Below are 134,708 nucleotides of genomic sequence, written 5' to 3' on the forward strand. Positions count from 1 at the left end.
ATTATATTTTATTTATAATCCTCTAAATTTGAAACTTTAATTGAGTAAAGAAAAATAAAAATCTTAGATCTTGTATTCAAATAATTTCTTATGTAATTTATACATTTTAAATAATTTTTTACACTATTTGTTTGTTGATTACGGGATTTTATTAATCATTTTAGCATATAGATAGAACATTTTAAAAATTTAGATTGAACTTAAATCATTTATTAGAACTATTCTAGCGTTTAGCATTCTTTCTTTATGTCTAGGAGCCGAAATAAAGTCTATCAATATTTAAGGAAAAATCATGATGAAATCTCAAATTTCAAATCGAATCTCAAATTTCAAAACGAATCATATTTAACGTAAGTTGATTCTAATGATTTTATTTTCGTGAACTTGAATTGAAAAAAAAAATACTTTTATAACTATTTTTTAATTAATTATATTTTATTTATAATCCTCTAAATTTGAAACTTTAATTGAGTAAAGAAAAATAAAAATCTTAGATATTGTATTCAAATAATTTCTTATGTAATTTATACATTTTAAATAATTTTTTACACTATTTGTTTGTTGATTACGGGATTTTATTAATCATTTTAGCATATAGATAGAACATTTTAAAAATTTAGATTGAACTTAAATCATTTATTAGAACTATTCTAGCGTTTAGCATTCTTTCTTTACATTTAGGAGCCGAAATAAAGTCTATCAATATTTAAGGAAAAATCATGATGAAATCTCAAATTTCAAATCGAATCTCAAATTTCAAATCGAATCATATTTAACGTAAGTTGATTCTAATGATTTTATTTTCGTGAACTTGAATTGAAAAAAAAAATACTTTTATAACTATTTTTTAATTAATTATATTTTATTTATAATCCTCTAAATTTGAAACTTTAATTGAGTAAAGAAAAATAAAAATCTTAGATCTTGTATTCAAATAATTTCTTATGTAATTTATACATTTTAAATAATTTTTTACACTATTTGTTTGTTGATTACGGGATTTTATTAATCATTTTAGCATATAGATAGAACATTTTAAAAATTTAGATTGAACTTAAATCATTTATTAGAACTATTCTAGCGTTTAGCATTCTTTCTTTACATTTAGGAGCCGAAATAAAGTCTATCAATATTTAAGGAAAAATCATGATGAAATCTCAAATTTAAGGAAAAATCATGATGAAATCTCAAATTTCAAATCGAATCTCAAATTTCAAATCGAATCATATTTAACGTAAGTTGATTCTAATGATTTTATTTTCGTGAACTTGAATTGAAAAAAAAAATACTTTTATAACTATTTTTTAATTAATTATATTTTATTTTTAATCCTCTAAATTTGAAACTTTAATTGAGTAAAGAAAAATAAAAATCTTAGATCTTGTATTCAAATAATTTCTTATGTAATTTATACATTTTAAATAATTTTTTACACTATTTGTTTGTTGATTACGGGATTTTATTAATCATTTTAGCATATAGATAGAACATTTTAAAAATTTAGATTGAACTTAAATCATTTATTAGAACTATTCTAGCGTTTAGCATTCTTTCTTTACATTTAGGAGCCGAAATAAAGTCTATCAATATTTAAGGAAAAATCATGATGAAATCTCAAATTTAAGGAAAAATCATGATGAAATCTCAAATTTCAAATCGAATCTCAAATTTCAAATCGAATCATATTTAACGTAAGTTGATTCTAATGATTTTATTTTCGTGAACTTGAATTGAAAAAAAAAATACTTTTATAACTATTTTTTAATTAATTATATTTTATTTATAATCCTCTAAATTTGAAACTTTAATTGAGTAAAGAAAAATAAAAATCTTAGATCTTGTATTCAAATAATTTCTTATGTAATTTATACATTTTAAATAATTTTTTACACTATTTGTTTGTTGATTACGGGATTTTATTAATCATTTTAGCATGAACATTTTAAAAATTTAGATTGAACTTAAATCATTTATTAGAACTATTCTAGCGTTTAGCATTCTTTCTTTATATCTAGGAGCCGAAATAAAGTCTATCAATATTTAAGGAAAAATCATGATGAAATCTCAAATTTCAAATCGAATCTCAAATTTCAAAACGAATCATATTTAACGTAAGTTGATTCTAATGATTTTATTTTCGTGAACTTGAATTGAAAAAAAAATACTTTTATAACTATTTTTTAATTAATTATATTTTATTTATAATCCTCTAAATTTGAAACTTTAATTGAGTAAAGAAAAATAAAAATCTTAGATATTGTATTCAAATAATTTCTTATGTAATTTATACATTTTAAATAATTTTTTACACTATTTGTTTGTTGATTACGGGATTTTATTAATCATTTTAGCATATAGATAGAACATTTTAAAAATTTAGATTGAACTTAAATCATTTATTAGAACTATTCTAGCGTTTAGCATTCTTTCTTTACATTTAGGAGCCGAAATAAAGTCTATCAATATTTAAGGAAAAATCATGATGAAATCTTAAATTTCAAATCGAATCTCAAATTTCAAATCGAATCATATTTAACGTAAGTTGATTCTAATGATTTTATTTTCGTGAACTTGAATTGAAAAAAAAAAAAACTTTTATAACTATTTTTTAATTAATTATATTTTATTTATAATCCTCTAAATTTGAAACTTTAATTGAGTAAAGAAAAATAAAAATCTTAGATATTGTATTCAAATAATTTCTTATGTAATTTATACATTTTAAATAATTTTTTTAACTATTTTTTTGTTGATTACGGGATTTTATTAATCATTTTGGCATGAACATTTTAAAAATTTAGATTGAACTTAAATCATTTATTAGAACTATTCTAGCGTTTAGCATTCTTTCTTTACATTTAGGAGTCGAAATAAAGTCTATCAATATTTAAGGAAAAATCATGATGAAATCTCAAATTCAAGGAAAAATCATGATGAAATCTCAAATTTCAAATCGAATCATATTTAACGTATGTTGATTCTAATGATTTTATTTTCGTGAACTTGAATTGAAAAAAAAAATACTTTTATAACTATTTTTTAATTAATTATATTTTATTTATAATCCTCTAAATTTGAAACTTTAATTGAGTAAAGAAAAATAAAAATCTTAGATCTTGTATTCAAATAATTTCTTATGTAATTTATACATTTTAAATAATTTTTTACACTATTTGTTTGTTGATTACGGGATTTTATTAATCTTTTTAGCATATAGATAGAACATTTTATGCTCAGGACTATTTTCTATAGGGTGAAGTATAAATTACAAACTTAATTTTTTTACCTATTCTACTACCGGGTGGCCGAAAAGCCAGCTAGATGACAAGAGGAACAACTAAATGCGTAATTAGACATAAATAAACCAACTTAGATGATAAACACTGCACAATTGGGCTTTCGCTTGGACCCTATAGCAAACCCATAACAGCCAGAGCCTATCTAGAACAGTATAAATAGCAGAAGAGGCACATCATCCAAGGTAATTATTCACTCCCTACTCCTCTGATATCTAACTCTCGAACTGACTTTTCCCTCATCGTGTTCAGATCAGAGGAGATCCAACCGGAAAAAAACTAACCGAGAGACCGAAAAGACGAGGAAATTGCAACTAAAAGAAGTGTTCTGCAGGGTTCTAGCTTTGTAGGAACACCTATAAAATGAGAGTTTTAGAGCTTATTTGAAAATTAAATTCTAAGGGTGATTGTTTTACTTATCACTAAAATAAATTTCTTAAACTTTCTTATTCAAAATTTATGTGTAACATTTCAAACAATTATACAACAAATAATTAAGATGTATTTAGAAATTAAATAATATATTATAATCATTAAAATACATCTTTAATTTTAAAATTTATTTTTCAAACATATTTAAATCAAATTTTTACGCATAGTTACCTTAATATGACCTTGATTATTTCACATAACTTTATAATATATTTCAAAATGCATATCAACTATCTTTATCATATTTTACAACATATACCAAAACACACTGACTAATTCACATTGGTTTTCTTTTATAATTATATCTTGTATTTTTTATTTGAAATTAACATGATTACATCATTAATAATAATAAAAATAAATACTAATTTTTTTTATAGATTAAATTTTTATGTTGTTGAGTTTAAATTTTATTTTCTTTATTCTTAAAAAAAATAAAGTAAATTTTTTTAACTTATTACATTTTTTTTTTATTTTGTAAAATGTTATTTCTTTATTCATTAATTATATTTTTAACAATTTTAAACATTAAAAATATTTATTTTTTTAATTTATTTAAAATTAAAATTATCAATTTTTTTAACTTTTGAAATGGTGCTAGATAAGAAATAAAAACAAAAGAGTGTTAGATAGGAAAAAAAATGATAAATAGAAAAATAAAAGTGTGAATAATAATCTTATCATTTTTCTACCATATGCATCTCTTATACATATTATTACTTTCGAATGATAGAAATAGTCAATGGTGTCCAAAACATATAATCATGTTCTAATATGAACAAACTCAATTTTTATAAAGTCTAAATATAACTTTATTCTATAAAACAAGACCATTTTATCATATAAGTTTATTCACTATGATCCTTGTTTTACTATAATCGACATGTTTTTTTTATAGACATGTCCCTTTAATTATAGATATTTTATTTTGTACTAAAAATAAAAATATTCTACTATTATTTTTTATAAATAATTAAAGAAAAAAATTACACCAATAACACGTGTTTATATATAAATATATAAGATATGTTATTAATCACAATAAAAGTAAATAATATATATATTCTAAGTAAAAAATAATATATTCATATTTTTATTACAATAAAATAATTTCATTTCAAATATATAATTTAGTAATAAATAAATTAAAATATATTCAAATAATAGAATTTATATATATATATATATATATAACTTTGTAAAAATAATTTTAAGAAAATTATGTAATGACTATTTTTGAAAGAGTAGTTATTTAAATACTTAAAATGAAAAAAAAAATATTTAACTATTTATTTATAAAATGGATAATTGTATTAATAATTGGTAAAAAATATTTTTTTTTTACTAAAAATAAAAATATTATATTATTAACTTTTCTAAATTATTAAAGAAAAAAATTACACCAATTAATGTATACATATATATATATATATATATTCTAACAAAAATAGTATATATTAATATTTTTATTAGAATTAAATAATTTCATTTCAAATATATAATTTAGTAAAAAATATATTAAATTAGTAGTATTTATATATGTATAATTTTCTAAAAACAATGTTAAGAAAATTATGTATTGATGATTTTTACAAGAGTAGTTATTTAATACTTAAAATGAAAAAAATATTTAATTATTTATTTATAAAAAAGTTAATTGCATTGATAATTGCTATAAGTAAGTAAGAAAAAGTTTCATAAATCTATTAATTACATTAAATAAAATGATTTGATTGCAAAAATTATATATTAAAATTGTTTACATCTTATATTAAAATTTAATAAAAAATAGAATTCATGCCATTAATTTTTGGTAATAATATACATCTAGATTATTAAGTTTTACAGTGTCAAGAAATTGTGTTGTCTTATGTCTTATGCGTATGTATATATATAGAGTTTTTGTCATAGATTGATTACAATGTATTCAGTATTGCATTCAAGAAAGAAATAGTGTTTCAGAATTGAATTGCAATGAAGATCACATTCCCAATTTTGTTCATTTTGGTTCTTACCATTGGAATTGGTATGCATTGTTTTTCAATTGTTCATGGTAGTCCACTATTTTCTTTAAAAGATTGTTGTGTTTTTTACACAAGTTTTTGTTTGTTGCAGAAACTGAAGGGCCAATGAAACTTGTAGAAGGAAAGATTTGTGACCTAAAGTTGTATAATTACTGTGATGAGGACTGTTCCACTGATTGCCCAAAAATGTTTGGACCAAATGCAATTGGTTTTTGTAATTTTAATCCTCAAGTATGCATATGTCGTAGACAATGTTAAGTGCTCACAAAATTCTTAAACTCATCAAACTTTCTTCATGTAAGGTCATAATGGACTAAAATAACTATTTTGTTATTATATCTTTTTTTTTAATTATCATCTTTTAATTTCTTCTTCACAAAAACAATTATTCAAAAATACATAAAATAAATTTGTATCTTTATTAAAATGGAGTTTTTAACAAATTAATTAGAAATCGATGTCACATGAAATTTAGATATATTTGTTTCTTATCTTTTTGAGACATTAGAAATAAAACTGTAATTAAGTTCGAAACTTGACTAATGCCGACATGTTATAATATATATATATATATATATATATATATATATATATCCTTACTCTTATTAATTATTTTTTCATAATAATATTTTATTTATAGTATGTAAAAATGTGAATGTAATGTATACATTTCAAATAAATTTTTCCACTATTGTATTTTTCCACTATTGTTTCATAATTATGGATTTTAAAATAAATTAGATTTGACATATCTACCCATTATTTACATAAATATCATTAAATTAAATTTTGAATCTTTTGAACATATAGATAGAAAGTTCTATATACTAAGTAGATTTATATTCTTCAAAACAAGTATGAAACATTCTACAAACGTAATGTTTCATTTTTTAATTTTTCTGGCTATCGTGTAAGAGTTTACTTCAAAAACAAAATGTAAGGGTAATTGTTAATCCAACTGAAATAAATTTCCTAAACTTTCGTATTCATTATTTATGTATAACCCTTTTAAATAGAAATTAAATAATATTGTAATCACTAAATGATATATCTTCTTAATAGGGGGAATAAATGCTTTGACTATTGTGGTAAAATCAATTTAGAGTTTCTCACATTTTTTTGTAGAGGTGATGTTTGTGTTGACAAGCTTGATAATTTAGGATTCATTCATAAGGGAAACTTTTCAATAGCATAAGAGGCTACCATTTAGTTTATTCTTAGAGGTTTTTCATAATAGGTATAGATTACTAATGACTACTTTTACGACAAGTGCAACATGTTGTCAGGAGTAATAATTATCTCTAAAGACGAATATAAAACTCACAAGGAACAATTGAATAATCAAATAAAAGTTACACTAGATAAAAAACAGAATAATAAAGTTTGTTGGGAGTTTGTCATGATTCCAATGATTATAAAGAAAACAAGTCAAATAGTTTGTTGATTCAATTGGGAAAATTGGGATTGGGGTTCATCCTTCTTACTGTTTTGTAATTTGATTAGTATGGTAATATTCTATCCTTTGATTGATGTTGATGCCCGTATAAAAGTCATTATATCGATTCCTCGCATATAAAATTATTAAGAGAGTCTCCTAAATATCAATTTCTCGCATATTTATAAAAACTTCTTATAATTACAATTAGATGTTGATACTAGTTAACATTTTAAATCTATTCCTAACATTAAAATATTAAGCATTATCAATTGGGTCAGAAACTTAGAAATACTCTTTACTGTCAAATCTAAGGATCTATATCATAAAAACAAGCATTACAAATTACAAATAAAATGACAATACCAATCAACAATCAATAACAGAATATTATATTTAAATATCACCTCAATACATAAGACTTTGAACAAATTACTCTCAATCCCAAATGGTAGAATTAGCCACTCATGTTGGCTATTACAAGCATGGAGAGCAAGAAAAGAAGATCCGGGATGTTTATCCTTGATGACTACCTTCTCTAGGGTTTTTAACATCTTTTATTCTCCCAATTGGATTCCAATCCAATCAATAGTCCTAGGGTTATGCCGCAAGCCCCATAGTTAATCTAGTTGGTCTTGGGCTAAGTGACTTCTCGCCTGGGCGTTATTGGGCTCGCTTAGGCAAGTTGCACGAAAAAAAACCCAACGTTACTGGAGTGATCTCGCCTGGGTGAGATTTGGCTCGCTTGAGCGAGATCCTCTAGAAACATCTAGCTTGGACAAGTTTGGGCGAGCTTGGCTGAGTGTTTGTGCGTTCTAACTTTTCCTTTTTAGTTTTGTATATTCTCCTTTGCCCTTTCATTTCCAATCTTTCCTAAAATCCTGAAATTAACACACATTTGGGAATAAATCATCCTTATTCAAATTAAAATAAAAAAAAATATGTAAATATGTAAATAGGTATAAATTCATAAGTTAGAGGTTATTTTTGTTGGGTTTAATAGTGCTAAAGTTCAAGAGGGGGGGTGAATTGACCTTTTAAAACTTCTTCGCAGAAACAGTGTTTAACCCAGTTTTACAGAAAATAAATCGATTTATGTAAAAATGAACAGATTTATTTCAGCACTGTTTTTGTTTGAAAAGCTTTTAATTCAGCAAGATTAATCACAAGATTATGCAGTGAAAATTTTCAGCAGCACACACACAAATATCAGATTTGAAAAACAGTGAAACAGAAAACTGCAAGCTTCAATTTCAAGCAAGTGATTAAGGTTCAATTGATAGCATGCTAATTAATTGAGTGATCTTTGCACACAAGCTGTTCCAGTGGCTTTTAACAGACTATGAATGTTCTTCTTGATGTTAAGCAATTTTCCAGAAATTAAGAACACTTAATCACAGAACAGCAAGCTTCAATTTTAAGCAATTGTTTAAGGTTCAATTAATGACGTTGACAGTTTTCTTGAGCAACCTATCACAGTCAATCTGTTCCAGTCGCTTTTAGCAGATTTTATATGTTCTTATCAGATTACAACAGCTATTTCAGAAATCAAGAACAGTATGCACTGTGCCCAGAAAGAACAGATTTATTTTCAATTGAACAGATTTATTTCTTTGCTGTTTTATCAATTATGCAGAAACGAAATTGCAGAGTGAGGGAGAGAATGAACACAAACAATTATACTGGTTCACTCAACCTGAGCTACATCCAGTCTTCACCAACAACAGGTGGAATTCACTAACACACAGTACAATCAAGTACACTTCCCACTGTTCTTGAAACCTACAAGAACTTAGGTACTCTTGCTGAAAAAACCTATTTCAGCACTCATACACACACATCCACTCTCCAAGAACACCTATCAAGAAGAGGATTCAACCAAACTTTTACAAGTAATAAGAAGTGAAACGACTACACCTGATTGAGGTAACAAAGATCAGCCTTAAACCAGTAGGCAAGATTGCTAGAACAGTAGCTGCACCTCACACCAAGCTTTTGGAACCAAACCAAGAACAAGCACTTTGTGATTTTTGAAATCTTTGAAGAACAAATGCTAATCCTTGAAAACACTTAACTCTCTGCTGTCAAAACTTGTTTTTGCAAATGTATAAACTGTTTGAATCGTTGTTAAACTCAGAAAACAAGTTTGCATTTTATAGAAAGCCAGCTTATAACAGAATTTTGAAAAACAGTTAAAGCTGTTATAAAATGAACAGATTGAAAATAAAATGAACAGATTTATTTTCAAAAGCAGTTAGAGAATCTGTTAAGTGAGGAGACTTAGTCAACCATTCTGGTGCTGAGATAAAACTGAAAAACGTTTAAGTATGATATGGCACCAGAGGCAAAAAAGAATCTATTCATTTATAGATGAACAGATTTATTTTTCAAAACGAAAACAGAGGAAGTTTAACTATTTGAAACTCAGTCGTTTTGAAAAGAAGAGGACTTAGTCAAAATACCTGATGCACAAAATCCAATTTTTACAAGACTTTAGCCAAGGCATCAGTGAATAAAATGAATCTGTTTATTTAGAAAAGAACAGATTTATTTTTATGCAGTAAAACGTGTTTTTGTGTAAAACATGTGCAAAACAGTTTTAGAAAACTTATGCTTGTTCTTAACACATGGCTAGTGGTTATGAAGTGAGATACTCAGCAAAAAGCTACTCTTAGACAACCTCTAAGCACTAACTAAGACACACTTAAAGCAAAGCACAAAATACATGGAAAGTACATAAATGTCTTCATCAAACACTACATACAAGTCTTCATCAAACACAATCTTGAAGGGGCAGCAACCATCTTCAACAATTTTATGGTTATTTTATCAATTAATATACATAAGTGTCTGTATTTTAATATGAAATATTACTGAAATCTGACACTTATCAATTACCTAAGTATAATTTTTTCTTAGGTTGCTTTTTCTGGATTTTGGCCTAGTCCTCCATATTTTCTTGTATTTCTTTTGTCTTTATTTTTTAATAATTTTTTTCATGTGGTAATAGATGATTGTTGAAACCTGGAGTGTCAAGCTAAATGAGATGTCAATTTCCATAGTGATATATAACATGATGGTTTTTATTTAAAAAAAACCCATCTTTTCTTTAAAATTTATTTATATATCAACCATTTTTAAATCAAACTTTTACACATTTATTAGTATGACATCCATCATTTCACATAATTTTATGCACATAAACTATTTTTATCATATTTAACATGTACCAATCATAAACATATTTCACAACACATACCAATCATTTTTGTAACAAACTTATTTCAAAACACTTACTTTTACCTCAAACTTATTTCATACAAAAAATTTCAAGTAAAAATAAAATATACAAAATTACATATTTGTGTGTCATATTCATATTGTTATCATAATAATTTCACAGTGGCTTAGAGGTTAATATTTACAATTTTTTACATATACAAACTTTTCTAAGTGTAGCTGAGAAATTGATATTCTTTGTTTACAATGATAATTGTGTTTTTTACTAGATGCATTCTTTTTGTAAGCATACATTTCCATTAGACTCACAAGAGTCATTCCATAAGTGCATAAGTGTTTTATAGTCTATACTCTTTTTACTATGATTATCTTACTCTAAGTATACATGTTTACAATGCGTTAATTTGTTTTGTTCTAATATTGTTGATATTTAGGCTATATGATATTGTTTATATTTATGTTATATGCTCTAGTCTTATCATTTTTCTTGTATCTCTTATGCATATTATTACTTTCAAATGATTAGAGTAGTCAAATGTATCCAAAACATATAATCATGTTTTAACAAATTCGATTTTTATAAGCTCTAAACAAACTCATTGTTATGAATAAATATAACTTTATTCTATAAAACAAGAAAATTTTATCATATAAGATTTTCATTATAATCCTTGTTTTTCTATAATCTCCATGTTTTTTATATATATGTTCCTTTAATTATTGATATTCCATTTTGTACTAAAAATAAAAATATTCTATTATTATTTTTTATAAATAATTAAAAAAATTACATCAATAACATATATATATATATATGTGTGTAAGGTATGTAATTAATCATAATAAAAGTAGATAATATATATAATATAAGTAAAATAGAATAAGAGATCATTGTACTTGTAATTGGTGTGTAACAGGATAGAATGAAAACCTAATAGTTGCTTGTGTGGATGTAGGTTGCAGTTGGCAACCAAACCACGTTAAATCTTGTGTTGTGTGTTGCTTTCGCATGCGTTTTTCCCATCATAAGCACACTATCAGACTTAAGGAATTTGAATTTCAAATAGAAACATGCATCTATAAACAACAATAACTCCAAAATATGTTGTCATTCAATATCAACAAAATAGATTTAGCAACTCATGATAAGATCTTACAGTGCGAGTTCAAGTCTGAGAAGCTAAAGTACAACAAACATAGATCCCTTAGTTTTGTGGCCAACTTAGGCTTTCAGATTTCCTTCTTTAGAGATTAGTCTTCACTTCTTCTAAGGTTTAGCCTAATAGCCTGATTTATTATGATGTTCAAACTCTCTTAGGTTAAACAAACAGAACCTCTATATCTAAACCTCTTTGTTTATCTCTCTTGATCCTTTTTCTCTAAATTTTCCTTGGTATCACTTAATACCTTGAGTCCTCTTGATGCTTTGAACGTTTTCCCAAGGTCTCTATTTGTTCCATGCAGGCCAATCTGCTTAACGAATTGAATTTCTTCATCCTTAAGTAATTTTTGAACTTTTTGAAATTTCCATAATTATGGATTTGTTAGGAATTCGCTCCAAATCCAACCCAACACTTACATTTCTTAACCTTGAAGCAAAATTGGTTTGACTTAGGCTTTAAGCAAAATGGGACATGTTGGTTTGAGTCCTTTCTATGCGAAATTGGACTTTCTTCATGATTAAGAATGCTAATTCGCTCAGCCCATTGGAATTTGCTCAACCTTCTGATCCTTGGATTCCTTTAAATGTTCTGACCTCAATCCACTCAGTGTATATAGATGCGCTCATCATTTTGAATGTTTTCCATGGAACTTGCTCTTTGGACTCAATCCACTGAATCATTCTTCATGTGCTGGACAGAGTGACTCGTTTGCTCCATTCTTGTTTACTTGTTTTTCTGCAAGAATTATACAAATTCATTTTTTTTTTCTCTTTGTCTTCATGTGCCGCTGAAATTAAAGGTTTCTTTGACATATTTTTTACTATTTACACATATTATTCATAATTTCCATGTGAAGTATAAAAATTACTATAATTTAACACTTATAAAAAGAAAGAAAATAAAAGTGTGCGTCACAATAGTATGTATAGGTATATATTAAAATTTTAGACTTAGTAGATATTTTCTTTATCGTGGTTAGGATATAACGTGGACTTATTTCCCCTTCTACATGCTTTATTGAGTTATTTTGTGAAGGAGTTTTAACTTAATAAACTTATTGTATACCTTATTTTGAAAAACAAAATCTTGATTACGAATTTGTGAAATTTTTTACTTATTTTCATTGAAATTTAAATTATTTAATTGTTAAAATAAGTACACATTATAATTATTTAATTTTTGGAAGATAACATATTTCAATTTTTAACATCACGACTGCGGAAATTTTGTTTAAACTTGTCAAATAAACTTCAAAAATTACTTATAATAAATAAATAGTTCAGACTTAGACTTAGTGATAAAACTCAATCTCCCACACTAAAATAAAGGAAATATAAACTAAAAGAAACAATGACATGTTTCCTAGTGAAGTTAAACATATAATTGTACGATTTCAATAGAAATGTCAAAATTAATATAATTATAGATATTTCATTTTTTAATAAAAATAAAAATATTTTATTACTAATTTTTAACACACACATATATATATATATAATTTGGTAAGAATAACGTTAATAAAATTATGTAATAGTTATTTTTAAAAAGATTAATCATTTAATATTTGAAATAAAAAATTTATTTAATTATTTAAATTATAAAATTGATAATCTTACTTTAAATTGATTGAGTTATTTTAAAGCAATTTTGAAAAATCTTGAAACCAAAGTTTAAAAAGTATTAAATTTATATGAAAAATATATCTTAGAACCAAAATTTAATTAAATACATTTACTAAATGAAATTAATCTGATTACATATATATATCATTATTTATTATAAAAATAATGAATGTATTGTATTAATAATTGTTTTGAATAAGTAAGAAAAAGTTTCATAAATTTATCAATTACATTATATAAATGATTTGATTGTAAAATTAATTAATTCATTAAAATTTATTTTACATCTTAGCATTAACATTTAATAAACATTAGCAATCACAAAATCCACTTTTGGTAACAATATATACCTAAATTATTTAGTTGTACATATTGTATGGATATATATAATTTTTTTACCAGAGCTTCATATTAATGTATTCAAGATTACATTCAAGGAAGAAATATTGTTCCAAAATTGAATTATTACTAAGACCATAATCTCACTTCTCCTCATTCTGCTTCTTTTTATTGGGATTGGTAAGTTACAAATTCAATTTTTTTGTTCATTGTGCTTCTTTTCATTGAGATTGGTATGATATGAATTCAATTTTAGAATAATATTTCTTCCTTGAATGTACTTTAATGTAATCCTACGTAGATTGATATGAAGCTCTAATAAAACTATATATACACATACAAATGAGACAACACAATTCCTTAAAATCATATGTAAAACTTTTTAGGATAGTTGATTTAAATAATAAGTTAATTTGGAAATTTTATTATGTATGTTTAAGTATATAGTTATTTAAACTAAATTTGAACAGTTTTGAGTGTATGGAATCAATTGAAAAAAAGATGATGTTTGAGCAAATAATAGTTTGCATTTGTCATTTAAAGTTATTTAGAAGTGATAGTATTGAAATATTTGTGAAAACATCTTTTTGAAATGTAATTTGAGTATGTTGTTAAAGTTGGTTTGCTGATAATTTTGTTTAAATAAAAAAAATATCGCTCAAGCGAAATATGACAGAAGATTTACCTTGCACTCTGGTTCAATTTTTCTCAAGCGGAATAATTTCCGCTTAGACGAAAATTTCACTACAACTTAGCTTGGTCTCAGTCTCATTTTTTCTTAAGTGAGCCTATTCTCGCTTAAGCTAAAAATTCTTGCTAAAGCTAAAATTCCATTTTCACTCAAGCTAGAAATTCTCACTTGAGCTAGTGTAGAAAAAACTTCTTTCATTCTTTATTTTTTTTTCTTGTCTTTTTAATTATTTGAATTATGTATGAATATTTAATTTGTATGTTAAATTGGATTGTGAAATTTCTGAATGATATGTATTGTATGAGGATGATGGAATTGGGATCATACATTTGGATTAATGTATGAGTTGTTGATTGGTTTGTGTATTAAGTATTGATGCATATGTTGTAACAAATATCCTCTAGTTTTAGTAATGGTCTAAGTCATATAAGATATGAGGTGGTGAGAGGTTGATGGGGGAGTTCATGCACACCGTGACATATGTGATGCACGACTTGGATTGTGTTGAACTTATCCTGATCATTTCTCTTATATTCACTTGTAAATCTAAGTCTTGTGTATTGGATTAAATGTTAATCTTTGATCGGACTTACTAAATACGGTTCTTCTTTAAGACGTTTGTTGGATATTGTTGGTGTATGGATCCAAGTGTGATCCATATGATTGTTAATGATAGTATTGAAATGAAGTTGGATTGTGATGATTGGTATTGAGTATTATATGACTATGATTGATGGAAAAAAAAAATAATTGGAATTATATATATATAAAAGATTAATCTAATTAATTCTTTTTACTTATATTTATGTATTTTAGAAATTTTATTTCAATAGCTTACCCTTGTATGTATTATTCGTCTATCAATTGTGACGTTATTATGTACACAAACATATATATATATGTAGGTATAGAAAAGACTTTGAGAGAAATAGTGAAGAATATTATTTTATTTTATTCTCTTTTGTAAAAAAATTGTATATTTTGAGGTGTTACCTTTTAATTAGTAATTTTACTTTTAAATAAATAAAATAAAATTATCTATTTCAAATATTAAATAACCATTCTTCTAAAAATAATCATAACATAATTTTCCTAATATTATTCTTACAAAATCATATAAATATATATACTTTTATTATGATTAATAACATACCTTTTATATATAACTCTTTTGTTTAATTATAAAATTAATAATAGAATACTTTTATTTTTAGTAAAAAATGAAATATTTATAATTATTGTAATTTTGATACTTCTATTGAAATCGTATAAGTAAATGTTTAACTTAACTAAGAAACATGTCATTGTTTCTTTTAGTTATGATTTCATTTATTTTGGTTTGGGAGTTTGAGTATTATCACTAAGTCTAAGTCTGAATTATTTGTTTATTATACATAATTTTTTAAGTTTTTGTTTGACAAGTTTAAAAAAAAAAATCGCAGTAGTGATGTTAGAAATTGAGATAGGTTATCCTCCCAAAAATAAATAACTAAAATTTACTTATTTAACAATTTAGTAATTTAAATTTCAATGCAAAAATAGCATAAACTAGGTAAAAAAAATTCACAAATCGTAAATAAACATTTTCCCAAAGTAAAGTATAAAATAAGTTTATTAAGTTAAAAATCCTCCCATATAACTCAACAAAGCATATAGAAGGTATACAAGTCTATGTCATACCCTAAAGAGCATAAATATAATATCTAATAGGCCTAAATTTTATTATATATATAATATGGACTATTGTAACTCTCCTTATATATTTTTCCCTCTCTCTTTATACCTTCTTTCTCATTTTACTCCTCAAAATCTCATCTTTTTTTAAAAAAAAATTACACAGCACGTTCCTTCGAAAGCTAAGAGTCATTTCTATTACATGATATTTATAAACATAGTAAGTTTTTTTATTACTTTAAATATTTCTTCTTCTTTTTTATGATTTTATCATCAATTTTATAGGTTTTTTTTATGATTTTATCATCAATCTTATAGGGTTGGTGGAGAAAAATGACTTTCATTAGTTAAGTTTATATTAAAAAAAATTATGTTTGCATATTACCTTATTTTTTTAGTCCCTAGTTTTTTTTAGTAGAGTTGTGTGTTGTTTGAAGATGTCGGAGCGTGGAATGAGTTTTGAATAGTTTAAATGAATAAAATTTGTTATGGATTATCAATTTTGTGTTAGATTATATGAGACAATTAGTTCAAGTGTGATAATTTGAAGTAAAATATTAAATCTTAGTTTATAAGTTTAATGACATAAGATTGATTTTTTCATATTTTTGTTCAAGCGAGTCAACTCCCACTCAAGAAAAAATAGTATTGCAACTCAACGTACAAGAGTTGAGCCGACTTCAAGTTTAGAAGATTCAAGTTAATATTATTATTACTATTATTTTTATTATTATTATTATTAATATTAACATTATTATTAATATTATTATTTTTATTATTAATATTATTTCTAATATTATTATTATTATTGACATTAATATTAGTATCAACATTAGTTTTATTTTAATTATTATGGTTTTTGTTTTAATATTATTATAATTATTATTAATTTTATTAATATTAATCTTATTATTATTATTATTAAATTTATTGGCGGATATTGATTCTTGCTTTATTTTTTTATTTTTTTTTTATTTTCATATACGCTGATAAATTTCATCAGTAATTACCAATGTACACACATCCATAGGTAAGTTTCCTTTGATAAGTCAAAAATTTATAGTAGTGATATAAAATAAGACAGTGATATTAAAGGGCAGACATTATCTTTGTTAACTTTACTAGACAGAACCACAAATATCTTTATCATCGGACCATTAACTATTATTTTTATTGTTCGAACAACCACGATCCAAGTTAATCCATTCTACATTATACATGTTGATCAAATTTCATAAATATGATGTAATCAAAGATGTTAATATTTTTTAGATACATATATGTGTATATAATTATAAATAAGTATTTTTTGAAAATATATAAATACAAATATTTATTATCAAAATATGTGGTGATTGGTATTGAATATTATATGAGTATGATCGGTGGAAAATGAAATTGAAGTATCTAAATGAATGATTAATCTAATTGGTTCTATTTATCCTTACATGTGTTGTTTGTGTATAAACGATGTACTACGTACACAAGTAAATATATTTGTAGGTGCAGAAAGGACTTTGGGAAAAGAGTGGAGAGCATAACTTCATTTTATTCTCTTTTAAAAATGTGTTACATTTATGGTATCAAAGCGGTTTATCCTTAAGATGACCTGAGGGTAGTGGGTTTATTGTGTGTCTTCTACATGTAGATTTTTGTTTAAGTTTAGTTTAAAGACATAGGCAAAATATTTCTAGTTGAATGTTTGAAAAAAGATTTTTAAAATTTTGTTTATGCTTGAGTTAAAAGATTGTTAGGAGTGAAAATGAAAATATTAAGAAAAGAATCTTGATAAAGGGGTGAGGGTACACTTTCATGACTAAATCAAGACGATTTTCTATCTTAATTCTAAACATTTTTAGTGCTTTTCAGATTTATTTTACGAATAAGTATTTCTATTTTTTTGTGTATAATTCAATGTTAGACATATGTTGATTTGTGTGTGTGTAATATGTCTCATTGTATTAAGTGTTGTGTGTAGATTTTGTTGTTGTCTTTTTTGGTTAATAACTTAAAGAGGAATATTGTTGAGTATGTTCTTTTTTGTCTACCTTGTTAGAGACCAAAGCGAAGTACCAAAGACTTGGGAGAATGTTATAACAATTGGACGTCACTAAGTAGAAAAGTCCATTCTCGCTTAAGCTAGAAATTATAGCTTGAGCTAGCCTAAAAAAGAAACTTCTTTTATTCTTTATTTTGTTTTCTTCTTCTCTTTTCAATTATTTGAATTATGTATGAATCTATTTTTTTATGCGAGGAAGATGGAAATGTATGAAGTTGAGATCATACATTTGGGATAATGTATGAGTTGTTGATTAATTTGTGTATTAAGTATTGATGCTTATGTTGTAAAAGAGATCCCTTAACTTCACTGATGGTCTAAGTCAAATAGACTAAGATATTAGGTGGTGAGAAACTTATGGAGGAGTTCATGCACACGGTGAGATATAGGATACACGACTTAGGTTGTATTAAGATTACCCTGATTCTTTCTCATAGATTAGCTTGTAGATATAAGTCTTGGGTATTTGATCATATGTTAATCTCTAATGTAGGACTTACTTAATACGAATCTTCCATAAGACGTTTATTGAAGAACTTTGGTGTATGGATCCATGTAGGGTCCATATGATTGTTGATTATGATTTTGGAATAAAGTTGGATTGTGGTGATTGATATTTAGTATTATAAGAGTATACTTGACGAGAAACTAAAATAAAATTATATAAATGAATGATTAATGTAATTGATACTAAAATAAAATTATATAAATGAATGATTAATGTAATTGATTCTATTTACTTATTTTTTTTCATGTTAGAAATTTATTTTTAATAACTTATCCTATCTATCTATCTATCTATCTATATATATATATGAAATACTGCGAAAAAAAAAGTGAAGAGCATGCCTTTATTTTATTTCCCTTTAAAATTTTTGTTTATGTATATTTTAAGGTGCTACACGTAATATTATTAATAGTAATAGTATTATCAGTAGTATTATTATTAATATTAATAACAATAATAATTTTAATATTAAATATTAATATTATTATAAATATTTTTATTAATATTATTAATAATATCTACAAATATTATAAATATTATTACTATATATATATATATTAATATTATTCTTGTTGTTTTATTAATATAATTATTATTATATTTATTAATTTTATTAATGTTATTATTATAATTAATATTAATATTAATTTTATTGATATTAACATTATTATTATAATTAATATTAGCATTATTATTATTCGTATTATTAATATTATTATTAATGCTATTATCAATATTTTTAATATTATTAAAAATAATAATATTACTAATAATAGTATTATTATAACTAATAACAGCTTTATTAATATTAATATTAATATTATTATTATTATTATTATTATATAATAATAATAATAATGATAATGATAATGATGATAATAATTTTAATAATAAAAATTCTAAATATAAATTGTAACAAATAAAATAATAAATAATAGCAAATAACCATAAATATACTATTAATTTTTATAAATATTATACAATATACATTCAGCATAACTTCACATGAATCTACTCAAAATACATCTTATAATAAAAATTTAATTAAATATATTTATTAATGGAAATTAATGTCATTACATATTTTTCATTATTTACTATAAAAACTAAAAGTATTGTATTAATAATTGTTATAAATAAGTAAGAAAAAAATTCATAGGTTTATCCATTAAATTAAATCAAATAATTTGACTGCAGAAATTATATATTACAAGTTATTTTAGATCGTAGCATTAACATTTAATAATAGAAATTATAGCATTCGTTTTTGGTAATAATATAGATCTAGATAATTAATTATACATGTTGTATTTTCTCATATCTATGTATATATATAGAGTGTTCATAAACCCTAAACCCTAAAGACATATCAATCTACTGATAATTGCATTCAAAGAAGAAATATTGTTCTAAAATTTGAATTTACTATGAAGATCATATTCTCACTTCTGATCATTATGCTTCTCTCCATTGGAATGAGTATGTTTTATTTTTTATTATTATTTAAATTTTTCTCATTTTCTTAAAAATTATTGTATTTTTAAATAAGTCGTGTTTGTTGCAGAAAATGAAGGGCCAATGAAAGTGGTAGAGGGAAAAATGTGTGAAATGTTTTTGTATAACTACTGTGACGAAAACTGTTACAGTGACTGCCCAAAGTGGTATGGTCCAAAAACAATTGGTGTGTGCATTGAGAAAGTGTGCAAATGTCGTTATCAGTGTACCTAATTCTCCAAATAATCAAACTTTCTTTATGTAAGGAGATGGTGGATTTGAAGAAATAAAATTGTTATTATGTGTCTTTCTTTATCAACTTTTAATTTCTTCTTTAGTATCAAGCTGAATAATAGTACGACTATCAAATTCATGCACATTTCTTATATAATTATTTCATTAAAAATAATAGAATTTTCAAATTTTAGACCAAAGTAAAGATAACTTTTTAATTATTAAACAAAAATAAGGATTTAATATGGTAGGTTTTAAAATAAAAGAATAGAGAATTTTCAAAAGGATTTAAATAAGAAAATAGAGATGGAAATGTATTATTTAGATGTCAAATGATGATTTTACTAAATTTTTACATGTAATTTACAATTTCTTAATTCAATACATTTAATTATATGCAGTTAATTCAATAATATCTAAATTAATTTAAATTTGATTCTTTGATGGTAGAATACATATACTTTTAGAGAGAAGATTTCAGTTTATTTTTTAATTTGTAATATTGTAATATTTCGACTTCAAGTTTGTTGAGATAACATCGCTAATGTCAATCATGACATTTTAGGTACTGTTTGTTTTGGGTCTTGGTGTTTCATTACGCTTTTGTTCTTAAAAGGCGTATCAAAGAATTAAAGAGGGAAGAATTATTTAAATTGTTCTTAGCCTCCACCCTTAAGTGGTGTGAGACTATTGTGTATACCTAAACAAGCCTCACAATTGAGGGCTAAAGGGAATAATGATTTGTCTTTTGAACCACTTCTCCTTCAATATAGATGGTGTCAATGTTTCAACCTCCAGTCCGTTGAGAGAAAATCACGAGGGTCAAATTTTTACAAACAACTGACATTAAGATCAAGGACTTACAAATAATTTGATAATTCATATCCCTGGTACTTGTTTAGGTTGTACAACGATTTTTACATAGTTCCTAATTTATAAAATGATTTTCCAACTACTACTAAAATTTTAGAATTGTGATTTAGTTAATCAAACCAAACAAACATTAAGAATAAAGTAAAAACAATAAACTAAATAACCAAATAATGTTGGAAAAGAGAATCTAAATTACATGACTCATTACATCATCCTCTAAATAACAAGGTGATTGGCGTCTAATTGCTTAAATAACAAGGCCACCTATATGTCAACTAGTAGCAATAGAGAAGACAATTGAGTTTCTACATAGTCTTAATGATTATTACATTAATGGTTATTACATTAAAGTGTGTTGTCACATGGTTCTCTCGAGAACGATTAGGGATAGTTTATTTTCTTAGGTTACATGAACGAGAAACACTTTAATGGAAGTCGTTCTTCCATTTCTTTAGATCTTTTTCATTGAGGTTAAACAATGGCAGAAACGATTTGATAAACGGAGTTGAGTCACATTTTGTGAGATGAAAATGAAGGTTTGAGTTCCTAAAGTGAGGTTGGGTCAATGCTTAGGAGGAGTCTAGAAAGTGTCTTGAAGAAGACTACTCTAGAGAGAACCAAGACAAGTAAAAAGTCTGTAAGAAAATAAGCAGAGTTTCATTACTCAAGTCAAAGTTGAAAACACAAGAGGTGGTGGGTTCTATTTATAGGGAAGGGAAACTTGTATGGCAAGTTTCACAAACCCTCGCCCTAACCCTAATAAGTGGCGCCTAGGGTAAGGTTATGAACTTATTGTACTATTGGAGTGGAGTATCAATGATCTTGGAAAATATTACAACGGTTGGACGTGTGTAAGTAGAAATGGAGTAGTATTGTTATACGTGTGGTTCCTTTTCCACAAGCAATGAGAGCACATAATATAATCTGGATTGTGGTAGACAAAGTAAGGGAGGATGCATAATTTTTATCATAGAAGATAGATGAAGTTTTGAAATATTTGGGGAAAGAAAATGTTGTTGTAGATGCTTAAAGTCACGAGGAGATATAGGTATTAACACATAAGATTGATGGTTGGAGTTAAGTGGAAGTTTCAACAATTTGAAATTCATGTTCAATCATATACATACAAAATATGTATATCAATCATAAGAATTCAATTTCTTTACAGTATACAACAATCATATAGACCACACATGGATCTATACATCAAAGATATTCAACAAACGAAATAACAACTAGCATCTTTTGAAAGACTCATATTAAGTAGGCTCTATCAAAGACTAACATTTGATCCAATACCCAAGACTTAGATTTATAAGTGAATCTAAGAGAAATGATGAGGGTAAGTTTAATACATCCAGTACAGTGCATTTACATATGGCCACAATTCGTAATGAACTCCCTTATTAGCTTCTCACCACCTAATGTCTTAGACTATGCGACCTAGACCATTAGTGAAGCTATAAGATCTCTATTAAAATATAGGTGTCAATACTAAATACAAAATAAAACAACAGTTCATATGTTATCCCAAATGTATGACCTTAATTTCATATAAGTCCATCATCTCATGCAATACATACCATGCAAACATTTCACAAATCAATTGAACATACAAACTAGTATTTACTTGGTTTAAGTACATAAATTGTATGAATTTAATCAATTATTGGGCCTAGGAAGTTATAATCATTTTCAATTTACGATGAATTTAATTAAATTTCAAGAACTATAGAAGATAAAGAATAGCCAACTAAATGAAAATGACAAATGTTTGAGCTTAGAAAGATGTGTTTGGACTCATGGTGTTGGCATTGAGTGCATAAGGCAGGTGCCTAAACACAAAAACCAAGTGTGAACGAATTTGAGGCAAAGAGCACACTAAAACAATTACACATCAATGCACTGAGCGCAAGGGGGCTTCCACCGAGCACACGAGGCTATCGCATGAGCACAAAGAGCTAACACTAAGCACATGAAGCAAACACTTGAGCACAAAGGCCAAATGTTGAGCGAATTCAAGGTAGGGGCACCCAAAAATTGCACCTCAATCCGTTAAGCGCATGGGGTTGACACTAAGCGCATGAGGTTGGTGCTTCAGCGCATGTGGGGAAAAAAGCACACCAAAAGTGTAAACTTGCCTAACTCTATGAAGTCTTGGTTTATGTACCTTTGTAGGCAAAGAAGGCCTAAATAGTACCTGGAACTGGTTGTACAATTGTTGACGTGTCGATGATCTCCTCGCTCCTTCCTTCAAGTCTCCTTCCTCAGTTGCTGGTGCTCGGTCGAGGTTGACCGGGTACTCCGACACTCAAGTAAGTACTATGTGTAAAGAGTGTATATTTGTAAACTAATTAAAACCTTACACCTCTACAAAGGGCTTATTTATAGTGTTGGTCATGGGCCCTTGTTGTGATGGGCAACATATCAGTTGTCAATTGATATGTATCATGATCCCTTATTTATAGGGAGATATATTGGTATATAGGTATGTTGATATATCTAAATATTTGTATCATCTTTCAGTTAATCAGTATTTAGCTGATTTGTCTAAGATATTTCCCGCATAATTTGGGACATGAATGTGACTCATAAAGGACTCTTGTAACTGTCGTTGTTGTCATTTATTAAGTGCCTTAAAATGTTCTTTGATGTGGTCGATCGGCCACCAAGGTCGAGACTAGTTCGTATGGTACTGACCGCTACACTTATCCCCATGCATGAAGAAATTATTAGTTTCTGAAGAGTCGTGAAGTGACTGTTGGAGTCCCCGAGGTTAGATGTGACTGTTGGGCGCATTTAATGTTGTCAGAGATGTGACACGTGCTTTTTCGAAAGTCTGTTTGGTGGGTACTATTTGATCGAGGAGATATAACAATTGGTAATTCAATACATTTCAGATGTTGAGTGTCGTGAACCCTTGGATGAAAGGTGATCTAACGGTGCCGAGCAGTGTATGCCTTATTCTCTCACCCCTTGGTCTTTCTATAAATAGAGACGCTTATGAACATAACAAGGTTTACTGCTTACTCCCTGTGCTATAGATTTCACACTGCATGCTCCGAGTGCCGAGTCTCAAACAACTTGTTTTCTTTCACATTTCTTCTTGAAAAGGTTAGTAATGTCTTCCTCTGTCGAGCCTTCTGATATTATTTTGAATATAAAGTCTTTTGAGCCAATTCACACGGCATTTGGTGGTGTGTGAGACATGAGTGGTTCGGACCTGTCGACTTCGCACCTAACTGTTCGAACTACGAGTGGGTTGATCCACGCATCTTGAACTTCCCTACTTGTTTTAGGGGTCTGAATGCTTTAGATGGTTTTAATCTAAAGTATCCATTTTAAAACATGATTCTCCCTCGGACGCGGTAGCAGATGATAGTTGTAGCCACACCAACCGGGTATGTCATGGCCGAGAGGAAGCTCAAGAAGATTTATTTTTTGTATATAACACACTTTTTAATTATTTGCATGACACCCTTCTTTTTTATGAATTTACGATGGGGTCCTTCGATCCTTAACGTTGCGCCAACACATTTACATTCTAACTCGTGGGTGACTGTCCAAGCATTTATGATATTTTGTGATATATTTAGATTAAAACCAACTCCACAATCCTTCTTGTTCTATTATAATTCTTGATCAAGTACACTAGTGAGTTGGTTGTCCTTGACAAATCGACCTAGAAATATTTATTTTACTCCTTATACGTCGTCCTACAAACATTTTAAGGAAAGATCCTTTAAAGTTTTTTTTGTGCAACGGACTTTTTTTATGATTCAGAAGGGAAAATTTATTCTTCATAAACCATGAACTTAACTTTTCATTGTTTCATTTTATCTTTTGGTATTAAATAAATTTATTGTTTTATTTCATCATTGTTATCAAATAAAGTAATTTTTCATTGACTCTCTTTTTCTTTAACTTTTTATTTCATCCCACGTGCCCTAAACTGAAATAGACGCAACTAATTGCTATTGGTTTCTATTTATGCCTAATTTTCTTCTTCTGAAAGATTATATTAAAAGAAAAATAATTATATAATCAAATCAGCTTATAGTTTATTTTATGAAATGTCCACCAAGTATTATTTTATCTTATAATTTTTTAATGATGCTAATTGAAACCATCGTTAGAATGAAAAGGACTTGAAAGAAATTAGAAAATTAACTATTGAAAGAGAAATTTTATTTTATTTTATTCTAACCCATCATCATCCTTTAATTACTTAAACTTTTGCATTCATAAAGACAATGTTGGAGAATAGGATCAAACAATGCAATCTTCTTTTTCATTGCAATTTCCAAAATAAACATTTGAAATGAAGTGGGGGAGTGATTGAAAATGAAGGTTATTTTATTTGATATATGAGATTTGGTGTGGGAATGGAATGAGGGTGAAAGTATGTTCTCTCTTTTTTTATGTTGTTGTCTTAAAATAAGGAATTAAGGAAAGAGTAAGAGTTAGTTTGCATATAAAAATTGTCCCTTAACATTAATTTAAAAAAATTTAAAAATATATTTTTTAAGTAATTCATATAAAATGACAAAATACTCCTTTGAAAAAATAAAATGAGATATATTAAATAAGGGTAGAATCAGAAAAAATTTGTGTATACCAAAAAATGATTATGAAAAGGAATCTATAAAAATTATCTCTTAACATTAATTTAAAAAATTTAAAAAAAATATTTTTTAAGTAATTCATATAAATGACAAAATACACCATTGTACTAATAAAATGAGATATATTAAATAAAAGTAGAATCAGGAAAAAAAATTGTGTACACCAAAAAACAGTTATAAAAAAAATCTTCTTTTAAATATATAGGTATAGATTATTATTTATATTATTATTATTATTATTATTTATATTATTAATAATTTTAATATTATTCATGCATATAGATACATGAGTAAATTTACCTATGGATAATACTAATTAAATGATTTTAATTAATAATATTTATATTAATAAATATTGATATTATTATTAATATTAATATTTTTATTTCTATTAATATTACTAATATTATAATTAATAATAGTAATAATAACATTTATAATATTTTTATGAGTATTATCAATATTATTATCGTTATTATACTCACGCGTTATTAATACGATATTTATGTAAATATTATAAAAACATTTTTTTAATGCATTTCTGAATTGTAAGGTGCAATAAATGTTATGCAATTAATATTTATATACAGGTATTCATTTAAGATATATATATTTAAAACACATCAATATTATTTATTATATTCATTTAATATAATGTGTTTAAATAACGTTATTATATTATTTACTATAAACGATGGTTAGAGAAGGTGAAAAGAGTATTGAAGTGTGTATATATATATGGTTATGCATAGTTTGAGATGAAGAAGCCATTGGAGAGATTGAAGTGAAGGAAACCAAAGATGAAGAGCATAAGTTTGATTGTGATGATTGTGCTTGTTGCTTCCATTGAGATTGGTACGTTGTTATTGTAAAGTTTTTGAATTTGTTTTGGTTTTGAGAATGATGAATGAATAATAAGATGAATTTGTGTGACAGAAAAAGAAGGGGCAATGAAAGTGGTGGAAGGAAAAACATGCCGTGAAGTGCTGTATCCGAAGGGCTGTGTAGTGAGCAAGTGTATGAGCGATTGCAGCAGTAAACATGAGGGAAAGCATGGAGTGGGAAAATGTGATTTTACAGGAGCATGCTTTTGTTCCTACCTTTGTACTTAACTCTTTCTCCTTCTTCCAATCACTCTAGGAATTTCATGTGTAACATCAATCATTCAAAATAAAATTATAATTTCCCAATTATCTATTACCAGTGAGGTGCAATTGCACATATATCCGCATTTTTTTTTTTTACTCAATTTTCATAATAATAGAAATTTAATATTATTAGCGAAAACACTGTCTGTGTATTTGTATTTTTCTCTTTTACTCAACTTTCACGATAATAGAAATTTAACATACACATAAAAATAATTTTGGATGAATCCAGAGGGATTGAAAATGGAGGTTATTATTTTATTTGATATGTGAGATTTGGTGTGGAAATATGTGAGAGTATATTTTCTCTTTCTTCTTGTTGTTGTCTTAAAATAAGGAATTAAGAGAAGAGTGAGAGAGTTATATAAAAACTGTACATTAATATTAATTTAAGAAATTTAAAAATAATTTATTTTTTAAGTAATTCATATAAAATGACAAAATATTTCATTATATTAATAAAATGAGATACATTAAGAAGGGTAGAATAAAAAAAAATTGTGGATACCAAAAAACAGTTATAATGAGAAATATCCCCTTTACATATAGGTATATATTCATTCTTCTCTTACTTCCCTCTTCTCTTAGATCCCCTCTACATTTAGATATTTTATTTTCTCATACTAGATAAGTTTTTCCATATATATTCAATTAACGATTATTAATTTGAATGTACATGATCGTAATTAGATGTATGTACAGCTTCCTATTTATCAATTTCACATTTTTTATTTTTTTAAGATTAATATATATATTAGGAATTATTTTCTGATTTTTTTTATTTTAAAATTCGATTAATGAAAGGAAAAGACCAATACAATACATAGAAAAATATAGTAACAGTCATATTTATTAAATATTAATTGAATCTTATTTATTTTTATTCTGAAAAAAAAATGCAGAAAAAGATAACTAGTAATTGTACTTTAATAATCTTTATTCAGTCAACAAACCAACGAGACAACAAGAAGAATATTAATAATAATAAATTATATTAAATATTAATAATTTTTAAGTTTTAAAATAATATTTAATTTAATTAATATATGATTAATTATTATTTTTATGTTAAATTTATATTCCTAAAATTATATATATATTATATAACATTTACAAAATTTAAATACGTGTTCTTTTTTACAAAAATATTATTTTTCTACATTTTTCAATTCATTCTAAACTTTTTAAGATAGTTTTTTTAAATAATTTTAAAATCAAACACTTAATCAATTTAATTTAACTAACTTATAGAAAAAAAAATCAAAATTAAAATATTTAATTTAATATTAAAATAAATTAAAATAAATCAACCTATAATAAAATTAAACATACAATAAAAAAATTCAAAAATTAAAATATTTATTACAATATTATAAATTAAATAATTTTAAAAGAGTAAAATATTTTATATAACATTTACAAAATTTAAATACGTATTTTTTTTACTCAATTTTTATTTTTCAATTCTTTCTAAATTTTTTAAGATAATTTATTTAAATAATTTTAAAACTTTTAATCAATTTAATAAATTTAATTTACCTTACTTATATCAAAAAATTAAAATTAAAATTAAAACATTTATTACAATATTAAAAAAAATTCAAAAATAAATCAATCTGTAATAAAATTAAACATACAATAAACAATTTAAAATTAAAAATATTAATTACAATATTATAAACTAAATAAATTTAAAATAAATAATATTTAAAATATTAAAATATTTTATATAACATTTACAAAATTTAAATACGTATTTCTTTTTAGTCAATTATTATTTTTCTATATTTTTCAATTCTTTCTAAACTTTTTAAGATAACTTCTTTAAATAATTTTAGAATCAAACACTTCATCAATTTAATAAATTTAATTTAACTAATTTATATAAAAAAAAATTAAAATATTTATTAAATTGATTTAAATGTTTGACAGCTAAACGCGAGTTTTCTTATAGTGGTAACTTATTATCGATCTATATTCTGATTTAGATATCTTAAATATAATATTAAACGTATAATTATTGTCTAATTTATATAATTTAATTATGATATTAAATCATCGGTTATTAGTTTTAATGTACATTATCATAATTAGAAGTATTTACAGCTTTCTATTTACCAATTTCACATTTTAATTTTTTATTAAAATAAATAGTAGGAATTATTTTCTGTTTTTTTTAATTTCATTAATAAAAGGAAACAGCCAATAAAATATGTAGAAAAGAATAGTAACAGTCATATTTATTAAATATTAATTATATCTTAATTATCCTTATTTAAAAAAAATATACAGAAAAAGGTAATAACACTCACATTTATTAAATTGTAATTGTATTTTAATAATCTTTATTCAGTCAACAAACGAAAACCCACCATTTTCCATGTATAACAAAGCTCAGATATAAAATAAAATAATTAGATGGTGTAAAAAGATAAAGTCTATTTAACTTTAGTAATTAAATAAATATAAATTTAAAGACAATTTATTAATAATAAAAACTACTTTAAATAAGTTTATTTTTAAAAATAATATTTAATTTAGTTAATATATAATTAATTATTTTTTAAAAATTAAATTTTATTAAATAATTTTTTTAGAAATATTTTTTATAGTCTTGTACTTTTTTATATTAGTTTATTCATATCATAGTACATAATTAATGAATTATACTGTGTTAACAAATGTCAATATTTACAATTATGTCTAACATGTAACAGTATATTTTACGTTTTTTTTAGCGAGTATCTATGATTTGCATTAATGAATAATAAGAAAAAAATTAATAATTAAGACAAATAGAGTGCACCAGTTATTTTTAAAAAATTAACTAAATTGATTGCATTTATGAATATGTGATAATGTTAGTATATATATATCCATATCAAATTTCATTCCAATCCATCAAAAAAAATATTTTGGAGAATTGAACATAGTCACCAACTTAACATTACTCAAAACATTTAACATGAAGTTCATCACTTCAGTTTTGATCTTGCTACTTGTTCTTACTATTGAGATTGGTATGTTTTGTATTCCTCGTTTTCCTCATTCAATCTACTCATTAATTCGTGTTTACTAATCCTTTAAATTCACTTTTGTCATGAATAAATTTATGAAGTTGAGATTGGTGGTTTAGTATTTAATATTTTGTGCGTGATGTAGAAAATGAAGGAGCAATGAAAGTAGTAGAAGCAGGAAGATGTGATGAGAAGTTGAATGAGGATTGTCAAGAAAGCAAGTGTGACAGTGATTGTGTGAGAAAGCATGGAAACTTAGCCAGTGGAAGGTGTAATGCCATAGAAGATTGCATTTGTCGTTTTCCTTGTTAAGTTTTTCATCAACCAACATTTTCTTATATAATATGACTTGACACTGATAGATTCAAAGAAAATAAAATTACTCTTTTAATGTTTCATTTCGATTTCCTTTACTACAAGTTGCTTTATGATTACAATTTAGCTTCTTGAAACAATTAAGGTAAAATACTTAATGAAGGTTTAATCAATTAAAATATTATGAACATGAGATAACCATGTAGATTCATTAGGCCTATTTTAAATTAGGTTACAATAAGACAAATTCACTGGAAAAAAAAGTCTCCACCTACTTCAATGAAGATTGCATTTGTCATTTTCCTTGTTAAGCTTTTCATCGTCCAACATTGTCTCATATAAATAAATATCACGGATTCAAAGAAAACAAATACGTATTTTTTTTACTTAATTATTATTTTTCTACATTTTTCAATTTTTTGTAAAAATTTTAAGATAATTTCCTTAAATAACTTTAAAATCAAACACTTAATCAATTATTTTAACTAACTTATATCAAAATGTATAAATTAAAATATTTATTACAATATTAAAAAAATAAAAAAAACAAACCAATCTTTAATAAAATTAAACATACAATAAAAAATTTAAAATTAAAATATTTATTACAATACTATAAACTAAAAAAAATTCAAAAAAATAATCTTTAAAAAATTAAAATATTTTATATAAAATTTAAAAAATTTAAATACTTTTTTTTCTTTTTACTCAATTATTATTTTTCCACATTTACCAATTCTTTCTAAACTTTTTAAGATAATTTCTTTAAATAATTTTAAAATCAAACACTTACTCAATTTAATAAAGTTAATTTTTATTTTTCTTTCCTTAATTAATTTTTATTTTTCTTTCCTTATTCTCTTTGTGCGTCTGGCATCTGTCAGAGGCGTCCACATTATGTTAACGCAAATGTTTGGCGAGTTTTCTTGTAGTGGCTAGTAACTTAGTCCCAATTTAAGGTCTGATTTATTTGTCTTAAATATAATATTAAACATATAGTTATTATCTTATTTATGTGTTTTAAATATTATATTAAATGAGCGGTTATTAGTTTGAATGTACTTTATCGTAATTGGAAGTATGTACAACTTCCAATTTATCAATTTCACATTTTTAATTTGTTTTCTAATTAAAATTATAGTAGGAATTATTTTCAGATTTTTTTTATTTTTTAAATTCCATTAATAAAAGGAAACTGCCAATAAAATCTGTATAAAAAGATAGTAGAAGACACATTTATTAAATTTTAATTTTACTTTAATAATCTTTATTCAGTCAACAAACGACAAGATTGAAAGCTGACAACCAGGAGAGTATCAAAATTTAAATCACCATTTTTCATGCATAACAAATCTCAACTATAAAATAAAATAATAAGAGAATCAGATTCTTAAAAAAGATAAAGTCTATTTAATTTTAGTATTTACTAAATATAAATTTAAAGACTATTTATTAATAACTAGCGAGAACACATGTTTTGTATCCATATTTTTTATTTTTATCATTTATATATTTATATTTAATATTTAATATTTAAATTCATATTTTTTTCAAAGAAAAAGTAAAAATTCAAATGATAAGGAGGGATAACAATTAAACCAAATTATAAGAAGAGATGAACATATTAAAAAAAAGAAAATAACTACTTCACATGTAAAAATTGTTCCACCTTTAATAAATTGTGTTTCACATTTGAAAAACTACTCCACATTTAAAATTTAAAATTGATAACTACCTTTTATGAAATGTCAACAGATTAGTTTAAAAAAAACAGTTTTCAATTAATTATAAAAATAATTAATTATTTTATAAATACTTAAAAAATAAGAAATAACTCAAATATCCAAAATAAAACAATAAATTAAAATATTAATAAGGATAAAATAGGAAGATAATTTTGTATATAAAAAATAATTATAATGGAGAATTCTCTTTATATATAGGTATAGATGAAAACTATTTTAATTATTAATAATTTTTTAATTTTTAAAATAATATTTAATTTATACAATATATGACTAATTAATATTTTTTTAAATATTTTTTATTAATTTAATAGTAATACTTTTATGGTCTTGTACTCTTTTTAACAGATGTCAAGATTTACAATTATGTCTAACATTTAACAGTATATTTTACGTTTTTTTTTCAGTGAATAACTATTATTTGCATTAATGAATAAAAATAATAATAATAATTAATAATTAAGACTAATAGAGTGCATTAGTTAATTTTAAAAAATCAATTTGATTGCGTTTATGAATATGTGTGAGAATATTCCAATAAAACTTCATTCCAACCCATTAAAACAATACTTTGGAGAATTGAATAGAGTCATCAACTTAACATTACTCAAAGATCATTTAACATGAAGCTCATCACTTCAGTTTTGATCCTGCTACTTGTTCTTACCATTGAGATTAGTATGTTTTGTGTTCCTCATTCAATCTACTCATTAATTTGTGCTTACTAATCCTTAAAGTTACTTTTGTTATGAATAAATTTATGAAGCTGAGATTGGTGGTTTAGTATTAAATATTGTGTTTGTGATGTAGAAAATGAAGGAGCAATGAAAGTAGTAGAAGCAGGAAGGTGTGATGAGAAGTTGAATGAGGATTGTCAAGAAAGCAAGTGTGACAGTGATTGTGTGAGAAAGCATGGAAACTTAGCCAGTGGAAGGTGTAATGCCATAGAAGATTGCATTTGTCGTTTTCCTTGTTAAGTTTTCAACATTGTATTGTATAAATAAATATGGTAGATTCAAAGAAAATAAATACATATAATTGTTTTACTCAATTATTATTTTTCTACATTTTTCAATTCTTTATAAACATTTTAAGATAATTTCTTTAAATAATTTTAAAATCAAACACTTAATCAATTTAATTTAAATAATAATATATATATAAAATTTTAAAATTAAAATATTTATTACAATATTAAAAAAATCAAAAATAAACCAATCTTTAATAAAACTAACATACAATAAACAATTTAAAATTAAAATATTTGTTACAATATTATAAAATAAATAAATTTAAAATAAATAATCTTTAAAAAATTAAAATATTTTATATAACATTCAAAAAATTTAAATACGTTTTTTCTTTTCACTCAATTATTATTTTTCCACATTTTGTTAATTCTTTCTAAACTTTTTAAGATAATTTTTTTAAATAATTTTAAAATCAAACGCTTGATCAATTTAATAAATTTAATTTAACTAACTTATATCAAAGTTTTAAAAATTAAAATATTTATTACAATATTAAAATATATTAAATGTAATATGTAATAAAATAAAAAATTCAAAACTAAAATATTTATTACAATATTATAAATTAAATAATTTTAAAATAAATCATCTTTAAAATATTAATTATTTAAATATAATATATAATATTTCTTGTAGTGGCTAATAACATACTTTTGATTTATGGTATTAAATTAGCTTTTATTAATCTGAATGTACCGAATCTTAATTAGAAGTATGTACAGCTTTCTATATATTAATTTCAAATTTTTATTTTTTTATTAAAATATATAGTAGGAATTATTTTCTGGTTTTTTTTTTGGAAATTCTATTAATGAAAGGAAACGATCAAAAAAAATATGTAGAAAAAGATTGAATCTGTCACTTAGGTTAAAAAAAAAACACCACGTAATTTCTCTTATTTATATAGAATTATTATTATACTCGTTAGCACCTCATAGTTCAATGCAAGCAGTTTTTTTAAACCTATCAGTATTGTGGTTTGACCCCATTTTTTTTCCCTCACAGAAAAAAAAGTTTTAAAGGAAGTTATTTATATAATTTTAAGAATTAATTTAATTAACACGATTTTTTTAACCTTAATTAAATTTTAAAGGTTTATTTTAAAACTTCAGTAAGATAACAGATTTTTTTTAACCTTTGTTAAATTCCAAAGGTTTATTCTAAATTCTCAGCAACAAAATGATGGAGGTTTTTTTAACCTTCGTTAAATGCCAAAGATTTTTTTCTAATATCTCAGCAAAATAACAGAGTTTTCTTAACCTTCGTTGAATTCTAAAAGTTTATTTTAGAACCTCAATAAAACACTCCAGATTTTTCACACTTTAATAAATAAATATAACTAAATCTATTTATAAATAAATAATTAAAAACTACATACTTTGAATATATTTTATAACTAAATTCTCATAATTTTGCAATATTTTAAATTAAGGCATTTAATTGTGAAAGTGAGAAGTGCTAAAATTAATTTCTCCTTACAATATGTTATAACAATCTTTAGCCAAGAACACACATGACTTTGAAGCTCACATATGATAAATAATGCAATTATTTAGGATATATAAAGCAGTGATAAACATTAGTTGTTGCTGAGTTAGGTAATAGTGCCTTGTGACCCAAGTTGAGGCAATAAGGTGATGGAAGAAGCAATATTGGAGTAAGAAGAAGATAATGTTTTATTTAGTGTTTCTTCTCCTTAGATATAATAGACATAAGTATGACTGAATTGTGATTTCTTGTTAGGATTGTTGTTGGCGGCTATTGAGCATGTGCCAGAAAGCAATGTGTCTATGGTGGAAGAGAAAAGTCAGAAGGATCATTAAAGATGGTGGAAGATGGGGTTGAAGATTATTTCAAACGACAAGTCATGGTATTTTACGGATTTTACGGAGGTTTTTAAGCTCATGGTATTTAATTGAGGTTTTGAAACCCATGATATTTTACGGAGGTTCTTAAACCCATGATATTTAGTAGGGTTTCAGAAAGGCTTGTCCCGAGATTTAAAAAAAACGAAAAACACACGTTCCTCATGGATGGTTTAATTAGCGGGAAAGATTGCAGTATTAGATAAATGATTTAATAGAGAGTTTAACCATAAATAATATAAAAATAAATTCTCGTTAAAACTATTTTTTTCCTGTAGTGCCTCTAACCGCTAATTCCTCTTTTCCTTTTCTTTTTTCCTGTAGTGGTATTAAATGGTATAATAAAAGTAAAAATCATAATTACTTTAATTATATAAAAGATAATATTTAAACTATTAATTAATAATAAATCATCATAGTCATTTTAATCTAGGAGTGATAGTTTAGGAACTAATTTTTTAAAATGTAATTGAAGAATTAAAAAAAATAAAATAAAATATATATATATATATATATATATATAATTTTTGTTTACTTATTTTTAAATATTCTTTTTAGTAAATTTAAAATAAAATGTAAATAAAATAGAAAAGACAAGCTTATCTCTTACTTCCGGGAAAAACTAATAAATGAACTATCTTTTAAAATTGTTTTGAAAATATTCATTCTTATTTTTACTTTTATTTATCATTTTCACTTTTTTTTTAACAATCAGGACTAAAATGTGTTTCAGATGTAACTCTTAGTAAGAATTTGATTTTTTTTTTCCATTAATAAAAGGAAATTACCAATAAAATATGCAGAAGAAGGGTGATGACAGTTACATTTATTAAATAAAGAATGTATAGTAACTGTTCTGTGCATGAATCATCTTTATTCAGTCAACAGTCAACAAAACTGACAATAAGGAGAGTAACAGACTTTAAGCTACAATTTCCCATGCATAAAAAAACTCAAACTAATTAAGAAAATAAAATAATAAAATAAGATTGTGGAAGAAGTTAAAGCAAGTGCACTTTTGAATAATCTCAACTTTTTTCATATATATTATCTGACTCAATTAATAAACGTATTATAAAGTCCTTATTATAAGATACATATCTTTTATGTTTATATAAGGTATTTTATAATTTTTGCATCGCTTTATTTCTATTCTCCTTTCTTACTTCTACTAAATGTCATGAATATTTGTAATTTGACTTAATAAATAATAAGAAAAAAATTAAGACTAATAGAGTATACTAGTAATATTAAAAAAGTTCAACTCAATTGAATATTTTTATGAATATGTGTGATAATGCTAGTGTGTATATATATATATATATATATTCATAAACTTCATTCCAATCCATCAAAAAGATATTTGGAGAATTGAACAGAGTTACCAACTTAACATTTCTCATAGATCATTTAACATGAAGTTAATTACTTCCGTTTTGATCCTGCTACTTGTTCTTGTCGTAGATATTGGTATGTTTTTGTTTTCCTCATTCAATCTACTATTAATTTGTGCATATTAATCCTTTAATTTCATTTTTGTTGTGAATAAATTTATGAAGTTGAGAATGATTATTTAGTATTGAATATTGTGTTTATGATTTAGAGAATAAAGGAGCAATGAAAGTGGTAGATGCAAGAAGGTGTGATGAGAAGTTGAATGAAGATTGTCAAGAAAGCAAGTGTGACAGTGATTGTCGAAAAAAGCATGGAAACTTAGCGAGTGGAAGGTGTAATGCAATAGAAGATTGCATTTGTCATTTTCCTTGTTAAGTTTTTCATCGTCCAACATTGTCTTATATAAATATTACTTTATGTAATCGACAATGACGGAATCAAAGAAAATAAAATTACTCTTTTAATGTTTCTTTATTGTTTCCTTTACAAATTGCTTTGTGGTTTCAATTTAGCATCTTCAAACAAATAAGGTAAAACATCAAATGAAAGTTTTATCAATTAAAATGTTAAGAACATGATCCAACCATGTAGAATTAATTATTCATATATCAACTTAAGTTACAATAGGATGAATTAACAAGAATTTTTTTTTCCACCAACTTAAGTTATAAGTATTTGATAACACCATGTGATTTCTTTTATCTACATTCACACTACAAGAAAATATTTCGTTAGAGACCAAACATAAGTGTTAGACACATGTAAGACGCTATTAGAGTGGGTTCAAGCATTCGTAAGTGAACTAAAAAATGACATGCAACACAATGTCAGCCAAGAAGATGCAACACAGACACAAAATGCTGGCAAACAATCTTGTGTGGGCTAAACCAATGCAAAAAAAGTTGAAATACAAAAAACTTTGTTAGGGTTGGGCCGACTCTATCCTAGGTTAGGTGTAGCTAAGGTTGGATTGTATGTGGGTTGGATGAGCATGTTAGGATCAGGTCAATGCTACCTCGATTATGCTTATGCTAGGGTCATACCGAATTTGTTTAGCGAGAGTTAAGGCCTGGTCTACACTTATTAAGTGATTTAAAGGTAGGTGACCACATTTCTCCATGCCAGCTCTCGAATGCCCTCTTTTTGTCTTTCAAATCCCTAACTTTCTTTATTTGAAATCCCTTTCTGTATTCGTCCTTTGCTTCTTCAAAACTTCAAATTTGTGGCTTTCTTCTTCCTCTCTTTGTTTTCTTAAAAAAAATTCTATTGGCTTGTTGTGCGCAGATAAGGAGCTTGGGTTGTGCCTGTTTGGGTTTCTATGCGTGGAGGAAAAGTTTGGGTTGTGCTCGTTTGAGTTTGTCTGCATGGAGGAGAAACTTGGCCTTGCAAGTTGGAGTTTTTTGTTGTTGGGTGAGGTAGTGAGAAGTGTTTGAAGTTGAGGTTAATATTTGTTGAAACTAAGCTGAAGTTGGATGTTTGTAGCAAGTTATGTATTGTTGTTATTCAGATAATTTTTTTTGTTGTGTGTTCAAGAATTATTTTGAAGTTGGTTGTTTTTTCATTCAACAAATCTCTCCATGGTCACAACTTTAAGTTCAAAACTTCAAATTTAAAAAAAAAAATCAAATTAAAAAAAAAATATAAATTTTGTAGCTAGTTAATATAGGCTTATATTCTCCTTATTCTTAAAAGAAGTGTTAGAAATATTTGAAGATTTGTGTAACAATTGTGAAGAAGGATTAGGTAGTTACATACCCATCATGCTCACTCACCATCTTTTTAATTTCTCACTCCTTCTTCAACCGATTGCCATATTAAGTCCATCATTGCTCTAACGTTGGGTTCTAAATAATTTGCTATATACATTAAATATATAAAAAAATATATATGGTAAGTCGCATATTTACAAAGTTTGACACATTATAAATTATAATTAATTACTTTTTTTATCAGCAATAATTAATTACTTTTCTTAAGACCTGGACTTGGATGAAGAGCATGCTTAATCTATCCATTTTTTTTAGTGTATCTGTCTTGTTATGAATGTAAATTTTGTATATTTTAGATTTTAGGGTTTGGAATTTTACTTTTCGGATTGTAGAATTTAGAATGGATGACTAAAATATTTTTTAAAATATATCTCAAAAGAAACTATGGAGGTGCAGGAAGAAATTTTCTTACCCACTTTTTGTATGTAAAATATCCTTTTGTAGTTTTTTTTAAAAGTCTGACCCATTCTACTGACCCAATACTTTTGTTGTTTGTCACTCCCGATATCTATATATACACCATGACTTTTAAAAGCCTGGGCCCATTCTTCTGGCCCACCATACTTGCTATTCAACACTCACTTTTTATATGTACACTGTTATCGAAAAGATTGGACCCATTTGGCTGGCCCAACAAATTTGCTATTTTCGGAATTAGCAAAGTTTGGGCCAGTTAGTTTGGCCCCACATTTCTGCTATTTGCCACCTATTTTTTACATATACTATTACCAATGACTTTTATGAAAATTAAAATAAAAGATAAATAAAAATATAATTTTGGAACTATGCCTAAATAAATTTTAGATATTTGTATGATTATACGCATCATCTGATATTTAATAAAAATAATCACTTGCGTATTTAAAAAATACATTTTTTAATAAAAATGATGCAAATAGTCAACAGTGTTGGTGTATAGTTTAAACTATTTGCGCTTGCTGTATGATTCATAAAAGGGTATTAAGCATTGTAGTTCACGATGTCTTATAATCTAAATAACATGAGTTATCAAAAACGAAAATCTTAAAAAAATATGAAAAATTTTAAAAATTAACAAATCTCTTTGACTCTTAGAAATATGTATGCCCTGATTTTCTGATGTGAATGGAAATATGTAGGACTAAGGTTAATCTTTGTCATGTCAAAATAAAAAATTGAAAAATATTTTCTTTATGTTTTCATATGCATTTGTGTTTCTTTTTTGGAAAAATAAAATAAATATTCTAAAAAATCTTTGTGTTTCTTTTTTGGAAAAATAAAATAAATATTCTAAAAAATCACATTATTTTTTCATATTTAAGTAAAGATATCTTCTTAAGACGAACGTTGTATGATGTTATCACTTTTCCTACACGTAACCGACACTCCCCTTTATATTTTTCAAAGTCATATCGTCATAACCCCTGTTGCAACAATTACTGCTAGATTTTAGCTTAAAATCAATTAAAAGTTTCCTAATAGACAATGTGAGACTTCGCAACAACCCCCTTCCATAGATGCTTGTTGAACTATCGAGTTTGTTATATAAGTGAGGCATGCGATGTGGGATTTCCCATCATCCCTCTTCCACAAATACTTGTCGAACCAAGCGATCATACTAATATTGTGATTATTAAACGAGCTATAAGCATGTTAGATTTCCGCTTAAAACTAATTAGCATTAAGTGAATTTTCCCAATGCATATGTAAATTGAGGCTGCACTCAAAGTCTTGACGTAAGCAATGTAGGACTTCCCAATAGTTGTTGTAAGAATGTATGGCTTTAAACTAGAGGGGGGTGAATGGTTTAAAGAGGGTTTTCACAAACTTTTAAGCCAAGAATGAAATTACTTCGAGAAACAAATGATAAGGAAATCAGTTTGCCAAAACACAAAGCAAAAAGCACAGCACCAGAAAAACAATCGGTTGTTTCGCAGAAACAATCGGTTGTTTATACAAGTTCACAAATATTAAAACTGAATTTAAAGAGATTAAGGATAGAGAGAATGCACACAGAGGTTTATACTGGTTCACTCTAAACCCAGAGCTACATCCAGTCTTCTCATAAACCACTGAGGAAATCCACTAAGCAATCAACCGTAAATCACTTACAACACAACCAAAGAAGTGACCTTGATCCCCTCAAGAACACACATCACTTCTCAGCAACACACAGAAAGTTTATTTCAATAGTACAAAGGATTACACTTGTTATAGAACAAATCTGAAATCAATAGAAGATGAAAATCCTATCTCACACTCTTTGATCAAACTCAATCTCTAAGCAATCTCAACTTTTCAAAATCTCAAATCAGTTGTTCTTAACACAAATATGTTTTTTTGTATTTAAACAAAGTTGTTTGTTGCATAATCTCAACAAACTATTAATTGCATTTAAAAGATTGGTCAAAGCATTAAAAACTGGAGCGTAAACAGTTAGAAAATCATTTAATGCTCAGTCAAAGCACAAAACAGTTTTCTGTTATGGTACCAAAACAAACAATCGGTTGTTTCCACGAATCAATCGGTTGTTTTGGTTTTTACAGCAAGTCAACCATAAAAACAATTTTCAATCTTTCTAAAAACATCTAAGTATAAAACAATCAGTTGTTTTGACAAAACAACAGGTTGTTTTTCACTTAGTTTGAAAAACACTTTTCTTTTAAAAGGATTGAGAATGCCTATGCTTTGGATTCAATCAAGAGTGGATTATACATTAAATCTACCCCAGATCCTATCTAAAAGACAACTCAGCAACAACAAGCACAACCAGCCTTTCATCATCCTTCAAAGGGTTTGGATTCTTCAAAGCTTGAACACACTTGGTTCAACAGTTGTTACCTTAGGTTTTTTGTGGGCAAGTATTTTAACAATGCTAAAAATAGGTTCAACTTGATGTAAATGAAATTGGTCATGATTATATATTATGTTGTACTCATATTGTTTTACTAGAAGTTTTAACATTGTTTTAAGTTGGCAAGACCTCTATAAGATTAATTCATGAAGTTTTTGTATGTGTAAGTGGTTGTTATGTTTAGGTAGATCTGTGGCTAGAGACTTTCTTTAGCAAGGTAGTTATCTGACAATTGTTGGATTTTTATAAGTGTTGTAGGCTTCATATATTTTTATCTAAATTGTTTAAATTTGAACATATTTAAACAAACCTTTTGTAAATATTGAAGTATATATATTTTGTTTTCCGACAAAGAAAGGAATTTGAACCTCTTGAGTTGTTAGACTTTTTTATTATCGATAACTTGATTATCGATAAATGAGAGAGTAGAAATAACTTTATGACATGTAAGAGTTAAGTAAATCTTGGTTGTTTGTGTTTGGTGATAAACTAACTATACAAAAGAATATGATATTAATTTCAATAAAAAATATCAAGACATTAGGTTTGTGAGTTTTTTTTCTCCTTGTATAGTGTCTTATCCATTTTTACTAAGACTCCAATATAGTGTGTATTTTTATGCATTTCTAATTAATGTTTTTGTTTTATTGAAGAAAAGATAATGAGCTCAGGGTATGTTCCCCCCCCCCCCCCCCACGCCGAGACTGCCAACTCGTGCGTGGGACTATATATATTATGGGTGGCCCGACAGCGGGTGGCACGCCCAACACAAACACTTGCTAGGATATGCTCGAAATGACTCTGATACCTTATTACGAAGTGGACTTTAAGCCTAACTCAATCCCATAAAACCGGCTCATGAGGTTGAGGTTTGCACCCACTTATATACAATGAAAGGCTCTAATCTCTAACCGATGTGGGATCTCCAACAGCATATGAAAGTATGTTATTTTTCTTTCTACAAATAGTTATCGTACGTTTGATGTTGGTAGCACGTGCCTCTATTTTTTTTCTATCTTCCTTGTATGGGAGAAATATGGAAATCTCTTTTTTAAAATCCATTTTTTCCAACTCTCTCTATCTCTTGGAATTTCTCTTTTCTTCCTAATTTTATTCCTCTAAACCCTATCTCTTTCATAATCTGATCACACTTTGTAGTTGTTGGGGAGCTAAGAATCATTTTTAACCGATCATTATTTCAAATAGAGTATGTTCTTATTTACTCTATAGATTCTTTATTTTTGACATTGTTACCAATCTTTGTGGGACTAGTTAAGAAAAAAGATACCCTCAACTTGATCAACTTTATACTTATTTTTTTTTATTATGTTTGGATACTTTGCTCAGATCTCTAGGTTTTGAGTGATTCTCTTGCCTAATCGTAAACTTTCTTTAAAGCATGAAATTACAAGAAAGAGAAGTTATTTATGTTTCCAATAATATAACCTTAAGATAGATGATTTGGATGTGAAGGTGATAAGGTCACAATATCTTAATATTTTATGCAAGGAATATGTTTTGGTTTGAAAAAAATTTAAATGCTATTGTGTTTTTGGTTAATAGAGAATTACTTTAAATGCTTTGACTTTGATACTCTTATTGAGATGTTGATCTACTGGTTATATTACACATGTGAAAATATATTTTTGAAAAAAATGTAAGTATAAATAATTATTTTGCATAATAAGACTATTAAGGTAATCATGTGAAAAAGAAACTTCTAAAAGACTAAACTCTATTGTTTGGAAAATAAAATTGAAATAAAACCATTCATTAGACGATTAAGCTTACAACCATTTTACAAAGTTCTAACAAAGATTGAACCTCACGTTTGACACGAATAAATCTGATGAAAAATTAACATGATTTTATTTTTATATAATATATCTTAATCTCATTTTACAAGAAAAATATTTTATGAGTTTTATATTTTTGGACGTGACAAATAACTTTATTACATCGATGATTAACAACTATCGATGATTAACAATTCTTGAAAGTATTGAGTGGAATTTTTTTTTCTGCTTATAAGGATATTTAGGTAAAATTGTTGGAACTTTCTCATTAAAGTATCGATGATTAATGTATTTTTCTTGATGTTTAGAGCTTTCTCATTAAAGTTTTTTTTTCATACTTTATATATTTTCAATTATTTATGTAAAAAATGTGGCTAATACTCTACTTGTGTATAGAATATAAAAACACTTATTGATACATGGACTCGTACTCTTTTTTATTTATCATAATTATCCTCTAAAATTGGTTGATCAACTTATGTTGTACATTAATGGTTCATATGCATAAAATTTCTAGAACATGTTAAGTTAAAACAAATAGTTGAATACATCAATCATAATCTTATATCCAATTCCCTAAATTTCCGAGTCATCTAAGTTTTGTTATATGACTCATTCTAAAACTTTTAAAATGAATTAATAAGTTATGTTATTTTATTTAAAAAATTAATCAAGTGACTAATAAACCATGTGAATTAAACAAGTTATTTTACTAACAAATCATATACGTACTCAATTTTTTTTTATTTGAATGCCATCGGACTAAATTCCTTTTTCCTTATAAATATAATTTAATTAAAATTATTGTGATTGATTAGATGTACTTCTTATATAGGTTCATGAAATATACAACTAATTCATATTAAAATAAGATATAATTTACTTAAAATTATTATAATTGCTGACATGCACATACTCATGTAGCTTTAATACTGTTATTTATATACACAATATGCAAAATCCTTCAAAAGTGTCAGGATGGCCGAGTGGTCTAAGGCGCCAGACTCAAGTTCTGGTCTTCGAGAGAGGGCGTGGGTTCAAATCCCACTTCTGACATTTCATATTTTTAATGCTTATAATTTTATTTTATTTTTATATTTTTTGGGGTAGATTGTACACGAAGTTTCAATAAAATAATAAAACAAAGACAAATAGGTTCAAGGTTGAAAAACTTCCCATTAATAACTTGACTTTTACATAAACAACAAGGAAAATGATGAACAAAAGCTTTTAAAAAATACAAGTGATTAAGATGAGTATGACCAATGCTTAAGATGAGTATGATCAGAGCTTAAGATTAATAGATGGCTTACACTACAAGAAAATCATTAAATAAAAATTAATTTTATAGGCAAAAAATAATTAATTGTTATATTTACTAAAATAGTACTAATTTGATAAGTATAACTATTTTTTGTCTCTAAAATTTGTTCCTATTTAAATATTTTTCAGTACTAATGGTCTTCAATAGCTACACAAATAACTCTTTTGAGCAAAGAAAGACCAACATTTAGGCTTCCATCTAATCTGTTCTTAGAATTATTTATTAATAGGTGGTATAGTTTACCTATGTATCGCTTTTTGTTAACATATGAGTTTTAGTCTAGTCCCCCACCTTTTTGTATTTCTTTTTTTTCCGTTTTTTTACTAATACTTTTTTCATGTGATGGCAAATGATTGTTGTTATATGAGGTGTAAGTCTATCTGAGATGTCAAGTAGCATAGTGATGCCTAACATGAAAGCTTTTTATAAATAAATAAAAAATAAAAAAAGACCAACATTCTCCTCCCTCTTCCACTCTAAACTCACATCCAAGTAATTCGGAGAAGTCTTCCATTCGCTATTTATATTACTTGGAAATTTTAGGAAGAAAAGCATTGACCATTGTATGTTGGTTCCCTCCATCATCCAACCTTTCTTCACACTTTCAGTTTCTATTTGACTACTAAACCACATGGCCAAGTAATGTCATAAATTATCAAAAGTGTTTCAAATATCTTTGCTTATAAAGGCAAGGTCAAAATTTGTCAATAATAGAAATTTTGCCTTTTCTTAACCTTGTTCTAGGAATAAATAAATTTCAAAAGTATATGTTTTCTCTATGGTGTGAGGTGTTTTTAGGGAAAATTATTTCCTAGATTTTCTCTTATTATATATAGACACATTATTACTCAATACATATAACCCACGTATCCCAATTTCGTGCGAATGAATTTTGAATTCTATTGATATATATATATATATATATTCTTTATTTTTTTTAATAAAACTAATCCTAGTATACTCAACTTAATTGATTTCATAAAAATATAAAGTTACACATACACACAAAGTAGCACATCCCACTTCTGACACTAAAATACTTTTTCGTCAAAATTTATAATGCTTATAACATTTTTTCCCTTTATACTTTTTTTAATTTATAAAATAATATTTTCTTGAGATTCTTCTGTTAGATACCTTCATTATTTATTTTTAATTTTTGAAAAAATAATAGATCCTCCAATAAAAAGACAATATCGCGTTTGTCCATTCATATTACTACTCCATGAGTAATAAAATACATAGAGTTTTAGTATCACCTTTAATATTTAACAACGTTTCAATTATCAATACAAAAAGCTTGCAGAATTTGATAAATGAATAACATAATTTTATTCACACGGACACAATTGAATAACATATGGTAATTTAGTGTCACCTTTATCTTCTTAAAATACACCTTATTACTAGACCTTTTTAATATTGAAATTTATCTTGTTAGAAATGGAAATGGTCATTTAGAGTAACACGTTAAACTCTTTTCTCTAATAGGGATGTGATTAAAAAGGAGCATGCAATGGTTGTGTATGTAAAAAAGGGGAAGGTCCAAGCAACTGCGACTGACCAGGTCATCATGGAGTGTGGTTGCAGCAACTTGTTATCCCTCTGTTGTTGGGAGGTAGAGGTAATCGCTGCTCTGTGAAACCAGCCTCACGCCGTGCCCTCTTGTCTAAGAGTGATGACACCTAAGCCTTCGCACAAGTCCCTCCAACACTCAACTCTCGACTCGGAATGGGCAAGCCAACTTCTAGCAGCCACAACTCCAACCAGGGAGTCAAAGAACTGTCCCATCACCTTCATGACCCCACTTGGGTTACAAGCTCAAGTTACTTAGCTCGGCGAACTCACAACCTTGTCGGTCACTTTATAAAGTTTCTTTTCTTTCACATGCTTTACCATGTGGGACTTTTACATTACATTACCTAAATCGTAACGTGTACCAACCATTGTACAAAAATGTGCTTCCATTACACCAACATCATTCATACACTATATTTTCTTTTTCAATTTTTAAAATATAATATCTCCTCCAATAAAAAGACAATATTTTGTAATAAAATGTTTTTCGATTCCGTATCCTTCCCAATGGGCAATAAAATACCTAAAGTTTAATTGCCACCTTTATCCTCATAAAACACACCTTATTACTAGGCCTTTTTAATATTAAAATTTATCTTGTTAGAAATGGATATGGTCATTTAGTGTAACACGTTAAGCTCTTTTCTCTAATAGGGATGTGATTAAAAAGGAGCGTGCAATGGTTGTGTATGTTAAAAAGGTGAAGGTCCAAGCAACTCCGACTGACCAGGTCATCGTGGAGCGTGGTTACAGCAGCTTGTTATCCCTCCGCTGTTGGGAGGTAGAGGTAATCGCTGCTCTGTGAAACCAGCCTCACGCAGTGCCCTCTTGTCTAAGAGTGATGACACCTATGCCTTCGCACAAGTCCCTCCAACACTCAACTCTCGACTCGGAATGGGCAAGCCAACTTTTAGCAGCCACAACTCCAACCAGGGAGTCAAAGAACTGTCCCATCACCTTCATGCCCCCACTTGGGTTACAAGCTCAAGTTACTTAGCTCGGCGAATTCACAACCTTGTCGGTCACTTTATAAAGTTTCTTTTCTTTCACATGCTTTACCATGTGGGACTTTTACATTACATTACCTAAACGGTAACGTGTACCAACCATTGTACAAAAATGTGCTTCCATTACACCAACATCATTCATACACTATATTTTCTTTTTCAATTTTTAAAATATAATATCTCCAACAATAAAAAGACAATATTTTGTAATAAAATGTTTTTCGATTCCGTATCCTTCCCAATGGGCAATAAAATACCCAAAGTTTTATTGCCACCTTTATCCTCATAAAATACACCTTATGACTAGGCCTTTTTAATATTAAAATTTATCTTGTTAGAAATGGATATGGTCATTTAGTGTAACACGTTAAGCTCTTTTCTCTAATAGGGATGTGATTAAAAAGGAACGTGCAATGGTTGTGTATGTTAAAAAGGTGCAGGTCCAAGCAACTCCGACTGACCAGGTCATCGTGGAGCGTGGTTGCAGCAGCTTGTTATCCCTCCGCTGTTGGGAGGTAGAGGTAATCGCTGCTCTGTGAAACCAGCCTCACGCAGTGCCCTCTTGTCTAAGAGTGATGACACCTATGCCTTCGCACAAGTCCCTCCAACACTCAACTCTCGACTCGGAATGGGCAAGCCAACTTTTAGCAGCCACAACTCCAACCAGGGAGTCAAAGAACTGTCCCATCACCTTCATGCCCCCACTTGGGTTACAAGCTCAAGTTACTTAGCTCGGCGAACTCACAACCTTGTCGGTCACTTTATAAAGTTTCTTTTCTTTCACATGCTTTACCATGTGGGACTTTTACATTACATTACCTAAACGGTAACGTGTACCAACCATTGTACAAAAATGTGCTTCCATTACACCAACATCATTCATACACTATATTTTCTTTTTCAATTTTTAAAATATAATATCTCCTCCAATAAAAAGACAATATTTTGTAATAAAATGTTTTTCGATTCCGTATCCTACCCAATGGCAATAAAATACCCAAAGTTTTATTGCCACCTTTATCCTCATAAAATACACCTTATTACTAGGCCTTTTTAATATTAAAATTTATCTTGTTAGAAATGGATATAGTCATTTAGTGTAACACGTTAAACTCTTTTCTCTAATAGGGATGTGATTAAAAAGGAGCGTGCAATGGTTATGTATGTAAAAAAGGTGAAGGTCCAAGCAACTCCGACTGACCAGGTCATCGTGGAGCGTGGTTGCAGTAGCTTGTTATCCCTCCGCTGTTGGGAGGTAGAGGTAATCGCTGCTCTGTGAAACCAGCCTCACGCAGTGCCCTCCTATCTAAGAGTGATGACACCTATGCCTTCGCACAAGTCCCTCCAACACTCAACTCTCGACTCGGAATGGGCAAGCCAACTTCTAGCACCCACAACTCCAACCAGGGAGTCAAAGAACTGTCCCATCACCTTCATGCCCACACTTGGGTTACAAGCTCAAGTTACTTAGCTCGGCGAACTCACAACCTTGTCGGTCACTTTATAAAGTTTCTTTTCTTTCACATGTTTTACCATGTGGGACTTTTACATTACATTACCTAAACGGTAACGTGTACCAACCATTGTACAAAAATGTGCTTCCATTACACCAACATCATTCATACACTATATTTTCTTTTTCAATTTTTAAAATATAATATCTACTCCAATAAAAAGACAATATTTTGTAATAAAATGTTTTTCGATTCCGTATCCTTCCCAATGGACAATAAAATACCCAAAGTTTTATTGCCACCTTTATCCTCATAAAATACACCTTATTACTAGGCCTTTTTAATATTAAAATTTATCTTGTTACAAATGGATATGGTCATTTAGTGTAACACGTTAAGCTCTTTTCTCTAATAGGGATGTGATTAAAAAGGAGCGTGCAATGGTTGTGTATGTTAAAAAGGTGAAGGTCAAAGCAACTCCGACTGACCAGGTCATCGTGGAGTGTGGTTGCAGCAACTTGTTATCCCTCCGCTGTTGGGAGGTAGTGGTAATCGTTGCTCTGTGAAACCAGCCTCACGCAGTGCCCCATTGTCTTTAAGTGATGACACCAATGCCTTCGCAAAAAGTCCCTCAAACACTCAATTGTCAACTTGGATTGGGCAAACAACCTTACAGCAGCCATAACTCCAACCAGGGAGTCAAAGAACTGTCCGATCACCTTCATGCCCCCACTTGGGTTACAAGCTCAAGTTACTTAGCTCGGCGAACTCACAACCTTGTCGGTCACTTTATAAAGTTTCTTTTCTCTCACATGCTTTACCATGTGGGACTTTTACATTACATTACCTAAACGGTAACGTGTACCAACCATTGTACAAAAATGTGCTTCCATTACACCAACATCATTCATACACTATATTTTCTTTTTCAATTTTTAAAATATAATATCTCCTCCAATAAAAAGACAATATTTTGTAATAAAATGTTTTTCGATTCCGTATCCTACCCAATGAGCAATAAAATACCCAAAGTTTTATTGCCACCTTTATCCTCATAAAATACACCTTATTACTAGGCCTTTTTAATATTAAAATTTATCTTGTTAGAAATGGATATGGTCATTTAGTGTAACACGTTAAACTCTTTTCTCTAATAGGGATGTGATTAAAAAGGAGCGTGCAATGGTTGTGTATGTAAAAAAGGTGAAGGTCCAAGCAACTCCGACTGACCAGGTCATCGTGGAGCGTTGTTGCAGCAGCTTGTTATCCCTCCGCTGTTGGGAGGTAGAGGTAATCGCTGCTCTGTGAAACCAGCCTCACGCAGTGCCCTCCTGTCTAAGAGCGATGACACCTATGCCTTCGCACAAGTCCCTCCAACACTCAACTCTCGACTCGGAATGGGCAAGCCAACATCTAGCAGCCACAACTCCAACCAGGGAGTCAAAGAACTGTCCCATCACCTTCATGCCCCCACTTGGGTTACAAGCTCAAGTTACTTAGCTCGGCGAACTCACAACCTTGTCGGTCACTTTATAAAGTTTCTTTTCTCTCACATGCTTTACCATGTGGGACTTTTACATTACATTACCTAAACGGTAACGTGTACCAACCATTGTACAAAAATGTGCTTCCATTACACCAACATCATTCATACACTATATTTTCTTTTTCAATTTTTAAAATATAATATCTCCTCCAATAAAAAGACAATATTTTGTAATAAAATGTTTTTCGATTCCGTATCCTACCCAATGGGCAATAAAATACCCAAAGTTTTATTGCCACCTTTATCCTCATAAAATACACTTTATTACTAGGCCTTTTTAATATTAAAATTTATCTTGTTAGAAATGGATATGGTCATTTAGTGTAACACGTTAAGCTCTTTTCTCTAATAGGGATGTGATTAAAAAGGAGCGTGCAATGGTTGTGTATGTAAAAAAGGTGAAGGTCCAAGCAACTCCGACTGACCAGGTCATCGTGGAGCGTGGTTGCAGCAGCTTGTTATCCCTCCGCTGTTGGGAGGTAGAGGTAATCGCTGCTCTGTGAAACCAGCCTCACGCAGTGCCCTCCTGTCTAAGAGTGATGACACCTATGCCTTCGCACAAGTCCCTCCAACACTCAACTCTCGACTCGGAATGGGCAAGCCAACTTCTAGCAGCCACAACTCCAACCAGGGAGTCAAAGAACTGTCCCATCACCTTCATGCCCCTACTTGGGTTACAAGCTCAAGTTACTTAGCTCGGCGAACTCACAACCTTGTCGGTCACTTTATAAAGTTTCTTTTCTTTCACATGCTTTACCATGTGGGACTTTTACATTACATTACCTAAACGGTAACGTGTACCAACCATTGTACAAAAATGTGCTTCCATTACACCAACATCATTCATACACTATATTTTCTTTTTCAATTTTTAAAATATAATATCTCCTCCAATAAAAAGACAATATTTTGTAATAAAATGTTTTTCGATTCCGTATCCTACCCAATGGGCAATAAAATACCCAAAGTTTTTTTGCCACCTTTATCCTCATAAAATACACCTTATTACTAGGCCTTTTTAATATTAAAATTTATCTTGTTACAAATGGATATGGTCATTTAGTGTAACACGTTAAACTCTTTTCTCTAATAGGGATGTGATTAAAAAGGAGCGTGCAATGGTTGTGTATGTAAAAAAGGTGAAGGTCCAAGCAACTCCGACTGACCAGGTCATCGTGGAGCGTGGTTGCAGCAGCTTGTTATCCCTCCGCTGTTGGGAGGTAGAGGTAATCGCTGCTCTGTGAAACCAGCCTCACGCAGTGCCCTCTTGTCTAAGAGTGATGACACCTATGCCTTCGCACAAGTCCCTCCAACACTCAACTCTCGACTCGGAATGGGCAAGCCAACTTCTAGCAGCCACAACTCCAACCAGGGAGTCAAAGAACTGTCCCATCACCTTCATGCCCCCACTTGGGTTACAAGCTCAAGTTACTTAGCTCGGCGAACTCACAACCTTGTCGGTCACTTTATAAAGTTTCTTTTCTTTCACATGCTTTACCATGTGGGACTTTTACATTACATTACCTAAACGGTAACGTGTACCAACCATTGTACAAAAATGTGCTTCCATTACACCAACATCATTCATACACTATATTTTCTTTTTCAATTTTTAAAATATAATATCTCCTCCAATAAAAAGACAATATTTTGTAAGAAAATGTTTTTCGATTCCGTATCCTACCCAATGGGCAATAAAATACCCAAAGTTTTAGTGTCACCTTTATCCTCATAAAATACACCTTATTACTAGGCCTTTTTAATATTAAAATTTATCTTGTTAGAAATAGATATGGTCATTTAGTGTAACACGTTAAGCTCTTTTCTCTAATAGGGATGTGATTAAAAAGGAGCGTGCAATGGTTGTGTATGTTAAAAAGGTGAAGGTCCAAGCAAGTGAGGCTGACCAGGTCATCGTAGAGTGTGGTTGCAGCAACTTGTTATCCCTCCACTGTTGGGAGGTAGTGGTTATCGTTGCTCTGTGAAACCAGCCTCACGCAGTGCCCCATTGTCTTTAAGTGATGACACCTATGCCTTCGCAAAAAGTCCCTCCAACACTCAATTGTCAACTTGGAATGGGCAAGCAACCTTACAGCAGCCATAACTCCAACCAGGGAGTCAAAGAATTGTCCGATCACCTTCATGCCCCCACTTGGGTTACAAGCTCTAGTTACTTAGCTCGGCGGACTCACATCCTTGTCAGTCACTTTATAAAGTTTCTTTTCTTTCACATTCTTTACCATGCGGAAATTTTACATTACATTACCTAAATGGTAACGTGTGCCTACCATTTTATAAAAATGTGCTTCCAATACATCAACATCATTCATGCACTATATTTTCTTTTTCAATTTTTAAAATATAACATGTCCTCCAATAGAAAGACAATATGTTGTAATAAAACGGTTTTCTATTCCATATCCTATCCAATGGGCAATAAAATACCCAGAGTTTTAGTGTAACCATTATCTTCATATAATACACCTTATTACTAGACCCTTTTTTATATATTGTAAAGGAAAATAGCATAATTTCAATTATCAATACAAAAAGTTTGCAGGATTTGATTTATGAATAACATAATTTTATTCATACGGACACAATTGAAAAATAAATTCTACACACACAATTGAATTTTTTTTTGTCACAAATGACTAAGATATTTTTTGTATATTATAATTCAGTATTTTGTTATAGTTTGAATTATGTGTGGTATTTAGACATTATGTGTGGTATTTAGAGTTTTTTAGCTGATGATATCATGGAACTTTGTTGACTGGAATTGGTCAAGACGAAAACCACAACATATTTCATTTGGATTTTGCGATTGTTAAAAGAGAAACAAAGGAAACCATTATGTGATCCCTTTAATTGTTACATCCATATGCGATAGGCATAATTTTATTTATACTCAATAGGTTTAATCATAGATTCTTGGATTATAATAATGAAAAAATCCATTGCTTTAACTAATATGCATATAATTGGCTTTATTTTGGCTTAACCACTATTTCTGCTAATTTTGTGTTTTTAGCCAAAGTAAACCGTCTAACTAGGCGGTCTAGTAGTTACACATGGTAGACAGTGCGATAGGAGCATCTGACTAGACGAAGCATTTACCACTACGAATGGGTCGAATAAAACAAAAATCCAAGTTGTTTCTCTGAATAACATTAGGGTTTTCTTTGTTTTCTTCTTTGTAATCTTCATTTTTCTTCTGCATGGAAGGATAAACTCATTTGAATCGATTCTCTTGTGATTTCGCAATGAATTCCGAGGTTTTTGTTCAATAAAGTTTTGTTCTTAAAATTCTCTATAGCAATTTGTGTTAGAAGGTCTGATTTTTTTAATTATATTTCTTGTTAAGGAATTGTTTTTGAACCCTTGTTCAGAATTCAGTTTTCTTATTTAATTATTCTTGGTTAGTTCGCTTAATTCTAATCAATCTCTTGTACTCTTAGTTCAAGGAGTAATAGATAAATATCTCACAAGTAAACGCTTGGAGATGAGTGAGATATTGAATATGTTAGTAGACGCTTATTTTGCTTACAAGATGTTAAATTTGATTAATGTTTGTTTGGTTAAGTTTGACATTTGTGTGAGAATTGAAAGAGTAAAAATCTTAAGATAATCATTGAAGAATTTACTACTTAATGAACTTGAGAGTTAATCTGTTTTCTTTACTATTTTATAATCGTCTCTTAATTTTCTACATAACATTCCTAATCCCTCTTTTATCTTTAATGTTATTTCTAACATTTTGCTTGGAGATAACTTTTGAACACTAATGGGCTGATTCACTATTGGATTCGTTGATATGCGACTTGATGTCATCTGAACACAATTATACTATCATCTCTTTAGTGTTAGAGGGTCTAGCACTGTGTTACACAGTTTTCACTGAAATCATTTTAATTTGACTATTAAACGACAACTAATAATTTTGGCGTCCTTACCAAGGAATCCAATTTGAATTTGGTTATCAATTTTCTTCTTTATCTACATACTTTTTATTTTTATTTTGTCTACATATCTAACTCTATTTTTTCTCATTTTGATTGTATAGTTTTTAAATTTTCTCAATGATCACATTATTATAAAAAAAACATATTTCAAAATAGATGATCCACTAATTATTTTTCACCTTTAAATCTTAATTTTGATCATGAAATTAATATGGATTTAGCTACTATACCAAACCATCTTTCATTTGGAAATTATTTTTTGTCTCATCATGATACAACTATGAGATGCATTGTGATTCATATTTGCAAAAACTTTCATATTTTTATAAGCATCATTTTCATCATAGTGAGTCCTACTTTACACAGCTTTTGCATCCTTATGAGCCATATCAGGTTTATGAGGTATATTGTCAATAATCTTATGAGACATATTATGATGAGTGTGAGCAAAGTCAAACACCTTTTCAACAATTTGTGCAACCTAACATTACTCTTGAGTTACCTCTCATTTCATCACCCACACCAACTAAACTATTTATCATGGCTAGAGTGTCTAGTTAATCCTTCCACCACCATCCCACCTCATAAGCCTAACCTTAAATGCTCATATTCCATCAACATCAACCCCTTTGCCCACCCTTTAAGATAATTTCCAACACAAACATCCCTTAAACATTTCCAAATCAGATAATCCCAATAGATAGTCTAAATCATATAAAAAGTGAAATTTTTGGTGTATATATATAGTTAAATTAGTAAGAAGTGTTCCATTTAATATTAATGTCTCATTGTATACATCAAAATTCATTAAAACAATATTGATACACACTTTTATAAATCAAAATAAAACATAATATATAAATATAAAATATTTGAATTTACATTATTATTAAAAAAATTATATACATGTTTTATTAATACATACTCATATAAAATTAAAAATATTAAAATTAAATTATAAATTTAGCACGCCGTGAACTTGCACTAGTGGAATAGCCTGACCTAACTATGGGCTATAAAAATCCTCTTTTTTTCTCAACGAAGTAGCAATAGGGGAAAATAAAAATCGCCAGTACGGTGTCGTTTTGTGTATCCTCTTGTACACATTCATCACTTCTCACCCGACCCATTTCATCGCAAACCCAACGGAACACCAAGCTTTTGCTTCTCCAAATTCCTCTTTTTTAAGTTTGCGCCACTATTCTCTTACAGTGCAACACTCAATCTTCTTCTTCTCCTGATTATTGAACCCAAAGGGTAGGTGTACCCTTCAATTGGCACTGCACAGCTTGCCTTCACCTTTTTTCTTTGTTTTGCTCTTTCCTTTGATTGAATTGATTAGCTTTTATTGATTATAACTCAGATAATTTATCAAAATCAAGTTTTTAACTGTTATCTCAAAAGGGTCTTTTCCTGATGTTGTTTCAGGGTGTCCTGTTCGTGCTTGAACATTTTACTATTTTGAACCTGTGATTGTTTCCGGAGAGACTTGTAGATTGTTCTGTGTGTATAGAAAGGAAGATTTTTTGTTTTTTGTGTCATTGTGGATATGGCAATAGTTGAATCAGTGGGGAAAATTCCCTTGCAAGACCCATCTGAGGAGGAGTTTGGTGCTGCTGACTTGACTTGGACCAAGTTTGGCACTTCTGAGCACCATGATGTGGTTGCCCTCATTCCCTATGATAGAGTTGATGCTTTTATAATTGGTGAATGCTCGAATGTGGAGTGCCCCACTCGGTTTCATATCGAGAGAGGAAGGAAACGGACTATTGGAAGCTTGAAGGAGTACAAGGATGATGAGTATCTCGAATACAGGCTGTAAGTTTCTGCCATGCCTATAATGTCATTCAAAATGACTATGATCAAGCTTTTTGACAGTTTTTTCCTCTTTTGGCTTTTATGATACATGTTTAGCGTTTTCTAGCTTGTTCTGTTTTGATAGAACACAGGAACTTGGAGGTGTGAAATACTTCCCTTGTAGGAAATTTGGTTCTTGTTAGGTTCCTTGTTTTAAATTTGCTCATAAGTTCAAATAGTTTCTTTTTTTTTGCTATCTGAGTTTTGGAAGCAGTAGCTGACTAGCAAATGAATAATTTAAAACTTAAAGAAATGATAAACCAATTAGGATTCCAATACTTATGTTGTGTAGTTGAACTCTGATCTTTGTGAAGGTACTGGTGCTCGTTTGGCCCAGAAAATTATGGGGAGGGAGGAGGTATATTACCAAGTCGAAGGTATCGACTTAACACCCGAAATCGTGCTGCTAGACCTCAATCGATGCGAGGTTGTACTTGTCATTTTGTTGTCAAACGTCTTTATGCCCGTCCATCCCTTGCACTTATTATATACAATGAGAGGCGTCATATTAACAAGTCTGGTTTCATCTGCCATGGACCACTTGATAGAGATGCCATTGGTCCTGGTGCCAAAAAGATTCCTTATATATGCAATGAAATTCAGCAGCAAACTATGTCCATGATATATCTGGGCATCCCAGAAGAGAATATCTTGGAGAAACACATTGAAGGAATTCAACGATATTGCGGTTCGGATGCAAAAGTCAGTAGCCTTGCTTCTCAGTATGTACACAAGCTAGGGATGATTATCAAAAGGTCTACCCATGAGCTGGATCTAGATGATCAAGCTAGCATCCGCATGTGGATTGAACGCAATAGAAAGTCTGTATTTTTTCATCAGGATACTTCAGAGTCTGACGCTTTCATCTTGGGGATCCAAACAGAATGGCAGCTGCAACAAATGATTCGCTTTGGTCATCGGAGTGTTATTGCCGCAGACTCTACTTTTGGCGTGAAGAGACTGAAAGTAATTTTGTTTTTCCAATCATCACTAAGTTATGCTAGATCTAAAACAAATGCAGTTTTCTTTCTCTCCTTGCAATATATTTTCAATCGACCTAACTTAGTTATCTTTTCATATTGGCAGTATCCCTTGTTCACGCTACTTGTTTTTGATTCAAGACAACATGCACTTCCTGTTGCATGGGTCATTACACGTAGCTTTGCAAAGCCTGATGTGTCCAAGTGGCTGAAAGCTTTAATTGATCGAGCTCGTAGTGTTGAGCCTGGATGGAAAGTCAGTGGATTTTTAATTGATGATGCTGCAGCTGAAATTGATCTTTTGAGGCAAGATTTATTGCTTTAGAAATGAGTTTGGTTTAATATTCAGCTGTGGTGATTAAATTTCATACTTCTATTAATTGATTTTGCAGAGATATATTTTGCTGTCCTGTCCTATTTTCACTATGGCGTGTCCGTAGATCATGGCTTAGGAATATTGTTAAGAAATGCAGTAGTATTGAGGTTCAGCGGGAGATTTTTAAGCGTCTTGGTACAATAGTGTACAGTATTTGGGGAGGCATTAATACAGCACTTGCCTTGGAACAATTCATGTTGGATTTTGTAGACCAAACTGCTTTCATGGAATACTTCAAAACTTCCTGGTTGCCCAAGCTTGGTTAGATCTTTCTCCTTTTTTCCCTTGCATGCACATAAAATATCTGGTTGAGTGATGACATATTCACAAGTATGTTTGAAAGCCAGACATTGTGAATGAAATGTTCCTTATATTTCACCTCAGAAGTTATGGGCTTAGTTAGTCATTGATAAATTAACTTGCTTTCCACTTATCCTTCTGCTCTGTTCTGCAGAAATGTGGCTTTCAACAATGAGAAATTTTCAACTAGGCAGCCAGGAAGCTTCTGGAGCATTAGAAGCCTATCATGTTAAACTGAAAGCCAAACTTTTTGATGACTCACATCTTGGAGCCCTGCAAAGAGTAGATTGGTTAGTTCACAGGTTGACTACTGAGTTGCATTCAAGCTACTGGCTTGATCGCTATGCTGACGAAAGTGATTCTTTCCAGAATGTGAAGGAAAAATATATTCTTTCCACATCATGGCATCGAGCACTTCAAATTCCAGACTATGCTGTTACCTTGGATGATAGAGACCACCTCTTTGCCAAGGTTGTGAGTCAGAAAGATAGTAGCTTACTTCATCTAGTGTGGAATCCGGGATCTGAATTTGCATTCTGTGATTGTTCTTGGTCAATGCAAGGTAACCTTTGCAAGCATGTCGTCAAAGTAAACATGATCTGTGAAAATCTTAAAGGTTATCAACCTTCCATGTCTTTCCGGTCTTTTGAAGAGGTTTTGATGGATTTATGGAGAAAACCAGTGGATGATTCATTTGCATTGGATCTGTCATTGGCTTGCACCCATCAGATGCTAGATCAAATCCAGAAACTAGTTGAACTGAATAATTCTGCCGATATTGGCACTGTAGTTAACAATATGCCTCTGAAATGGGTTTCTAAGAAAAGCAGAACCTACATTGGCAAACCATCGTCAATTTTGGCTCTTCCTCATGGTAGCAGTAACACAAAAAGTGTTGTTGTGCATAAGAAGAATCGGAAACGGAAAAGATTGTCACGATTAAGATGACCAATTTGGCTGGTACCAGTAGTCATTATGTTTGTTCTAGATTCTAGAATATGTCTGACCAATCCAAACTGGAATTCTTTTCAAAATATGCTGCTAGTATTTAATATCTGACTTTCTAGTTCTTTTGCCTCCTGTCTCTGAAGTTGCATCATCTTTAAAAGGTCAGCATACTTCCTACCCTCAGACAACAGTTTTTGCTGTAATTATATGAACATGGTTGGTAGTTGGAGATAAAATGGAGGAAACAAAGCAATTGTGGTGTGTATGCTTTTTTCAGCTTTTATACCTGGCAATGCTTTTAGGCAATCACGTGGGATGAGGTAGTGGTAAATTACCTAGAAAGAAGAATTCATTTTCCCTTTTCAATTTCATCAATTTCCTGTCACTTTCATAGTCATGCTAGTGTAGACATTTATTTTTTAATTTTTTACATTGTACCATCTTTAGAATTTTAAGTCCTTTCAACATCAAGTCCTCAGTGTGGAGGATAGATCATTCCATGGATCATTTATACTCTTCTAGTTTTGGCTCTGATATTCTTTTTCACTGATTTACAAGTTATGTACATATACTATTTACTGACATGTTACTTGAAATAAATTGCAATATATATATTTACATACACACACAAAAACACACACACTTTAATTAGTGAGAATTGTGTACTTATTTCATTTGTTATCTTCACAGAAAAGTAGTCGAATTCAATACATCCTTCAAGCGAATACATTGCTCTACTTATAAAACAAACAATTTGTCTCGATTGTAAACATCTTTATTGGTACATTCACTTTTTTCTATGAAATTGAATAGCCTGGACGAGCTAAAATGCACATGAATGAATTTATCTCATGTTGTGACATGTCCAAATCCTTTTCTCGTGTTAGTAATCAAATGTAAACTACATGTATCTCGCCTGAAATAGTACTATTGACTGGAATTTATGCATTGCCCTAACCCTAACCATAATAAAGGCCCTTGAATTGCCTTAAAGTTCAGATTCAATAGGATAGAGGCTGCATTCGCCTGTGAACATTGAACACGTTCCAACATCAACGCAGAATGCCAGCAACATCTATCTTTTTATGATAGATAAACTCCAGTTGATTTTTGTGCAGACATCTCAGCTCTTTAATTCTTTTTAGTTGCCACTTCTAGATTCAAATTCTCATTGTTCACGTGATTCTCCCCTTCAGTTTCATTATTGCATTCTCATTCGCTAATCCTGTGCTTATTCTTCAGTGCTCTCTTTTGAGGTCAACTCGAGACTATAATTTGTGTAACACAAACCGTCTTCCATTTGTGATATTGAAAATCTGCTTGATTTTACATCCTTGGATATCTTAGTTGGTGGAAGATGTACTTAAAGGATATGAATAACTTTTCTCAAATTAGTTGGATGAGACTCCAGGGAACAACCTAATGTGATTTCAAATGAGTTCGAGCATTGACTTATTTTTCTGTGCTTTTAAACACCATTACCATTGATATCATATGTTCTATGTATTAACCATCTAATCCAATTTGACTGTGTTTGTATATTCCAGTAGTCCATGACAAGTTGTTACAACGTTATTGAAACTGTTGTAATAACATAAGTCATGGTTAGTTGATAATACACTTGATAACAAAAGGGGTCAATGATTATAAAAGAGGCCAAACCCCATTCTACATTTAGAATAAATGAACAATAAAAGTGTTTAGTTCTCACACCTGAACTCCAAAGAAGGAGAATCTCGTGTTATGTTGCATTTGTTTTGCTCTTCCATTCTACTTCCTGTTATCATTCGGACTCATGATTCCCAGTAACATATAGAGCTAGGAAATTCGTGTTTATTCGATTGTAATTTTTCCAACTAGTGTTTCATTTCTATGGATAAAATAATAATGCTGAAAAAGGGTTGAAACGCTCTTAGATATGAGGCACAGGTAATAATATAACTTGGGAGTACAGTAAATAACCAAACAAAACACACTGTTGCATGTAATTGAACTAATATTGTGGAATTCAATAGAGAATAGGTTGAAATGGCTAACTGAAAATGCTTTCCATTTCTGGAGATATGAAACTGTTTACATCTTGAGCTTCAGAGGCAGAGAGTGAGATGAGTTTTCTCTTGATCTTGTCTAATGATTCCACTGTCGTGTCAAAAGTAGTAGGACTAAGGGATACAAAGCCAGGATTTTGGCTGTTGTACACTGAGAAGATAGTGGCTTCTTCAAAACCAGTATTTAGATAGAAGTGGAACAAAGCCTTGGGGAACACAAACACATCACCTACTTTAATCAACTGCTGGAAATACTGGTTGTTGGTATCAACAAATCCAGCTAACAACACACCTTTGGTAACAAAGATCATCTCAGTAGCTCTAGGATGATAGTGGAAGTTTACCAGGCCATTCCCATCAAGATCAGTTCTTCCAATGGAGAGGCCAAGAGTATTCAGACCACCAAACTCAGCAGCACTCACAATTTTCATAGATGCACCAAAAATGTCCGTAGAGCCAGCATTGCTCAGTTTTGTGGTCCTGAAATCTTGAGCTGTTACATTAACTGGGTTTTTGCATTGTAGACCATTGATGAATATGGTCTTCTGATTGGGTGGAACTGCTGGACAAGTATCCTGTAGATTCTCACAGTCTCCTAGGCAAATTTGGATGTTGGAAAAGGCCACAAAAAACAACATAAAGAGAAGGTGAGCAAAGGATTTCAACTTCATCTTGAATCTCCACTTGGTTACTATTTCTTAGATGTTGCCGAATAAATCACCCTCCTCAATTTATATATAGTTTCATGCACACAATTAAGTTCTTCATCCTGTTGTGCCTCTAACAGTATCTCTCGGGTTGCAAAAAATGCAAGTAATGATAGTCTTGAAGTATACTGTAAGAAGTGTTTGCTTGAAACAAAGGAAACACTAACCAATTCACTGAGTTTGCACCATGTCCTAATTCCAACGTTGTTTTTGAGACTTGAAGGTTGTATAATGGGAAATTCCAAATGTGGATTACCTTACCAATACCCTTAACTGATAGCAACTGGTTGAGGAATGACAGCATGTGGCTAACAATTTCACTGGTCAAATTCCAATAGTTATCATGTCAATTTTTAGGCCATGTTTCTATTTTGGATAGGGGCTATTTTAGTAAAACTACAAGATTTTCATGTTTAAAGGAGGGAAATTCCTTTGTACTCACTCTTCACTGTCATATTAATTAAAGCAAAAGTAAAGTGAAATTAGTAGTAAAATTAAAAAGGTAGTTTAAATGGTATAAAGTGGAATCTTTTCCTATTTTGAAGCCTTTTTGACAATTGGAAACAAACTTAGGATATACTTGTAGTATGCTAAATTTTTCCACTAGGCAAATACGACTATGATACTACTTTCATAATAAACTCCATTCCAGATTATATTCGTTGTCAAAACAGTGAAAACTACAAAAATAAATTTATAAATAATTATATTAAAATTGATGGTGGAAGCATTGTAGTCAAAAGAAATTCAATATGTACATGTAGATAATTTTAAAAAATACAAAAATATAATTGTAATACAAAATAAAAGAGACAATCATATATAATTCAAATAACAATAACATCAAATCAAAATACTACAAATTTCAAGTTCAAAACTTAAAATAACAACAAAATATAAAATAAATGTCTTAAACTTCTAATTATTTGACTCTTCTTCAATCTCAACATAGTTGTCTTTAATATTAACTAATGAGACATATCTCTCCTCTTTCCCTTTAGAGAAACTCTTTTCAAAGTTAAGTAAGTTTTCAAACTTGAAATTAGAGTTATCATGCAATTCATTCTCAGCCCCAATTTTGAATATTTTCTTTGTCCTTTCTTGTTGGGGTTGAAGTTGCACCTGGATTTTCTTAAAAGCATGGGAAGATCCAATGACAATACCATCACTTGATGGTTGCTTTCTTTTACTAGTTGTTTGTCTCCTTGTATAAGTTATTGGTTCTCCAACACCTGAAGCTTCATAAACAATTTCTTGATTAAGAGTGGGATCATCATCGAAAAACCAATTTATTTTCTCCCTTTTCATTATCATTCTCATCATCTACTTGTCCCACTAACCACTCATTGCACTCATCAATGTCATTCAGTACAATAAAGTTTATTTCATCCCTAATATTGTATCCTTGAACAAGTTGTTGGTTATATTTTATGTAAACTAAATCATGCAACATTTTGTGATCCAACCTATTCCTTTTTTTTTAATGAATCTGCACTATGAATAAATAAAATGTGAATTAATTTCTTTCTATATTCTACAAAAAAGATGATAATGAAATGAGTCATGTCATGAACAATAGTTATTATTTGCTTAAATACATTCCAATTGCATTCACATCTTGATGAACTATATGACAAACTTAAAATCTTGATTGCTAGCTTTTGTAAGTTGGGAGTTGTGTGCCCATAATTCATGCACCATTGAGCTATAAAAATAAAGAAACTAACTAGAATGTAACTATTATTATATGATATAATTTAAAAATTGTTTAAGTGACTCACTTAGGGTTGTGGTCTTCCTTGGTTCTTTGGCAAAGTCATCACCAAAGGGTCCACCGCTATCGCATAACACCAATGATTAGAAAATTCGTCAATGATTTTTGCCATGGCATCATCATAATCGATTTTGGATATCACTGCTTTAGCTGTGTGTACTTTGTAAAGTAGGTTGATTCTCCCTGCACCTGATCATTTCAAACTGGCACCTTATTGTAGATAGGAAAAGACTAAATTGCCCTTAATGAATTTGACATTAGGTTAAGTAAGAGATCTGCACTCAAGTCGTCCTCTTCGTTTTCGTAGTGAACCCGCAGCCGTCAACTACCTTTGTCCCGTTCAATTTCGCCGGCATAGCACTAGCCGCCATGCCCAAGGACTTCGCACTTTTCCTCTAAAGGAGCCCTTGAATGGAGAGGAAGCCAGGAGCGAATGTCGGAGAATGAACCATCGTCGGAGAAGAGAAGGTAAGTGGCTTCCGGATAATTTTATTCGGAATTGTAGTTTGTGTCTTCTGGATAAATTTATGCGGAATTATAATTTGTGGCTTCTGGATATTTTTGTGCGGAAGTTATATTTGAGTTGTGGATATTTTTATTCGGTATTTGTTATTGTTCTACGGATGGTTTCGTCCAGATTTTTCCATCCATAGACACGTGTATGACTTCCAGATTTTTTCATCCATAAGCAACTCTGACTTCCAGATTTTTTTATCCATAGGCACCAATATTGGATTCCGGATAAATCCATCCATAGGCACCAATATGGGTTCTGGATAATTCCATCCATAAACACAACAATGTGTTCTGGATATTGTCATCCGTAGGCACGTTTATAGCTTCCAGAGACAAGGGCATAGTTGGATTTAAAAACTTCGTCGGGTGCAGGAAGCAATTGATCGGGTGCAGGAAGTAATTGCCTGTAAAGTATGGTGTCTCTCTTTCTTACATTGATGTAAAAATTAGGGCAATTGCTTCCTACAGCCAACAAATTTAGAATTGCACCCAATCACTTATGCAAAATGACCAAAATGCTCTCTGTAGTTTTCTAGAATCTCTTTTCCAAAATATGTTTCCAGATTTTGTTTTCCGAAATGTAAATTATATATATATATATATATATATATATATATATATATATATATATATATATATATATATACTCCTACATAAAGTAAAATTAATTTATACATAAATTAAATGTTAATTTTTAGAAAAAACTTATACGAAAGTTCTTTTATATTATATGTGATATTATTTCAAAATTTTGAAATAATTTTTTTATTTTTTATCATGTATATATTTTGGGAAAATTTTGAAAGTCGAAGTTAGAGTGGTGGACACGAGTATGAAATGATAGAACAAGTTCAATAATTATAAGGCCATTGCTTCTTGCACCTGTTTTTTTGACGCATGTCTTATGTGAAGTTAAAAAAATATCTTTTTTAGTTTTAACATAAGTGGAGAGTGCAAATCAAAATATTTTCGTATTTCGAAATACATTTTTTAATTTAGATTTCTAGAATTTTTTTAGGAATTTTTGGAATCTTTTTTCTGGATTTTTTAGATTTTGTTTTCTAAAAATATTTGCTAGAAGGTATAATTTGTATTCCGGAATTGTTTTTTGGGAATGAGATTTTAATTTTCCAATTCTAATCTAAAATTTTATTTTGAGAACATAAAATGATATTTTGGATTTCTTTTAAATATATTTTTTAATTTCAGATTTTCAATTTTTGAATGAAAGATCATTTTGGAAATTCGAAAGTTGATTCGATGCATAAATTCGGTGCAGACCCAATTATAAACAAAAATGCAAAGTCAATTACTTGCACCCAATCAATTTTGACTGGTACCAATGAAAATTTTAAAATTCTATTATGCCCTTTTCACACATTTGCTTATGGATGCCAATATCGGGAAGTGATTTTTATACATTTCGGATTTCAAAATATGGAAGGTCATTTTCATATTTCATTTAAGCTTTCGGATGATCATATCTGGAAGTGAGTTATGAGTTCTGGATTTTCATATCCAGAATGGTGTGCTGTAAATGGTGTTGAGGATTGAGATTCATAACTTATTTATGTTTGCTTACGGAAGTGACATGTTAATTCTGGATTTGCCGAAACTTTGTATATTTCGAATAGTGTATACAAATTTGAATTTATATGGTGTTGGGAGAATCAGCCAAATGCAAATGGTTTGATCCCAACCGTCTTCCTTGTTTCTGATTGATTTTTAAAATTCAAATAATACAAGGATGGATGAAAAAAATTGAATGTATTAAAGGACTCAAAGAAAATATTAAGGACAAGAAAGATAAATTTTACTAGGATTGTTTGAAAACACAGTTTTATAAAAACCAAAAATAAAATGTATACTATATAATAAAAAATATATTTTATCCTCTTTTAAAAAAACGGCTATTACAACCTCTCTCTCTTTTTTTTTTTTACTTTTTATTCCTACATGTTTAAATAAATTGTCATTTTCTTGTAACTTTAAGTAATATTATTTAATATTCAATTTGACTCTACCTAATTCAGATAAATTTTATTTTTTTTTATAATTGGGTCAAACTTAACTCACCTTAAACTTACTCAATCATTGGATCAACAACCTAATCTAACAATCCAATTGAAATAAATTAGATTGAGTTCTATTTGTAACTAGGTCAAATCCAATCAAAATCACTAACTCAATCTCCTGCAGATTGGGTTAAAAAAATTCTATCAAATTATTAAATAGTATCAATAATAATAATAATATAATTATTATTTAATTTATTTATTATTCTAATAACTAAACGTGTTTTTTTAAATATTTAATTATTTAAATATTAAATAATATAGTCCATTTTTAAACAAATAAAAAATACTAAAAATGGTTTGAAATTAAAAATTAAAAAAAAACAAAATTTTGAGTTAATTAATCCAATAGAATTGAACACAAGAGAAAATTGTGTTCTATTGAGCCTAATAAAACATGTAGAAAACCCTATCCAAGCCCGACCTAATTTTTTTTATTGGATTCAATAATGGTTTTACATAAATTAATTAAATATTTTTACTTTATAATGACCTAGGTCTTCAATTCACGTTAACTCATTTTTTCTCTCCTTGCAAAAAGCTTTCACAGATAGTTGACTCATTTTTTCCTTAAAATTTATAACTTTGAAATCTTAAAACCCTAAACCTTTTAAACAAAAATGAGACGGTGATGATGTGACTCAAGGGTGCAACTTTTGCTCAAATGATTTTTTTTTTTTGGTTCAAGTGAATTTTCCTTAAAAAAAACTTAACTTAAATGATATTTTTAACTCAAGCGAAAACATTCCAGTAGAAAGAAATTAGTTAGGCCAATTTGCGCTCAACCAATCAGATTGTCACTTAAGAAAAAAGTAGTCATAATTGTTGGAAATTTTTGGACATCTATCCAGATGAATATGAAATGTTATTGGATAGTTATATGCTTTTAACTTTGAAGAGAATTTTAAAGACTAAATAATATTAGTTTAGATTTATAAGATAATTGATAACTAATAAGGGCTTATAAATACATTTGTCATGATGAACAAGGGATGACTAAACTAGTATGTTCTGATTTGAGACCATTTAAACTTTGAACCAAAACATTGACAACCACCATGGAGCAAGGTAAAATTTTTCCTGCCTCTATAATACAACATTGTCATGATTTGTGTCCCTTTAAGTCATGAATAACCAAATCCTCAATCGGTAAAATCTAAAGAATCTCTTCCTTTACTTCTTCTTCGACATTCTGTAAAAAAAAAAAATGCCTGGAAAGGGTTAGAAAATTATGTAAACCCTCTTTTAATTTGTTCTCTGATGATTCACTCCATATAAACCCTACAAAGAAAACTTCTAAATCAATAACTCAGTCTAGAACAATTCACTCTATGGGAACCCTGGCGATAAGGTTATTTGAAAACAACATATCGATGCAGGATGACTCACTTCATGTGAACTTTATCAGGAAAATATAAGGAAGCAAGATCTCGGTTCAGGATGCCAAGAGCATTTATGCATATCAGCTACGACATTTTATTATGTATGAACTATAACATTAAGCTCGAGAACAACTTTTTTTACGTAACTCACCCTTAGAAAACCTTACCAAATTAATTCATGCCTAGTCACAAAAGAAAACAACATCAACATCATCAAACAAACGAAGCATAGAGGACTAGTGATACTTGGAAAATTACTCATGAACCTGATGATTCTCCCAATCATAACCATCCTTCAAGAGAAACTCATTCTTAAATTACTTTTCTGCTTCTTCCGCAATGCATATGGCGGTTAAGATAACACATTGCTTCACACCCATAAACGTCACCAACATTTATTATGCACATCACTTAAGATACTCTCAAAACGTTTTAGACTCTTGATAGGATTTCACCTACTCTAACCTGGGAGGTTAGTATATCGTACATATCTAATGAAATCTAGGCAAAGAAATGAAATTTTCCTTCAAGAATCATCGTAATACACTCAAACATGGGGGTCAGGGTACTACACGATTCATAAATCAAGAAGGTTTAGGTTAGACATTAAACAAACTGGGCAAGCTTGAGAAGTACCAGGCAAGGCTTAATCTACTAGGTAAGGTCGAGAAATACTAGTCTGGCTAAGAGGCACCAGGCAAGACTTCGAAGAACCAATATTGTCGAGAAGAATCTAGCCAACTTGAAAAGTGCCAATATTTCTGAGAAGTATTAGGCAAGGCTTAAAGGTACCAGTCAAGATCAAAAAGTACTAGTCTGGTCGAGAAGTACATTATTAAGGTCGAGAACATCTTAATACAATCATATACAATGTTTATGTAACCAATCAAATGATAAAAATAATATAAAAATAATCATCATGACTAAATCATGAATAAACCAAGATTAAGAATAACATGAGTCCATCCCCATGACCCATTCAGGTAAAAGCCCATTAAGGATAGTATAAATAGACAACTGCTCCCAAGATATTTAAAACTAATATTATTTCTTATGCCACGACTTGAGCGTTGGGGTATCTTTGTAGGTACTTCTCTTATGAGATCAAGACCCCCGATATTGAGAAGTGATCGTGAATCAAAGACTTCCAGATACAAAGATTAATTAATAGGAAATATGTGGTCTTATAAAGGTCATCTTGGTCATGTAACCAATTGTTTTTTCTGAAATTTTTAGAATGATTTACTTTTTTATGATTTCCTTTTCATTTTGTGTTCAATCTCCATATATGAGAATTACTAACCGCATAATTATATGATTAACCCTAATTAAAAGCCTTAAATTCTTTTGTATCTTATAAATATTACTCTCTTGTTTCTATTTTCAATTAGTTACTCAATATTAACTTTACCCTTAGAAGATGTGGTACTTATACTTGTTGAAGGTGGTTTCAGATACAGAAATGTTGAAGACTCTTACTTGATTCTTGTTTTATTTGAGCCAACAATTACTAGGGAAGAGTTTGATCTATTGAGGCAAAAGCTACATAGAACTAGGATTGCTTTAAAGCATGATCTACAGTACAAAAATGAATATTGAAGTTGAAGCTTGACCATTTTCATCAAACATATATAACTAAGATCACCATCACTATACCTTAGCTTCATGGTGATCTCTTCAAATGAAAAATGAGCATATCACTTTTTAATGTTGCCCAACAAAGGAAGACACTACAAAAAAATTAGTTTTCTCTATGTAAAACTATCTTATTAGCCATTACTCCCAGGTTACATACATGGATTTCCATAGAATGACTATAAAATGACTAGGTACATTAAAATTATTATTTTTCCTATTATGATTAGTATTTATATTATTGTTATTAACAGTTTGTTGTTGAAGTGAATTGAACTCATATCCCATAAAGTAAATATAAAACTTATAATAACTACACCAAAGAAATTTTGTTCTCATATTATCATTATTATTATTATAATTATTATTATCAATATTAATATTTTTATTATTAATAATAATAGTAATAATGATAATAATAATAATATACAAAAATTTACATAATTTTTTTTTATGTAGTGACTAAGCACATTTACATATGAAAATTTTTCTATGGGTAATGGCTAGGTGTGTTTATATACGAAAACTTTTATATATGTAATGACTATAAGCATTTATATATGAAAATATTTTCGTATGTGATGACTAGAGCATTTACTTACATAAATTTATCCTCATGTAATTACTAGAAGCATATACATACACACAAATTATATATAATTACTAGGCATATTAATATAATTATTATTTTATTAATGTTAGTATTATTATTTTTATTAATAATGTTAATGACAATATTAATAATATTAATATTATTAATAGTATTATTATTATTAATGTTAGTATTATTATTAATTTTACTATTAATATTATTATTATTAATTCATGGGTAATAATCAATGTATAATATTGAATTATATATAGATTGGTAAGTAATAATTTGTATGTAATGTGAATTTACCAATAAATATTTATGGATAATATTCCTATGTAAAGTTGAATCTATCTACAGATTTGTATCTATGCATAATAATTCATAGATAAATTTGAAATTTCTTATAGTGAGAGAAAAATTATATTAATCAAAAACACAATTAAGGAGGAGAAATTAAATATTTATTTGAGAAGTAACAATATTTAGGAGTATTTTTTTTCTATTTACTCAAGTTTTTAGTAGTATAACTTAGCTTTTTGAAAACCTGGCATATAAAGCACATCAAATTGATTCAAAAAGCTATTTAGTAATAAGTTTAATGTTTCATCAAATAATAGAGTTTTTTTTTCTTTTGTTACTCTATGCTCTGATTTCTTTGTTACCTCATGTAATACATCATAATGCTTTGACAAATATCATATCTATATCTAGCATATATATTTACTTTGATACATTCACCTGCCATGCTTTAAAAGACTAACATATCTTTTGTTTATATATATATATATATATATATATATATGAATTAATCATGGAATTTGACCAATTGCATATAAACTTTGATATATATGTGATTTGATGCATTTTTAGGCTTTCTATTTTTAGTCATATTCAAGCAAAAAATGTATCCATGATAATAGACTTGATAGTTGATAATTAAATTGTTTGTCACCATAAAAGTGGGGATATTTGTTAGAAGCTAAATGAACAAGTCCTATTTAAGTTTTTATTAAGTACAAATAAATATTAATTTTAATCTAAATATAAACAATTTAATCTATCTTAAGAAAGTCTTCTTCTAAATATCATGTGCATTAACATCATCTATCTAGATTTTCTGATCATAGAAACATGTTACATCTTATAAGTGTGACAATTATCTTATAAATATTATACACTACGAGACCATCATTAAATAGAAATCAATTTTATAGACCAAAAATAATTAATCACTATATTGACTAGATTATATAGTATTTTAGACACTAAAAAGATTATTGATATCTAAAGTAGTTTCTATTATTAATAAATAGTTTTTAAATAGGTATCTAATTAACTACAAAGGTTTTAGGTACCAGCTTTAGAATTTTGATATCTAAAACTTGATAAATAAAACCTTAGTAATTAATTAAATCTCAGTTTAGAAACTATTTATTAATAATATAAACTACTTTAAATACCAATAATTTTTTTTAATATCTAAAATAGTATCTAATTTAGTCAATATAGTAACTAATTATTTTTTATTTATAAAATTGGTTTCTATTTAATGATTTTTTTTTAAGAATAATTTCTCAAAATAATATGTAACATCAATTATATAAGTGTGATAAGTACATTTGCCATTTATTTTCACTCTATGAAAAGTTAATTTACTATGTTTGTTTATTTTTTATATAGAATATCCCTAAAAAAACAATGAAATTCACAAGATTTTTCGTATTCAAAGTTTAAAATTCACTAAAAAAGTCCAGCAGAGTCAAAAGACTCACTCTGCAAAGAAAATGACAACATCTAAGTTCTTTGTACTAGCTACAAAATTTTGAATAACCTATTTTTTCACCAAAAGTGAAGTCATTACGATAAAAATAAAATAAAATAAAGCAAAGTGAGTAATATTAGTTGGTAAAATTCATTTAATGCATTCAAAGCAACAGAGGGTGTATTTAATGCTAAAACATTCTAAGTCCTCCAATATTCATCACAACAAACATGCAAGACAAAGTGCATGGATTTTGTATCTTCATATTTGATTAAAAAAATTTGGATCATTTATAAATTAAATAATTTTATTTATATTTTTGTTTTTTTTAATAGTTTACATGTATTATAAATTGCTATGATTATGTATACGAGTGTGTGTGTATATATATATATATATATATATAAACTATCTAAGTATGTATACAATGGTAATTTATCCAAGAATTTACCACAAATTTCTACTAAGTAAATTACTCATGAATTTCAGATAATAATATATTAATAGAAAAAAAAGTCTCTCAAAAAATTACCCATTCCTACATTACCAACAAACTTCTTGTAGTTGGAAATCTATCAGTAATGTAATGTGAATATACTTACATATTGTATGCATTATTTACCATTTTAAATAAATACATGTTTTAATTAATTAATAATTTAAAAATTTATAGTACAACACCCAAATTATTAATATTATTAGAAATAAAAAGTATAAAATTTAATACTTTAGTAAAAAATTTAATTATATTTTTATATTATTATGTATGTAATACACATCAATTGTTTCTTAATGTAACAAAATTATTATGAGACTTAAGTTATTATACTTTTTAAATAAAAAAGAAGTTATATTATAATATTAACTATAAATTCTAATTTAAAGTTAAACACTTAATATCAAAATTAAAGTAATGAATTTATGAAAATTATTTATTAATTACGCTAATAATAAATGTTTGCATTGATTGAAAATATGACAGACTATTATGTTTCATCCAAATAGTAAATTCAAAAAAAATATTTAAGTGGTTTAAATCTATTACTATTCAAATCAATTGATAAAATAAAATTTATTTTACTATCCATGTAATTTTGGCTCAATAATAACAGATCCATCAGAAACATATAAATAAGCACAACTTTTAAAAAAAAAAGTATGTCATTAATATGTATTTATTGTACCAAATACCAAATATTTACTTAAGCATCAGAATACTTTTGCAAGTATCTATCTGATCAAAAACGAACAAAGTAATGAGAGTTTTATCGAAGATAATGAATGTGATTAAAATAATAAAGAAAATGAGTTCAACCGAATCTAAAGAGTTAAAGAAGAAACGAATGAAGTTAACACCCATAAATCAAAACGGAGAAATTAATTGTTCATCCAGTAAATTTTTTATTTTTTACAAATAAAATTCTCTAAATCTCTTTTGTACAATAACACTCACTACAATAATTAATTACTTTGTATCCTTAAAATTAATTTAATTGTCATTAAATAATTTTGTTGTAGTGCAATCTCTTTCTACTTTATAACTTTGAATATCAACTATGAAATCAACAATAATTAGAAATTAAAAACTAAATCTAAATATTAGAATCCATTAAAATAGTTGCATCAATGGTGAATAGAGATGTTAAAAAATAAAATGGGAACACGTAATGCATTTTGTTTGGTACATTGTCTTCTCCCTTTCCATTCTTTTAATGAAGTCTTTGCTTTAAATATTAAGCACATTATCATTTCCAAGACTAACTTTAATAAATAATATATTCAATTATTTTAGTTTTATATAATAAAGATTACATAAAATAAAAGATTATTTTATATAAAGAATTATAAAATGGTGTAAAAAAGAGTACATACATATGCTAGTAAACCAAATATATAATAATAATTTGTTGAGTAATTTTTTTTAGTAGTCAATTTTTAAACATTTTTTTTATTTAACGTTTATTTTTAAAATTCAAACGGTATTATTTTTCTTTATTTAAAAAAGTTATAAGTTTACAACTCATAAAAGTTTAATGCATTTATTGTTTTTTATTGAAAACCACGTTGGATCATATAACTATTTCGTAACTTTGAATGCACTTAATTAAGAACATTCTCAATTTGGATATTTTTAATTATTCTATAAAAAAATAATTATATTTAAAATCTTTCTTGTTTTCATTTAAGAAGGTTTGTTGTTTAACTTTTTTTATCTCAGAATAACGTGACTGTTACTTTTAATTTTTTTATTTAAAATTTATCCATCAATTCGTTTATTCTTTCTTCAATCTCTTCTAATTTGTCTATAAACTTGCTCGTTTTTTCTTTAAAAATATATTAAGTTACGAGTTATAAAAAATTAGAGAAAAAAAAGACTAAAATTTATGAATGAGTAAAAGATAAAAAAAAATAACTACCTAATTACATTAACAACAATATTAAAGAACGGAGTACTTGATAAAAAAAAAAATCATTTTGAACATATACATTAAAACAGATTATTTTTATAAAAATTCAATTAAAAATATTTAAATTTTGATTAAATTTTTTAATAAGAAATAAAATTCTTAACATCCAAATCTATCAAGAAATACTGGGTTAATATGCTCAAACTTACAATAAATATTTTTTTAAATAAGTAAATTTTAAAATATCTACTTATTTGAAAAGTAAATAGGATTTTATTCGTATAATAAGAAGAAAACTTTTTAATTTAAAATAAACATATCAGACAAATATAAAAAAAAACTGATAACTTTATTAAATAGGTGTTTTTAAAATTAAATTATATACAAACTCACCCATTATGAAATAGAATATGAAAATCCACATATGTTGGGTAATTAATTAACTATTAAAATTTATACTTGTATTTTAATGAGATAATTCTCTAAACAGAAGCTTTGAATCTTGAATCTTCAGTGTGTTTAGGGTTTTTTTAGAGAGATTTGTTTTCAATATTTTTATTGTTAAAAATAATATGAATCAAACAAAACTATTCCACACATTTACAAACTCAACATGCTTTAGTTTAGACATAAGTATTATTTGAATTAAACTAAACTAAAAACATATATTTTGATTTATATTGAATTTTTAATTTTCAATTTTTAATTTTCTAATTCTAATTTATTTTATCTCTTAAATCAAGTTATAATAAACAAAATCTTCTTAAATTACTAATTTATCACATAAAATGAAAATATTTAATTTAATTTCATTAACTCTCCAAATCATGGTTTTAAATATTAAAAAATAATATAAAATAAGTAGATGTTATTATTGGAAAAATTAAGGTACAATTTGTAATTATTTTTTTACAGTTTTAATTTTGAAAACTTCAAAATAAAATCTTATATTACACATTCTTTTAAACCACGCGTCTTTTTCTGGTTTAAAGATATTTAAATATTATGAAATTTCTTATTTGAATTTTTTCTAATTTATTTAAAAATGAATAATTTTAATATCCATTATAATATATTATCTTGTAAATCTGGTATCAGAATTGTGTATCGTCAATATAAATTCTTTTCTATCTTCAATCTGAATGCATGTCTTTATTACTGTCAAATAATACAAACACCTCCTAATTTAACGAATCAATATCAATGAAAATCACTCCACCCAAGTAGTTATGTAATATTCGATAAAAACATAATAATCGTCCAAAATTCTGACAAAAAATCACATGTGTTAAATTTATATTTTCAATCCATAAAAAATAAAATCATAATTAAAGAAACTGTAATCTTGACAACATTCATTTCCATTTTAAAAATAAATTCTAAAGTTTGTTGAAACTATAACATTAATTAATTAAGAGATGAGATGCATTAAAAACAGTAATTAAAATATTAAATTATTAAAATATAAATGAAAGAGTGTATTACGTGGTGGACTTTAAATGATTCTGATATCATATTACGAAGTGGACTTTAAGCCTAACTCAATTCCAGTGGACTTTAAGTCTAACTCAATTTGAGTGGACTTTAAGCGTAACTCAATTCGATAAAATCAGTTCTGATACCATATTACAAAGTGGACTTTAAGGTGAGGTTTGTTTTTTTTTTGTTATTAGGAGATGAACTAAAAAGAAAAAAAAGAAAGAAGTTGAATTTGTAATTATTTATTGTTTTACAATTTTGTCCCATGAGAAAGAAGATGTACGTGATTAAATTGAAGTGTTTTTTATGTATAAAAAGGGAGAAGTTGCCATTTGGCTTTGCATCTTTTCATTCTCTCTATTTCTCAAATCTCTCTTTCTTTCACAAGTCACACAAACCCACCTTGGATTGTCTTTCTTCGACCAACGCACGAATGCACAAACACACACTTATGTTGTTGTGAAACCTTTGTTCATCACCTATACCTTCTTCTGATTTTCGCTCCAAAACCCATTTTTCAATCTCTCACTCCCCTCCTTCAGATCCCTCTATCTCTCTCCGACACACACGACAAAAAGAAGGTTCTTCTCTTCTCCCTCTCACGCGCTTTTATTCCTTACATCACACTCTTTCTTTTCCATCATGTTTTGCTCTTCAAATTTTGGATTTTTATCACTGCATGTTGGAAACAAATACTGGGTTTCTGGTGGTGGGTTTGATCTCACACCCTTTTGTTTCTTAGAATATTTTCAGATACTTTTTTCTATTTCTTTTGGTCTTTCAATAGTGAAGCTCAATTGGTTGCATGCAAATGGTTTTCCTTTCAAGTTCTTCTCTGAAAGATTTGATTTTGAATTCCGGGTGTTTTTCTTCGTTCTCTTCGGTGTCTGGAGATCTTGGGATGAATTTGTGTAACTTTCAATTTTGGTGTTCTGTGAGTAAGACTTGTGGGAATATGGGCCCTGGATTTTAATGCTGAAGTTTTAGAGAACACTCATATGTTTTGAATATGGAATTTTGGGTTTTATTGAAATTTTTATTTTGTTGACTGTTTCTCCGAGCTTGCATGCAAGGGATCAATGTTCTAATAACCCTTTTTTAAGTAATATTCAATGTTCTGATAAGCTTTTCGAAGTAACATTTTTATTTGTGTGCAAGGAGTGTACCTTTCATGTTTTCATTTGCTTGAGTTTACAGTGGTTCTTTGGATTTTAGTATGACATGTTCACTTGGTTTTATCTGCTTGTCCTTCTAGAGTTTATCCTCTGCTTCAATTCTGGATTTGATTGATCTCGATCATTACATTTTTGTCTTTAGTCATAATTTATTTCCTCAATATGTTTCGTGTTGTGAATGTATTAGACTAACAACTTTCACTGTTTTCATGTTTGGTAGGTTTCATTTTTAGAGGAAATGAAATGTACCTTGCATCCTGCTGCTAACTTACAAGATCTCTGCTTTTTTTTCTCTTTTGACTGGTTTGAGTCATGAGTTATGTTTTTAAAATTATTTTTTTCATAGGAAATTGCAACTCTGTCAGCTACATGTGCATGATATCATGTTTGACAAAAAGTTTTGAAATTTTCTTGCTTTGCTACAATTGACGGTTTTCTTCAGTGTGTTGGAATGCATGTTAGACATGTAGGTTATTATGGATTCTAAAAGCTTATGGATTATCCCTACAAACAAGGTGATTTTGATTTTGATTTCTTTTATTTATCAGATTCTGATTTTCTGGGACAGGGTTGAAGATGTGGATTAGTTGGTTTCAGTCTTTTATGTGTGAACTGAATTGTTGACAGTTATAATTGGTAAATGGGGACTCAAACCATGGGATCTCAAGGTGGTGGTAAAGACAGTAATGGAAAACAGTCACAAGTCCAGCCTCTGGTGCGGCAAAACTCAATGTATAGTCTCACATTGGATGAGGTTCAGAATCAATTGGGTGATTTAGGGAAGCCACTAAGTAGTATGAACCTTGATGAGCTTCTAAAAAATGTGTGGACTGTGGAGGCAGGCCAGACCGTTGGTATGGAGCATGAGGGCACGCCACAAGCTGGTCAAGCGGCTCTGCAGCGTCAGGCTAGTCTGTCATTGACTGGTGCACTAAGCAAGAAGACTGTGGATGAGGTTTGGAAAGATATCCAACAAAACAAAATCATTGAGGAGAAGAAGTTCCGAGACAGACAGCCTACTTTGGGAGAAATGACATTGGAGGATTTCTTGGTGAAAGCAGGAGTTGTTGCAGAAACATCTAATCGAAAGAATACTGGTCCTGTTGCTGGGATTGATTCAAACATGGTAGTACCACAGTTTCCTTCACAAGGACAGTGGATACAGTATCCACCTGCACAATATCAGCATCCACAGCAAGGTTTGATGCAGATCTATATGCCAGGCCAGGGTATGGCACAACCAATGCACATGGGGCCTGGAGCTTCATTGGATGTTTCGTATGCAGATAGCCAGGTGGTCGCAATGCCATCGCCTCTGATGGGAACAATGTCAGACTCACATACTCCTGGAAGAAAAAGGGGCACTCCTGAGGACATGATGGAGAAGACTGTTGAGAGGAGACAGAAAAGGATGATAAAAAATAGAGAATCTGCTGCCCGTTCAAGAGCAAGGAAACAGGTGCTCTTTTTCTTTATTTTGAGTGTCACGTTATGTGTGTCTTTATCCTGTAATTAGTTTTTTCCATAGTAAAATCCTTATCCTGAATCATCAATGTCATAAACAGGCATACACAAATGAATTGGAGCATAAAGTCTCGCGTCTGGAAGAGGAAAATGAAAGGCTGAGGAAACGACAGGTAGTTTCTGCTTTGAAGTTCTACTTAAATTGCCTTGACCGTGTTTTGCTGTTAATTCAAATTAAATTCCAAAGAAAACTATGCATATTATGATTCATCATCAATCAAGACTTGAATTAACAAGTATTAAGGAGTTTTTGTTGACCATGAAATATTTTCCTCAACCATTCAAAAGTTTGCTTCTTATGTGACTTGGTTGGGAATAATTAACTCTGATGTTTGATTGACATTCACAGCTTCTTTGCTTCATGAGTTTGTAATCTTTGAAGTGTATAATTCTGGTATCTGGCAACTAGTGATTTAATGTTCACAAACTTCTCGTTATACAGCATGGTGTGTTGATGGTTGAGGAGATTCAATATAAAAAAAAAATTCTGCATTACATAATTTTGCTGGGAGGAAATATTATGAGATGAGAAACATAAACAAGGGATCTGGGGAAGAAGCTTTTTCATACTGGTCCTTTATCTTTGGTTTGTCCTTTGTTTGTCCTTTATCCTTTGAGCTAATGATGGGGATTTTTTTTTTTTGTTGCATTCTTTCATTTCCATTCTGTTTTTCAAATGTGCTGATGCATTTCAATCATTTTTAACACATGTCTTACTCTCAGCCCCTTCCAAAAGATTAAGCAAGGTAGATCTGTATAAAACTTTGGTTTACTAGAACTGGATTCCACATCTTGAAAACTTTAACATTACTATTCTGCAGCAGGATTATACAATCACGTGATTTTTAGATATTTTCTTTTCCCTATTATGATTCAAGTCAAAGGACACTTCTTTTCTTCTGCTTTTACATTATCCTTGTGTTTTAGAATTTTATGAAAGCAACTTATTTCTATGCATTGTGATGCACCATGTTTATACCAGTGTCATATTTCTCCTTAGCTTTTTTATTAACTAGCAGCTGTTTAGCATTGTAATAATCTGTCTGTCCTTTTTTATATTTCTGGTGCATACCATAATTTGCTACCCTGCATTTATTTTCGCTCTAAATTAAACTGTTTCATCATGTATGGTGGTTTTGGTCAATCACACTTCTTCTGTACACAAATCACTGATCAATCCCTGGGTTTGTATCACCTGGATTATGGAAGCTGGGGTGAGGGGTTACTTTGGACTGTCATAATTGATTCTGGTATATTGAAATAAAATAGAATTGCACTTTGATCAATATGATGTCCTTGATATACTTTGAAAAAACCAGTTTATTCCTTTGAAAAATTAGATTGTAGAGCTATATCGTTTTTTTCTCTTTTGGTTTTTGGTTAAATCCTACCCCGAGTTGTGCAATGGGATGTGTCTTTATGATGATTATGTGGCTTTGTCATGATTATGATGATTATAATGGTAGTTGGCTTAATTTTTAGAAAGGAAAATGGTGGAAGAATGTTGGAATAGGGCTTATAAGCTTTTTAAAGTTGAGGGATCAATCACAATCAAATCTTGTAACATCAAAGGAATTGGTTTGAGTCATTACCAAAACAGCTTTGATGAGTGATGATGGCATTTATTTGGATGCATCTCTCTTGCTGTCATTAGATTTGCCCCTTTTGTCTATGCCTTGTGATGTTTTAGCTATATAGAGAGCACAATTACTTGTCACCAAATATAAACATTGCTTTCATGCACTGGTCCACATCTTGAACTGTGTCTTGGATAATGTATTTTGATTTTTTGGGTACAGTGAGTTAGACTTTGGTTTACAAGCTTTACTTTCCTTGCTCATTGCACAATTGCAGTTCATTATTACAAAAATGTTGGATTATAAATCCTTCATGCAGCTATATACTACAAAAATTGTCATTGCATGTATTCAGAATGTTAGCATCATCACTCTTTACTTGATAAAATCATGAGTACCTACCAACATGTTTTTCGATGCTGATTCATTATAATTGGACATGCTTACTTTCTTATTTCTACCATATTAGACTGACTTGTTTATAAATTTTGCTAAACTTGCAGGAGATAGAGAAGATGTTGCCAAGCACACCACCTCCTGAACCTAAGTATCAACTTCGCCGAATAGGATCAGCTCCATTCTGAGATCTGTACCTAGTTGTAGAGGTTTTGTAAATATGAGTACCAGTGAGTGAAAGCTCCTTGTGGATTACTGTGAGGTTGATTCTGGTATGTCAGTTCAATAGTTATGTGACACTTTTTCCATCCAAAGCCTTGTTTTAATTGTTATTAGGTTCTTTATAACTCCATGTTTTTTTAAGAAAAAAAGGTATGAGAAATATTGTAGTTCTACTATTCACAATATAGCCATTATCATGGCTTCATGAGTTTACTTTGGCATCTTGGGGTTCCTCACTAATCAAGTACTAATTACTAATCATGGGAGATAATCAGTTTGTTCTAACTTTTTTTTCCTCCACTCAGGAAGAGAATCTGTCCATTGTTGCATCAAAACAATGCCTTGTTTTAAGCAAAAAACTTACACCATTTCAAATGTGTCATTGGAATTGAAACTTAAAGCATGAATTTCATTACCTAAGTTTGCATTTTGTAGCTAAATTTTCAATTGGAGATCAATGGTGAGAAAACCTAGGAAATGTATCTAACTTTTGTGCATCAGATAATTTACTCAAGATCATGAATGGACATGGAAAAGAGAGAAAAATATCTAACACCAAAGATGGCTTTGATTTTACAAAGGGTATTGTACCACCAGCTTTCCTTTTCACACAAAAGGTGGCTTTGATTTCACAAAGGGTATTGTACAAACACCCTTTTTCACAGCAAAGGTTGCTTTTATTTCACTGACATGACGAAAACCAGAACAAGCATTTAGCCTTTTGGATGACGATGACTAAAAGATGCTCAACAAATTAAAATTTATCATTTCTTTTGCTGAAAAAAACCAGAGGGTAATAAGAAGCATACCTTTGGTGTCAGAGAATCCAATCATAAGAATAATGCTATTAATGTGCAATGAACACTTGGATAATTAATTTCACTTACTTTATATTAATCATGTTTAGTAGTTGAAAAGAGTATCTAACCTTTTTGAACTTCATCTCTTTTATAAATAGCCACTCTTTGAGAAACTGTTATTTTTTCATCTATTTATTTATTTTAAATCCCAGGTATTTTTGTTAGTTTTATTTTATAAACCACTTTTTTCAAATGTTAAAAAATAACAAAGTTTAAGGTTATAAAAATCAAATAGACTTTATACTTAATTTAGATTACTTCTATTTTTTTAAAATCTACAGTTTATTGTATTTTAATATATGAAAGAAGAAAAGAGAAGATACTAATAAATTTCGACATTTAAGGTAAATAATTTAACTTGAAGTTACTAATGTGGTCCAGTAAGAACATGTTTTTGTCATACCATAATTTGATAAAGTATTATGTCATGTCACTATTCACTGATACCTTGTTATTTCATCATCGAAGTTTGTGACAATTATTTATTATTACGTATGTTTAGTAATTTAGTTTATTGTAATTATTTTTTTTAGTTTCTTAAAAGTTTGTAAAAACTAATTCTCCAAAAAGTATAATTATTTTTTTAGTTTTTAAAAAAATATTATGCAGAAATCATTTCTTGGAATTTTAGTAGTTAGTTGTGAGCTTTGAAAATTATAATCTTATGTTATGAAAATCAAAAGAAGGGGTTGTATTAGGGTTTCAAAGTTATTTATGTTTAAACTCTTTCACAAGGTGTAATGAAGTTTTTATAGGGATTTCTAAAGCAATGAATTTCCTTATTTTTATACATTTTGTACTTAAATATAGTTTTAGTTCACATAAAATGAATGGATTTTTTATTTAGATTTTTGTAACAAAATTCTTTATTTTTTTATTTCTTGTATTAATTACACTAATTAACTCTTAAAATGTTAAATAAATATTTTATGTAATAAATATTGATGCATGTGTTACCTCAAAAATTTCTTAAGATTTATACAATAAATGTTATTTATTTTGAAATGAATATCAAGACTTCTTTCCGCAAATGATACACTTTTTGAGAGTTATTTCCCTGATAGCATCATTGGATATTTAATTTCTTGGATAGCACCATTTGATAAACAAAATTCTCACATTTGTTTTTTATTTCAGCATAATTTGGTATAATTTGGTTTAGGGTTTCCAAACCCTAAATCCTAAAATATAACTTCGACTTTTAGTTTTCATAATTGTTATTACTTATTTGTTTTGATTTTTTTTAATAAATAAAAAAATACTAACATTTAATTTTGGTACTAATATTGTAATTTATTATAAAAAAATATTTACAAATTTATTAGAATTTAGTCTCCACAATTCAAATTTATTATAGAAAAATGCAAAAAAACAAAACAGTTTTCATTTATTTTTCCCATATTACCTTAATATTATCCTTTATAAATTTTAATATTTCAAATTTTAAATTTCCAAACTTTATATTTCCTTCTATTTCAATTTTATAAATATTTAACCTTACATAATTTAATAATTTCCCCTCTCATTTAAAATTTATTCTCTCAACTTTTAATTAAAATTTTCAAAACATTTCTTATACACAAAAAAGATTTTATTTTATTTTTTCTTTATACTTTTCCATTCACTCTCAACAAAAGCAAGAAAAATCTAAAACAAAATTCTAAAACTTGTTACTGCATAATTAATTGCGTATGAACATTCATACACCAAATTCGAACACTGAAAGTCAAAATTATATTTTTCAGAAACCGCATTTTGATGACCCACCAAACCAACTTTCTCCGCTCATGTTCATCATCGGAAAAAAAAAATACCCCCAAAATTCGTCTTCCTGAAAACCAGAATTCTGGAAACTAAATGTGAGAATTCGGGTTTCCTGAGAATCAAATTCTCACGTGAACAAGAATGGTTTTATGAGAATCGAACTCTGACGTGAACTAATTAGATACCAATTTGGAAACTATTTATCATTAATAGAAACCAATGATATTTTTAGTCTTTAAATGTCTCTAATTTAGTCATTATAACAACTAATTACTTTTGTTCTTTAAAATTAGTTTATATTTAATGTTTATGAATATACTGGAAAAGATGAACATGGACAAAATTGAGTTATCATTTAGCCTAGATGTCTCGTATTAGTAATAAAAGGATCCATAAATGGGAGCACAGAAAATTGGGATCATGACAAATACCTTAGATTATGCAAGAAGGTATAATCGAGCAAGTCTTCTGACTATTCAATATTAGAGGTGTTTGAGTGTCTTACTATCATGTAGATAAATGTAAGCTTGAATCCAAGTCTAGGAATAAAATGTTTGTTGGTTGTGAAAGTGGAATGAAATGCTTCATAGTATTATCACCATTGAAGAAATGAGTGATTGTCTATAGAGATTTTATGTTTAATAAAGTCTCTATTTTCATATGAAATTTGAGGAGACAATTAGAGAAGTGCATGAGTCAAAGAGAGTCCAAGAACAAGTGGAGTTCTATTTGCAGGAATCGTTTGATACATCTACGACGTTTATAAATGATGCACCCAATTGTCTAGTAGAACAACAATGATCATTAAACATTTATTTAAAGGTCTCAAAGGCAATAACGATAACTAGGGAGATATGAGTTTGATGGTATCTTGACCTATCCATTGGTCACAATGAAAGAGGTGGAATCATCTAAGGTAGTTATGTTTCATAAGGTGATAAGTGAAATATGGTCATGCATGAAAAGACGAAATGTATGTAGAAAAATGAGACTTAGGAGCTAGTGAAGCCACCTTGTGAATAGTCTAATGATACAACATTTGGTGAAACATCTATATTAGTCCTAGATACATTAGTGTCTAGTTGTAGAGCGTTTGATGGTACAATGTTTACGAAAATGTCCATATAAGAATATGTTATTAAGAGAAGAATATGTGAAAAGGAAATGTGTTGATACTTTCATCTTCAACCATTTTTCTACACCCACTTAACAACCAATAATAATAATATTTTAATAATTTTCTATATCATTTAATTACAAATTTATTTTTTTATTATATTATTTTTTTCTAAAACTATCAAATCAAAAGTTGCACTACAAGAAAATCATGAAATAGAAATCAATTTTAAATACAAAAAATAATTAGTTGTTATAGTAACTAAATTAAAGACTATTTTAGAAACTAAAAAAAATTGGTTTCTAAATTAATTTCTATTATTATTAAATAGTTTATAAATTGGTATATAATTAACTATCAAGGTTTTAACTACCAATTATTTAGATTCTAAATTTGGTAACAAAAATATTGATTGCTAATTAGATACCAGTTTAGAAATCATTTAACAATAATAGAAACTAATCATGATTTTCTTGTAGTGTTGTATAAAAAAAATTAAAAATAAATAATAATAATTTAGAAATCAAGATATAATATTATAAAATATAACAATAACTTGTTGAATATATATATTTATCACGTGTACACAAATATTAATAGTAATGAATTTCTTTTAATGTAAATAAATATCTTAAACTTTAATCCTTTTAAAATCGACACTATATAAACTTCAAGACGATTCCAATTTTATAAATAATTAATTTAAACTTTAGTTTCTCCTTAAATAATAAATAATTTATTTTTTTTCATATTGAAAATGAATAAAAGATATGATTTAAGAACAATAAAAATAGAAAACGAGGAAAAGTAATCGCAAAACTTTTAATTAATTTTTAAAACGTCTAAAGTTTATAGTGTTTTAATGCTCGAAAAAAGTAACCAATAAACAATTGCGATTTAAAATAAGAGAATATCTAATATATATATATATATATATATATAATTTTTTAGGGGTTTATTTACAAACAGAGGTAATTAAATTTAAGAATAGGTTAGGATGAATGCATGTTTAAGGTATTTCTTTTAAACAAGTAAAATTTCAGGATCAAAGATAAAAAAATAAAAATTTAAGGTATTTAATTACAAAAATAGACAATGTGTGTAGGAAAATATTAGTCTTTTTTTTAATTTATTTTAGGCTTGTATAATTTCCATCTCAAAAAAGTAGCCAAATTTTGATATCAAAAGTTCATTTAATTCCTTACTTTATAAAAAAAATAATTAATGTAATATATTGTGCTTTTTTGAATAATTATTTTGCTTTATTAAATAGTGATATATCAAATTAATCACTTGATTATATTATATATTTGAAGATGGATGACCACTATAAGGTTGAATATTCCTAGGATCAGCTCAAATGTTTAGTTTATAGATATATACATTAGAACTATATTGGAAGCTAAACAAATCATAATTACAAATTTTACATCTAGTATTTAATAATTTTTTCTTAATTTTTCTTTCCTATTTTTTTATTTATTTTGTGTTTGGTTCCTCCTATTACATTATTTATATTTTCGTATAATAAAAAATATGTTGGTTGATATGATAAAAAATATTTAAAAAAATAAAGTATTTTTTAGTTCACTTAAAAGTTCTAACATAATTATAGGGACTAAATAAATAAATAAAAACTACTAATATTTCAAGGATTAAAAGTCAAGAAAAAATATATCAGTGATTAAATACAAAATTTGTAAATTTTTCAAGAATTAAAAGTACATGTTAATTTTAAAATTATTAAAATGAAAATTAATTAATATCATGATATGAATTAGTTTAAGAGTAAGATATATTAACAACTCTACACTAAATTACAACTAGAATTAGATTGGTATCTTTCACTTTCACTGTGAAGTTGTTAGATTGGTATCATTAAGTGTCTTTCAGTGTGTGTGCAGTTATCATAGTAACATTTTACTTAGTTTAAAGAGAGTGTTGAGATAAAATCCAAGTGAGTCATCCTAGTTTCTTCCTTTTGTTTTACTTATGATCTTGAGACAGTTTTAATCTCAATGTGGCTAAATGGTGAACATGGAAACATTAAACATAGAATATAGTGTTAGCAGTTGACTCTCTCTTTGTCCCTTCTAATATACCTTCTACCAGCCACATTGTTTTTTCTCTTGTCCCTATCTCAATTTGTATCATTTTTTATGCCATAAACTAATGCACAAACTCTAACAGGTTATCATGTCACTCTCAACCGTTTCAACACGCGTTTTGAAGGCTCCTCCTATCATTTTTTTTTACAAACAAATTCCTTGTCCCTGCAAATTTTCTGAGTCTTCAAGATTCCTTAGTTTCCAAGACTCTGTGTGCAGCACACCACCATGGGGTATGAAACCAGAATACTCTCAGATGAGTATGAAGTCTCAGAAGTTCTTGGAAGAGGTGGATTTTCTGTTGTCAGAAAAGGCACAAGAAAATCAAGTAGTGACACCAAAAGCCTTGTAGCCATCAAAACCCTGAGAAGGTCAGGAACTGCCTCAAACCCCAGCTACCCTTCTGGGTTTCCAAGACCAAAGGGTGGAGAGAAGAGCACAGCATCTATGATGGGGTTCCCCTCAGGGAGACAAGTCTCAGTCTCAGATGCCTTGCTCACCAATGAGATTCTTGTGATGAGGAGAATAGTGGAAAACGTTTCACCACACCCTAATGTGATTGACCTTTATGATGTGTATGAGGACTCCAATGGAGTGCACCTTGTGTTGGAGCTGTGCTCTGGTGGGGAATTGTTTGATAGGATTGTAGCACAAGATAGGTACCTCTGAAATACCTATAGTTTCACTTGTTAAATTTATCTGAAGTATTCTTCAAGTCCTTTAAAATGTTGTGAAAATCTCACTTAGTTACATGTAACACAGAAACATTGTTTTTTATATGAACAAAAGTGAAAACTCTCCTCTTTTAGATGCTCTTAAGAAAGAAATAAGATCAAAATTCCTAGTTGTCTAGAACAGAAAGTGATTTGCAGTGACATTGTTTATAATATGCAGAAGAATTACAGTAATATGCTTATTATATGTAGATATGCACGTATTGTGTTTTGTGTTTTTCTAGAGTAATCACATTGTTGTTGAATAGAACATGTATGGTATCTGATATATGAGTCACATCTATGCATCAATGATAGGTACTCAGAGACTGAAGCTGCAGGTGTGGTTCGCCAGATAGCTTCAGGATTAGAGGCTATTCATAGAGCTAACATTGTGCACAGGGACTTGAAGCCTGAGAATTGTCTTTTCTTGGATGTGAGGAGGGACTCCCCTCTTAAGATCATGGACTTTGGATTGAGTTCTGTTGAAGAATTCACTGACCCAGTTGTTGGTTTGTTTGGATCCATTGATTATGTTTCACCAGAGGCTCTTTCTCAAGGGAAGATAACTACCAAGAGTGACATGTGGTCTCTTGGAGTGATTCTATACATCTTACTCTCTGGGTATGTTGACTTTTTTTTTCCTTCACATGTTCATAATTTGCCTGTCCCCATCCACCCATGTGCAATTGCAGCACATATGATGCCAATTAGGGAAAGTCTTCAATCACTTCTAGACATTGAAATAAAATATGGTATCACCTTATAATTGGATGAGATTTCCATAGAGATTAACATTACCACTCACACTACAACAAAAATCCATTTTAGCTCTCAACGAAAAGGGACTATAAAAAAGAAGTCACTAGCAAGGGTGAAGTCTACTCAAGTTGGACACAAAAATAAATGTTAAATATTGTGTTCACAATGGAGACTTTTAACTCACTAAAAATTATTAAAATAATAATAATAAGTTAGCGTCTAGAATGGGGACACAAAGTAGATGTAATAAAAAAATAAGTTGCAGGAATGATACTGCGTCAAGAATTGAGACACAAAGTGGATGTAAGTTAATATTTTATTACATTTAGCGTAGGTCTAGACAACGCTAATATTTGTTTCTCAAGTAGTGTCGCCATATTATTGTTGGAGATCCCACATCGACTAGAAATTAGGAAATTTCATAGTATATAAGTGGGTGCAAACCTCTCTTTAAAAACTGATTTTATGAGATTGAGTTAAGCTTAAAGTCTACTTTTTAATAATTATTTAATTTATATCCATTTCTATTGTAACGCTAAACTCACACTTGTCACATGTTGCATCGCTCTTTTGGGGCAGTTTTGGCATTTTTCATGTTTCTTGAGAAGTTAGTAGTTGTAGTTTTTACTTATTTTCAGCAAATTTAACATGATTTTCCTCAATGCAATGAGTTTCCAACACATGCATTGTGTTGATCAATTGTTATATGCTTCACTGTAATCTTTTCTTCTAGGCATATCACTAGATGAGGAAGCTTATTATATTTCTCTTGAACAATGAAATTAACTCAATAGTATCCTCCTGATTCTATTTTGCAGGTATCCACCTTTCATTGCTCAAACCAATCGCCAGAAACAACAAATGATAATGAATGTAAGTAACATAGGCAGAGCAAAAATTAGCAATGTATCAAAATGTAACTTTTATGTGTTTGTCATAGTAGCTACAACTTTCAATTTCACTTTTGAAAGTGGTAAATACATAAAAATACATCATCTGCACTTCACTGTGCCTTTGCATTGTGCCTGATCCATTACTTTTGTCCATCAAGTGACCATTCTATAATGTTCTTGCTTACCAAATCAAATACTTTGAAACAGGGGAATTTCAGTTTCTATGAGAAGACATGGAAGGGCATTACTCAATCAGCAAAACAGCTAATTTCAGATCTTCTGACTATAGATCCTAGCAGGAGACCTAGTGCTCAAGATGTATAGTACACTCTTACCAACTTCATCAATCTCAATTGAGAATGTTTTTTTTTCCTTTTCTTGGTGCATGAAATGAAAGATGTGTTGTATAAAAATTATCACAAAATCTCATTCTCTATCATGTCTTTAATTTTTTTCTTAAATAGCCTAAAGTTATGCATCTTAAAGAATTATTGAGGGAAAAAAATAAGAGTGTTAGTAACACAAACAGGCCCTTTGGAACACACTTTTTATTATTGACAGAAATTTATTGTAAATCACAAATTTTTGTAGGTTCTATTTTTTATCTGACAAGCTCACATCATAGTTTTTGTAGTTTCTAATAAATTTCAATCAACAAAAATTACTTTAGAAAAAATGTGTTAGAGAATGTGCTACTAAAACTCTCCTAAACACTAATAACCACTTATTAGTGTTAGTATTTGTTCAACATTTTGCATCTTTGAATTTAAATTGTCAGAGAGAACAATAACTCCCTAACACATTCTATGTGTTGGATTGGAACAGCTTCTGAGTCATCCATGGGTGGTAGGTGACAAAGCCAAGGATGATGCAATGGACCCTGAGATTGTCTCAAGATTGCAGAGCTTCAACGCAAGACGCAAATTGCGTGCAGCTGCAATTGCTAGTGTTTGGAGCTCCACAATCTTCCTCAGAACCAAAAAGCTGAAATCCTTGGTGGGAACACATGATCTCACAGCAGAGGAAATTGAAAACCTCAGGATAAATTTTAAGAAAATGTAAGTACTCCTATTTTTCCTCAATAATTTTAGGCACCATAACTAATTTTTGTAAACACATCTCTTGGATATCACACATCGTCTAGTTGATAAAGAGATTTCATAGTATATAAGTGAGTGCAAATCTCGCCGGTTTGATAAGGTTGAATTATGCTTAAAATTCATTTCTTAATACGGTATCAGAACCATTTAAAGTCAGGTTTGCAAGGTTGAGTTAGGCCAGAGCCATTAGTTCTGTAAGATTGAATTATGTTTAAAGTACACTTTTTAAAATATGGTATCGGAACTAATATGGTATCAGAGCCCGTTTCAGTAGAGTTCATTTGTAAACTGCATTTTGTCTTCAAACTTTGTTTGAAAATGAAGAGCTGCTTTGCAAAAAGGAGAGTTTGTTCTTAAACTTTAACCCAAACATACTCCAATTTGACTCTTCCATTTGATATGCAACCAAATATTTGCATGCAGTAGTTGTTTTTGACAGTTTTGAACTGAAAAAGAAAATGCTGTTGGCTATTAACAGATGTGTGAATGGAGACAATGCCACTCTCTCTGAGTTTGAAGAGGTGCTGAAAGCAATGAATATGCCATCACTGATCCCTCTAGCACCACGAATATTTGACTTGTTTGACAACAACCGTGATGGAACAGTTGACATGAGAGAGATACTTTGTGGCTTTTCCAGCTTCAAAAACTCCAAAGGAGATGATGCTCTCCGTTTGTGCTTCCAGGTTTGGCTTTTCACAAAGCTGATATATTCTCAGCACAAGAACAGGCAAAAAATTTTAGTATCAGACAAACTCAACCTAACAAAACCGATTAAAACTTTGATACCATGTTAATAGAATTTCTGAATTAGTTAACAAATTTCACACTCATGCTATAAAAATCATGGATCCTTAATATGACTTTTATTTTACTTATTGTAAGGAATTACAATAATCTGCTGCTAATTTGCCTCACTAATTTCTTTAACCACAGATGTATGACACAGATCGATCAGGGTGCATCACCAAGGAAGAAGTAGCATCCATGCTCAGAGTAATGTCCTTTCTTTTTGAGGATACAATATATTTTAGTTCTCTTAATTGTTGAACAAGACAAATTGTAGTTTCTATGATTTAAAAATAATGGTATTAGTATGAAATTTCAAATTACTATTTTAGTTCTAAAACTTCATTTCAAGGTTAATACAAAGATTTATGATATGTTAAGAATCTGCAACTTCTTTAAGATATAGCAGAAACAAGTTCTTAAGTTTTCCTAGTGAAATCATATTTTTAATGAAAACTAAACTTAAGTTTGGATGAACTAAAATCATAGTTAATTGTTTTTACTTAACCTTGACATGTGAGTTATTATTCTGATGATACTGTCTGTAATATTGACTGAACAAACAGGCTTTACCAGAAGAGTGTCTACCTGCTGATATCACTGAACCTGGGAAACTGGATGAGATATTTGACAGAATGGATGCCAACAGTGATGGAAAAGTTACCTTTGATGAATTCAAAGCTGCCATGCAGAGAGATAGCTCTTTGCAAGACCTTCTTCTCTCTTCTCTAAGACCACAATCTTAACTCTTCAAATTTCCATTGATCTATATGCTATTGTTATCAACCATGCACAACTATTTTTGTCCTTTTTGTCCCTTCACACTGTAGGAAAAAACACTATTCCAGGACTATACACTGATGTTGTTCCATCTAACTTTTGCTTAGACTCATGTTAATTAAGTATGAAAAAATTTCTGCTTTCTTATGTTATATCAGTCTCAAAGTTAAGATCACAAAGCCAACAAGATAATCAACAAAGTATATACAGAAAACTATTACAAAATAATTCTTCAAAACAGTTAGATTCTGCAAAGTAGTATGTTACTAGTAAAGAATGAGTCACCAGATATCAATTGTTTGTTTGAAAATGATAATTAAAAAATAAATCGAAACTTCAACTCATTGAAATAATATCATTAAAGTCAATAATATATTTTAAGTAGTATTGTCCTTTTCAGAATTTGAAGGTTCATAAAAAAATTATCTGAACATCATTAAAGTCAATACTACTTACATCATTAAAGTGTTTATCTTCTAATTTCTTTTTGTATTTTATATTTTTCTTAATTGTTCCAAGAAATTTGTTGGAAGCAATCTATTCTCACTAATCCTAGATTAACTGTTTATCACATAATAATTACTAAGTTTAAAATCAAAATTTTAATTGTGTACCATTTTTTTTAACTTAGGTTCAATGAAAATAATAATTTTTCTCAATATTAGAGTCAAATAAATTATTTTTCAATTATCTATTAAGAATATTTAAAAAATAATAAGCATTCAAAATATTTTTAAGAGTTGAAATATTGCAATAATAACAATTTGCTTGTGGTATTGGAAACAAATAAGTTTATTCATGATGAAGAAAATTGGTGATACTTAGCATGTAAAGGCAAAAGGGTATGTTTACCTATTTCCTTTTTTTATTTAAAGTATCATTTGTTAATCTATTTTTGAAGCTTGTGAGAGTAAAACAAATTATGGTTCACTCTTTGGTGTTATAAGAAGACATCAAAATTGGTTCTTAAAACATCATTCCCTTTAATATCTTTATCAAGGTTTCCATCAATCTCTCTATAGCCATTCCCCTCTTCACTTCCTCCTCTAGCTCTTATTGTTGTGTGAATGACATAAACTAAACTCACACCCTAAGAAGAGAACAATGTAAAAAATGAGCTCATAAGACAAAAAAAAAATCATTTTTTTTTTCAAATAACAAAACAAATGGACCAAGAATGTGAATATTAAAATTAAGAAATAAGTGTTTACATTGTACTAAGAAACCATATGTAGGAAATGGTGGAAAGATGACATGAACATGGTGTTCCTTATAAAGGTACTTGAACTCCATGAAAAAATTTGGAATGTAAAACAATGTAAAACAAAAGGAAGAAAATATGGAAAGAAAAAACAAACATAATGTAAAATCAAACACTAGATAAGTGTTGAAAATGATTTTATTCTCTTGCAGGATTTGTTTTGTTTATTGAAATAGATGTTACTTTATGAAAATGGTTTAGAGTTTAGATAAATGGATAAATGGTTGACTATTTAAATTTATTGTGATATGTATTTCGAAGTTTATTCTTGGCTTTTATTGTCAAATTGTGATTTTAAACGAGCTATAGTTGTTGTTTGCCCTAGGTCTGCTCAATGCAATTTCCCTACACTCAAGTGGATTGAGATGCAGTATTTGGGGTGCTCTCATCGTCAAATTTGCTCAGTGCAATTTTTTTTTACTCAAGTGAATTGGGATGCAATTTTTTAGGTGTTCTTTACCTTAAATTCGCTTAGCACCAACACCCTGGACTTAGCACTGACACCCTGCGCTCAACACCAACATCATGTGCTTAGTGTAGGTATCCTAAGCTCAAGCTCAAATTCCCTAAGCTCGAGCCAAATTTTTAGCACTAGTCATTTTCATTTAGCTACCTCTTGTTCTTTCTCAATAATTTATATGAAATTTAATTAAATCTATTGAAAATTTATCATTTTTTTAAATTATAAAGGATTACAACTTTTTAAGGCATATATTTGATTAAATTCATGCAACTTAAGTATTTAAAACAAGTAAATCTAAAATTTATCAAAATGTAAAGCAAATACTAGTTATATGTTCAATTGACTTGTTAAATTTTAAATGTTATGTGATTATTGTTGATATTCTTTAACTATTTTAAAAATATAAATTTTTGTGTAATTGAGTGATATGTAAAGTGAGAACTATGAATCATGTGAAATGTGATCGAGACATAATATTTTCAAGAAAGAAAATATCGTGTTAAGATTGTTAAAATGTGCATTGATTAGAAATTTGTCTAAAAGGTGATCTCCTAACTCTACTGGTATATTAGAATCATGTGGTGAGAGTTAAAGGATGTTCATATGACTGGATCTGTAGTTTGAAAAATAATTGGTCTGGCAGGTCCTATGGATTAATCATGTCATACGAGTGATTTGATTTAGGTATTTATATGTATACGTGGCTTGTTGATTTTTCTCGGCAAGTATATCGAATCAACTGTAATATAGTACTATTTAAAGTACGAATGTCAAACCCTCAGGGAATAATTCTAATTAAGAAGTTATGTTATAAAACTCATAAAGTATAGAAAATAACTGTAGAAACTTGTTCATAACCAAATTAACACTTTTACCAGTAATGAAACTAACTTATCAAATATAGATAAAAAATACTTGGGATTGATTTGCGTCTATCTTAATCATCTATATTTTGGAATAATACAATATATAATACTCAAAACTACTTATTATTGATGCTTAATTTAAAGTCATTCACCTTGATTCCTCACAGATGAAATTCATAAGATGACTTCTCAAACACTGATTCCTTAGATATCTAACAAATCATTCAGCTTTATGAACAAAATTATGATGCAATTAATAACTCGAAATCTATTCCTAGCATTACAAGTTATCAAGTATTTTCGTCTATTTCAGATCCTTAAAAATACTTTCCAGTCAAATTTAAGGATCAAAATCAAGACTCCATTAATCATATAAAATCAAGCAATAAGCATGAAACAAAAATACTAAGAACAAGTAGAAAAGAGAATAATATATATATATATATCACCAAGAATACATTTGATCAAAATAGATTACATTCAATCCCAAGTTTAAAAGCACTTAGTCACTCATGATAGCTCCTCCAATCTTCATTCTTGATCTGAATTGCATAAGAAGGGCTGATCTGAGCAAGTTCTTCTCCTAAAAACAGAGCCTTTTTCTCTTTCTCTCACTAACTTCTCTCTAAAATCCTCACTTCTTTTCCACTGCCCCTATTTTAACTTTGTTCCAGAATTTATTTAATGAAGTTTAGCTCAAGCGAGTCAATCTGGCTTAGGCTATATTATTCGGTGTTGTTTTAGCTTGGGCAAGAAATTTTAACCTGAGCTAGATTAGTACTGCACCATTAATTTAATCTGGATAATTTTAGCCTGAGCTAAGTCTTCTAGCTTGAGCGAGATGCTTCCTTTAAATCTTCCTTCTTTACTCCTTGTGGTCCATTTAAGTCTTTGATTTCTTTCTTTTAATGCTTCATATTCATATGAAATTTACACAAAAATTGAGATTAAATTTCTTCATTTGTTTCCTGGTTCAAAATATATAATCGGAATCAATAATTCTCAGATTAGGGTAATTTTCTAACATTAAGCAACAATTAGGTTCCAAAGTGTTCAATTTTCTCAATTATAAATACTACACACTGACACTTATTAGTATTTATATGTATAAGTGGCTTGTGGATTTCACAACGTGGATAGTATGACAAATGCAAATCTTTTAGTCTGAATCAATGCATGAGTCTTCCGAAAGTAGAGTCAAGTGTCTATGTGTGGATGCCAGTGAATTTCTTGCATGAGTAATTTTGAACATGAGATATTTGTAGAGACTTGGTTGTTTAGTACATGGAAATGAATTAAATGTGATTATTCATGAGTTTATGATTGTATTAATTAAATTTGGATGAAATATGATGATTCACATGTTTGTGATTGTATTTCTTGAAATCTAAAGTTATATCAAAAGTTTTCAAAATACTAGCTTACCTTGTGTTTCTTGTGGTGTTTGTTGTTTTTTAAAATTTGTAACGATTGTGTTTTACTATGCATGATGAATCTCAACAATAAGGAGCTTGGGAATTAGCATAGAAAATAAGAAAAAATGTTTTTGTCTTTTAATGTATATATTTGAAAATCCTATATAAAGGGATAATATTTGTAATGCAATATTATAAATATGAAAATTATATGTATATACCTATATATTAAATTGTATGGTATAATTATTAAATAAGATAACTGAGGATGTTATAATCATATATATGACAAAGTATAAGATAATTGACTATTATTTTATAAGTGTTATTTGGTTTGTAACACACATTAAAAATAACATTCAATCTAATATATTTTTAAATTAAGAACACTGATGGAGGACCATCCTTGCTAAAACCATCATTCTTCCCAACTAGGAGCAAAGATTCAACTTGGAAGAATCTAAAAATAATAGTTGTCTTAGTTTTTGTATAAAATGTAAATAATAGAATAAGTATTTTTTAGCTTTGTATTTCGGAGCCAACCTTAGAATAAGAATATTATTCTCTCCAAGCAAGACTACGTAGGGCGCCTTCTTTGCTTTGCATGATGACTCTTCAAGATCCTTATGAAGTTAGGCGCCTCCTTCCACTCTTTAAATTACTCAAAGACACATGACAAGCTATGAATGGAGAATTTCTTGTAAATAAGATTGTCACATGACAAGCTAGAAACGAGAGCTCCTTGTAAAAGGGTTGTCACATGGTAAGCTAAGAATGAAGAGTTTTCTATACATAGGATTATCACATGGCATGCTAGGAGTGAAAAGAGTTTTTGAGAATTCATTAGTCATTTTTAGAGTCTCTTAGATTATAAATAAGAGAGTCCTCTCTTGTCATTTTCAAACTTGATTGATATATGAAATTATATTTTTAAAATTCTTAGCACATTCTATCAAAGTCTCTCTCGTGCTTCTTGCATTCTTAGAAATTCAAGAAAGTTGACATAACCTCTTTCTTAACCTTTGCACCTTGTAAACTCATGCCCAAACCCTAAACCTCCACAGTCATTCGGTGCTTCCTCCATAAATCCACAAGTCTTCTGCTTCCATCAGTTCCATCAAACACTTTAGTCATTTTTAGTTAAATTTCTCCTAAACTTGGTGTTATTAATCTCTTTTTCTCTTTTATATATAATCTAAATAATCATATTTTCCATTATTTTATTTTGTTATTCTTTTTAATTTTTCACTTTTTGATTTCCACCTATAAAATTTAATGATACTAGTTTTACAATGTTATGTCCAAAATATATGAATTAGAAAATGTGATTAACTTAGCTATACAATTTCCCCCCTTTTTTCTTTCCTACCTTTGAATGTTAAAAGGCCGCAAAAAGCTCAATAGAAAAAAAAAAGAAAAAATACTGTAAGATTAAATGTAAAATTTAAATGTTATATTAATTAATAATTTGTCCATTAATCAAATGGTCTATATAATTCGGTAATTGTTTTTCTTTCTTGCATGGCTGAAACATGATGAACAAAATCCCCAAATTTAATATATATTAATTAATTTAATTAATATTCAAGAAAGAAAGGCACGGGTTTTTGAAAAAAAGAAAATAAAAAAATCCTCAAATTTAATTAATAATATTCTACCCTATTATTTTCTTACACTGAAATTTATTTTAATAATTTAGAAGATTGGTAGCAAGGTTCAGTGTAGTGAATAAGAAAACGCAAAAGTTATCATCGTCATCGTCTCCTTCGAACGCAAACCCCATTTTCACTCCAATTTCTCACTCAAATCGAATCTCCTCACGCTTTCGTTCTCTTTCACTTCCTTTCTCCTTTTTCCTAAATTTAGGGTTTTCCGAATCCCAATGGCCGAGGTTATGAATGTGCCTCCAGAATCCCTCGACAAATCCCCTTCCTCCGCCGCTCCCCCTCCTCCTCCTCCGCCGCCGCCTCCAACTCAGCCAACCCCTGCCGCGGATGACCTTCCTCCCCCGCCACCGCCGTCGCATTACCCGCCCCGGCGAAGGGATCGCAGAGACGACAGGGATTTCGATCGCCCTCCCAACCGCCGCGGCGATTATTATGACCGCAACGCGTCGCCGCCGCGAGATAGAGACCGGGACAGGGACAGGGATTTCAAGCGCAGACGTAGCCCGAGCCCTCCCCACCGCGACCAGCGGTATTCTCCGGCACCGCGTCGGTCGCCTCCGCCGTACAAGCGGTCGCGTCGGGGGAGTCCTCGCGGCGGCTATGGACCTGATGATAGGTAGGATTTGTCGTCATTGTATGATTGTGGGAATTGAATTTCATTTTATTGACTTGTTTTGGCTACTTGCTGTGCTTTTAGAATTAGACGTTTCCAGGAACTCTTAAATGTGAAGTCTGTGTTAACTGCCATTTGGTGCAAAAATCGCTTTTTGTGAAAAGTGTTACGAATCAGTTTGTAACTAATGACAGTGATAGTTGTATGATTGACGTGAAGAAGGTTTTGAAGTGTGGTTGAGATTATGGTTTCGTTAAAAATCCTTCATGTTGTGGGAAATTGTGGTTGCAAAGACTCCAAAAACCTTGATGTCGAGGCTGAAATTGAGGTCGTCAACTGTTTCTTAAAACCTTGAATGTGAGAAAAGTGTTTTTTAAGAGAGAAATATTTCTGAGAGGGAATTTTATATTTTTATGTATTTTACAAAACTTTTTTGCACCTTTTTAATAATTTTCTTTCATGATGTTGCAATTTTTCTTCTTCTAATAGACTGTAGTCTCTGTTTTGAAGGTAAAAAGATCATGTTAAACTTATAATTTTTTTTAATGTTGTCTTGTTGGAATCTGGGGTTTATTGGAATTGGGCATTTCTTCTATGAAAGATATAATAGAAATTGTAGTTACTGTGATAGAAGTATTGTTGTATCTTCTGTAGTTCTGATGTGCACTACATGTAGTATAGTTTCAGTGTAATAATGCTAGTGAAGCTGACGGTATCCTATCTATTATGATTTCTTGTGTCAGCTGTTGAATAATATAATTTACAGTATTGTTACGGTGAGTAGTTGAGAATATTTTTTCCACATGAAGGGATTTAGTGTTACATATGGTTTCCTGGCATACTTTTGTTCTCTGAGAAACGTAAGACTGGGTAGGATATTTTTCTGTACTTCTCATGTTATAATGAAAATCTGTGGTAACGTGCTTAACATGTTTTTGTGTCTCTTTGCTAACTTCCTTCTTTCCTTTACTTCTGCTTCATCCATTTTCTTGTCCTGCATCTTTTTTGTGTGCTTATTTTTCTTTAACCACATCTTCTGATTATTGCAGACATGGATATAATTATTATGGTGGTTATGAACGGGGAATGGGTGGAAGAGGTGGTTATGCAGATGAGAAGTCCTACGGTAGGTTTGGACCACGTTCTGCAGGGGGGTATCAGAATGGGATTTCTGGTATGTCAATAATTTCTAATAAGTACAATACAAGCATTTTTCCTATATCCCATAAATCCCATTTTAGCATCTCATTAGTTTTAATTGTTTTGTAAGTTAGTATTTTCATTGTCTCCTTACTTTAGCATGAGGAAAAACATTTGGATAATATTTTTGATTTTGATTTTATTAGATTTCATGTTTTCATTATTGAATGCTATTACCTATGGTGTTTGATGAATTGGCCTTTTCAGATTATAATTCTGTTTTTTATTTAATGACATGCATGTGTATAGTCCATAAATCAACCAAAATGGGCTTCACCATGTTTTATTGGTTGAAATTGTTTCTCTATGCCCCCTACTCCTCTCCTCATAAAACACATGCTTACCGACCCTATATTTGTATTCATTGTGTGCCCCATATCTTTGGTATTTGTCTTACATATCTCAATTCCTATGTTTTTAATTTTTGTTGTTGTTAAAAGCCTAATTTTTGTTTATGAATGTTAATCTATGGTTGTCCAATTAACTGAAATTCTGATGACATCCAAACTCTTACCTACCAGCATTATGTATCCACATTATGTTTTTCAGATAAAGGCAACATTTACATGCTTCTATGTTTTTGACCTTGGTATATTCCTTTTTGACTTTTGCAGATGTAGAATCTAATCGTGGTTATGGAGACATGCAAAGTGGTGCCCAAAGGTCAGCTTTGTAATTTTTTTGTTATCCAAATCTAATTAATAAATATTACTTGCAATTGGTGTGCTGTTAAGGGGTTTACAAATGGGGGAACATGTTTACTTCACATTTTAAAGGGTGGCTGCAGTTGAAACAATTTGACAAGGCCAAGATGAGATATCCGTATTGAGATTATGGACCCTCTGCAATAGATTTGGTGTTAATTATATAAATGGTGAAAAATAGAATAAAAACAAGGTGGTATTTTTCTAATTTTTGGCATAAACATACTGGAAAGATAATATAAATAAACCAAATATTTCCTTTTATTTTGTCATTTTTAGTTACAACAGTTTCACTGTGGAATTCTTCATCTCTTTTTGTTTTAGCCTCGTCATGGTTGGTATTCTTAAGATTTTCTACTGCTCTCCATGGTTATATTAGCCTATCTCTTGAAACAGTACATATTTCTGCATAAAATTTGATAAAGCCACTTATAACCATCTTTTCTTGACAGTTTGCCCATCTCAATCAGTTGATATCCAATTTAAGTAATAGTTTTCTAGACCTGCCCTGTAAATTAGTCGATATCCAATTTAAGCACTAATTTTCTGAACCAGCCTTGTAAATTAGCTGAAGTGATCATTAACAGTTTACATAGAAGTTTTCGTAGCTATACTTGTAATTTGAATATACCTACCAAGTCAAACTGAAGATCTGTACTACATGCTACTGTTGACATTGCATGCTCTTTGTCACATTCAAAAATAATAATTTATTACCTTTGATAAAAGAGTTTCTCATTAGGCCATCTTTGAAGATGCTGTATCTATAAAAGTTTTGGAGAATTCAGCACATTAGTCTTATCTTGCATTATTTTTCTGATCTGTTTTTTTTTTCAAACTATTTTTTCTTTCCACTTATTGGATCGTGTAACATTTCTACACCCAAGTCTCTTCAAGTTAGAGCTTTCTTAATAAATAGTTAGAGTAACACATGATTATGTCATTACTTGTTTAATGATTCTATGTTGTCTTTATTTTACTCCGACAATAGATTTTTTGGAAAAAACATGTTAACATTAAGATATTTGCGAGTCATATCAGGGAGGGGTTGATGTCCTATAAGCAGTTCATTCAGGAGCTTGAGGATGATATACTACCAGCTGAAGCAGAGCGAAGGTAAGTTTTGGAGAATAATATATTTTTGTATCGTGTTAAAGTAACAAGCTTTTTTGGGATGCTCATTGACAAATGGCTTTTGGCGATTTGATTTTCTAGGTATCAAGAATACAAATCAGAGTACATCTCAACCCAAAAACGAGCTTATTTTAATGCCCATAAGGATGAGGAGTGGTATATTTATTCTTCCTCCTTAAAATTGTTCAATCTTTGAAATGTTTACTGTGAAAAGCAAGTGACCATATATTCTCAAGATCAACTGATATAATGTTCTTTTCATTATTTCATTAACTTCAGGTTGAAGGATAAATATCATCCAACAAATTTGCTTACAGTCATTGAAAGGTGAGTTTTTTTTATCAACTTCTGCCTAATTAGGCATGGTATATATTGTAATGTTAATATTGGTGGGCCTTTTTTTTTTTTTTTCATTGTGGGGTGGTTATTAGATAGGCTGGTGGATTAATTGTTTTTTATCAAGACATTTAAATTGGAATTAAAATTGTCTGGTTCATGATCTTATAGGAGGAATGAAAATGCTCGGCAGCTAGCAAAGGATTTTTTGCTTGATTTACAGAGTGGAACATTGGAACTGTATGTCCTTGTTCTCTCTCTTTCTCTTGCTCTCATATATGTTTGTCTCTCTCTTCTCTTCTACTTCATGCTTTCACTTTTTCCATTAGTATCCACCAATGATACATAATTTGTATCATGTACAATGCAGAAATCCTGGTTTGGATGCCTCTATATCCAGTAAATCAGGGCAAGCTAGTGAGCCAAATTCAGAGGAGGAAGGAGACACTGGAGGTAAACGAAGACGGCATGGAAGGGGATCTAATAAAGACAATGATTTCTCAGCTGCTCCAAAGGCTCACCCAATCAGTTCTGAACCAAGAAGGATACAGGCAGATGTTCAACAGGCTCAGGTCCTTGTCCGTAAGCTTGATGCAGAAAAAGGGATTGAAGATAATATTTTGTGCAGCAGCAGTGATCACAATAAAAATGATGACAAGGCACACAGTGGATCTGTGGGCCCCATAGTAATAATACGAGGCCTAACATCTGTTAAGGGTTTAGAAGGTGTCGAGCTTCTGGATACACTTATAACTTTTCTTTGGCGGATTCATGGTGTAGATTATTATGGCATGATTGAGACTAATGAGGCTAAGGGATTTAGGCATGTGAGACCGGAAGGGACAGGGCATGAAGAAACAGGTAAATCGGGGTCTGATTGGGAGAAGAAGCTTGACTTATTTTGGCAAGGAAGGCTGAATGGTCTGGATCCCTTGGAAATAATGACTGCTAAGGAGAAGATAGATGCTGCAGCAATGGAAGTATTGGATCCATATGTTAGAAAAATTAGGGATGAAAAGTATGGATGGAAGTATGGATGTGGAGCTAAGGGCTGCACAAAGCTTTTTCATGCTGCTGAATTTGTGCACAAGCACCTGAAGCTCAAACACCCAGAGCTTGTTATGGAACAGACTACCAAAGTACGAGAGGATCTCTACTTTCAAAATTACATGAAGTAAGTAATAAAAGTGGCTTCTTTCATCCGGGGTTATTCTTGCAAGTTTTTTTGGTGAAATATCACTTACTGTTGCCTTTTGCTGCAGTGATCCAGATGCTCCTGGTGGGACACCTATAATGCAGCAATCTCAGGTATACTGCTGATTTTGTTTATAACATAAGCTTATATTTAGAAGACTTTATGAACTAAATATGCATGATTTGAAAATATTATCTTTATGGTTGGATTGTGAGCATAAGAGTCAGTCACGAGTGATCATGGGGTGGCAGAGTAGAGAAACCCCTGCAGCCCTAACTTAAGGCAATCGTTGCAGAGCGCTTGGCTCTCACAGTCATTGTGGTGCCATTCATGGAATATTGCAGCAGTTTGCAGGCTTGGTTGCCGCCCCCTCCATTTGCTGTTGCTGATAAAGCTCTGCAAGACTTCTTCCTTGTTCATCTTCCAGACCCCCTGTCTCTTGCCATTGCTGACTGCTCACTTCCATCTTTGTCATCAGCTTCCAAAGAGACATTTCACTTTCACTTCATAGATAGGGGTAGCGCAAGATAATGGGTCTCAAATTGAGTTCAGTAGTCTTTTAAGTGTAAAACATAATATATATATATATATATATATATATATATATATATATATATAGTCAACTAAAGAATCATACAATAATAATACAAAATATAATTCTATTAAAATATCCAAACTATATAAGGATAATATATAATATAATAAGTTAAAAAGAATTTTAAAAGTATGTAATAATGATAAAAAGATAATAGTTTTAAAAAATAGAGAAACTATTTTAAGCATACTATATAATAATATAATAAACTAAATGGTGATATAATACAAACTATATGTAATGTAAAATTATATATAAAAGAGAAAACAGAACAATGGACATCCTACTCCTGGTATCCTGCTAGTGTTTTCCCTACTGCTATGTACTATCGACTACTGTAGTTGTGAGAACCTTTTGGCATTTAGGTTCTGGTAGTCATTTATGCTTGATTGGCAAGCATTGTAGATAAATTCTGCACAGCATGTCAAATAGTGAATTTTTCAAAAAAAATCTATTATATATTATGTATGCTTGAGTGTAAATAATATAGTGAATCAAACCTTAGGATTTATGAGTTGGGTTCTGAGTTTCAGATTCTCATGTTCCTTTAATTTCTTTTTTTCAAATTTCAGAGGGACAGGCCCATGAAACGAAGATTAGGTCTTGAGGGCCGATTGAGAGATGATCGCGGTAATAGGCGAGACCATGATCGAAATGACAGAATGAATGGAGATAGGCCTGATAACTCCCCATCCAATGAAAGACAGTCACTTGAGATGGGAAACCGTGATGAAACAATGTATGATTCTTATGCAGGGGCAGGTGTACCTCCATTTGCCTCAGATATACCCCCTCCACCAGTGTTGATGCCTGTTCCTGGTGCTGGGTAGGTTTCCCGTTCTCATTTTCTTTCCACTTTGATATTTTAAGACTTGGTTAGCGATTGATTGATTATATAATTTACAACCCACAGGCCTTTGGGACCCTTCGTTCCTGCTCCCCCAGAAGTTGCAATGCAGATGTTAAGAGATCAAGGAGGACCATCATATGATGCCTCTGGAAGAAAGATGCGGGGTGGCCCTCATATGAGTGGTGCAGCACCAATAATTGCCGTTCCTCCGAACTTTAGACCAGATCCTCGGCGGATGCGAAGGTTAATCTTCTGCATAAACCCTTGTTTAGATATTGTAGTATGCTATCTCCTCTTAAGTTACTTCCCTCGTGTCTTCTTATCAGTGCGTAATCCATTTTAAGCCCTTTTTATCTATTCATAGTGTCACTTTGGTGCTCATCTGATTAGTTCATGATTTGATACTTTGACAGAGTGCCCCTATTTGTTTTTGGAAAGGAATATTCGTTTTCTGGAGAAAATTCTTTTTCCTTGACAGAATATTTAGAAAAAGCACTCTGTAAACTAGCAGAGCTCTGAAACATACCCCAGTAAACAAAAAAATATCAAATTTTTTATTTGCACTTTACTGGATATGTCAAGTTGTTATTTTTGTCTGTGATTGACCTTTTATGATTACATGTTTTTCTGTGGAGCAGTTATCAAGATCTGGATGCCCCAGAGGACGAGGTCACTGTTATAGACTATCGGAGTTTGTAGGTGATTTTTGGTGGACAGTGATAGACATGGATATTTTACTGGGGTCAAGTCTCTCTGTCTTTGGTGAATTTGTTGGAGAAATTTGTGTTACCAGGGATAGACTTTCAATTGTACTACAATTTAGATTTTGATCTGTATATTTCTTCGACTAAATTTCCTTCTAATATAGTTTTTTGGGTTGACAATTTCCTTTAATTTTGTAGGGAAGTTTTCCTATCGCATGGGAAGGTGTTTCCATGATTCTGCAAAATTGATTTTGTTTAAATTTATTTTCAAGTGAAAATAATCTATAACGAAAATAAATCGTTTTATCACTACTCAACTTGGGGAGTGAGGTAAAATTAGTTTGCCTGACAAGATTCACATCTATGTTTTTTACCAAATGAAGTTTAACACGTGTCTCATTTTTCATCCACATGAAATCAAATAACTCTGAATTGAAAGTCATAAACAACTATTTTTAAAATTTGAATTTGGAACTCTCTTTTTCTTCCTGACCTTTTTATTTGTATTCTGTATTTTTCTCATAGCTCTGTTATTTTCTTGCAATTCTCAGTCTGCATATTCTGGAAAATAACTTTTTCTTATATTTTTTTAAGAAGTTCTATGTTCAATTTTCATTTGAATCAAGAACATTTTGGCACCTTCTATTTTATCAAATGATGTTATATGTTGATGTTATTTGATGGAGTAAATAAAGGTTTCATGACTTGATCTGTGGATTTGGGTTGGGGTTGTAAGAAAAATTATTGTTGCCATGATACATGTTGTATTACAATGACATTTTTAGTATAATGGATCAATATTAGATAGCCACTGCGGGAGGAATTGAAAATAATATTTTTATTATAAAAATGTGGTACTTTTCTATTTTTTTTTTAGATTTAAAAAAGGTTTTCCTCTTCAATGACTACTATACCTCATCTATATGATATGGAAAGCTTGAAAACATTTTGATAGAATGTATCCAAAGTTTAGTGAAAATCCAAAAAATGTCAAATTAGATTTTTGTACATATATGTACATGTTTTGGTCAATATGAAAAAGTTGATGTTAGTGGATTTTGCTAAATCCTAAAGAAAACAATTATGTATAACTAATGTAGGATAATATATTTGTGACGTGAGCCCTAAAAAACTACATTCAAATTAATTGACCATAATCACATTATTCAACACATTTTTTACAACATCACAAATTAGACATATTTAGAGTTTTTAGGGTTATACATGACAAGATTATGCAACAATAACCAATTAATAATGATAAAGAACAACCATCAAACAACGATGAAGATGATGGTGGAAGAGCACAACAACCCCACACTTAATCTCTCACATATGATAATATTTTTAGTAAAATAAGGGTGAAATTTAGAATGTATAATAATAATTACATAATCTATCAAGCAAGTACGTGATAGATAACAAGATAAATATTATAATAATATTTGTTTAGACAGAGAGGTAATAAAGAACTACTACTACCAATATTATGCCTATTATTTTTCTCAACTGTCTATTCAAGATTTATTTTTTTAACTATTTTTTTACTCTCTTTTGATGTGTGTATCTTTAATGTGTTAACTGACTTTTAGTCTCCATCATTTACATGAAATCACTTGTAATGAACAATGACAAGGTATCTTTTTACATATTTTATTATAACTTTTTTTAAGTTTTGGTAATTATTTTTATTGAAAATATAGTTATATCAAAAATTTTATTTGCATTGATTATTTTTATCATCATAAAAATATATGGACATATAAGAATTCTCTAATTCTAATTCAGCGTATACATTTTTTTTTTCTTTCAAAATTATTCTTAAGTATACCTATTTCTTTACATAGACCTCTTACGTTGAATAAATTAAAAAGATAATTTAAAACATTTTATAAATTTAATTTTGATAATTTTTTATTAAAATATTTAAGAGTGAATCAGATTAGTTTTTAAAATTAAAAAATACATATTTTAGCTGTTATACGTAAAACAATAACCCACCGTATTCCTACAAGTTAACATGCTTGTATTAATAATAATAATAATAATAAATAAATAAATAACCCCAAGCCAACTCTTTTGAGTCTCAACTTCTTATTGGTTCATACTCTAAGCCACGGATCACGATCACAACCGTACTTTGAAATCAATCAACGGCTGTGATTTAAACCCCAAATTCCAACTTTCCCGCTTCATTTTCGTGCTTTCCACAAACCCTATAAAATCTCACTCAAATTCCCCTAAATTTTGCAATCCCTTGCACTCTCACAGAATCAAACTTTCTTTTTCTCTCTCTCTGCAATGGCAAGAACCAAGCAAACAGCTCGCAAGTCCACTGGAGGCAAGGCTCCGAGGAAGCAACTGGCCACAAAGGCTGCAAGGAAGTCTGCTCCGGCGACCGGCGGTGTGAAGAAGCCTCACAGATTCCGGCCAGGTACGGTGGCGCTGAGGGAGATCAGAAAGTATCAGAAAAGCACCGAGTTGCTGATCCGAAAGCTTCCCTTCCAACGTCTCGTGCGCGAGATCGCACAGGATTTCAAAACAGATCTGCGGTTCCAGAGCAGTGCTGTATCCGCGTTGCAGGAAGCTGCTGAGGCTTATTTGGTTGGACTCTTCGAGGACACCAATCTCTGTGCCATTCACGCCAAGCGCGTCACCATCATGCCTAAGGATATTCAGCTCGCGCGCAGAATCAGAGGCGAGAGAGCTTGATAGTTCTTGAATCCTTGTCACTCTGTGGTATTGAATCTAGTTACGCATTTAGTCTAGATATTATTAGATTTTGTCATGTCTTTGAGATCTGAGAGATTCTGAGACATTTGTTCAGTGTAGCCATTGTAGTTTGTGGGAGATTTGTGAATTATCCAAAGAGCTAATGAATTTGGTATTACTTTTGTATTATTTTTTTTTTTAAGTTTTAAAGAATATTTAATTAAATAATTTCAAAACCATGTACTCTAGATTTACATTGATATACTCTTCATGAACTCTAGATTTACATGGATTGACAAAGATATTATAATAATATAATTGGTGAAAGATAATCAATGCAAATATTGAACTTTATATACTAAAGATAAAAAGGAAAAAAAGTGATAGTAGTTCATTATTTTTTAAAGGGAAGAAATGTGCTAATTCATTAATTAATTTTTTATTTAATTATTTGAGAAATATATATATTTTTTTATTTGATAATAAGTTCAAATGAATTAGAATTTCTTTAAAAAAAGATGAGGTAACTCAATTTAAATTTTTTTCTAATACTGGTTTAATATTCATGCTTAGCCTCACTAACTCAATAAAAATAAAATGTTATTAAGAAAGTACTTTATATTAAGTATTTGCATTAATATCACATTATTATGAATGCACACATTACGTAAAAATGTTACGTGTTTATGCCTTTACACCTATGAGATTAGTTATACCCATAATTGAAAAATAGCCAAAAAAAACACTTAAAAATAAAAACAAGATTATGTATTAGACGGTTTCTCTTACAAGTCCAAGAAGTTTACTACCTTTATCTTTATTTTATTAGTCATTTAAAAATATACTAATTAAATAATAATAAACTCTAAATAATTTGAAAAATATATTTCAGTGTAATATTTACATTTTAAAACCACTTTTTTTTAATCTGTTTATCGTAAAAGGCAACAACAAACAGAAAGAGGCGAAAGATATGAATTTTAGACTCATTTTATATGCAAAGGTGAATTTATTTTAGATTTTAACAAAATTAACTCAGATGAAATTAAATCATATTGAGAATTAGTGTAAAAAATGTAAGTGTGCCACTTCTGTATATTTCATCACCGGGGATGCTTAAGATCGCATTTCCTCAGCATAAACTGGAAGCCAATGTTAGAACACTAGGTTGGGAAGGGAAATACTCTTTTTGACACCACTATTAAAAAAAATACATCAATCCTACAACTAATTTTTGGATTAAAATACTATACGTTAAAGATTGGATCAAAATCATTTAGTAGAATCTATTCTAATGAAAATTTGTTTGATCTATTATTTGTTACTGAATTGTTATTGGACCATCAATAAATTTTTAATTTCATGTACAAGTAGACAGTCTCGACGTGTGGGAATATGTTTGAGATCTTATATGAACTAAAGATAAGACCAAATTATATTACATGAGTGGATGTAAATATAACTTTAGAAGTTGTTTTTGTTTGTGACATTGAATTATAGCTAAATTTACTTCTTAATATATAATATAATAATAATTTATTTAGATGTAAAATGAATCTTAATTACATTTATGGATGTAAATGTATTGGTGCTTGGATGAAAATAGTGCCTAGTGATTTGGACAACCACAATGTCATTGTGCCAGAATACAACTAGTTGACATGGCTTGTTAAATAATAAATAAATGGCATGTGGGTCCCACTTGTTTAGGTGGAAAATTTTAAAAATTCAACGTTTGAAAGGTAGGTTTATGGACTAGTCGTTTGTGAAGGAAGAGCATTGCGTTTGAGGGTTTTGGATTGCAAAGGAAGAGTTGCGATTTTTTTGTGTTTTGCGAAGAAAGAAGAGGTGCGCCAGTTGCATTTTGCAAAGAGGGATTTAGGGTTTCAATAGGGCGGTTTTTGAAGGGAGAAGGAAACAGAGCAGAGGTGTGTTGCGATTTTGAAGGGTTTAGGGTTTTGGATTGGAAGTGCGATTACGATTTGATTGGGGTGAGATTTGGATTGAGGTTTTTTTTTTTTTTTTCATTTGATTGGTGTTTATTTGTTTGATTGTTTTGGTTTGATTTTGATTTTTTAGTGTTGTTTATTTGTTTGGTGTTGTGGTTTTTGAGTTTTAAAGTTTGAATTGGTTTGGATTTTGTTGTGTGTTTTCCGCTTTGCAAATTTGGGATACTGGTTTTGAACTTTTTGTGTTCTGACTTCCTGGTGATAAATTTTGTTCCATAATTCCTCATTAAAGACAAATGTTGGTGTTAATTTGAGTACCTTATTGAGAATTGTTGTGGTTTTTAGGTGGGCAATTCCAATTTTTTGGTGTTGCATGATTTTTTTAGTTGTGATGCTCGTGTGTGGAGTGGTGCAGTGCATGAGGTGTGTGTAAATGACAAGTTTTGTAATGTAAATGTTAATGTAGTCAGTTAATCACACTGACATTAAGTGGTGACCTTTGTGGGAATAGGTGGTGACCTGCTACAATGTTTTTGCACAGTTAATTATTTTTCAAAAATTCTAATCTGTGTTGTTGTTGTGTTTGGTGTTGCATGTGATGTGTGTAAAGTCATCATAGTGGACAACAACAATGTACATTTAGTTAATCTCAGTGTGAATGTGATCAGTCAGAGTAATTGGTGACATGTGTTGGAGTAAGTGGTGACTTAGTACGAACTTTATGCACAATTAAGTAATTTTAGAAATTGAGTTCTCTTGTTATTGGATGAGGTGATGTAGTGCATGAGGTGTGAGTAAAGTGAAACCAACAGAAGACGTGATGGTTAAATTTTGTATGGTCTATATTAATATTTTGACTGTATTTTGATGGGGCACAAAAAAAAGGAACAAACTTTACTTTAGCAATAGGGAAACGTCTAGCCTTTTATGTGTTCTTGGTCGGACGTATGAGACAAGGCTGCTTCTTCCTGCACCTCCATAGCTTCTTCTCTCACCTCCATAGATTTTCATATTTCCAGAAATGCCCCTCTGTAATATTCCGGATTATATAATCCGGAAGTCATTTTTCAAATTTGTAATTAGCTTCCGGATTATATAATCCGGAAGTCTTTTCTCAGATGCATGATTACTTTCCGGATTACATAATTCGGAAGTCTTTTTTAACTTCCGAATTATGTAATTCGGAAGTCTTTTTTCAAATGCATTTCCGGATTACATAATCCGAAAGTTATTCTATGGGGGTGACACAAGAAGGATAAAAATGTATTTTCATGTTGTGTATGGAGGTGCCAAAAGAAGATATGGAGGTGCAGGAAGAAACAGTCATGAGACAAATAATGCTGGAAAACCACTAAGGATTCTTCACTCTAGTATGACTACATTGACACAGGTCTGAACATCATTTTTACTCCAACATCATCCCCAACAAGCACAGTTCAAACCTAAATATGTCAAGGTGTTATATTATACATTCCATACTTAAACACTATGATGTTGACGTTGTATGGTTGATATTTGATGCTACTAGGCAGTTTGTGGTCCAACAAAGTGGGAAAAATCTTGATAAAAAAAAATCTTTGGAATTCCATTCTCTAATTACTTCATTATGTTCGGCAAAGGGAATTCAAATAAATCCTTCTACAAGAATTAAACCTCCAATTAACAACAAATTCATACACAAGAACTGCACCAAGAATGACCAACACAAGATTCAATCCCACGAAGATGAAGAACATAACCAGGAACCCACAATACAACAAACAACGAGATTGCAATCATCACATCTTCTTGACAATAGTATGGTTAAGAACATCATATGTTCAACAACAAGAAGCAACAAACATATTATTTAAGAGAAATGGTGGTTGATCCGCCAACAACTTGTTCAGAAACCAACTCTATAAGAAATAAAAAACTTATTATTATTGAAACTCTTCAAAATCATAGTTTAACAATGATGATAAATATGCATCTTTTAGAAAATACTATGTACATTAAGTATCTCTACCTTTTGATGTGATAAACTACAATATGGATCAAACACTCCTCCTATACTAAAAACATACTCAGATGCTACTGTAAAAACATGCATGACTAATAATTCTTGTGTTATGTTTGAAAGGATTGAAAATCTACATGAATTAATTTCCCACCAATCTAAAATATTCAAATTTGCACTTTCTTCCTCTAAATATTTGTTAAGCTAAAATTTGTTTAAAAAGATTAACCCGTTTGCAAAAATTTATTCCAACCATATGGATCATTCTTATAACTAGTTATCTTTGCATGTGTCATTTTAAGCTTCCATTAATCAAACAACAACTTCAAAGAAATATTCAATCTTGACTTTAACACACATCCATTACTGGATAATAAAGTTGATCAATTCATATATCTCTTTTTGTATCTAAGATCTAATACAACAACATATTCAATTTGTTAGGTTCACCCCAATATTTCTCATATATTTGTTTTCCATTTTTTTAGCAATACTGGTCCTGTTGGACTTAAGCAAATGATTGATCTCATTCCAAATCTCTACAATGTACATATTACCAGTAACATAAGTGGTATTGGAGATGTGCAAAGTAGATTCGTAAAAAATGCTAAAAAGAAAGTAGAACATACTCCCAATCTTCATTAGAACGGAAACCAACACCCTTTCCTAACTCATTAGCATATTTTGTATTGTAAAACTCAAGTTTATTAATTAATTTTTTATGCTTGAAAGTAACAAGAACATCAAATAAGTTGAATTCCACATAGTTTCAACAACTAAGTAGATATGACCTTTATATTCAATGTTTTGCTTTTTAACACACTCTTTGAATTTTATAAATCTAGAAGAAGATGATTTAATATGTTTCACTGCAACACGAATTCTTAAAATAGAGTTGTCAATTCGTTTTAGTCCACTACTAACAATTAAGTTCAAAATATGTGCACAACAACACATGAATATAATTACCTTTCAAAAACAAAGACAATAGTCTTTTATTCAAGTATTATCTATTGCCAAAACATGAAAAAAATTTAGTCATGACCTATCTTGTATGACTTATTATTTGACAAAAATTCAAAATCATTTTGTCCAAATTTTAATAATTGTCAATTAAGTGGGCTATCAAACACAATTCTGATTGAGGTGAAGTTCATGCATCAATAGTAAGACAAACTCTCTAACAATGTTGAGAAAGAAACTTCTTCAAATATAATTTTTTTACATTCTATAATGATACAATATTCCGTGGTAAGGATAGCGTGATGAGAACTTAAATCTTGGTTGCAACGCATTTGAGTACCTTATAAAAGTAAGATGCTCTACAAATCAAAAAGGGAAGTTCAACTTCACAAACATTTTTACCAGTTCTTATTAGCAAAATCCTTAATCAAATCTACCATAAGGAGAGTAAATATCCCATCAATTGTTGAAGATGCACTTACATTTTTGCCTCTTGTTTTTTTCTTTATTGGGTTATCTGGACATCTCAAAATTACCCATTTACGTTGTTTCTTTCTCATATCAAATAAGGATATCACAATACTTCATTGAGCACTCTTATTCGACTTAAGTTCTAGTTGAATAAAATGATTTCAAGTTTATGAGCAATTTTTTCTTCTATCCTTATTTGATGTGAGAAAGAAACAACTTTAATGCGTAATATGTGTTGAGATATATAAATAAACCAAATAAAGAAGAGAAGAGGCAAAAGGTAAGTGCATCTTTAACAATTGATAGAATTATTAACTCTCATACTTATGGTAGATTTGTAAAAATGTACAAACTTTCCTTTTGATTTGTAAAGCATCTTGCTTTTGGAAGGTATTCAAATGCATTGTAACCAAGATTTAAGATCACATCACACTATACTTTATCACAAAATATTGTATCATTATGGAATACAAAAAATATATATATTTGAAAAAAGTTTCTTTCTCAACATTGTCAGAAAGTGTCTCACTACTGATGCATGTAATTCACCTCAATCAAAATTATATGTGTTAGACATCTTGCTACATTGACAATAAATGGAATTTGCACAAAATGATTTTGAATTTTCGTCAAGTAATAAGTCATACAAGAGAGGTCATGACTAAATTTGTTAAGTCATGCTTGCATGAATGGGAGTTTAATCATGTTTTGACCTTGACAGTAGATAATGCTACATCAAATGACACATGATTTCAACACCTGAAGAAAATACTACTTATCTTGGAATAACTTAGTTTGAAAGGTGACTATATTCATATACGTTGTTGTGCACAAATTTTGAACTTAATTATGAGTAGTAGGCTAAAAGAGATTAACAACTCTGCTTAAAGAGTTTGTGCTGTAATGAAATATATTAGATCATCTCTTTCTAGATTTATGAAATTCAAAGAGTGTGTTGAAAAACAAAACATTGAATATAAGAGTCATATATGCTTGGATGTTGAAACTAGGTGGAATTCAACTTATTTGATGTTAGCTACTCCTAACAAGCATAAAATGGCATTTGATAAGTTTGAGTTTCACCACACAAAATATGCTAATTAGGAAAGGAAATTGGTTTGCCTTCTTATGAAGATTGGGAGTATGTTAAGTCTATTCTACCTTTTTTGAACATTTTTTACGAAGCTACTTTGTACATCTATGGTACCTCTTATGTTACAAGTAATTTGTACAAGTTAGAAGTGGTAGGAAATTGGAATGAAATCAATCATTTGCTTAAGTCCAACCGTACAACCAATGCTACATATAAGATAGCTGAAAAAATGAAAAAAATATGAGAAATATTGCAGTGAACCTAGCAAGTTGAATATGTTGCTAATTGTTATTGTCTTAGATACAAAATGAAATATATGAATTGGACAATTGATCAACTTTTTGATCTAGAAAAGACAAATAACAAATGTGTGTTTAAGAATGAATATTTCTTTGAAGTTGCTTGATGAATAAAAAAGTCAAAAAGGGAAAGTTGAAAATGACACACAACAAATACATGCAGAGATACTTAGTTATAAGAATGATCCATATGGTTGGAATATTTTTTTGCAAACAATAGGCTTAACCTCTTTAAACAAATCCAAGCTTCAAAAATATTTAGAGGAAGAACTTGATACAAGTGCAAATTTGAATATTCTAGATTAGTAGAAAATTAATTCATGTAGATTTTCAATCCTTTCAAACATAGCACGAGAATTATTAGCTATGTCTGTTTCTATAGTAGCATTTGAGTTTGGGTTTAACATGAGAAGAATAATGCTTGATCCATATCGTAATTCTTTATCGGATCAAAAGGTGAAGACACTTATTTGTACATAGGATTAGCTAAAAGATACACCCTATATAATCATTTTGAAGAGTTCCAATTATGTAGTAATGTTACAATTAAATACGTATTAAGTAACAAAAAGTTTTTCATTTCTTATAGAGTTGGTTTTTCAACAAGATGTTGACGAATCAACTACCATTTCTCTTAAATAGTATATTTGCTTCATGATCACAACTTGATTTCTTTGAGGTTGATATTTTAAGAATTGTTAAGTCTTGTGAATATGCAAATATCCAAGTCATGTGAAAAATGATTTAGTTTTCCTTCCCACAAAATGCACAATAAGAGAAGGGCCAATATGTCTTCATATTGGATGATCTATGTTAGCTAAACTTGAATTATTACTATATAGACATTTAAACAGTCCTATTTCTTTCTTGGTGGATATTATATGTATATTTAAATGGTTATAATTTTTTAATGATCACAAGGCTCAAGTTTAATTAAAGTATTATAGGTAGGTGTATTTTGAATGTTAAGAATTTATGTATTATGTTATCTTTAATTTTTGGTCTTATTAAATTATAATTTTATTATATTTCCTTAATATCTATATAAAATCAAACTTTTTTTACATATTATTATATTAATATCATGTTAATTTTTTTTAGAAAATCTAGATTTGGATTTAAAATTCAATTCAATATTTTTTATAAAAATATGAATTTGAATTTAAAATCTATCCAAAATCCAATCCATAACCACCATTAGATATGATATTAGAATAGGGAAGAAAAGACACAATCTTGTGTGTAATTGCCCTTCTCAATCCCAGTCCCATACAAATGTAGTAGGAATAGAGTCAAGGAACAAAAAGAACACAATCAATCTAAGATTATTGAAGAGAACCTCAATTTCCAACTATCCTTTTATTTTTCTTTTCTCCCACAAAGTGTCTTCAATAATACATACAGTTGTAGTAACTACCTTACCTTTTCTTTCTTTATACACTAACCTATCAATACCCCACCTGTGAAGAATAATCACCTTGTCCTCAAGGTGAAAATTTGGAAAATCCTTGGAGAAATTTTTCTTTTCTCCCAAGAAGTTTCGTTACTAACTCTCCTAGAACTATTTATAATAACTTAGATACAGCTGTTAGGTACAACTGTAGAAAACTACCTTATCTTTTCCTTCTTTTATATACACTATACCAAACCTGTCAAGGACAAATGCAGTAAAATTGGTAACTGAGACTTTTTTTTGAAGAACAACAAACTTTTTACCTATGGATAAATTTTTAGTGCCTTGATTTGCTAATAAAAATAAACAAATAAAGATAAATAAAAACCTATAATCCTAGCAACGCAGAGAAAATTCAAGGGTCACTTGATTAAAAAATGACTGCACATACCAAACAAAGAAATATAAAAGTGAAAGGATTTTTTCAGGCACAGCTCACCATATGTCTCTGAAGCTGTTCTTTGCGCTTCATGAAATTGTGGTAAAACTCACAAAAGTACATGAGGAATTTACAGAAGTGAAAACAATTTGGCAGCATCAAGCTCCTCATGTCCCTATAATTTAACAGACACATAAAATTAAAACACAATGAACAAATTGAGAGTTGAAGCAGGAATAATCTGACCAGCCAGTAGAATATACTGGTTTCAAGTTTTGCATACAAGAAAACAATTTGGCATCCAGCTCCATAAAGCAAATCACAAACTCACAATTACATGTTTCATGCAACTTCAATCTTACTCTTAAATCTACTTACAATAGGCTATTCATATCTATACTAAAGCAGAACAAAAGAGAAAAAAAAATGAAGAAACTAGGACACAGTACTCTTCACACTTGTCTCCTTTTCCCACCCTATCCTTTATAATAATGATAACAATTACAAAGATGATGATATGTTACTAGTAACATTGACATTGAATTTTATTCAACCACAAATTACTGTCAAAAATAACACATGACAGTGATGAATCTGAATTAATTAAAAAACAAGAAACGAAAATGACACATGAATATGATGAGTCTGAAAAAAAAAACTAGAAGTTTGTTTGTTGTAAATTCACAAACAAGGGAGGTTAAGGAACTTAATCCATATTTGTTATGTTACTGCTGTTGAGACTATTGCTATTAATATACAAATGAGAAATGAGAAAAGGGAAAGAACTCAGAAATGATATATTATGATACTGATATTATGATGATGAGTACATGATATCCGTATATGCTTATTCATATCAATGTTATAGTTAAAGTACAAGTACAGTACAGCAAATACAGGTCCAACCTAACAAAATTCTTACACTAATAATAAAAATATATTCTGACAAAAATTATTATTACTATCATTTAAGTTGAATATCAGGAGAAAATAATGAAGAGGTTAGAATTTATAACTTGAGTCCAATACTTCCAATAAAGATAATGCTTACAACTCCTACAGCTGCTCCCGGATGTAGGCCATAGATCTCAGCATGGAGCCTAGAGTATCTCTAGAAACTTGGAATTTCACCTCTGTTTGCCCAGTAGTTGTCTTCGTATCCTGGAGCTGGAAGATGTAGAACTATAAAATTAGCCAAAATATATTGGACAACACAATCTTACAAAACACAACGAAATTTTTTTCTTAGACTGCATAAAATTGCATACTTAATCATGTCTGTACAAGAAATATGGAATCTATTAGAAATCTCACATTGACAATAGATATAACCAAATTATAGTATATAAATGAGTGTAAATTTCATCTTATAAACTAATTCTGTAAGGTTGAGTATGCTTAAAATCCACTTTCTAAGAGAATCGAAATTTTGGGGTCAATATCAAGTTTAAGAATAATATAAAATAAAATACTACTGGACCATCTAAAATCAATAACATGGTGAATTCTATTACTAAAACCAAGTTTTTAGTAGAAGTTGCGTGAAAACAATTGTTCAATTGTTCATGCAACTCAAGGGGTGGTAGTTAGGTAAAGTTCTCCCACAAGTAACGATTCCAGAAACCCGTGACATGGTAAAAGAAAACATTTTATCCACCATACAAGAGGTTATCTGAGCTTCTAATATCAATATTGGACTTATTAGTATATTTTGTACCATTGATACAATGATGGAACATTAAATATGCTAGAGAATCTACTTCAGTTCCGTATAATAACTAGACTTCAACATCAAGTTTGAGTAAATTTTACAAATTCTCTAGAGCATTAGACACAATGATTAACAAATACTTTTGTTTACTAGCATTGATTTCTAGAGTAGATGATCATGATCCAAGACTACATACCCTCAGATTGATGATAGCAACTCTATTGACTGGTGCATTCAACTGTTGACTAATGTAAGTCATTGATCTCAACATAGGCTCCAAAGTGATCCTTGTCACCCTGAATTGCACTTCTGTCTCTCCTAAAGGGCTCTTACCATAATCTTGCAGCTACAAGAGGGAGAGAAAAATAGTTAACAGGGAGGAAAGAATATTTCAGCACGTTGAACCTGTTATCTACACATGGAAACAATATGGTAAGTGAAATAACCTAAATTGTTAGTATTTTAAACAGAGCGTGAAGGTTAAATTAAATGGATATCTGGAAAGAGGCTGATCTCTTTAAATTAATCAAAGTATGAGACAAAAGATATTGAGATATCTGTTTCTCAATAAAAAAAAATTGTGAAGAGAACATAGGTTATAACTTGCAGGCATATACATACCTTCATGTTGATAACTGCAATTTTACTAGATTGGCTTGAATTCTTATTTTCGATGATCCAAGTCATAGACTTGAAATACATGAGGACAACCTGCATAGATAAATGATAGTCAAGTAAAGCAATAATCAGCATAAGTAGATGAAATAACTAATAATTACAAGGGTGATTCCAATCAATACAGAGTTATCTGGAGGGCCACCATCCTGGTGAATAGAAACAGGAGCCATACTAGGATGATTCAGATCAGTGACAGGAAGACCAAGGTCATTATGATTCAAGTGATGTGACAGTGAATCTTGCCAGGGCCACAGTGATGGGATGGCATCCGAAATTGATGAAGGGCTCTTCTTGCTATTGTCTTCCTGACAGCTTCCATTACCCTGAGTATTTGGAGGTGTGACTTTTGCAATAGTTTTCTTCACAATACCTACCCTTTTAGCACCCTCTCTCAAAGCATTCATTGCTACATTATAAGTCTCAACGGCAATTGCCCCTTCTTCAGAAAGCTTAACAGCTTCTCGACATAAACTATTAAAACGTATAGTGAGATTTTCAATGTCAAGTGGACCTGTTACTTTTTCATCAGTTTCAATACAGGATTTTGCATTCCTTGTCCATCGCTTCAAAATGTAGTGCGATGGAAGGGTAAGGACATTTGTTACTGTGAAAACAGTCAATACATGTCGACAAAGAATGCCAGAGTATTCAAACATCTGACAGCTGCAATTTGCCTTCATTTCAGAGATATTTAATGTGACCATGTATGCCTTGTGATCATGTTCATATTTTGCAACTCTGTATTTACTGATCACACCAATATTTTCAACATTATTTGCAGTATATGCAAAAGTTTCCACCAGTTCCTCCTGAAACTTCGTATAAATCTTGTTAGTGTACATATTTGCTGCCTGTTGTTCCATTGGTGATGGAGTCTTCAATACAGGCGTGTTACAAATAGTCTCATAATCTGCTTCTACTTCTTTTTCCAATGAATGTTCAAGAGATATTTCATACTGCCTAAAGAATAAAGGTATGGTTGTCTGTTGATTTACATAGCCATCAAAAAAGGAGTTTACCCCGTGGTTCGAAGTAATAACAGCAAAGAAAGTATCACGAAAGTAAACAGGGGCCCATTGTTTACGAGCATTATAGACTGCTTGAAGCCAATCATTTTTCTGGAGATCATATTTATCCAGAAGAGACTTCCATGTTGATTCAAAATCCTCAGTAGTCTCAGAAAAATTGATACAGCCATATAGATCCCCATAGAATGAAGGATGAGCAAGGTAAATATGAGCCAATCTTTCTTGACCTTCTCTTAAAATATGCCACTTACAAATACAGTGGCGAGTTTCTGGAAACACATGAGCAACTGCTGCTTGTATGGCTCTATCTTGGTCAGTGGTTATGGAAACAGGTGGTCTATCATTCATAGCAGATAGCCACGTCTTGAATAGCCATGTAAAGGAAGACTCAGATTCGTCTAGAAGTAATGAACAACCAAATAAAACCATCTGGCCATGGTGATTGAATCCTGTAAATGGAGCAAATGGAATTTGGTATTGATTTGGTCTATACATTGTGTCAAATATTACAGCATCACCAAAGTAATTATAAGCTGTTCTTGACCTTGCATCAGCCCAGAATACATTGGTCATGCGGTTTTCATCATCTAGTTGTATTGCATAATAGAAGCCAGGGTTTTCTCCCTGCATCTTCTTAAAATAATTCAGAAGATTTTGAGCATCTCTTCCAAGGGTCCTCTTTTGAGAAGATCTTCCATAGCTAAGGGACCCGATACTTCTCATTGGATGGCATTTTTCTGCTGGAGAGGAGTTCCTAACTGAACTAATGGGGGGCTCTAAATTATTTCCATTCAAGGAAGCACAGGATTCATTACGGGCATCAAATGTTGCTGTAACATTCCTTGCAGCACCTACAGAATGTTTACTGGGTTGACGGTTCTGCACCTTTCTAGATGAAGCAAGGGAATGGTTATGGTCCTCAACAAATTTTGTCACTACCCAGTTTGCATCTTTTCTCTCTACCCTAAGCATTGCATTGCAACTTACTATATTCTTCCTTTTAAATACCTCTCTGGAACAAGCAAAGTCCCAAGTTATAATTGGACCATCAGGCTTAGCACGACTGAATTGACCAACATGTGTGCTAAATCCTACATCTCTTGAATATGCATCATAAAATGATTTTGCAGCATCTTCAGATTCAAACAGCATGCCCACAAGTGGTTTCCTATGAGCATCACCATCCTGGTTATTTACTTCTGTTTCAGCCAAGTTTACTTTCATATTTTGTTCCTCATCTTTTTCAGTTTCAACATTTTCAGAAGCAGGTCTATCACTGTTTTCCCCTTCATCTACTGCCTCAAAGTCCATGATTGCTTAGCTAATGATACAAACACTTCATTGGTTTTCCTTGAAAGGACTGGAAAACATGAGTCGTGCCAATCTTGTAGAGGCAATGATGGAAATTGCCAGCATCATCTCTATCTACACAATGCATTGAATAAATACATCAAACAGCAAGTGTTCATAGAAAATATACGATTATGCACTTAGAAGTAATTTTCAAATTCTATAACCCATAAGGTTGAAGGAATATCCAAAAGTTTAAAATGTTAAATAGACCAACACCGTCAACCAATTAGAGATATTAATGTTGGAAATTCCACATCGACTAAAAATAAGTCAAATTTACAGTGTATAAGTGAGAACAATCCTCACCATACAAGTTTTGTAGAATTGAACTAAACCTAAACTCACTTCTTTAGTATCAAAATCTATTCTAGTGAGGTTTTTTGGGCCACTCTCTGAGAGCATTCCTCACCTTACAAAAATTTTGAACAAAATTTTAAAAAATTCACAACATAAAACCACAGATATTTAAAAATTTGGGACTATCTGCTATAGTGTTGAAATTAGGCCAGTAATTAATCTACATCAGCTTTGCAAGCCCTAAAGAAATATTAATCACATAAAATAATACCTAAGTTTGCAAAGTAAATACTTAAACCTATGGTTAGAGATAGTTTTTCGGAACACCTATCATTGTTACTCCAAAAAATATACAAAAAACTCTTCAGTGGAATAACTTTTTTCCTCACCTCAGACAACCATTTAATTACATAAAAATTAAAAATTTGCAAAGTAAATACTCCCACACATGATAAGAATCATTTTCCTGACCATCTACTCAATTTTGCATCAAAATATATACAGAAACCATTCAATTCTATAATATCTTTCTCTCTCATCTTAAAAATAAACTACAAATTGAGAATACCACATCATCTCCAATAAATACAAAAGTTTTCACTACAAATGCTGACCCCAAATCATGTTTACACTTTTACAATTCTCAAAGAGGGTGTCATAACAACCCATTGTTAATTCTTTTAAAAATCCAAACTTGTTCGCATTATATGTTGTAAATGAAGAAGAAAGCAGATTTCACTCACCTGGGGACCAAAAGAAAGAGCTGGGTTGAGGCAGAGATTGTGAGTGAAATGAAAAAAGCAGTGTTTTGGTCCACAAACCCTTGTTGTTGGATATTAGCGATTTTGAGGAGAGGAAGTAGAGCTTGAGTGGGAGTGTCCAAAAACCAGACACAAACATTCTTGTAATTCCACATTTCATTGTACCTTCACACTTCACACTGACATTTTCCCTTTTTTAAATTTTAAATCATATTTTACTTTATACATACATATACATGTATACATACATATATATATATATATTCAGTTCACCAACATATCTAAGTCGTTGACAGATATTATAAAGTTATATTGTAGAGTTAAATTATGTATTTTTTTTTCCTTATATCATACATTTGAAGCCCCTAGCTCTCTACCTGCAAGCTAGAAAGAAAGAGAAATAAAAATTAGATATTTAATGACAGAGGAAAAACTTACTCCCAACAAGGTTTCTTCTACCTTAATTAAACCTACTTTCAGCTATCTCCTAACTTGTGAGCCTAAGAAAAGATTAAAAAAATGAGAGAAGATAACAGAGTTATATTTTCTAGAGAGAAAGTAAAGAAAAATTAAAATTTAAAGAGATAAAAAGTAAAAAAAAAAAAAAAACTTATTTTTTTACATCTTCATAAATTTCATTGAAATAATAATTCTTGGAATTCTGTTGTCTAAAACTTATAAAAACTAGTTTTATGATTCTTGAACTTATAACAGTTAGAGATTGTAATTAAACTTAGAGAATTTTCTCAGAACTGGATGTAGCTCAAGGATTGAGTGAACCAGTATAAAACCATTGTGTAAATCTCTCTTTCTCTCAAACTCTCTAAACTGTTTGATATTTCTGCTGCTATAAACAACCGATTAAACACACAGTTTGAACGGTTAATATTCTGATATCTATTTCTTTTGGATTGTTTGATTGCCTTCCTTAAGTGTTTATCTGAGTTGTTTGTTAAAGATTCATTCTAAACCAAGTATTTGCCAAAATCTTTTATAAAACAATTCACCCCCATCTTGTTCAAGTCATCATTTCTAACACAAACAACATATGAAAGTACTTGTGTGAATTTTTTCAGCGCAATACGGACCCAGAATAAAATTGTAGAAAGTAGGGCGAAATTTCACAAGTTTTGGTAAAGGATAGCCTAAGTTTTCACCAAATTTCTGAAAAATTCTCCCGAAATAGTTTTTTCCTAAAATTCCACGTAGGAATCTCCACTTAATTTGCGACAAAATGCAATGAATTTCAGGTCAAACGGATGAGTATTTACCCACGAAAAAAATCAAACAGTTTGACACACAAACAAACCTTCCTTTCAATCCTGGCAGTGATGAATAAAAAATTTATTTTCAATCTTGTGGAACGAATCTGGCGCTAAAATCTCAGCCAAAACTCAATAGACACAATGACAAACGTCTGACAAATATTTCATACCAAAACACTCAAGGAGTAAGACATAGTGAGTCCCAAACCGAGAGTGAACAAAACTGGTTTTCTGAAAACAAAAGGTCATGGCTTTTCTTCCCCGTTTCTTCTTTTTGTGATTTTTTTATGGACGTACCTCCTTACCTGTGTGCAACCAATATAGGAAAGTTCTTGTGTGAATTTTTTTCAGCGCAATACGAACCCAAAATAAAATTGTAGAAAGTAAAGCGAAATTTAACAAGTTTTGGTAGAGGATAGCCTTAGTTTGCACCAAATTTCTAAAAAATTCTCCCAAAATAGTATTTTCTTGAAATTTCACGTAAGAATCTCCACTGAATTTGGGATAAAAAGCGACAAATTTCAAGTCGAACAAATAAGTATTCACCCACGAAAAAACTCAAACAGTTTCAAACACAAACGAACTTTCATTTCAGCCATGGCAGTGATGAATAAAAATTTTATTGCCAATCTTGTGGGACGAATCTGGGGCTCAAATCTCAACCAAAACTTAATAGACACAGTGACAAACGTCTAATAAAAATTGCATACCAAAATACCCAAGGAGTAAGGCGTATTGAGTCCCAGACCGAAAGTGAACAAAACTTGTTTTTCAAAAACAAAACGTCCCGGCTTTTTTTTTCCGTATCTTCTTTTTGTGATTTGTTTATAGACATGCCTCCTTACCTAAGTGCAAACAACATATGAAAGTACTTGTGTTAATTTGTTCAGCACAATACGAACCCAGAATAAAATTGTACAAAATAGGGCGAAAATCCACAACTTTTGGTAGAGGATAGATAGCCTTGGTTTGCACCAAATTTCTGAAAAATTCTCCCAAAATATTTTTTTTCCTAAAATTCCACATAAGAATATCCACTGATTTTGGGACAAAATGCAACGAAGTTCAGGTCAAACGAATGAGTATTCACCCACGAAAAAAATCAAACATTTTGACACACAAACGAACTTTCCTTTCAGCTCTAGCAGTGATGAATAAAAAGTTTATTGCCAATTTTGTGGGACAAATCTAGCACTCAAATCTCAGCGAAACTTCAATAGACACAGTGACGAATGTCTGGTAAAAATTTCATACCAAAATACCCAAGGAGTAAGGCGTAGTGAGTCCTAGACCAAGAGTGAAGAAAACTGGTTTTCCAAAAACAACACGTCGTGACTTTTCTTTCCCGTATCTTCTTTTTGTGATTTTTTTTATGGACCTGCCTCCTTACCTGGGTGCAAACACCATAAAAGAGTAATTATGTGAATTTTTTCAGCACAATACGGACCCATAGTAAAATTGCAACAAGTAGGGAAAAATTTCACAAGTTTTGGTAGAGGATAAACTTGGTTTGCACCAAATCTCTTAACAATACTCCCAAAATAGTTTTTTCCTAAAATTCCTCGTAAGAATCTCTACAGAGTTTGGGAAAAAATGCGACAAATTTCAGATCAAACGGATTCGTATTCACCCACAAAAAAAATCAAACAGTTTCACACGCAAACGAACCTTCCTTTCAGCCCGGGCAGTGATGAATGAAAAATTTATTGCCAATCTTGTGGGACGAATTTGGGGCTCAAATCTCAACCAAAACTCAATAGACACAGTGAGGAACGTCTCGTAAAAATTTCATACCAAAATACTCAAGGAGTAAGGTGTAGTGAGTCCTAGACGTAGAGTGAACAAAACTGGTTTTTCGAAAACAAAACGTCCTGGCTTTTCTTTCCCGTATCTTCTTTTTGTGATTTTTTTATGGACGTGCCTCGTTACCTGGATGCAAACAACATATGAAAGTATTGATTTGAAGTTTTTCAACGCAATACAGACTTAGAATAAAATTGCAGAAAGTAGAGCGAAATTTCACAAGTTTTTGTAGAGGATAGCCTTGAAATAGTTTTTCCCTAAAATTCCTCTTAAGAATCTCCACTAAATTTGGGACAAAACACGATGAATTTCAGGTTAAACGGATGAGTATTCACCTACGAAAAAAATCAAACATTTTAACACACAAACGAACCTTCCCTTCAGTCGCGGAAGTGATGAATAAAAAATTTATTGTCAATCTTGTGGGACAAATCGGCGCTCAAATCTTAGCCAAAACTCGATAGATACAGTGACGAACGTCTGGTAAAAATTTCATACCCAAAATACCCAAGGAGAAAGGCGTAGTGAGTCCTAGATTGATTGTGAACAAAACTGGTTTCTGAAAAAAAAAACGTCTTGGCTATTTTTCCCCGTATCTTCTATTCGTGATAGGTTTATGAACGTGCCTCCTTACCTGGGTGCAAATAACATATGAAAGTACTTGTGTGAGTTTTTTTCAGCGCAATACGGATCCAGAATAAAATTGCAGAAAGTATGACGAAATTTCACAAGTTTTGGTAGAGGATAGCCTTGGTTTGCACCAAATTTATGAAAAATACTCCCGAAATAGTTTCTTCCTCAAATTCCACGTAAAATTCTCCACTGAATTTTGGAGAAATCGTGATGAATATCAGGTCAAACAAATGAGTATTCATCCCCGAAAAAATCAAACAGTTTCACACACAAACGAACATTCCTTTCAGCTCTGGCAGTGATGAATAAAAATTCATTTCAAATCTTGTAGGAAGAATATGACGCTCAAATCTCAGCCAAAACTCAATAGACACAGTGAGGAACGTCTCATAAAAATTTCGTACCAAAATACTCAAGGAGTAAGGTGTAGTGAGTCCTAGACCTAGAGTGAACAAAACTGGTTTTTCGAAAACAAAACGTCCTGGCTTTTCTTTCCCGTATCTTCTTTTTGTGATTTTTTTATGGACGTGCCTCGTTACCTGGATGCAAACAACATATGAAAGTACTGATTTGAAGTTTTTCAACGCAATACAGACTTAGAATAAAATTGCAGAAAGTATAGCGAAATTTCACAAGTTTTTGTAAAGGATACCCTTGGTTAGCACAAATTTTTTGAAAAATTCTTCCAAAATAGTTTTTTCCTAAAATTCCACGTAAGAATGTCCACTAAATTTGGGAAAAACGCGACGAATTTAAGTTCAAACGGATGAGTATTCACCTACAAAAAAAATCAAATAGTTTCACACACAAACGAACCTTCTTTTTAGCCCCGACAGTGATGAATAAAAAATTTAATGTCAATCTTCTAGGACGAATCTGGGGCTCAAATCTCAGCCAAAACTCAATAGACACAGTGACGAACGTCTGGTAAAAATTTCATACCAAAATACCCAAGGAGTAAGGTGTAGGGAGTCCACGACAAAGAGTGAACAAAACTATTTTTTCGAAAACAAAACATCCTGGCCTTTCTTCCCCGTATCTTCTTTTTGTGATTTGTTTATGGACGTGCCTCCTTACCTGGGTGCAAACAACATATGAAAGTACTTGTGTGAATTTTTTTAAGCACAATACGGATCCTAAATAAAATTGTAGAAAGTAGGGCAAATTTCACAAATTTTGGTAGAGGATAGAGCTTTGGTTTGCACAAAATTTCTAAAAAATTCACCCGAAATAGTTTCTTCCTAAAATTCCACGTAACAATCTCCACTGAATTTGGGACAAAACGCGACAGATTTTAGGTCAAACAGATGAGTATTCACCCACGAAAAAAACAAACAGTTTCACACACAAACGAACCTTCCATTCTGCCCTGGCAGTGATGAATAAAAAATTTATTGTTAATCTTGTGGGACGAATCTGGCGCTCAAATCTCAGCCAAAACTCACAAGTTTTGGTAGAGGATAGCATTGGTTTGCACCAAATTTCTAAAAAATTGTTCCGAAATAGTTTTTTCCTAAAATTTCACGTAAGAATATCCACTGAATTTGGGACAAAATATGAAAATTTCAGGTCAAACGTCAAACAGATGAGTATTCACCCATGAAAAAAATTAAACAGTTTGACACACAAATGAACCTTCCTTTCAGTCCTGACAGTGATGAATAAAAAAATTATTTCCAATCTTGTGGGACGAATCTGGCGCTAAAATCTCAGCAAAACTAAATAGACACAGTGAGGAATGTCTGGTTAAAATTTCATACCAAAATACCCAAGGAGTAATGCGTAGTGAGTGTCAGACTGAAAGTGAACGAAACTGGTTTTATGAAAACAAAACGTCCTGGATTTTCTTCCCCGTATCTTCTTTTTGTGATTTGTTTATGGACATGCCTCCTTACCTGTGAGAAAACAAAAGATGAAAGTACTTGTGTGAATTTTTTATTGCACAATACAGATCCAGAATAAAATTGTAGAAAGTAGAGAGAAAATTCAGAAGTTTTGGTAGTGGATAGCCTTGATTTGCACCAAATTTCTGAAAAATTCTCCCGAAATAGTTTTTTACTAAAATTTCACGTAAGAATCTCCACTAAATTTGGGACAAAACGCGATGAATTTCAGGTCAAACAGATGAGTATTCACCCACGAAAAAAATCAAACAATTTCACACACAAATGAACCTTGCTTTCAACTTTTGCAGTGATGAATAAAAAATTATTGCCAATCTTTTGGGACGAATCGGGCGCTAAAATCTCAACCAAAACTTAATAGACCATTGACGAATGTCATGTAAAAATTTCATACCAAAATACTCAAGGAGTAAGGCGTAGTGAGTCTTAGATTGAGAGCCAACAAAACTGTTTTTCTGAAAAGAAAACGTCCTGACTTTTCTTCCTCGTATCTTCTTTTTGTGATTTGTTTATGGACGTGACTCCTTACCTGGGTGCAAAAAACATAAGAAAGTACTAGTGTGAATTTTTTCAGCGCAATATGGACCCAGAATAAAATTGTAGAAAGTGATCGAAATTTCACAAGTTTTGGTAGAGGATAACCTTGATTTGCACTAAATTTCTGAAAAATTCTCCCAAAATAGTTTTTTTCCTAAAATTCCATGTAAGAATCTCTGCTGAATTTGGGACAAAACGCGACGAATTTTAGGTCAAACGGATGAGTATTCATCCACGAAAAAAATGAAACAGTTTCACACATTAACGAACCTTCCTTTCAGCATTGACAGTGATGATTAAAATATTTATTGTCCATCTTGTGGGACGAATCTGGAGCTCAAATCTCAGCCAAAAATCAGTAGACTTAGTGGGGAATGTGTGGGAAAAAATTCAGACCAAACTACCCAAGGAGAAAGGTGTAGTGAGTCCCAGACCGAGAGAGAGCAAAACTGGTTTTCCGAAAACAAAACATCCTGACTTTTGTTCCTCGTATCTTCTTTTTGGGATTCGTTTATAAGCGTGCATCATTACCTGGGCGCGCAGAACATATGAAGGTACTTGTGTGAATTTTTTCAGCGCCATACAAACGCAAAATAAAATTCCAGGAAGTAGGTTAAAATTCCACAAGTTTTGGTAGAGGATAGACTTGGTTTGCACAAAACATCTGAAAAATTCTCCCAAAATAGTTTTTTCCATAAATTCCATGTCAGAATCTCTACTGAATTTGGGACAAACGCGACAAATTTCAGGTCACACGGATGAGTGTTTACCCACGAAAAAAATCAAACAGTTTCACACACAAACGAACCTTCCTTTCAACATTGGCAGTGTTGAATAAAATATTTATTGTCCTTCTTGTGGGACGAATCTGGGACTCAAAACTCAATAGACACAGTGACGAATGTTTGGTAAAAATTTCAGACAAAAATACCTAAGAAATAAGGCGTAGTGAGTTCCAGACAGAGAGTGAGTAAAACTAGTTTTCCAAAAACAAAAATCCTGGCTTTTCTTCCCCGTATCTTCTTTTTGTTATTCGTTTATGGACGTGCTTCTTACCTGGGTGAGAAAAACATATGAAAGTACTTGTGTGAATTTTTTCAGCGCAATACGGACCTTGAATAAAATTGCAGAAAGTACGGCAAAATTTAGTAAGTTTTGGTAGAGGATAGCCTTGGTTTGCACAAAATTTTTGAAATATTGTCCCGAAATAGTTTTTTTTTTCTTGAAATTCCATGTAAGAATCTCCACTGAATTTGGGACAAAATGCGACAAATTTCAGGTTAAACTGATGAGTATTCACCCACGAAAAAAAAAATAGTTTCACACATAAACGAACCTTCCTTTCAATCCTGACAGTGATCAATAAAAAATTTATTGTCAATGTTGTGAGACGAATCTGGGCTGAAATATCAGCCAAAAATCAATAAAAACAGTGACGAACGTCTGGTAAAAATTTCAGACAAAAATACCCAAGGAGTAAAGCGTAGTAAGTCCCATTATCAGAGTGAACAAAACTTGTTTTTCGAAAACAAAATGTCCCGACTTTTCTTTCCCGTATCTTCTTTTTGTGATTTGTTTATGAACATGACTCCTTACCTAGGTACAAACAACATATAAAGTACTTGTGTAAATTTTTTCAGCGCAATGCGCACCCAGAATAAAATTGCAGAAAGTATGGCGAAATTTCACAAGTTTTTGTAGATGATAACCTTGATTTGCACAAAATTTCTGAAAAATTCTCCCAAAATAGTTTTTTCTTCAAATTCCACGTAAGAATCTCCACTGAATTTGGGACAAAACGCGACAAATTTCAGGTCAAACGGATAAGTATTCACCCACGAAAAAAATCAAACAGTTTCACACACAAACGAACCTTCCTTTCATCTCTGACAGTGATCAATAAAAAATTTATTGCCAATCTTGTGGGACGAATCTGGGGCTCAAATCTTATCCAAAACTCAATAGGCACAGTGACGAATGTCTGGTAAAAATTTCAGACCAAAACATCTAAGGAGTAAGGCATAGTGAGTCTCAGACTGAGAGTGAACAAAACTGGTTTTTTGAAAACAAAATGTCCTAACTTTTCTTCCCCGTATCTTCTTTTTGTGATTTTTTTATGGACGTGCCTCCTTACCTGGGAGCAAAGAACATAAGAAAGTACTTGTGTGAATTTTCTCACCGCAATACGAACCCAAAATTAAATTGTAGAAAGTAGGGCTAAATTTCACAAGTTTTGGTAGAGGATAGTCTTGGTTTGCACAAAAATTCTGAAAAATTCTCCCGAAATAGTTTTTTCCTAAAATTACACGTAAGAATCTCCCCTGAATTTGGGACAAAATGCGAAAAATTTCAGGTCAAACGGATGAGTATTCACACACGAAAAAAATGAAACAGTTTCACACATAAATGAACTTTCCTTTTAGCTATGACAGTGACGAATAAAAATTTATTGTCAATCTTGTGGGACGAATATGGGGCCCAAATCTTAGCCAAAACTCAATAGACACAGTGAGTAATGTTTGGTAAAAATTTCACACAAAAATACCCAAGGAATAAGGCATTGTGAGTCCCAGACCGAGAGTGAGTAAAACTGGTTTTCTGAAAACAAAAATCCTAGCTTTTCTTCCCCGTATCTTCTTTTTGTGATTAGTTTATGGACGTGCCTCCTTACCTGGGTGTGAAAGACATATGAAAGTACTTGTGTGAATTTTTACAGCGCAATATGGACCCTATATTAAAATTACAGAAACTAGGGCAAAATTTAAGAAGTTTTGGTAAATGATAGCCTTGGTTTGCATAAAATGTCTGAAAAATTCTCCCGAAATAGTTTTTCTATAAATGTCCACGTAATAATCTTCATTGAATTTGACACAAAACGTGATGAATTTCAGGTCAAACGGATGAGTATTCACCCACGAAAAAATCAAACAGTTTCACATACAAACGAACCTTCCTTTTGAGTCTGGCAGTGATGAATAAAAAATTTATTTTCAATCTCTTGAGATGAATCTGGGGCTCAAATCTCATCCAAAATTGATTAGACACAGTGACGAACGTCTCCTAAAAATTTAGACCAAAATACCCAAGGAGTAAGGCGTAGTGAGTCCCAGACCGAGAGTGAACAAAACTGGTTTTTCGAAAACAAAACGTCCTAGTTTTTCTTCCCCGTATCTTATTTTTGGTGATTTTTTTATGAACATGCCTCCTTACCTTGGTGCAAACAACATATGAAAGTACTTGTGTGAACTTTTTCAGCACAATACGGACCCAGGATAAAATTGCAAAAGGTAGAGCGAAATTTCACAAGTTTTGGTATAGGATAGCCTTAGTTTGCACAAAATTTCTGAAAAATTCTCCCGAAATATTTTTTTCCCTAAAATTCCACATAAGAATGTCCACTGAATTTGGAACAAAACGCGACAAATTTCAGGTCAAACGGATGAGTATTTACCCACGAAAAAAATCAAACAGTTTCACACACAAATGAACCTTCCTTTCAGCTCTGGCAGTGATGAATAAAAAATTTATTGACAATCTTGTGGGACGAATGTGGTGCTAAAATCTCAGCCAAAACTTGATACACACAGTGACAAATGTTAGGTAAAAATTTCATACCAAAATACTCAAGGAGTAAGCCGTAGTAAGTCTCAGACCGAGAGTGAACAAAACTGTTTTTCAGATAACAAAACGTCCTGGCTTTTCTTCCCCGTATCTTCTTTTTGTGATTTGTTTATGGACATGACTCCTTACCTAGGTGCAAACAGCATAAGAAAGTACTTGTGTGTATTTTTTCAACGCAATACGAACCCAAAATAAAATTGCAGAAAGTAAGGTGAAATTTCACAAGTTTGTGTAAAGGATAGCCTTGATTTGCACTAAATTTCTAAAAATTCTCCCTAAATAGTTTTTTCATAAAATTCCATGTAAGAATCTCCGCTGAATTTGGGACAAAACGCAACAAATTTTAGGTCAAATGGATGAGTATTCACTCACGAAAAAAATTAAACAGTTTCACACACAAATGAACTTTCTTTTCAGCCTTGGCAGTGATCAATAAAAAATTTATTGTCAATCTTGTAGGACGAATCTGGGACTCAAATTTCATCCAAAAATCAGTAGACTTAGTGACGAACGTCTGGTAAAAATTTCAGACAAAAATACCCAAGGAGTAAAGCGTAGTAAGTCACTGACTGAGAGTGAGCAAAACTGGTTTTCCGAAAACAAAACTTCCCGACTTTTCTTTCCTGTATCTTATTTTTGTGATTTTTTTATGGACATGACTCCTTACCTAGGTGCAAACAGCATAAGAAAGTACTTGTGTGAATTTTTTCAACGCAATACAGACTTAGAATAAAATTGCAGAGAGTAGAGCAAAATTTCACAAGTTTTTGTAAAGGATAGCCTTGATTTGCACTAAATTTCTGAAAAATTCTCCCGAAATAGTTTTTTCCTAAAATTCCAGGTTAGAATCTCCACTGAATTTGAGACGAAACGCGACAAATTTCAGGTCAAACGAATGAGTATTCACACACACAAAAATGAAACAGTTTCACACATAAAGGAACTTTCCTTTCAGCTCTGACAGCGATGAATAAAAATTTATTGTCAATCTTGTGGGACGAATATGGGGCTCAAATCTTAGCTAAAACTCAATAAACACAGTGAGGAATGTCTGGTAAAAATTTCAGACAAAAATACCCGAGGAATAAGGCGTTGTGAGTCACAGACCGAGAGTGAGTAAAACTGGCTTTCTGAAAACAAAAAACCTGGCTTTTCTTCCTCGTATCTTCCTTTTGTGATTTGTTTATGGATGTGCCTCCTTACATGGGTACGAACAACATATGAAAGTACTTGTGTGAATTTTTACAGCGCAATACGGACCCTGAATAAAATTGCATAAAGTAGGGCAAAATTTAACAAGTTTTGGTAAATGATAGCCTTGGTTTACATAAAATTTCTGAAAAATTCTCCCAAAATATTTTTTTCTATAAATTTCCATGTAAGAATCTCCATTGAATTTGAGACAAAACTCGATGAATTTCAGGTCAAACGGATGAGTATTCACCCACAAAAAAAATCAAACAGCTTCACATACAAACGAACTTTCCTTTTAAGCCTAACAGTGATGAATAAAAAATTTATTGTCAATCTTGTGGGATAAATATGGGACTCAAATCACAACAAAAACTGAGTAGACACAGTGGCGAACATTTGCTAAAAATTTTAGACAAAAATATTCAAGGAGTAAGGCGTAGTGAGTCCCAGACCGAGAGTGAACAAAACTGGTTTTCCGAAAACAAAACGTCCTAGTTTTTCTTCCCCGTATCTTTTTTTGTGATTTTTTTATGGACGTGCCTCCTTACCTGGGTGCAAACAACATATGAAAGTACTTGTGTGAATTACGGACCCAGGATAAAATTGCAGAAGGTAGGGCGAAATTTCACAAGTTTTGGTAGAGGATAGCCTTGGTTTGCACAAAATTTCTGAAAAATTCTCCCAAAATATTTTTTTCCTGAAATTCCACATAAGAATCTCCACTGAGTTTGGGACAAAACGCGACAAATTTCAGGTCAAACAGATGAGTATTCACCCACGAAAAAATCAAACAGTTTCACAGACAAACGAACCTTCCTTTTAGCTCTGACAATGATGAATAAAATATTTATTGTCAATCTTGTGGGACGAATCTGGGGCTCAAATCTCATCCAAAACTCATTAGACACACTGACGAATGTCTGGTAAAAATTTCATCCTAAAATACACATGGTGTAAGGCGTAGTGAGTCTCAGACCGAGAGTGAACAAAACTAGTTTTCCGAAAACAAAATGTCCTAACTTTTCTTCCCCGTATCTTCTTTTTATGATTTGTTTATGGACGTGCCTCCTTACCTAGGAGGAAACAACATATGAAAGTAACTTTTCCAGCGCAATACGGACCCAAAATAAAATTGTAGAAAGTAGGGCAAAATTTCACAAGTTTTGGTAGAGGATAGCCTTGGTTTGCACAAAATTTCTGAAAAATTCTCCCGAAATAGTTTTTTCCTAAAATTTCACGTAAGAATCTCCACTGAATTTGGGACAAAACGCGACAAATTTCATGTCAAACGAATGAATATTCACCCACGAAAAAAAATCAAACAGTTTCACACATAGATGAACCTTCCTTTCATTCCTGGCAATGATCAATAAAAAATTTATTGTCAATGTTGTGGGTCGAATCTGGGGCTGAAATCTCAGCCAAAACTCAATAAACACAGTGACGAACGTCTGGTAAAAATTTCAGACCAAAATATCCAAGGAGTAAGGCGTAGTAAGTCCCAGATTCAGAGTGAGCAAAACTGGTTTTTCGAAAACAAAACGTCCCGACTTTTCTTTCCCGTATCTTCTTTTTGTGATTTGTTTATGGATGTCACTCCTTACCTGGGTGCAAACAACATAAGAAAGTACTTGTGTGAATTTTTTCAGCGCAATACGGACCTTGAATAAAATTGCAAAAAGTAGGGCGAAATTTCACAAATTTTGGTAAATGATAGCCTTGATTTGCACTAAATTTCTGAAAAATTCTCCCGAAATAGTTTTTTTTTTAAAATTCCACGTAAGAATCTCCACTGAATTTGGACAAAACTTGACGAATTTTAGGTCAAACGGATCAGTATTCACCCACGAAAAAAAATGAAACAGTTTCACACACAAACGAACTTTCCTTTCAACCTTGACAGTGATAAATAAAAACTTTAATGAAAGTTAAATTTATAACTTTTAAAAAAAATAATTGTTAGTTGTATTTGAAATTGAGTACAAAATTATTTCACTTCATTTCTAACGACTGTGTTTTGTTTTTAAATTTTTTATTTAAAAACAAAAAAAAATTCATAATTACCCTATATTTTATTTCGAAATATTAATGATCATGCTAACATTTTACAATTTAAAAATTTATAGAAATATTTCTATAGAAAAAAACTTATTCAAAGTTATAAATTGACCAAATCAAATTTTAAAATTTATCTTATTTTATGTATAAAATATTATAATACATTATTTATCAGCTTATTTTTCTCATTATACACGTTATTTTTACAATGTTGAATCAAATTATGTGATCATTATGATTATGGTATTTTCCTTGTGTCCTATCGAAATCGAATACCTAAAGGTCGTGAAGGTATTCGGTTATCGGATCTCTCGGCTAGGAGTGTTCACAAGTCAATTAAGGCTAAGAAGAGGTTAGGGATAATAAAGCATTCGGCCTACGCTAATCCCCATGAAGTACAAAGTCCAATAAAAAAGGTGTAAATAAAGGTAGACTACATGGTGAAAGGTATGGATTCTCTCAACTCTAACCACAAATACACATATCGACACCTAAACTAGCTTGAGCATCAGAGTATCTTTGTAAATATCCTCCCCTTTCGGACTTGAGGATGAATAATAGAAGTGGAAGAAGCAGAAGACACTTGATAAGAAATACTCAGCCTCATATATTATAAGAACACTTTTTTATTTTTATTTTTGTCAATCTTTAATCTTTATCTCAATTTTCGTCTTACTCTCTCACATACACCTATTTACACTACTTGAGTTGAGCTGCTATGTTATGGTTTGTTTAATCTAAATCCAATTAGATTCAATATCTTCTTAATATTGATTTTAAAGTTCATTTATGCTTGATTATTGATAATAAAATAATTATCCAATACTCCTATAAATTGATTGACTCGAATAAATTACCCGTAAAAAGGTAAAAAATCGACATATGTTATTTTATGATAAAAGTCCACGTGTAATTTAGATATAATAATAATCATCATCGACATATGTTATTTTATGATAAAAGTCTACGTGTAATTTAGATATAATAATAATCATCATCATCAATTACCATGGAAAATAAACTTTTTCTTTACACTATGAAACTTCCAAGAAAAAATAATTTCAAGGAAAATGCTAAATATTTGACATGAAAAATAAATAAAAAGTTAATTTTTTTTATTAAATCCCAGCTTTACTTTTTAATAAATGAGACTAGACTAAGAAAAAAATATGGGCAATTTGTGAAAATAATTTTTATTTAGCTTTTTATCCCGTTATTTATTTATTCAATTTAATCTATTTATTAATAAAAGTTCCCATAAAGTCTTTCCATCTTCAAAGTGCAATAATTGTGAGTTTTAAAGCTTAATCCAATTCTTCAATTTTTAAAATTGTAACAATATGATTATTTTTATATTGATATTAGTAAGTTGATAAATTGTCACTGCATTTGTTACAAATGTATTATGAGAAAGTCTTAATTTAT

The 134,708-nt window shown here is 30.0% G+C and overlaps 7 protein-coding genes, 1 long non-coding RNA gene and 10 other non-coding genes across 26 annotated transcripts; 7 read left to right on the forward strand and 11 right to left on the reverse strand.

Moving 5' to 3' along the window:
• The first annotated feature begins 26,469 nt into the window (after positions 1 to 26,469).
• Positions 26,470 to 26,906, forward strand: LOC137828727 (uncharacterized). Its single transcript, XR_011083954.2, has 2 exons — positions 26,470 to 26,564; positions 26,646 to 26,906. It is a non-coding gene; the product is annotated as an uncharacterized LOC137828727 (long non-coding RNA).
• A 16,689-nt stretch (positions 26,907 to 43,595) lies between these two features.
• On the forward strand, positions 43,596 to 43,679 carry TRNAL-CAA (transfer RNA leucine (anticodon CAA)). The gene has a single exon. It is a non-coding gene; the product is annotated as a tRNA-Leu (tRNA).
• Positions 43,680 to 45,480: 1,801 nt separating this feature from the next.
• Positions 45,481 to 45,787, reverse strand: LOC150023340 (signal recognition particle RNA). Its single transcript, XR_016518025.1, has one exon.
• Positions 45,788 to 46,221: 434 nt separating this feature from the next.
• LOC150023341 (signal recognition particle RNA) lies at positions 46,222 to 46,528 on the reverse strand. Its single transcript, XR_016518014.1, has one exon.
• A 434-nt stretch (positions 46,529 to 46,962) lies between these two features.
• Positions 46,963 to 47,269, reverse strand: LOC150023342 (signal recognition particle RNA). The gene has a single exon (XR_016518018.1).
• Positions 47,270 to 47,702: 433 nt separating this feature from the next.
• LOC150023343 (signal recognition particle RNA) lies at positions 47,703 to 48,009 on the reverse strand. The gene has a single exon (XR_016518022.1).
• A 434-nt stretch (positions 48,010 to 48,443) lies between these two features.
• Positions 48,444 to 48,751, reverse strand: LOC150023344 (signal recognition particle RNA). Its single transcript, XR_016518032.1, has one exon.
• A 434-nt stretch (positions 48,752 to 49,185) lies between these two features.
• Positions 49,186 to 49,492, reverse strand: LOC150023345 (signal recognition particle RNA). The gene has a single exon (XR_016518013.1).
• A 434-nt stretch (positions 49,493 to 49,926) lies between these two features.
• Positions 49,927 to 50,233, reverse strand: LOC150023346 (signal recognition particle RNA). Its single transcript, XR_016518021.1, has one exon.
• Positions 50,234 to 50,667: 434 nt separating this feature from the next.
• Positions 50,668 to 50,974, reverse strand: LOC150023347 (signal recognition particle RNA). Its single transcript, XR_016518012.1, has one exon.
• A 434-nt stretch (positions 50,975 to 51,408) lies between these two features.
• On the reverse strand, positions 51,409 to 51,716 carry LOC150023348 (signal recognition particle RNA). Its single transcript, XR_016518031.1, has one exon.
• Positions 51,717 to 54,534: 2,818 nt separating this feature from the next.
• LOC137821951 (SWIM zinc finger family protein) lies at positions 54,535 to 58,592 on the forward strand. Of its 2 annotated transcripts, XM_068626775.2 has the most exons (6): positions 54,535 to 54,754; positions 54,926 to 55,315; positions 55,669 to 56,320; positions 56,441 to 56,640; positions 56,727 to 56,971; positions 57,165 to 58,592. In XM_068626775.2, the coding sequence occupies exons 2-6, from the start codon at positions 55,047 to 55,049 to the stop codon at positions 57,956 to 57,958; spliced, it is 2,160 nt and encodes a 719-aa protein (XP_068482876.2). In that variant the 5' UTR covers positions 54,535 to 54,754; positions 54,926 to 55,046; the 3' UTR covers positions 57,959 to 58,592. The 2 variants fall into 2 exon arrangements, with proteins under 2 accessions (XP_068482876.2, XP_090153615.1); XM_090297489.1 differs by having other exon boundaries at positions 54,544 to 54,754; positions 55,669 to 56,640.
• A 1,283-nt stretch (positions 58,593 to 59,875) lies between these two features.
• LOC137821960 (germin-like protein subfamily 3 member 4) lies at positions 59,876 to 60,950 on the reverse strand. Its single transcript, XM_068626787.2, has one exon. It carries the CDS (start codon positions 60,675 to 60,677, stop codon positions 59,991 to 59,993), a length of 687 nt encoding a protein of 228 aa, XP_068482888.2. The 5' UTR covers positions 60,678 to 60,950; the 3' UTR covers positions 59,876 to 59,990.
• A 13,695-nt stretch (positions 60,951 to 74,645) lies between these two features.
• Positions 74,646 to 79,446, forward strand: LOC137823904 (ABSCISIC ACID-INSENSITIVE 5-like protein 2). 5 transcript variants are annotated; one of them, XM_068629268.1, is made up of 5 exons: positions 74,656 to 74,920; positions 75,957 to 76,029; positions 76,142 to 76,973; positions 77,080 to 77,151; positions 79,119 to 79,446. In XM_068629268.1, the coding sequence occupies exons 3-5, from the start codon at positions 76,155 to 76,157 to the stop codon at positions 79,197 to 79,199; spliced, it is 972 nt and encodes a 323-aa protein (XP_068485369.1). In that variant the 5' UTR covers positions 74,656 to 74,920; positions 75,957 to 76,029; positions 76,142 to 76,154; the 3' UTR covers positions 79,200 to 79,446. The 5 variants fall into 5 exon arrangements, with proteins under 5 accessions (XP_068485334.1, XP_068485369.1, XP_068485377.1 ...); XM_068629276.1 differs by having other exon boundaries at positions 74,680 to 74,920; positions 75,735 to 76,029; XM_068629233.1 differs by lacking the exon at positions 75,957 to 76,029 and having other exon boundaries at positions 74,646 to 74,920; positions 76,063 to 76,973.
• A 5,437-nt stretch (positions 79,447 to 84,883) lies between these two features.
• Positions 84,884 to 90,271, forward strand: LOC137829412 (calcium and calcium/calmodulin-dependent serine/threonine-protein kinase). Its single transcript, XM_068636216.2, has 8 exons — positions 84,884 to 85,741; positions 86,114 to 86,419; positions 87,376 to 87,430; positions 87,658 to 87,768; positions 88,276 to 88,508; positions 89,029 to 89,236; positions 89,487 to 89,546; positions 89,906 to 90,271. Exons 1-8 carry the CDS (start codon positions 85,311 to 85,313, stop codon positions 90,083 to 90,085), a joined length of 1,584 nt encoding a protein of 527 aa, XP_068492317.2. The 5' UTR covers positions 84,884 to 85,310; the 3' UTR covers positions 90,086 to 90,271.
• Positions 90,272 to 95,796: 5,525 nt separating this feature from the next.
• On the forward strand, positions 95,797 to 103,302 carry LOC137818354 (serrate RNA effector molecule). Its single transcript, XM_068621722.2, has 12 exons — positions 95,797 to 96,407; positions 97,454 to 97,578; positions 98,219 to 98,267; positions 99,350 to 99,424; positions 99,524 to 99,598; positions 99,722 to 99,769; positions 99,950 to 100,018; positions 100,149 to 100,952; positions 101,041 to 101,086; positions 102,141 to 102,394; positions 102,482 to 102,661; positions 103,057 to 103,302. The coding sequence occupies exons 1-12, from the start codon at positions 96,007 to 96,009 to the stop codon at positions 103,115 to 103,117; spliced, it is 2,187 nt and encodes a 728-aa protein (XP_068477823.1). The 5' UTR covers positions 95,797 to 96,006; the 3' UTR covers positions 103,118 to 103,302.
• A 2,062-nt stretch (positions 103,303 to 105,364) lies between these two features.
• Positions 105,365 to 106,020, forward strand: LOC137827112 (histone H3.2). Its single transcript, XM_068633328.2, has one exon. The coding sequence runs from the start codon at positions 105,424 to 105,426 to the stop codon at positions 105,832 to 105,834; it is 411 nt and encodes a 136-aa protein (XP_068489429.1). The 5' UTR covers positions 105,365 to 105,423; the 3' UTR covers positions 105,835 to 106,020.
• Positions 106,021 to 114,412: 8,392 nt separating this feature from the next.
• Positions 114,413 to 120,494, reverse strand: LOC137824658 (protein FAR1-RELATED SEQUENCE 3). Of its 4 annotated transcripts, none has more exons than XM_068630338.2 (6): positions 120,251 to 120,494; positions 116,952 to 119,282; positions 116,773 to 116,862; positions 116,348 to 116,497; positions 115,492 to 115,607; positions 114,413 to 114,615 (listed from the first exon to the last, which is right to left on the reverse strand). In XM_068630338.2, exons 2-5 carry the CDS (start codon positions 119,166 to 119,168, stop codon positions 115,497 to 115,499), a joined length of 2,568 nt encoding a protein of 855 aa, XP_068486439.2. In that variant the 5' UTR covers positions 119,169 to 119,282; positions 120,251 to 120,494; the 3' UTR covers positions 114,413 to 114,615; positions 115,492 to 115,496. The 4 variants fall into 4 exon arrangements, with proteins under 4 accessions (XP_068486439.2, XP_068486443.2, XP_068486427.2 ...); XM_068630342.2 differs by having other exon boundaries at positions 115,457 to 115,607; positions 120,251 to 120,452; XM_068630326.2 differs by having other exon boundaries at positions 116,931 to 119,282; positions 120,251 to 120,452.
• Between the last annotated feature and the right edge of the window lie 14,214 nt (positions 120,495 to 134,708).

The sequence above is a fragment of the Phaseolus vulgaris genome, chromosome 11 (assembly GCF_051622355.1).
Source record: "Phaseolus vulgaris cultivar YP4 chromosome 11, ASM5162235v1, whole genome shotgun sequence".
NCBI lineage: Eukaryota > Viridiplantae > Streptophyta > Magnoliopsida > Fabales > Fabaceae > Phaseolus > Phaseolus vulgaris.

Coding starts and splice junctions, on each gene's coding strand:
- LOC137827112 (XM_068633328.2), top strand. CDS start 105,424: ATGGCAAGAACCAAGCAAACAGCTCGCAAGTCCACTGGAGGCAAGGCT.
- LOC137823904 (XM_068629233.1), top strand. CDS start 76,155: ATGGGGACTCAAACCATGGGATCTCAAGGTGGTGGTAAAGACAGTAAT. Junction 76,974..77,079: donor GTTCAAGAGCAAGGAAACAG/GTGCTCTTTTTC, acceptor TGTCATAAACAG/GCATACACAAATGAATTGGA. Junction 77,152..79,118: donor AAAGGCTGAGGAAACGACAG/GTAGTTTCTGCT, acceptor CTAAACTTGCAG/GAGATAGAGAAGATGTTGCC.
- LOC137824658 (XM_068630326.2), bottom strand. CDS start 119,168: ATGGACTTTGAGGCAGTAGATGAAGGGGAAAACAGTGATAGACCTGCT. Junction 116,498..116,772: donor TTGCAGTTATCAACATGAAG/GTATGTATATGC, acceptor TCCCTCTTGTAG/CTGCAAGATTATGGTAAGAG. Junction 115,608..116,347: donor TTGCTATCATCAATCTGAGG/GTATGTAGTCTT, acceptor TACATCTTCCAG/CTCCAGGATACGAAGACAAC.
- LOC137821960 (XM_068626787.2), bottom strand. CDS start 60,677: ATGAAGTTGAAATCCTTTGCTCACCTTCTCTTTATGTTGTTTTTTGTG.
- LOC137821951 (XM_090297489.1), top strand. CDS start 55,047: ATGGCAATAGTTGAATCAGTGGGGAAAATTCCCTTGCAAGACCCATCT. Junction 55,316..55,668: donor GAGTATCTCGAATACAGGCT/GTAAGTTTCTGC, acceptor ATCTTTGTGAAG/GTACTGGTGCTCGTTTGGCC. Junction 56,972..57,164: donor TTCCTGGTTGCCCAAGCTTG/GTTAGATCTTTC, acceptor TCTGTTCTGCAG/AAATGTGGCTTTCAACAATG.
- LOC137818354 (XM_068621722.2), top strand. CDS start 96,007: ATGGCCGAGGTTATGAATGTGCCTCCAGAATCCCTCGACAAATCCCCT. Junction 96,408..97,453: donor GGCTATGGACCTGATGATAG/GTAGGATTTGTC, acceptor TGATTATTGCAG/ACATGGATATAATTATTATG. Junction 101,087..102,140: donor CTATAATGCAGCAATCTCAG/GTATACTGCTGA, acceptor TTCAAATTTCAG/AGGGACAGGCCCATGAAACG.
- LOC137829412 (XM_068636216.2), top strand. CDS start 85,311: ATGGGGTATGAAACCAGAATACTCTCAGATGAGTATGAAGTCTCAGAA. Junction 87,431..87,657: donor AACAACAAATGATAATGAAT/GTAAGTAACATA, acceptor ACTTTGAAACAG/GGGAATTTCAGTTTCTATGA. Junction 88,509..89,028: donor AGGATAAATTTTAAGAAAAT/GTAAGTACTCCT, acceptor GGCTATTAACAG/ATGTGTGAATGGAGACAATG.